General features: G+C 40.1%; 1 protein-coding gene across 3 annotated transcripts; it reads left to right on the top strand.

Moving 5' to 3' along the window:
• The first annotated feature begins 400 nt into the window (after nt 1-400).
• On the top strand, nt 401-86,740 carry tgfbr3 (transforming growth factor, beta receptor III). Of its 3 annotated transcripts, XM_031318225.2 has the most exons (17): nt 401-653; nt 6,098-6,267; nt 34,076-34,263; nt 47,125-47,262; nt 56,408-56,591; nt 59,205-59,367; nt 59,799-59,946; nt 62,481-62,670; nt 62,926-63,206; nt 65,775-65,930; nt 67,889-68,038; nt 68,502-68,687; nt 70,456-70,749; nt 71,924-72,050; nt 78,690-78,737; nt 79,101-79,208; nt 84,948-86,740. In XM_031318225.2, the coding sequence occupies exons 2-17, from the start codon at nt 6,207-6,209 to the stop codon at nt 85,064-85,066; spliced, it is 2,541 nt and encodes an 846-aa protein (XP_031174085.1). In that variant the 5' UTR covers nt 401-653; nt 6,098-6,206; the 3' UTR covers nt 85,067-86,740. The 3 variants fall into 3 exon arrangements, with proteins under 3 accessions (XP_031174085.1, XP_035863132.1, XP_035863131.1); XM_036007239.1 differs by lacking the exon at nt 6,098-6,267 and having other exon boundaries at nt 438-653; XM_036007238.1 differs by lacking the exons at nt 401-653; nt 78,690-78,737 and having other exon boundaries at nt 6,207-6,267.
• Nucleotides 86,741-114,356: the final 27,616 nt, after the last annotated feature.

Here is a 114,356-nt window from a genome sequence, read left to right on the forward strand (position 1 = left end):
GACCTCTTTCTGCAGCAGTAGATGTTGGAGTGCTCAGTTGAGGCATACAAGCGTGCTATGAGTAGTAACAAGACTCTTGCTTAGCCAGACATTCCCATAATCTGGCATCAAGAACCCCCATATAGAGATCACACTATGGGCCCTCTTATGATAAAAGCGACCTGTAGCAACCCTATACATATTTTTGTATTTTTTACAAGTTTTGTATAGAGTTGCACATCTGTCTGTACTGTAAAAGGGGACTGAGTGTTAAGACATTTCAGCACACAGTCATGCATTCCTAATGTTGGACTAAAATGTATGATAAGTAAGAAAAGGTGACTGAAGGACCTCCTGACACTCTTGCAGGGACTCCTTAAGAGACCGTTGACCCTGCTTTGGGAAGATCTCGCGCACAGCTCAGCCTCCTTCCTCTACGCCCCGCCCCCAGATGAAGCTCCTAGTAAAAGGAGATAGATACAAGTAAACTAACTTTCAGCGAGAGGGGCTACTTATCCATACTGTGGTAAAATATAACGTCCGTTTTGTTCCCTCCAACCAACGGAATGCTGTGAATGTCCAGCCGAGAGAAGAACGACTCTAATATCCGCATCCACCGGAGCGACTTTATCTTCAACCAAGTTTACTTTGACATTTTCTGGAGACTCTGCATGGTACGTGAGCAAACGCTTTCAATAGTTACCGCTTAGCTTGTTTTTAGAATACTATGGTTTATCAAACTACTGTATTTGTAGGCTACACGGTGATTGTTATTAGTGTAAACATGATATTCTCCAGCTAGCTGTGTTTACTTAACCGCCCATAAATCCAGCTGAACATCTGTCTCTGGCTGAACGCATTGACATGTAGCTTTCCTTCTTGCTTTCCTTTTGGAAGCTACCGGCTATAGCTAATAGTTACTCATATTGATATCCAAATCTACTCTTTGTGGTCATGTTTTATAAGAAAACAGGAAATGAACATGAAACGCAGGTAAACAGAGTGTGTATCCAGTGCCACAGAGGTATTCCTTCAGTTAGAGAACAGCAGGCGCTCCTGTGGGATCAAACATAAATGACAGTGAAACCGCGCGTGTAATATTTTAGATGAAAGCAGGGAATTCTGTCAACATGAATTCGTTTATTTGTACATGACAGTGGAAACTGCCTGCAATTAAGATGAAGGTGATTTGATGTGTATTTATTACCATTAATGCCTGTCAGTGTTGCTGTGACAGAGGATGATGTTGGTAGTTGTTTTGGGACCCTGGAGAAACAGGTAGAGTGTAGATGAATTTATTTAATTAGCACTTCTTAACAATGTAACCATTAGTTTTAATCAAATCTGAACAGCCAGTGACGGGATCTTTAGGAACAAACATTTGAAAGCTACATTCCTAACCAATCAATTGGTTTTGAAGCTGAATGTAATCATTTTAATATATACATTTAAATGCTATGCATTTGATGAATTGATGCATTGTTTAGTCTGCAATGTCAGAAAACAATGAAATAATCCAAGATGTTTTCAATTGAAATGTTTTGTCCCACCAACAGTTTGAAATCCATTGTAACAAAAGGACTGCAACGATTGAACGATTCTGAAATAGTTGCATATTAATTTTGTGTCAATAGACTAATTGTTTCGGTTCCAATTTAAGACATTGGATATCATCAATACTAATACTAATACTTAAAAGTCACATACAGGAAGCTACTGCAAATCAGACTTGTTTTATAGTTTATCACAGATGTGTCAAGGATCTGTCTGCATGGTGACTCAATTGGCAATGGTGCACACATCATGCACAGATACCGCGTGTTGTTTAAGTATACTGAAGTGTGTGGGACCAGGATCTCTAGCTGTTTTAGAAATAAGGCTGTGAGATATGTGGGTACTTTTGTGATGGAAGGAGTGGGAGGTTGGGTGGTTTGTTAGTCCTGAGGCTGTACACATTCACACTGAAAGGAGTGGAGAGCTCATTTAAGGTTCATTCACCAAGTCATAGAACCACACTGACGTTGTCTAGATTACATATGAGGCAAACTGGTGTCAGATTAGTTATTTTTAACATCAATAACAGCAGTCTTAACATCTTACTGTACCACAAGATGCAGTATGTAACACACACACACACACAGATACACACCGCCTCAGCTTTTTGTATTGCTGCTCTCTTCACTTATGTTTTTGTGATTATGTGAACATAGTATATGCCCTCTGGACCTAACAACACTTAACTGCAGTGTATGCATACGTGATGACATGGATATAAGCCAGGCCTTTAACATTGAAGTGACCACAAGTATGTAACTTGGTTTCAGTAACGTGCAGCATGTTCAGTCTGGGGTCTGCATGTTGTGATGTACTTTCCAGATCTTCTTTGGGTGAAATAGTTGCTCGGCTTAGACGGTCAGGGTTGAAGAGAAGTCACATGAGGTGATTTAAGTTGTTGCTGCAACAAAGCCAGCACCGACCGTGGCATGGAGTAAAACCTGTACACTCAACCCAAAGCAACTTAGAAAAGAGGAACGTTTGTTGCCCTTAATTTAACTTTAACAGTTAAAAATCCTATTTTATCTCTGAATATAACAGGGGTTTCCCTAGGTTTGTGGAAGATTTAGGTGCACATATTTGGTGAGGGGTTTAGGGGTGATCCCTCGAGAAAATGTGAACAAAAAAAGAAAATGTCAATGAAAAAGCTAGAGCAGATAATAATAAATAACATTAAAAAGGCTTAAAGACAAAACTTGCTAAAGAAGTCCACTTGGGACCAACTACAATCATTAGATCTTAGAAAAGCCATTACCTTAGTTTTAAATGCTCATATTCATTTTATATTCATTCAGCTTAGGTGCTGCCTTATAATGGTAGGGAAAACCCTGTATAATATAAACACTTTTCACATCAGGTCTTTAAATCTTCAAAGTCTTAACCAACATAGCAAGAGCCTGCTTTATATCAGTTCTGAATGCCGCTTTCCTTTGATTTGGTCTTTGCCTCACAGAAGGTATTGCAACACAGTTTACCTCCGTTTAGTCAGTAAGGAGATGAAGGTCAAGGAGAACCATGAATCAAACAGAGGGCACTGGCTCTCCTTGACGATCTGAAAGTGTAATATTTGTCATGATCTTCCAAAATGACTTCCCAGCCCCTGCAGCTGCTGCACACTGAAAGGCCCTTTTGTCCTGTTCAAGCTGCTTGCACGGCAGAGGGATGCACCTTAGTACTTTATGCATCACTTCCCATACACGCTCTATGGTTCACCACGAGTCAGACAGGTGCGTATCTGTTTCTTTCACGTGGTACTCTATTAGTCATAGACACTGCTGTACCTTTAAATTGAGGGCAATTCCTATTATAGAACCTTTACCATATAGGTTTGACATTTGACTCGAGTAACAGTTACAGTTTTGTTATCATAAGAATCAGATATCACTCAGAGAAGTACTTTGCATACATTTTTCTAAAAAAATGTTTTGGTTGTGGCTGCAAAACATGCAGTCAATCTAGAATTAGACAGAGCCCAAAGCATACTTTTTTAAAAATGATTATTCAGAAAACATTTGTACCAATTTCATCTTTCAATAATCCCCTTTTTAACCTTGATTCAGCCTTTTAAAAAACATGATTTGGGATATAATAGGCCCGAAATCTAGAATGTCAGACTGTATATGTTCCTAATCTGCTTTCTGAAGTTGGGAAAATCCTCTGCTTCTCTAGTGGGATTCTCACAGCTCTCTGATTTGATGCAATGGCAATGTGTCTTTCTATCTGATGTCTGTCCTCTTTGCTTTAATGCTTTTTGAAGTCAAGAAAATTAAATTAATATATTGTATATTTTTTATTTAGGTTGAGAGCAGCTTTAAACAAGTGACCTACAATAATGTCTTCTTTTTAAAGATTCCTGATTTTCATTAATTCATTCATCAACCTTTATTTTTAATCGAAATATCATTCAGAGGCGGTCCTCATTTGCAATGACATTGAGTTATTACATAGACAACAACAATGAATCTCAAGGCGGAGTGATAAAGTCCAGAAATTTAATAGTTGAAGAGAATGCATGTCTATAAATCACATCACCATACTCCAGGACTGACATGAAAACTGCTTCAACAACCCTTTTCCTACAAAACATGGGAAAGAGGCTTTACTTTCTATAGAAATAGTAATTTATTTTGCCTGAGTCGGCACACAACATTATCAATGTGAAATTTAAATGGGGGCTTTTCATCAATCCAGATACAGTATATTCTGTGAATCTCTCAATCGGAGGTCCGTTCATAGTGGAAATATTAAGGTCAGTATAATCTATAGCTCTGGCTCTGGAAAATAGCATAACTTTGTTTTATCAGCGTTTAGTACAAGTCTTAGGTCTTAGGTCTTTAAGAGCCTCTTGCAGAATATTAAAGGAACGTTGTAAGTTTTCAATTGCTAGATGAACAGAATCAGCAACATAATACAGCACTGTGTCATCCGCCTACAGATGGGCATGACAGTTTACCAAAGATGAAAAGATAATATTGATATAAATGGTGAAAAGATCTGGACCTAAGATTGAGCTCTGTGGAATCCCTTTTTATACTGTTAAAAGGGGCTAAAAAGATAGGTAGTTCTTAAACCAATTACAAGCAATAATATAAAAGCTAATATAATGTTACCTCTGTAAGAGCAGGCAATAATCTACTGTGTCAAAAGCTTTTAGGGCAGCATTTGATTCTAAATAGCTGCAACTAAACGTATGTGATTGTACATGATTTGGCTCAAGTGCAATACAAATAATAAACTTCTTGTTTTTATAAATCCTCCTGCAACTCTTACACAGTAACATCCTTTGAGTTATACTCAATTTGTATTTTATATGAAAGTGTTGGGTGGTCCTCTCTCCAAGAGAGATGTGATACTAACTGGTATCTTTAATCTGTATCTCTTTTTAACCTCAGTGCCCCTGACTCCATGTCATATTTTACTTTCACTAGAATGAAGTTACTACTCAAGTTAAACAAACATATGAATACACCTAAGGCAATATAAATGATATTGGTGCTTAAGCTATTGTGCCGATTTTCCAATTTTCTGAAGATATTATACTACAGACATATTTGTGCAAACATCTACAGTAGGCGTTAATCCTCTAGGTGGGGTTTTCCCCATATCTGAGGATCAGTGTAGCTAGGAGATGCACAGACCGCTTCCGTGGTGCACTACTGACTGGAGCATGTCATAGCCTTTTATAGCCTACAAATGTCAATAGACCTTATTTCCCCTTTTTTAACAAGCCCACATAGCGTTTGTAATAGCCATTTAAGCTATCTGTCCTTTTACAAAATTCAACATTTGGGAGGACCCATCCTGCAAAGTGAAAGCTAGCAAGCTAGGCTAGCTAGTGTCCATTTGGAAAGTGGAAGCTAGTAAGCTTAGCTTGCTAACTGGTTTCCACTAAACGCTACTTTTGTTGCCACGAAATGCTAATTTGTGGCCACGAAATACTAATTTGTGAAATACTAATTTGTTGCTGTCACTAGAAAAAGAAAACATTTCTTCCTTTTAGTAATTACAATTCTGATCAAATAAGTGGACAAATCAAAACAAGCACAGGGTTATACACTGTATACACTAATTTCTTAGCAAAAATACATTTATTTTCAGTTTGACCTTAGTGTTTAATAGTACATGGACTTTGCCGCATCATGGTAGTCACTGTTTGAGAAGTAAAAAGTTTAGGGGTGAGGTCACACTGATTAGCATGGTGGTACTAAGCTGCTTACTTAATACCCCCACTGGAGCATACAGTGTTTCCTGACGCTCTCAATTAAAGTGTGTTAATAGCCTGTGGCATGTTCCAAAGTGTTTCACACTCAGCAAGCAAGTCAGCCGTCCCACACTCATCACACACTCTGAATGGCCATGGGCACAGGAAGGTGTGTGCAGCACGGCCCTTTGAAGCATGACCCCCAATTAACCCTCTTGGATTAATCCCCTGGTCTCCAAACTGCTGTTTCTAATGTCTCATCTCATCACACCCACAGAGTATATTAAGCAGAGCCCAGTTCCCTGCTGTTGTCCACGCTCAATACAACCTGCTTGACTTTCTCTACTTTTGTTCACTTTGCAGCTAGGGCTTGAGGTTGACTTCCTGTAGACTGCTTCATAGAGAGGGAAACCTTTGTGAAAAGCAGGAGAAAGGCCTGTTCACCCACCTTCATCATACTGGAAGCTACAGGATGGCTAGAAGATTCCCCATTCCCTTCTTACTTCTTGCAATATGCTGCCTGGCATCTGCAGGTAAGTTTCTCTCATTGCTGCTTAGTTATATTTGAAACTAATAGAGTTTTCAGAGACACATCTATACAAATAATTGAATTATCATTGTAAGCAGCCAAAAACAAACCCATGCAACTCTGGTGTCAGGAATAAAAGAAATTGACTATGCACCAAACCTTGCAGTTATTCGTTGTCAGACAACCACAACTGTGCCCATATTCTAGGATGTTCCACTGTTTCTCTTAGCATGCCTTTCTAGACAGTGCTTGTCAGAGTCGTGAGTAAGGGGGATTTACATTTAATAAAGTGCTGACAAGTTCAATCTCAGAATACAAACACTCTGCAGTCCTACATGTATCTGTCAGATTGATTGGAATGAGGCTCAGATATTGCCAAATACCTTTTAATTCACAACCGTTAAACAGGCAAACCAAAGCAAGAGAGAGAGAGAGAAAATAACCAAGTAAACTGATACAAAGGTGATTGAAAACGTTATCAGTGTGTCATATCAATTAATGTTAGGTTCGTGATGATGACTTATTGTCATAACACATCCCTTCTGAACTTAAAATACTGTACTTCTCACTTTGACAATTGCTAATTACGACCTTTTATACTCCAATAGGTTATTGTGAATATGAGCAACAGTTTCCTAGACTGGTATCTGTGACACCATATGTCTTATCTTCTTTAGATTACTCTCCTTGTTTCTGTACATTGCTGAGATTGTTTCTGGCTGCAGGCAATGACTGACTTTGTAGTTAAGACATAGACATAGAAACAATGATTCATGAAGTAATTTAATCTAATAATAATCCTTTAATTTTTTTATTGTTTTGTTGAGTAATACCATTAAAAGGTGATTTAACTCAATTCATTATAGCTTTTAAAACTGCTGCTTCTAACACCTGGTATCGGACTATTACACCTGGAAACAACCTCTAAAGGCTCTGACACACCAACCCGACGGCCGACCTTCGGCAGAAAAGGCAGTCAGACTGACTGCCTCCCCGAGTTAAAAAAGTGCCTTGGAACACATCGAAGTGACGCCGACTTGAGCGTACATTTTGCGCGTGCGCGAGACGTAATACATCTCCATAACAGCAGGCGGCGCTAATCTATATTGTCGCCCAAAAAATTACCGGCAGCTGACTGGACGGGAGAAGCCAGACCCAGGCGTCACCTGGGTCTGGCTTCTCCCGAATTTCAAAACCGATCTTAATGGCGGCTCGTTCAGAATACGATCTCGTATTTTACGAAAATAGTTCACCGAAACGTGTTTCTGAAAACATTTTAAGCGAGAAATAGGCCATGCAGTTGCTGAATCTGTCTTCATTTCAGATCGACAAAGGTCAGATTTTGAGAGGCATTTGTCACGCTCATGCCGCTCGTCATTTCCGGGTTAGCACTCCACCAATCAGATTGGTCATTGAGTCCGACTGCCCACTGGTCGATTCAACAAGTCAAATCGGCCCAAATGAACGCCGACGGCTCCTCCGACTGACGACGGCACGGAACACAGCAAACAGACTCGAGTCACTGACCTCGCCAGACTGTCTGACGGCCGATAATCAGGTTGGTGTGTCAGCGCCTTAAGGGGAATCAAGAGTCTGCAGCCATGCTAGTGTCTGTGCGGTTGTCCTAACATGCGGATGTTTAGCAGGTATAATGTTTACCATGTTCACTAGCTTAGTTTAGCGTGTTAGCATGCTATAATTTAGTATTAGTGCTAAACACAAAAGCTGTGTCCTAATTTCATGTAGTACTTCATACTAAGCCTAAACTCTCTCTTCTTGTACTTGGCACTTCCATTTAAACATTTTATATACTATTGGTAAATCTGAGAATGAGACTCTGTGTCTCAATGAGATTACCTGTATAAAAAGGTGCAATATGTAATACTGACAGCTAGCGTTTAAAGTAGTTACTGCAGTCCAAATTCAAAATACTAGAGAGAGTCGTCTCCCATGGCCCCTCCTCCCCAGACTCGAAGTTCACGGAAGTTTCCAGGCTGAGACCGCAGCATCCAACAATGTTGCTAGACGCTTGGCTCACATAGCCAGGCATTACTTCACAGCACAGCGGAGTAGCTAACGTTAGATGCTGGCTATATTGACCATAATAAAAGCCCATGCTCACGTGGAGCTCTGTACCCAACTGACAGACAAACTTTTTTGACTTAGAATTACGGTAGGAACCGCTAACAACCCCACAACCTCGCTGTCTTCTCCACCCGCCGGACAGACACACTTTCTCGGCTTAGAATTACGGTAAGAACTGCTAAAAATACCACTACCTTGCCGTTCTTTTCCACCCGACTGAAATATACACTTAATTGGCTTAGAATTAGGGCAACAATCGCTAAACACACTGCAAACTCACAGTCCTCTCTTCCCGATTTACAGCCCCCCTTTCTTGGCTTAAAATAACTCACCATTGTCTGCTACGACCGCTGAACAGGCTACACGTTGTAAACAGCCATGGCCTGGACCTCCAGTAACGTTTGCTAACGTTAGCAGTTATGGTGCATTAGCATGGCGGCGTTACCCAGGACCAGTCGGGATCACTTTACTGGCTGTGTCTCAATTGTTTTTGCAAGTCACTAACTCGAGTACTATATAATTCATTGTAAGTACACGAATGCAGATTTTGAGTATGTAGTATGCTGACTATGGGAAAGAGAAAATTAGAATAAGTAACTGTCTGCTGTAGATATAGATTATTCTTGTTCAATGCACAAAGGAAATTGAGGTGTTATGGCTGCAAATTTTTTTTATGAATTGTGGATAGTGAAAAAAGTCATAAAAGTAAAATATTAAAATATTTGGAAAACCATGCCTTTATTTGTGGAGCAGTCTAAGGGCGTTTTCACACATACCTCATTTGGTCCGGACTTTTAGACTTTTCAGTTTGATCCGAACCAAAATTAGAGGTGTGAAACCTCCCCCGGACCACGGTCCGGATCAAAAGACCAAATTTTGGTCCGACCAAAAGAGGTGGTCTCGGTCCGGACCAAACTGAACCATGGTCCGGTTCGTTTACAGTGTGAAAGCATTTTTTGGATGGTTCGGACTTTCGGACCAAATAGGAGAAGCTCTGGCAGGCTCTCCTTGTGTTACAAGACCGGGGAAGCTCCTTTAAGGAATAGCTTGGTGCTTAGTGTGTAGGCTACATGAGAGAGTGAGAGTGACGGTGAATGTGCTCAGAGCAGACAGCTGTCGGCTATCAGAGAAGAGAATACATCAGCAGTTTATTTGTTAAGTGGTAGTAAATGTACAGTGTAGGTTTCCGTTTGTCTCTGAATAAATTCTCCAGAAAGTTCCAGTGTTTCGCTTCTCAACATCACAACAAAACAAAAAGAGCCGTGGCAGTAGGGGAGAGCAGCAGTCAGCTGAAAAAACTCCGACACAGAGAGAGGATACGAGAGGACGGGGAAGCCCGTCTACAAACCAATCAATTATAAGTATCTGGAGACGCAGCTCACGTATGTGATGACGGCAGGACGTAGTTTTGTCACGTATAGATCTTTAGTGCGCTTGCATAACTGCAGTGTGAAACCAAAACTTACCGGATCAAATGTAGACAATGTAATTCAATTCAATTCAATTCAATTTTATTTATAGTATCAAATCATAACAAGAGTTATCTCGAGACACTTTACAGATAGAGTAGGTCTAGACCAAACTCTGTAGTTTATGAAGCCCCAACTATTACAGTGGTTGCCTCAAGAGCAAGCATTAGCAGTAGCTATTGCGACAGTGGCAAGGAAAAACTCCCTTTTTTGTTAGGAAGAAACCTCGGACAGACCCAGACTCTTGGTAGGCGGTGTCTGACGGCACCAGTTGGGGGAGTGGTGAATGGTGGCAATAATAGTCATAATAAAGATAGTGAAACAGTGATCACAATGGTAGTCGTAGTAGTTCATGTCATAGTAGGGTGCCGCAGGGCGTTACGGGGTGTAGTGTGGCACAGCAGCCTGGGTGGACGCGGTTGGACGCGGCAGGACGCGGCAGGACGCAGTCGGACACTGCGGGGAATCGCAGAGCGTAGCAGGGTGTAGTAAGTCCATAGTGTCAGCTGCACCCAGGACCCCGGTGCCACCCAATTCCAAGGCGATGTTCTGGGTGAAGAAGAAGCAAAGGGACTCCGGGGAGAAAACTCCCCAGAGCTAGGTTAGTAACAGGCATTTCTGGGATTAGGATGCACACAAAAGGAGACAAGTGAAAGAGAGAAGAGGGAGCGGCTCATTGTGTCCTTGGAAGGAGCTTCCCACAGCAGTCTAGAGTTATAATAGCATAACTAAGAGAGGCAGGCTAAAGAGAGGGGCCCTGGACTGGGCTCGTACTCTCCCCTGCCGGAACGGGCTTGTACTTCCTGCCTCCCTCTACTCTACTCTACTATGCTGCAACTCCTCACTCCCTAACTATAAGCTTTATCAAAGATGATGGTTTTCAGTTTATTCTTAAATGTGGCGATGGTGTCAGCCCCCCGAACCCAAGTTGGGAGCTGGTTCCACAGGAGAGGAGCCTGATAGCTGAAGGCTCTGGCTCCCACTCTACTTTTAGAGACTCTAGGAACCACAAGTAGCTCTGAGTTCTGGGAACGCAGTGCTCTAATGGGACAATAAGGTACTAAGAGCTCTTCTATGTATAATGGTGCTTGACCATTTAGTGCTTTGTAGGTCAGGAGAAGGATTTTAAATTCAATCCTGGATTTTACAGGAAGCCAATGCAGAGAAGCTAATACAGGAGAAATGTGATCTCTTTTGTTAGTTCTTGTCAGAACACGTGCTGCAGCATTCTGGATCAGCTGGAGGGTCTTGAGGGACTTATTTGAGCAGCCTGACAGTAAAGAATTACAGTAGTCCAGCCGGGAAGTAACGAATGCATGGACTAGTTTTTCTGCATCGTTTTGCGAGAGGATGTTCCTGATTTTGGCAATGTTACGAAGATGGAAAAAGGCTGTTCTTGAGGTTTGTTTTAAGTGGGCGTTAAAGGATAGATCCTGGTCAAAAATGACTCCTAGATTTCTGACAGTAGTGCTGGAGGCCAGGGCAATACCATCTAGGGTAGCTATATATTTAGATAATGAAGTTCGGTGGTGCTTGGGTCCCAGCACAATAACTTCCGTTTTGTTTGAATTTAACATCAGAAAATAGTGGGTCATCCAGGATTTTATATCTTTAATGCACGCTTGAAGTTTAGCTAACTGACCGCTTTCGTCGGGCTTAATTGACAGATATAATTGGGTGTCGTCTGCGTAACAGTGAAAGTTAATTGAGTGTTTCCTAATAATATTGCCTAGAGGAAGCATATATAAAGAGAATAGAATTGGTCCAAGCACTGAGCCTTGAGGAACGCCATGGCTAACTTTAGCGTATTTGGATGGTTTATCGTTAATATTAACAAATTGGGATCGCTCAGTAAAATAGGACTTAAACCAGCTTAGTGCGATTCCTTTAATGCCAACTAAATGTTCCAGTCTCTGTAAGAGGATGGTATGGTCAATAGTGTCGAATGCAGCATTAAGATCTAATAAGACAAGTATGGAGACAAGTCCTTTGTCAGCAGCAATTAGAAGGTCTTTAGTGATTTTCACCAGTGCCGTCTCTGTGCTATGATTAATTCTAAATCCTGACTGAAAGTCTTCAAATAGACTATTTCTATGCAGAAAGTCACACAATTGATTAGCGACTACATTCTCAAGGATTTTGGAGAGAAAGGGAAGGTTAGATATAGGTCTATAGTTGGCTAAGACCTCAGGGTCGAGGGTGGGTTTTTTCAGAATAGGTTTTATCACAGCTACTTTAAAAGACTGCGGTACGTGACCCGTTAATAAGGACATATTGATCGTATCTAGTAATGTGGTATTGACCACGGGTAGTGCTTCTTTAAGTAGCCTCGTTGGGATGGGGTCTAAGAGACAGGTAGTTGGCTTAGCTGAAGAGACCCTTAACATTAATTGTTGGAGGTCTAAAGGATAAAAGCCGTCTAAATAAGTATCAGGTCTTATCGTTCTCTCTAGCCCTCCTGCGCCCAATGGTGAGCCGTTAGAAGCTGTGGGCAGAAGGTGATGAATTTTTTCTCTAATTGTTATAATTTTATCATTAAAAAAGGTCATGAAGTCATCACTGCTCAGAGCTATAGGAATAGATGGCTCAACAGAGCTATGACTCTTTGTCAGCCTGGCTACAGTGCTGAAAAGAAACTTTGGGTTGTTCTTATTTTCTTCTATTAGTGTTGAGTAATAGTCTGATCTGGCATTTCTGAGGGCCCTCCTATAATTTTTTAGACTATCTTGCCAATCCACACAAGATTCTTCCAGTTTGGTGGAACGCCATTTACTTTCAAGTTTTCGTGAGATTTGTTTTAATTTGCGAGTTTGGGAGTTATACCAAGGTGCTAGTTTCCTTTCCTTCATCATCTTCTTTTTGAGAGGAGCAACAGAGTCTAAAGTAGTCCGTAGGCAGGCCGTAGCAGCGTCTACAAAGTTATCAAGTTGGGAGGGACTAAAGTTAACATAACGGTCCTCTGTTATATTAAGGCATGACACTGAGTTAAGTGCTGTTGGAATATCTTCCTTAAATTTAGCTATAGCACTGTCAGATAAGCATCTAGTGTAGAAACTTTTATTTAATTTCGTATAGTCTGGTAGTAGGAATTCGAAAGTTATTAAAGAATGGTCTGATAATAAAGGATTCTGCGGAAATACTATTAAATCGTCAATTTTGATGCCATATTCTAGCACAAGGTCAAGGGTGTGGTTAAAACAGTGCGTGGCCTTATGCACCCTCTGACTGAAACCAATTGAATCTAGCAGTGAATTGAAAGCAGTACTAAGGCTATTGCTGTCAACGTCCACATGGATATTAAAATCACCTACAATAAGTACTTTGTCTGATTGAAGGACTACGCATGATAAAAACTCTGAGAATTCAGATAAAAACTCAGAATATGGACCTGGTGCTCGGTAAAAAACAACGAATATAATTGGCTGTACTGTTTTCCATGTTGGGTGTTGAAGATTAAGAACAAGGCTTTCAAACGAATTATAATTTAGTTTAGGTTTAGGATTAATTAACAGGCTCGAGTCAAATATGGCTGCAACTCCCCCTCCTCGGCCTGAGCCTCGTGGAATTTGGGTATTATTATGACTGGGAGGAGTGGCTTCGTTTAAACTAACATATTCGTCATGGCCCAGCCAGGTTTCGGTGAGGCAGAATAAATCAATGTGGTTATCTGATATCAATTCGTTTACCAATAATGCTTTCGATGACAGAGATCTAATATTTAATAGTCCACATTTGATTTTCCTATTCTGTTCTATCGTTGCAGTGGTTGTTTTAATTCCAATTAGGTTGTTTAGTATAGCACCTCTTTTGTTAGTGTTTTGTTTAAACGGTCTCAGTCGGGGGACAGACACGGTGGTTATGGGATTATGAATGGGTGATTGCTCTGAAGGGAGCACAGAGGGGCGTGTAGCGCTGTATCTCTGATTATTGACTTTGGGAGAGTGTGTCTGGTCAGTGTGCTTGTGGGAGTGTTTACGGGATGTAAACAGTCAATCAGAGGTCTGGGTATGCAGGGCGTGGTGCAAATTTCCACGTAGCATCTGGCTTCCGCGTGTATTGGGATGAATCCCATCCCTGCTGAACAGGGAGCCACGTTCCCAAAACAGATTGAAGTTGTCAATAAAACCTATCCTGTGAATGCTGCATGTGAGCTGGAGCCAGGTGTTAAGGGAGAGTAGTCTACTAAAGAGGCATGATCCGCGACCTAGAGATGGAAGTGGGCCCGAAATAAAAACCGACTTCCCAGTGCTTTTTAAAGCCTCAATGAGAGTGGTAAAGTCTCGCCTTGTGCGCTCACACTCCTGAATCCGAGTGGACATGTCGTTATGTCCACAATGGACCACGATGCGTTTGATAGAGGTCGGAAATGAGGGTATCAGGTCCATAACTTTAGCCAGGATGTCTGCAACTTTGGCTCCAGGAAAACAGTGTGTGACAGCATTATGAAACCGTAGGTCTCTAGTGATGGAGTCCCCAATAATTACTGTGGTTAGGGGGAAGAGCGGACGAGGAGTGGAGGGGTGTGGATAGCCGGTGAAGGGAGCAAAACAGTCAGTGTCGGTTTCAGATGGGCAGGGAAAAGAAGAGGAAGATTGCTTACCGTTCGGTTGTGGGGATTGTTTTTGAGGAACTTTGTCATTTGGCCGATCCAGGCAGTGTAGGCCACCGGACCGTCTGACTACCGCATCCCTCAGAAGCTTTCGCCGCGCGGTAGCAATCGTCTTCCGTGACGATGGCTGGTCAGTCTGCTTTGAAGCGGGGCGAGCCCGGTGAGCTGCATTGGCCGCTACCGGCTCCGACTCCGACAAGGCATTGAAGCGGTTGGAGAGGCTGAGGGCAGGAGGCGATGGAGCCCTACCCGAGGCTCTCTTTCGGCCGCAAACCACCTCAGTCCAGGGTGGCTTGATAACCGGTGTCAAGCAGGACGATGGGCGTGGGCAGGCAGCTGGGTCCCATGGCGCGGTATCCTGGAAGGCCGCCGAGAGAGATGAGATCCGGAGCGACTGATTATGAGCCACGTCCAAGCAGGCGGTTAACAAAGCATCTTTGGTTTTTAAGTCCTCGGAAAGCCGACGAACATCTTCCCTGAGGTCAGCAATTTCTTTGTTTGTATTATTAAACAACGAGGAAATCCTGAGGGAGGGGGACTCGCCAGGTGTAGAGGTTGCCATGAAGCTAGCGTTAGTTTAGCCGGTAGGCCTAGTCTTGATAAATTAGCGTGAGGCTAATACTTACTTACACGTAAAAATGTATCTTTGGTTTTAAAAACACTTTATTAGTATAATAAAAACTAGGCGATAGAGCCGACTGTTAGGTAGGAGGTTGAAGGCAGCTGCCGGCTGCCTCGTCCCGGCCAACTGCTGTCGCTTGTGGATGACAAAAACATGAACCTTGGTCCGGACCTTGGTTCGGACTTTCATGTGTGAAAACGCCCTAAAGCTGCAGTTTGATAGACGTCTAAAGTAGGGGTGTACGATTCAGAAAATTTCACGATTCGATTCCGATTTTTAGGCTCACGATTCGATTCAATATCGATTTTTGATTCAAAAACGATTAAAATCATTCGCAGTATGTAAATGTAGTTACTTTTCCCATGTGATTGCAGTAGACATACAATTTAAAAGGAAATAAACACAACAAATTAAATGTAGTTTGATACTACTTTATATGTCTTCATACAAAAATAAAAACTTTTGCAACTAAAAACTGCAAAAGTGCCAAGCTTTGGCCAGCTTTCAAATACATTTAATTCAAGTATAAAACTGTTAAATAAAAAGAGCTTTTACATTTAGTGTAGTACTGTACTTAGATCAAACAAAACTACTGCTAAATGTGGTTCAAGGAGTACTTCAGCTACCAGGTTGACTGTTGAAATGTCACCTCGACTGGGCACATTGAACTTCCTAAAATTAGGCCCTTTCTTTTTAGAATTGTGGCAACTACAGTCCATTCATTTAATGGCTACACATGTAGGTGTGTGTGTGTGTGTGTGTGTGTGTGTGTGTGTGTGTGTAACCAGTTCATAGTCCACCACTGGCTGAAATCTGTACATTCTTTTGCAGAAACAGAAGCTGGTCTACGTGTTTTGGAGTGAGCATGCGCCGCTGTGCAGTTACGATATCTCCGGCAGTTGAGAACACTCTCTCTGAAGCAACGGTGGGCGTTTAGAGCATTGAGAGAGTTGGTTGACTCGCATGTTAGGAGGAGGTACTTTAGGTTGTTGTTCGTCCACATCTTTAATGTTAATCTCCGGGTGATGCTGTACCATGTGAGTTCTCAAGTTTGTGGTGTTTCCAAAATACTTAACTTTCGCTTTGCAAAGCCTGCATATAGCATGATTCCTATCAAGTTCCGTCTTCCCCTCGAGGTTATAAAAGCTGAAATGTGTCCAAACTCTCGCCTTCAATGAGGATGGAGCGTTCTCTTAATACATCCATGGGATGGAGCTGGTTGAATAATTCTTTCTGTGAGGTTTGCCATTGTTTGCGCCGACGAAACTACTTCCGCTTCACTCGTTCTTCTTCTGATTATGACATCCCAGTGTCCAGTGAGTGCCCAGGCGTCAGTGTGAATTTGACGCAGCGCCATCTATGGGAATGGCGAGGTAATGTTGTTTCAGGACAATAGTGTCAAAACGAGAAAAAAAAAAATATGAATCGATTTTGGGAATTCTATGAATCGATTTTGAATCGGTAGAGCTTGAATCTCGATTCGAATTTGAATCGATTTTTTTGCACACCCCTAGTCTAAAGGCACACACATTGTATAATTTCCTGTTAGCGTAAAATAGTAAAATATGTTGACACAAAAGTACAGCTGAATCTGAGGCCTAAACCAAAGTATTGGTTAAATTAGAATGTTGATAGCACTAGATTAAAAATGGATCTCAAGAGGTCATTTCAATTCATCCATGTATGACCTGTATGTCTGTAGAGAATTTCTTGGAACTCTATTAGTTGTGGATACATTCCACTCTAAACCAATTGTCTAGATTTGATTAGGATACATCATCTGGGGACCATGAAAACAAAATTTTAAGCCAACCTTCCAATATTTTTCAAGATATTTCACCCAGAACCAAAAATGTCAGTCTACTGGTGGCGCTAGATCAAATGTCAGGCATTAACCAAAGTTATTAGGATGCATCTTCTGTGGACCATTGATGCATATCAAATTCCATTCCTATCCCTCGAATAGTTATTGATAGGGGTGCACAATATATCGACTCAATATCGTTATCGCGATATCACGTTGCGCGATATTATACCTAAAGTCTCGCAATAATTACGCGATATTTTGTTTGCGTTGCATCCCGCCCGACATGTACCCAAAGAGTATAGAAGCAACAAGAGGAGAAACTCAATAGAACGTTGTGTTACATTCAGTCCAAGATGGCGGAGCTGCAGTTCCATTGAGTTTCTCCTCTTGTTACGTCTATACTCTTTGATGCACCTCTCGAAAAATACACATCACTTGGTAGCGTTGTATTTCCCCCGACTCATTTCCTGGTTCTCCTTCTCCATAAACATTCATGAAATCAAGGAGAGGGTTAACTTTTCCTGCTCCAGATTTTCCACCGTGGTCAGAAAGAACAGAGGAGACACTTAAGTTTCTCTCACTAACACTCTACGGTCACTACTCGCTCCGAAGAAAATCGCCGTCACTCTCTCACCTTTTCTTCGCTCTACCACACACACCCACATGCTCGACGCACACACTGTGGAGCCTCCGCAGAACCATAAAACGAAGCGAAAGAAAAGAAAGGAGCTAAAGAGAGAGCGAAGAGTGGAGCAAAAAGAACACAAAAGTAAGAAAATTAGTGTTGCTCTGGGAGACGACGAAATAACAGATTGAAAAGAAACTTTAGAGGCCAAAAGTATTAGCTACTGTCGGTACACGATCCGTTCTGCCTGCACGATCCGTTCTGCACATGCGCAAAATGTTAGCGCATGCGCGGTTGTACGAGAATTTACGACACTGCACGATCTGTTCCACGCTTCCGGTCGACAGCCAAGCTAACGTTAGTTTAGCTAACAGCTAATTCGGCTAACTGCTAGCTGAGACAGCATGTAATAACTTTAAAAGACCCTCAAAATAAAACTTGAAAATAAACGTTGACATATATAACAAACACCTAACATATATAACAGCTGTTACGTCAGTTCTACTTTACTTGTGCTCATTTAAAATACAATCACTCAATACTTGTCTTTATTGTTATTACTGTGAAGTCTTAATTTAGCTGTAGCCTGCTTTTCCCATTACGTTTGAGTTAACGTTATTTTAGACTGAATCTAGCTGTCAGCTAGCGGTTAGCCGAATTAGCTGTTAGCTAAACTAACGTTAGCTTCCCGGTGGAGGCTAGCCATAGGCTAGCGTGGAACAGATCGTGCAGGTCGTATGGATACGTAAAACAGTATTATCTTGCGCATGTGCAGAACGGATCGTGCAGGCAGAACGGATCGTGTACCGACAGCTACAAAAGAGAGTGACATGCACTCGCTTGTGGGTGCTTCTGGGCGTGCCTAGCCTACCTGGTTGCTTGGCAACAGTAAACAGAAATTCTCCGGTGCTACCTTAAACCACGTCTTAAAAGTTACTTCAGAGGTATTGTTAAGTCACAAGAACGATGTTTTTGGATTTAAAAGTATTTATTTCTCGATAAAAGTAACACAATATATGAGATTAAATGCCAAACATATCAGATATATACATAAATACGATGTCCTGAAGCGTTGTCCGCCATCTTGAATTATTTTCTTCGACTTGAGCCACTGACATACGTCACGCTGCCCTCATGCTGCCTTCACTCTGATTGGCAGTCGCTCGTGGCCAAACGGCCACTCCCATTGAAAATGAATGGTAGCTGTCTCTTGTAGCTAATGTGACTGTAGGGTAATGCCTCCTCCTCGGTAGCTTGGAAATACTTTGGTTTTAAGCCAACAGATGTGCATTGCATTGTTTTTTATACTGTAGTCGTGTATATACAACCAGTACAACATGTCCTGTTCTATAGACATGGTCCTTATTTATATATTTATACTGTCCAACCAGTACAACATGTCCTGTTCTATAGACATGCTCTTTATTTATTTATTTTATACTGTCCAAGCAGTAAAACATGTCCTGTTCTGTAGACACATGTTGGACCAGTCCAATATGACTGTCAGTTGAAATAAACCTTGCGTTGTAAGAAAACTTGTTTTATTTGTTATAAATCTATTTTGATGCGTTTTCCCATAACTTTGGTAATTTTACATATGTTTAAAAATATCGAAATTAATATCGATATCGCAATATTCATTATCGATATCGCAATATCACATTTTTTCAATATCGTGCACCCCTAGTTATTGAGATATTAAAGTGGTGAACCCACTGACCAACAGAGACCTGCTGTTATTGTGGGTAAAACAAAAGGTTAAAATATGATTTCTCTAACATATTACTATAGTTTTATGTTTAGTATGGTAATAAAAATGCAACATTTCAGGCAAATTCATTGAATCAGTCTAACTGCCAATCATATTTCAACAGTAGCCAGTTCCTGGAAACCACTCTAGCTTTGCCCTTGTTTAGCAACAAACGATTACTTGGGAAGGTATAATTAAAAATTATTCCCAACAGTAATAACAAAATAAATAAAAAACATGCTTATTTCTTATTTTATTTTATTTTTCTCATTGCATAAATGAGTTAGAGGTTGGGTGTGTGTGGTCATAACTGTACTGGCTAGAAGTAGTCAAAGTTTCAAATTGTTGTGGAGTTGGCCACTATTAATTTAAGGAATTGTTACTGTTGTCCACATTGGCTTAAAAATTCAGCAGTGGTTTTCATTGCTTGACCAAAATATTCAATTTACTGACCTAGGCCTGACATTCAGCCCCACAGAGTGATGAAAAATTGGTCAAGTTGGCAACAATCTAGCACGAACCACACTGAGAATCTAGTGTACATTCCTCTTTTCCATTTCTCAGATTGTAAGATGTCCTGTTTACAGAGATGGGTTCAATGCACGACTTTGGACTCAAACTCACTCCACCTTTAATCTGCAACATCCCGTGTTGTTTTTCCGTGGTTGCACAGGAATAATTACCCGGTAGAAGGCATGCTACATAGCCAGCACTCACGTTTTTCATGCTTTCAGTCTGCCGCCATAGGTTATTATTTCAAAAGTTCTTCTCTATTCTCTGGAGGTTTGAACCACACTCCAGAGAGCTAACTTTTACTCAAACAATAGCAGTGTAGTCAGTGTGTACTGTGGGCAGAGCAAACATAATTTCTCCCACAATGCCAGGATCTCAAACACAATGAGTCACGTATGAAGTTTTCCTCTAAATTCTTCCTCACACGGCACAACGCATTGTTGTACTGTGTCACAAGGGACAGATATTTACAGTTAGACAACCAAATGCCCTTTCCCCCTAAGTGCACTGGCAGCGAGTATACTTAGTGATTTATGGAAAAATCTTCAGATGCTCTTGAGTTAGAAAACAGTAGATTTTTTAAGAGGTAAAAGGCACATAATAAACACATTTTCAAGATTAAAAGACAATTTTTAACCTCTATTTGGCCAAATTAACTTTTTTCTCTCACTTTCAGTGGTAAGCCTATTTATTATGTCATCTTTTTTTACACCACCACTTTAGCCTATCTTTCACCTCTCTCTCTTTTTCTGTGTATTTCTATCATCTCGCAGCATCTGTGTAAACAGTCACATCTGCCCTCTAAACTTGTCAGGAGAGCTCTTACGTAATGTTTAGATTAGTCTGCAATGAGTCTTCTCTCAGCGTAATGCAATCCAGGATCTGGGCCTCCCATAACTCCTAAAAGTCAGACTGAGAGCACCTTGACGTCCATATTTCAAGGCTGTGTTCTGCTGCTTCACTCTATTTTTTGTTGTTTATAACTTTTTCTTCCATATCCTTACAACCATTTTGTGGTTGCCTCTCCTCAGCTTGCCAAAACGGTTATTTTGTGAAAGATATATTGTGGACGTTTGGGCTGCGTTTTGGTTTCGTTGTGAAATAGAGTCTTGTAGGAGCCATGCCAGATATTAATTTGAGGCACTTGCCAGAAACAACGTCGGCAGGATGCTGGTTATACTGGAGGCACAACGTCAGGCTGGTGACTCACTGAAAAACATATCAGCATCATTGATTGCAGAAGTACTTTCTCCTCCTCCTATCGCCTTTCCTGATTATACTTATGGGGCAGCTTGATGAATGATGGAGCTATTAGTGCAAATCCGTCAGCAATTCATTGTGGAACCACATAGTCTTACGGGATTGTTAAATAAAACAATAACTGGAAAGGGAATTAAACAATGCTCATATTCACAGCGCAAACATTCAACTTTTTTTTTTTTACAGAAAACAACTTTCTCTCTGCATTTTTGTGTACTCTTGGCAGAAAGCAGTCACTGTGATGCCAAAAGTGGTTTTAATGTTTTTTCCCCTTACAGTTGAGCAAAAGGTTCGTCTTCATATCTACAATGCTTTCATAGGGCCAGCAAGAGGGGGACTGCCAAAATGCATTGTGCAACCACTGTAATCTGAGAGTTGGGGTAGCCAGGGGGAGGAGAGAGGCAGGCGCAGGCGTAGGTCGTCTGGTCCAAATTGACACACTCCACACACGTACAGCGTGCCAAACCGACAATGTCCCTTCCAGCATGCTAAACCAGATGTTGCCCTGTGATTCATGCGAGGAGTCGGAACAGCGCAGCACAGAGGCGGTGTGGCAGAGTGGTTGGGATGTTTACATAGCAACGGGAGTCCCGTGAGTGTCTAATTACAGGTCTGCTCTCCCCCATGGTGAGGCCTTTATCTTAACACCGCTGTCAAGGAGGAGGCAGCCATGCTGCCCCTGTTTATATCTTTTGCTTACTGAATAAAGGTCACCCAAGTATCACCCATCTTAAGTAACAGCAGTGTATAAATTAGATTGTGGAATATTTACTTTGATTTGCTTACTTTCTGACCTTGTCTGTGACTATCTATCACACAAACACACCCACGCACGCGCGCACGCACGCACGCACGCACGCACGCACGCATGCACACACACACACACACACACACACACACACACACACACACACACACACACACACACACACACACAAGAAAGAGCACCTGAGCTGCAGCAGACGTGTCTTTACTGATAGACTCATATCTTCGTCCAACTCCATCATATCTTGTCAGCCTCCCGTTAAGAGGATGCTTACGCAAATCTGCAGGAGTAAACCGAATCCCGCCCCCCTTCCCCCATCTCTCTCTCTTTCTCTCTCTCTTCAAAGTTCCAGTAAGCAGGCGTGTAAATAATTTCGGTCAAAGCCAGTAATGGGAGACAGCTGTTGTGATTGTGCGTTTTCCATTGTGTTTCATATCCCAATAAAAAAAAGCCACTGGAGCTGGGGAGAGTTAGAGTAAGAGAGTTATGCAGAGGGTGACTTCATCGAAGAAAGGGAGAGTAATTGTAAGAAATTGGACTCCCTCTATTAAGATTACCTTCGGAAGCAGCAAAAAATAAAATATGTTGTGCTGCCAACATTTGAGTGTGTGACTCCGTATCTACAAAACGAATGATAATATGGGATTCTAGCTGAAGGCTTCCAGGTGGTGTCTTTCATCAGACCAGCCCCTCCTGGGGCTTCACCTTCCCTGCTCCTTTTCCACCAGATGAGTCCTGCTGAAAGACCATGTCCCAATTTTGGAATGGCCCTTTGGAAAACAGGAGTGTCTGTCCAAAAAATAACAGCAGGCCCTTTACTTTGCCCTAAATAACAGCTATTTGTGTTAAACTTGTTTTTCAAAATTTAATTTCAATCTATAGAGACAGTAGTTGTGGTGGTCTAGTTAGTTGTAGTAATAAAATAACCATTATCTACAGTGGGATAGCTACATACATTGGGCTGTAATATACTTTTAACATTTAACATTATTTGAAGCATCTGCACAAAAAACAAACAAACCAAAAACCTACTTATTTCTAATGGCAATTTAGTAGCACAACATTATGTATATCACCTTCTAGCTTATGTATTTTTCACTGAACTTCTATTCATAGCATATATTGTCTGGTGATTGTTCAAACAAACAAAATTATTCATCACACTTTCCGTTTGTTAACTGTCCAGTAAAGAGGCCTTCCCAGCGTCCTTTGTACGTGTTAAAACACGAAACACCATGGCATTTGACAAGTCATTCTTCTCTTTTGCCCTCCCTTTCCTGAAGCTGAAGAACCCTGGAGGAATGTAGTCCCTTCCAGCTTGTGTGAAAACGTTGTCTGCCTTGCCCTTTCTCACCTCTCTGACTCCTTCACACTGGGCTCACACACTGGTACAAAGGCCCAGCATTGTTTCACTCTTTGCTTTCTGTTGATGGCAACTTGCTCAAAGACCCCTTTTATCACATCTGAGTGATGATGTTTTTGTAAAATATCACAGGATCACAGGAAGGACATATTTTTTGGCCGCTACTTGATTGATGTTAAAAAAAACATCAATGCACTACATGTGCTTGGTGTTATTGATTGAGCAAAATCCTTTTCACATGCCCCTAACAAATCAGTGAGCCCAGACTTATCTGTATTTCTCCTGGGTATGGGATGGTGTGTGTGTGTCTGTGTCAATTTGGATGTTAAATTAGAACAGATAGGGCTACATATGGCTCTTTCTAATATACCCAGAAACAATATCGTTCTGATTTAGATCATCCATTGAGGCATGACATAGATGAACTGTGCAAGTGTAATTGCAAATGTAATGTGCATTATGATTTACAGCATTGTGTGGGCTCTACAACATGTTTCATAATGTTCAAACATCTTTACATTCTGTGGCTTTTGGAATTTCCGGATTTAAAGACAGTAACTCAACAAGCGTCCTTCAAGCTCTCAACTAACCTTTTTCCCCAGCCTGTCTGACATATTGACTTTCCATCACTGCTGGTAGATGATATTAAATATTGTCTGTTGAGGATTTCTGACAAGGCAGATGATCCAACACAAATGAATTGAAGCGGATATAAGTTGGATAACACAAGTGACCCCAGGGCACACCTCCCTGCATCCCCTACTGGGTTTGAATCTTTGTGAACAGATGAAGTGGCAGCTCCCGAACCCCCACCAAGCTGCTGTCAGAGAACATGGCTTTTGCAGGCATTTATGATTGATGAGTGAGATGCCCTTGAAAACAGCAGGACAGAAATCTCTCCCATTGCCCTGTTTAACCAGGAAAGGCACTTATGGTCCAGTACTTTTAGTAATGCTAAGTACTGCAATGTGCAGGGTGAGCTGATGGCTGATCACATAACCAAAACCACTGTATAATAATGCCACAACACTGTTGGTGCTACTTGTGCCACTCTTTCTGTCATTACCATTGGTTCTGCTCAGGGTGCGACAATAACTAATTTGTATTTGAGGAATGTAAGGAATTTTGAAGAAATATATTACACGTTTTACATTATTAACTAGTTGACTACATATGTAGTATTCTGTGTATACTCTTAACTAGTTAACAAGTTAGTTTACTGATACTGGACCAGTTTTTGCATGTTTTTATAGCTTAACCATTTACTACTTTTTAGATTCACGAACAGCCAGTTCTTGTTTTGTAACTGCGCTGACAACTTTTTTGTTCTTTGATATTATAGGTCCAGACAGCACATGTCAGCACGCATCAGTAAAGACATACAGTGGCAGCACAGCCAGTAAAGTCTTTAGTCAGATGCACACATGCTCGGCTGTCTCACTTTACACAGTGGCTCCTGTGTTCCCTTTGGGAATTAGTCTTGTCATCCATCTCTTCAAAGCCCTCTGATTTATGTCTGCATTTAGAGGTAGGAGAGAAATGTACCCACTTCCATCTCCTTTGCTTGCCTGTGGCTTCATATGCTGCTCATAATTGGTCGTGTATTTTTTTCAACTAACGATGATGGTTTATCAACAGGTGCCCACCTTATCTGTCAGGGCTGATGAATAATAACCAGGCTCACTGTCAGTAACAGAAAAATATTGTATCTAGCTTTTATTGCACATAATATATCAACTGAGAGAGAGAGAGAGAGAGAAAGAGAGGGAGAGCGAGAGAGAGGAAAAGGGAAGGTGGATTATTGCACACATTGTTTCTGTAAGTTCATAATAACTAGGATACTTTGAAAGCTACTTTGTCATTTTTTGATCCACCTGTGGGTCGACTCGTGCATCACTATTGCGTGTAGCTTCACCATGCCGGCTGTCCCTTTTACTGTACACAGTTGTCAATTTCGGCTCTGTTACTACCTCCGCTGTCAGCTTAAAGGCACAACAATTCTGTACCCCCATTCTGTCTTCCTAACTTTTCAGCCTGGTCGCACAGAATTCCGTGAAATGATCACAAATTGTTAACAGCGCATTACGTGGTGGTGGCACGGAATGTGTGAAAAATCCGTGTGGCCACCACGGAAAACAATGCCAATGTAAAGTCAATGAGAAGATGACGTAGCATTAAGAGCGACTACGGTAGCGAGTACTATGTAAGGCCGAAATTCCGCGTTAGGAGGTTGGTTGGGGTGGTGGATGGGTCAAACCCAGGACTTTCACCCAGGAGACCGGGGTTCAAGTCCTGCATGTCAAGTTTCCTAAAGTCGCTTTCTTCTTTTCCGTCCCGTTCTTCCCGCGTGTCACGGAACCGTAAGCCCACCCATGACCTTTTCCTTAACTTAAGGGGCCGTGTTTATTTAACGGAATTCTTCCGTGGGCCCATCACGGAATTTTCGGCGATCCGTGTTCATTTTACGGAATTCTTCCGTGGGCCCATCACGGAATGTTTTGCGATTCTGTGAAACTGCCACAGATTTTGAGTTAAGGGGCCGTGTTCATTTAACGGAACTCTTCCGTGGGCCCATCACGGAATGTTTTGCGATTCTGTGAAACTGCCACAGATTTTGAGTTAAGGGGCCGTGTTCATTTCACGGAATTCTGTGAGATCAGGTTGCAACTTTTATACAGACAGAGAGGCAGAATAAAAGCACAACAATCCCACCTTGAACAGACTGTATGAAAGAAGAGCCTTCACTATCTTCCTTTATTGTGCCCCCTCTCAAACCTACGCACTTTCAAATAAGAGAGATGCATTGTAATGGCACTTGGTTTTTCTTTGTATTCAGTGCCTTCACTGTTGCTGAAGTTTTTACATCCACAGGGATGTAATTTATTGCCTGAACACCTGTTAACATACTCTCAAACTGAAAAAGCTATGCCTGCACACCCATGCATCTCCCACATAGATCAAATATATTCCATTCAAACTCCTGTCTTTTAGCTATTTTTTTTTCAATTATATACCAGCTGACAAGATTATGGTTGATGACCAATAAAAAGTATTTGGGTAATATTGAGTTCCAGAGAGGTTTGCAGGATATGTGATGTGACTTCAGATTTCACACTTTGATGGGAGAGTTTACGACTTCCCTAATGGAGTTCGGGCTCACCCCTACCCTCCTCCATTCATCCCATTCCTTCCTCCTCTTATGCCTCTGATTTTACAGTCCAGAGATAAATTCTTTTCATAGGCAGGCCAATGAAGTGAGCCCACACTACCCTTATGAAAGGCTTTACTCGCTTCCTGTAGTAGTAGCTCAAGGTTCAAGGGTGAGTGGGCTGCGCTAATGTCAACACTGCGGAGTTAGTGATTCTTTAGTTCAAAGCCCCTTAGGAAAACAAAAAAGGGCAGAATATTACGTTCCCTAAACTGGTTTACATAGTTCATGGTCCATGGGAATCATGCCCCGCAGTAAACAAGAAAAGAGACCAGAGGATTCATTTAATCCTGTAGTTCATATGGAATCTGGGATATCTCATACAGGGAGGAGATATATAGAAACAAAGAGCCCCCTTTGTGCTACTTTGTATTTATTGAAATCAAATTGGCCTTATTATATCTTTCCATTATTGGACCTGTATTCAAAATGCATTAAGTTTAAATATTGTCTTCCTCTGCTCCATTGTTTTTTCAGATAGAGAATTATGACAATGAGTGTGTTTAAATGGACACGAATAACCTGTTTATGAAGCTAATCCCAGTTATGATCATATTCAGGGTATGGTGTTTACATGAGCACATATAAATGGGGTTATTAATATTCCCCGATTACATAATAAATACTAGTAACTCGGTTTCTGATTACTGCATTTTATTTCCGCAGGGGCTGTGCAATAAACACTACACTGTACATTTCCTATCACGATCACCAACAGCAGCTTGCTCTGAGCTCCACCGTCTCTCCAGAAGTGAGACACATTCACATGTATTTCTGTTGCGTCACTTGGTTGAAGCCGCGGCTGAGCAGGTAGTCGGCAGTGCTAAATAACCGGGAAAAGGTATATACATACGATTTCTTTTGGAGTACTCCAGGTAGCGTATCTAGGTTTCTGAAAACATACTCAAATAATCGATCATAAATGGGTGATTCATGTACATGTAAACACATTGTTGTCACTGTTTTATGTGTTGACATGTGTGAGGTACTCTTAACTGCTATGACTTTCTTATGCGTATGAAGAAACACAATTAGCCTGCATGCTAAAGGGTACTGGGAACTATGAACATGTGGTTGGATGTGTATGCACACACACACACATACACACACACACACACACACACACACACACACACACACACACACACACACACACACACACACACACACACACACAGGGGGAGGTTCTGTTTATTTATCTTCGGAAATGGCTTTGTGGGAATATCAGATTTGTCCCTAACTGGCACACAGACTGACATCACATCCTGAACCCAAATCTTGGCTCAGTGCTGCAGTTTGGAAGGCAACAAAGTGCATTCTTTGGAAACAGGCGTTTATCTCTAGTAAGATAGGAGAATAGTGTATTGATAAATGCCCCTATAACAGATGGATAAATTTGTCTCGATCCTAAACGATTCATTACATTCTTTTTTAAGATTCAAGATTTGTTTATCTGCCCCGAGGGAGATTTGTCTTGAACAGAAAAGATGCCACATAAAAATACATATAATACAATACATACATGAACAGATACAATACATAATATAATAGATAAAATACAGTGTGCAACACAAGTGCAAACAAACACAAGTAAACACAATTACGCAGCTGCGTAGTTGTCCAGGTTGTAGCAGAGCAGCACCACTGGCAGCCCGTTAATCATTATTTATTGTAATGTTTTAAGCGAAAATGCTAAGCATCCCCAAGTTCCAGCTTTTTACTGTAATTGTGACGATTTTATACTTTTATTTGTCTTATGTGATAGCAAACTAAATATTTGTAGGTTTTGAAATACATTTGGGCTTTAATAAATTGTGATAGTAGCAATATCTCTGTGCCCAAAACGGCTTGGGTGCTGTGCCTAAGCCTTATAATGATAGGAAAAACCCTGCCTACTCTTCAGTTGACATTTCAAATGATTTTATCTTACTTTTGAAATGACTATTACGCTGCTTTCATCTTTTACACTTTGACTAGTCTCACTTTGCCAGACCTTGACCAGACTTCTTATCTAGTCTGCAGCCTTGCAAACTGTTGGCTGGTTGGTTTGTGTACAGCAACCATAGCAACGCACAGAGCTGACCACAAGCCTGCGGTAAAAACTCAGATTGAGACGCGTATTCCGAACGCGCTGTATACATGTCCAAAGAATGCCTCTAAAACCCAAATAATAGCGGAATCCCACGTCTTAATCAAAAAAATGCTATATTCGGAAAAAGGCCTCATTCGAAATATCCAACCGGAACATGCTGTTTCATTACCTGTATCCAATTTGGAATATTGTCATATTTGGAATAATAGTGGAATATTGGTGTGCATGTAAACATACTCACTGTTGCTGATTTACCCTGACACGTCTGGAGTTATTGATATGTAACTTACCACAATACTGTTGTACAGTAGGTGTACCACAATAATCTGGTACTGAGGTACCAAAAATGGTAAGCTGCAAGCTACATAAGGGTCTAGATGGACTCAACAGATTTGTTTAGCATATATTTATTGTAGGATATAGTTAGGGTTACACTCTCTGGCATTCATCTTTTATACAGTTGGTGCTCTCATCTCCCTGAAGACTTTTAATACATTTTAGAGATTACTGTTACAACTGGAGTATCAGATTTGCCATCAGATTTGGCTGTATCTGTTGGGTTAAGGTGGTATAGTCTGCAGAGTGTCTGGTAGGCCCAGACTTGACTTCTTTTCAGACAGATTGAACAACAGCTTCTCTCATTCCTCTGCTGTGGGCGTTTGGCCTGACCAGCTAACGTTAAAGGTACTAGTAGCAGCTGGACAGGACATACTCTGTACTCCATCGATGACCGAGGAAACATGGCTGGAGAGGAGGGTAGACAGAAGCAGGGGAGAAAGGCAGACAGATAAGGTGACCGAAGACACAAAGCTGTAGCAGGGCCAATTGTGTTTTTTCCCTTTTAAAACTGTTTTCTGTTCATTGAGCTTGGCTGATGGTAATAGTTCATGTGATAGGATTAGAACACTAATGACCGATGAAGGCGTTGTCTGCTATGTATCATCTTAAAGGTTTACTTTTTAAAGTTTATAGGTGATGTTATAGGTTCATAGATGTACTGTAAGTTATCATAGTGAAACAACTGTATGTCCTTAGATCATGATTGAGTCATTTGCGAAGATTTATGTGAGACTTCTATCAACTTCATCTAATGAAGTAAATTTATTTGAAAGCATCAATTGATTCTAAATTATTTGACAAAACACATAATCTCACTAATAAAGGCGGGAGTCTCTGTGAGTGAGTGACTCACTCTGTTCCGATCGGTTGTCCTAAACGGCTAAAGTAATTCGAACAGATCAAGTTTCAGTAGGCATCTGTGTTTTTCATCAGATAATGATGAAATATATCAGATAAAATCTTATGTGAAATCAGTTTGACTTAAATGACAAAATAATTGGTTTTGGGGGGACTAGATTAACTGAAAAGTATATTTGTAAAGGATATTTGACACGGGAATAAGATAAATTTAAGAAATAGCTGACAAATTGAGGGAGAAACATTTTGACCAAAAGTAATGACTAAAAGTTGACTAAAAAGTAATAACCTTTCATCAACTAAAACTGGAGTTGTCGATGCTGGTATTAGTAGTGGTAGAAGTAAAACTAATGACTAAGCAATCGGCCGTTCCAAACAGTCAAAACACTACATACTATAGGAAGTATAGTCATTCTTAGTATTTTAATGCAGAAATATTACATATTATATTACATATTATATCTTTAAGCTCAAAATTTCAAATTTGTTATAAGAGTGGCACCAGAGGAATGACCACAGCATCATAACTAGAGCTCACACCAGCCGTGATGTCAAATTGGGCCAGGGTCGTTAAGTGTGTGGACCAAGGCCTCTTCCCTACATCCTCCTTCCCTATTTAGAAGGGTTGTTTTCTTGCACCTCTTGTCAGCAACAAAGTGCTCAGTAGTAATCATGGTCAAAGAGGTTACCAAAATTGTCAGTAATCATCTTAAACCGTCTCCAAGGACAACGAATATCTATTTTCTGGGATTTCTTGCTCTTGAGCAAAGTATTAAACAGACTAACTAACTGATATTACCACTCTTAGTGTGCTTTACACCTACCTCGTATGGTCTGGTCTTTCTGACTTGTCAGTTTGATCCAAATCAAAATTACAGGTATGAAACCTCCCCGGGACCATGGCCCGGACCAAACAGCCGAAATTTGATCCGTCCAAAAGAGGTAGTCTTGGTCCGGATCAAACTGAACAATGGTCCCGCTAGTTTTGTAGACTGAAAGCATTTTTTTGGATGGTTCGGACTTTCGGACCAAATACAGAAAGTTCTGGCAGGCTATCGTCAGTCTGCAGGGTGAGACCAAAACTAACCGCATCAAATGTATACAATACAACAAAAACATGGACCATGGTCCGGTACCTTGGTTCGGAATTTTAGGTGTGAAAAGGCACAAAGACTCAGCAAAAACATTACTATGAAACTTTAAAAGCCCTACTCTTCTATCCATGTATCTATGTGGTACTCTTTCCCTCCACATGCCTGTCTTTTCTGTTGTATTATTAAGCAATCAGAACATTGCCCAAAGTGTATTGTAATCTTTTGGCGGTCTCCCAGAAAGAACTAGGTTTTTCTTTGTTTGTCTGGCAGTTGTTTGTTATTCTCCATGTGTGAGGGGAAAAAGTGAGTGCCCTCAGACAGAGTGTTTGTGGGAGTGAGGCTTGATGACATTGTTGGGCTTCGGTCCCTTGGGAGAAAAAGGGAGGGGGGGGTGGGGGTGTTAAAACATTGATGCACCGTAGGTTTTTGCCATTAAGCCTTGTCCTTTTATCACAATAGAAAGACCTTGCCATGTTTTAATATATGTATGCTACCAAAACAGTTTCTAAGATAATCTATCTGGGCTTGGAGTGATTCACAAGCAACAAGAGACAACACAAAGTCCAGGTTGAGACAGCTGTTAAGGGCTTGGGATTTGTCTCGAGAGACAAATATGGTAACAATAAAGCCTCTGTTTTTTCTCACAACAAGGAGAGGGGAGCTATGCCATACATAATCTCTGGCTTTATGCTGATGTAACATAGGCTTATTGGACAGCACGGAAAGAGAAAACAATATCTATATGTTCAGAGCAAAAAGAAAAAGTCCCCTTAGCTGTACCCCCATGTTGAGGTACTGTGTTTTTGGAGTCAGTTGGGGGAGAATTTAACATTGTTATCTAGCTGTCTTTCACTTAGACTTTAATGATTTCCAAATGTTCCATCTGATTGCTATTGGCAACCTTTGCGTGTTTGGCGTTATGTGTTTGAAATGTGAGCGGGTCTTGGCTGGCACAAGGCTGTGGGGTAAAATACAAGGTCTGACCCCGTGGAAAAACCTGGCTACGGACATTCTCATAGTATACATGACACTAATGGAAAAGAGCTGTTTGGTACCTCACTCAAACCGTAGCACTGTTTTTGTGCCACTCTGACTTCATGTGAGATGGGTGTATACTTGTGTATCTGCAAGTTACACCCTGAATGTGTTTAAGTGGGTTGTGCAGATACGCTTTGAATATGCTTAAGTGGGTCATACAGATGTAGAACGTAAAGAACAATCTCAGGATGTGGTGAAGTTTGTTAACCACCTGAAAGCTTGTGGCTGAAAAGGAAGTTCCATATCATGCAAGAACAAATGCAGATCTTAAGTGTGATCCTGTAATCATCAGTGCATCTTTGTTTTAGTCAGGTAGCCCAGATCACTGAACTGTTCATTACAGCTGACTATGCAGTAGACAAAACACTGACTGAGACCCAACAGACTGAGTTTCAGTGTCCATACACCATGCTGAGTGCTGCTTTGCTTGATTGACCGGGATCAGTTACTGTTGTTTGTAGTCGTGGCTGCTGTGATGTCGGTGACTAAAATGAGAGCACCTACAAAGAGTTAAAGGGAGATAATAAGCATCCATAACCATCCGTCCCTCTTTGCTAGTAATGCACCAATTTGGAATTTCATGGCTGATAAAGATTATATATAGATATTATCATAACTGATCACATTACTTAAACAATTGCCATAACGAGAAGCCACCTGTTTTTTTTCCCATTGTAAGATTTTTTTAAATCAAGTTAGATAGACAGATAGAAAAATGGGAAATTCCGGTGTTACAGCAGCAAAAATATCAGACACATCACACATACAGAATATACATGAAGTAAAAGGATACAATATACATGAAATAATGATAGGATAGAATATAATAAGCCTAGTTATATATATATATATAATATATATAATAAGCCTAGTTATAATAAGAAAGCCATTTTTTACAGACATTGTTATTTATCTTTTCTTCTCTTAAAAGGACACTGCACCCATTTAGCATTGCACTTCTATAACATTGTCGATAAAAATCAATGCAGCAGAACCAGAGATATTATCTTTTTGCATGCATCCTCTTCCTGTCAAAATCTGGCACCTACATTAGCCTCAATGCAAATATCGACTGCCGATGGTCTTGTTGGAGATCCGGTTTATAGTAGCAGCTGATGTAGCCTTGAGATAAGGAGGATACAGAGGCCTGGTAAACTCCCTTATTTCTAACTCCAAAACACCAGGTTTCAGAAATTTCTTTTTCAGAGACATCAGAGATTTTCAAACTTGTAGTCTTCAGCCCCAACCAACACTGACTCAAGTGACATCACATGAGGACATTTATCAAATTAAAAGGAGTTCTGTTTTTTGCAACAAGGAATGCCTTATCTTTATAGGATGTAAGGAAAAGGTGCCGTTAGTGTTAATCACAATGGTCACGGAAATAAGTCAGTCAAAAAAGAAATTCTCAAAGTGTAAACCCTCTCGCGTGACTTTTTTAAAACCCATTTGCAATGGTGATTTGCTCATTTGTTACGTTTTGTGAGACCTATCAGATACATCTGCTTCAGCAGTTTTGATTGTTTACTGAGATCGCTGTACAGTAGTACTATATGACATATAGAGAGTTGGCCAGTGTGAACTGGATCATTCCTGTAGACCATGCTTTGTCCAGGATCTTGTCACATCTTCGAGGCAACTAGTGGCTAAGTGGCTAACTAAGGCCAGCTAATAGTTAGTTACAGGCTTTACAAGACAGAGTGCAAAATTTGACCATTTAAGGAATATAAAAACTTGAAATTGCCTTAAGAGAATTTTAATTGGAATGCTGTGTGTTGATTATATGTTTTAAAGGTTACTTTGCTTATAAGGGGTTAGACTGAGAGATGCTTCATTGTCCAGAAGAACAAACTACATTATAGACTAAAGGACTGAAAAAGTGCATTTGCTGAATTATTCTGGTAATGTATAATTTGTTAGTAATTGTTGCTTTTCAGAATGGGGACTTACTGTACTTGTAAAAAACATGCACCTCATTAAATGGGTATTTAGTGTTAAATAGTCTAATGAGACTACCATCACCAACACCACACATCAATACAAAGGACATTATGAATGGTACATTTCTCAGAAAGACTAGCATTTTGTATTTGTTGTTCTACGTGTTGAAAATAAAATGTCTGACTCTTTTCTGGAGTAGATTATTACGGTACATTACTGGGTTCACTACAAGAAAGAGCTCATACATGATTTACATAAATAAGTCAACATCTTGTGAGACATGCCATTTGAATCCCTGCACATACTTCATATCATTATTAAAGTATTTCTGATTCTGATTCTGATTCATACAGTTGTCTTCTCTTCACTGCAGGGCCATTGTTTCGCAGCCCATGTGAGCTGCTGCCGGTGGGGATGGGACACCCTGTACAGGCCACGTTAAGGAGCTTCACCGCCCTGTCAGGCTGTGCCAGCAGGGGCACCACGAGCCTCCCTCAAGAGGTCCACATCATCAACCTGAGGGGACATGTTCCAGACGGACCAGACAACAGCCCAGCTGAAGTGAGTCACCCTTAGTAAAAGTTAACTTGAGTTATATTGTCTACCACCATTATTAACTCTTCAAAATAAAAACAGTCAAGATTAGACTTTGAACTACAATAGTACATAGTGAAGCACTAAACAATTCTCTAAACCAATATTTACTATCAGTATAGGCAGAGAGTTGTGTATTGCTTTTTCAAGATTAACAATATAGTCAAGTAAGATATGATTTGCCTTCCATGTCGTCTTATCTTCTGGGGACTTTATTGTTTAGCCTGATAAAGAGTGCTGCATTTGACATTTCCACCGCCCTTGTTTGCTCTATTTTTAACCAATGACTCTGAAAATGGCTGCCAGTCCTTTTCCCTTTTGCTTAGAGGAAGCTTCTTGCCCAAAGTGAGGTATTAAAGGCCCGGTGACAGTGAGTGGTACAGTGAAATTCATCCAAAAATTAGAGCCAAAACTAGAGGCTTGTTGATGAAGGATTATCGCATGGCTAGTTTGTAAACTATTCTATTTAATGAGCTAGTGGCTTACACGCTTACAAGGCAGGAACATGCTTATGTTTGTTCCTGGGTTCTTTGTATTTTTTTGTACTGCACTGTTTACTCCCCCTTGGAATATTGTTAATCATTTCCATTTCCATTATTATTTAAATGGATTAATCATTAATGGCGCGGTCATTAACGGGACATTAAGTTTGCACTGTTTATTCAAGGGACATATTTGCACCATGTCTCATACTTGTCTAAAGGCCATGCCTCTTGTGTTGAGCAGTTAATACTCTGACAGTAAGGGTTAATTAAAAGAAATGGTGCAACACAGCTAACAAGCTATGATAACCTCCTCCATTTTGGACTCTCCGGTTCTCTATTCCCTCAGAGGTAAGCAAATGGTGCAAGTTTGAGCGTCAAAATTCACCAAAGTTGAACTTGACATGAACAAAATGCGTAAATTTACTTCACCATGTCGGCAAGATTTTGTTGAAAACCTTTGCCATTTTAAATGCTATTGTAACCGAGATTTAACACATCATAAATATCTGTGTCAATTGTTATTGGAGGCTTCACTGGGTACAGTAAAATAAACATGTTCCAGACGTCATGATTTAATTTTTTCGTGCACCTAAACACCAAGGCAAATTCCTTTTATTTGAAAACCTACTTGGCAATTAACCTGGTTCTGATTCTGATGACCAGATGGGCTTCCCTTACCTTACCTTTGACTTTCTAGAGAGTGAAAAACAAGACAGCGATTAGTCATTTAAATGTCTGCACTGAGGTATTTTCCAACCACTTATTTGTTTTTTAACAAGACCTCTTTAGTGCGCTCATTCAAACTGTCAGCACATCTCCTGATAGTGTTCCATAAGTTGATGTCGGTTTTGAAACCACTCCCTGTCTTCAGGTGTTATACAGAATGTCTCATGGCAGGTCTCCTCAACGTTAGCCATAGTTTGAAGATGAATCACAGGCCCACGGCCTTTAAAAACGCTTTATCTGGATTTTAAACTGTCCCACGTTCCCACCCCCCTCAGTCACAGCAGTGTGAAAAGGAGCATGTATAGACTTGCCATTGCAATTTTGCTGCTGATGTAGGCTTAAACGTTGCCAAGGCCAAACATACAGAAACAGTGCGTGTGAGTATGATGCATCAGCAGGTAAATACAGAAATGACTGGTTTCAGTGCTGTGCTTGTTCTGGGGCTTTACTACATGAACTTAAATTATATATTTATGTGATCATAACAATGAGAAGGATTTGTCTTCTGTTGTATGTTTACTCCACACAATGTATGGTTGAGGAGTTAAAGCAGTTACAGTTTAATTTAATTATTTGATTACAATCTTGTCATTATGTAGGGCTGAGCAGGAGTTTGTTTCAGCATTGACATCGCAATGGATGCATGTGCAAAAGACACATTGCAAAGGATGCAATGTAATAAGGCAAATTGGGCCCAACATGGTACAATGCATACCCTGTCTGCACATTGAGTAACCAGTCATCTTTTATGGGGCAGATTGTTGAATGCAAGTTTAAGTCAGTAACAGTAAGGATTTTTGACATAAATGACAATATTTCTTTTTTTCTGTCTTTAAACTTGTTTCAACAAGGACGCTTCCAAAGTAAAACAATCTTAACCATATTTTCACTGCTCTTGAAGCTGTCACAACCCTTAAGCCTGGCTGTCTATATCTTATTTTCACTTGCTCTCAAGAGACCCTTCTGTTGGTAGTGATGGACCAAATAATGGTTCAAGAGCTGGTAAAAGTCTGGTGGTAAGTCTGATTATTTTGTCAAATGTAATATTTTTTAGTCTTCTACATAGTTTATTTATTTAAATGTACGTGCATGAAATACATACATGAAATGAAACCAATTTGGACACTGGCCACCTGAAGTCTAAATCTTTGTCTTTTGGCTCTGTACTTGCATCTTAAAAAATTGCCACATTTACTTTACATTGTTATTTTCTTCTTTGTTAACAGCTGTATGGAATAATTAGCTGCGTAAATGACCACTCCCAGTATAACTGTAATAGATAGTCCATTAAAACCTTTAGTTTGGGGTCTGTGAAATTCATCTCTTCACGTCAATTTATCCAGCTGTTGGTAACCCATCACCTCCATGGTCAAGTGAGGACTTTTGCGGAGGAGGCAGAAATCCAGCTGTCTGTTCCCCTGCCTACAGCCTTGGCTGCAGAAGGTCACTCCAGCTCTGGTTGAGATTAGGTGGCCTAGCGTTCCGTAGTAAAGGTTTCTGCTTGTGATAAGATAAGATTCCCTCTCCCACTCTGGTCCTTGATTGCATTTCCATTTAGGTCGTGGGCACAGATTGGCCTGTTCGGACACAAGCAGCCTCTTCCTAAGTGCTTAGTCTTCAACAAGACTGTGTTGGATGGCACACAGTGCGTCAGACTGTGGTCTCATTGACATGATCTGCCCCTGATCTGTCATCTTTGGTGACAGGAGGAGGCGATAATTCAGTGTAAAAAAAGGATTACAATTTGAAACAAATCTGTAAATGTTTAACATCCTTGGCAACATTTGGACAAGGGAGCTTTGAACTAAGAGGCTGTGAAAAAGGACCACGGTGCTCTTTATATTTATCCTTGACCAATGCAAGTCTAAAGTGTTAAACTGATTCCTCATTTTCTAAAGCAAATTGAAAGCAAATAAAGTTGGAAGTAAGGAGGTTTATCTCTTCCAGTGGAAGGTTTCTTGAACTTGCTTTCTAAAAACAAACCATAAACTCCAAACAGTAACACCTTTAGCCTTGAAAGGTGTCTCTGAAATGTTTATAGCTTGCTCATTTTTGAAGGAAAATAGTTTGGATTTACAAAAGTTACAGTGGATTCCAACAGCATCCCAGTTTCATGGGAAAATAAAATGATTACATAAACTTCTCAAACCACTCTTAGCAGCATAATCCATTTCTCCTCTGTCCATCCGCATGCTCAGTTTGAGCTAATCACTCATATCTTTGCTAAAATATGGCTGTGTATACAACTAGATTTGTTGCCAGTGAGTATTTTGGTATTTTTGGAAAAGTGGGGCTAGGACCACAAACAATAACCTCTTTGGTGAATATAATTAACTCAAACTTGAATGTTAAATTCATATATGTTGAATTGTTCAGACTGCCAGTCCAAATCAGTTTTTGGGCATATCCAGATTGTAGATGGACAGCAAAAGACCACATGAAATGTGATTTTTCCCAATTGGATCCAAACCACGTTTGGAGGTGGTTTAAAATGTGATTCCAATCAGATTTCTACAGATGCGTCTTATTCCAGACGCTCTGGCCGCTCAAATTACAAATAGTCTTTTGCGTCCCTCGCAACGCAACACACAGCAACGTCAAATCCAGAGTAATAAAAGTGCTAAGCAGAATCCATAGAAGACAACATGGAGGAGAACAATTGTCCAGGGACTGATGTCTGCTTGTCTGTGATTGTTTGGAGGGCAAAATGATGGTAAAAAAGATATAATTTAAATATATTATACCCATTACAATCTCAGTAACGCAAGTTACAACGCATTTTAACCCAATATTTAGTGGTGTTTTTATTGTTTGTTTTTTTAATTCACCAACACCGCGAAACATTTCAGCACAGAAAAAAGTCAGCGAGTGTTATTTCCTGTTGCTGGAATTCGGTGGTTGAAATGACTGCAGAGACAGATACATTTGCGAGAGGGACATTATTTTCAGGAGTTTTTTACGCTGCATTAAAGCGAGGTGCTGTCCCGTCACTGTTGGGACAACATCTGTGTCCCAACAGGTAACGGTATGCCAGAGTAGGCAGCAGTTTGTCCAAGCAGCTGACATGTAAATATTAGCATTACATTTAACAGAGGTGGAAAGTATAACTATACTGTACTTCAATACAATTGTAAGGTAGGCTACTTTTAATTGAGTATTTTCATTTTCTCCTACTTTATAGGCTACTTCTAGAGTTAAGTAGGCTATTGTACGTTTTACTTCACTATTTATTTTAAAGTTTTAGTTACTTTGCAGATTCAGATTAATAATACAAAATATTATGAATAAATTATGATGTATTAAAATGGATAAAGATGAGACTTTGTTGATCCTGTGGTGAGATTCACAAGCTACCTGCCAAGTCATAGCCTACTTCCGCTGTTATTTTGGTGAAAGTAACTCAAAAGTAACGCAAAAGTAGTGTAAAGCATTACGATTCAGAGACAGTAATATTGTAATATAACTAATTACTCTCAAATGACAGTGACTAGTAATCTATAATGTATTACATTTTGGAAGTAACTTGCCCAACACTGCCAACAACTGGGCTCAAATGCAGTATTTAATTCCCTGGTTACTGTTCGTGATGTCCACCAGTGAGCAAATTATTGCGTCCTTATTGTTGTAGTACTGAAACATGGCAGGTGGAAAACAAATATTGTTTAAGTTTTGAACAATTCATTTAATGCAAAACCCTGATAAAGTCAGAAATTCACATCATCATTTGGCATGACAGTGTTGGTCGGTCAGTTGGTTGGTCGGTCCACCACTTACAGACTGAAATATCTCAAAAACTATTGGGTGGATTGCCATGACATTTTGTACTGACTTTCATGGTCCCCAGATGATATATCCTAATGACTATGGTGATCATCTGTCTTTTCCTCAAGTGCTACTTGCTCTTTTAAAGGTTGTTTTTTACTGAAATGTCTCAACAACTGTTGGACGAATTGCCATAAAATCCTGCACACATGGCCCCCTCAGGATGAATTGCAACAACCTTGGTGATCCATTAACTTTTCAACTAGCGCCATTATATGGTTAAAAATGAAATTGTTCTCTTTGGTTGATGACCAAATACTTGAAAAACACATGGCATTCCCATCAGCTTCAGCTGTTGCAAATGTTAGCAGTTAACATAATACTTGCTTAAAATCAGCATGTTAGCATTGTTATTGTGAGCATGTTAGCATGTTATATTAGCATTTAGCTCAAAGCCTTACAGAGCCACTAGCTTAGCTGTAGATTCTTGTTAGAACACTGGAAATATCTTGTTAGAAACTGATTCCAGTGGGTAGTTGAGGAGAAATGTAATGTTTCAAGAATTTTTTTTCTTGACTAGTCAGTGGTGCCTTGGTCCAGTTAGTTGAAGACAGAACAATGCCCACCATGGCTAATTTGCAATTTTAAACAAATCTTTTGGTCTTTTTTTTTTTTTTTATCATACTCTGGATTTTTACTCAATGTTTCTTTTAGACAGTGGGCCATTTGTTTCATACATTCCTAGCTCTCCTTTTTCATAACATGACACTGTACGGACACTGGCTCACCTGGACAATAATTTATGTTTTTATTTCTGAAGTGTTATTCACATTTGTCTGAAGAAAAGAGTGATGATTTCCTCAGCTTCAGTGGTCCTGATCAAAGTAACAGAAGCCCCTTTTCTCTCTAATACCCATGTGGGCCTCAAAATGTAAGACTGCCAAGGCTGAGAGCCAGTATCCTGGAATAGGACTAGTAGGACTGTTTGGGGTTGGCAAGTCATAGTAAAGCCTGTAGTGCCAGGTTGGGGCTTTGTGTATCTGTGGGTAGTGATTTCCTCAAATAATGGTAGAATAATTTAAACAATTTAACAGAATTCACTTAGATTATTTAAAAAGATCTAATCTTCTAGAGCAAGTGAACAAATTAGAGTTACAGTCAAGAGTGGACTGTGCTGTAGACTAGAATTGAAATTCCATCCAAGCTTTAAACCCTCTGGGATTTTGAGGCAAAATATCTTTTTGTCGGTTGACTATTGACCTGAAGGTGTTGGTGTTTTGCCACTTAAGCTCTACCAAAACGATGACCTCATCCTGAAGTGTTATTTTCTGTTCCCCCAGCTTTAGTTCAACGGTGTAGGTATCAAGTTAGAACAAATTTCCATATGTTCCTTCTGTCACATGCTAAAGTGGCCTTTTGCACCCTGCTAACAAACCATCACCACATGTGTGTAAATGCAGAACTTGGCATTATGGCAGATGCTAGTTCCCCAATTGCTGCAAAGTGTAGAGCAAAAATAAGCAACTCAAAACAAGAGGCCTGTCTGGGGATGCTGTCGGATGATAGGGTAAGAAATAAACATAAGGGGCGGGTGATATCTCAAATCTGCCATCTTTCTCTAATCAGTTTACCAAAGGCAAACATCAAACACAGCCACTGGCTCTGAATCAGGGTGAGGTAGAGCAGATGATTGTTTTATCAGCTGGAATTCGCAGATATCACGACTGTGTGAGTGACTAGCTGGAGGAGCTCACTGGTCACAAACAGCTGGCGAGAGCACAGTGTCAGATAAGAGTAGAGCTCACACACAAGACAAACTGCACACACAAAGCGCACAATGTTTTTATTTAAACTTGATTTTGGGCTTCTGTATGGCCTCACAATGCTATCCAATGTCATACAGTTATTGCTCAATAGGACAATTTTTTTTCTCCTGGGAGTTCTCCTGATGTGAATACATTTTGTCATAAAGGTGGAACATCCAAAGTTACAGAGAAATGTAGGAAGTGCTCAAATCAAAATGAGACTTAGCCAGGGCTAACAACATCAGCCCCACAGCTAATTCACTGCCTGTGTGGCCATTGAAATTGAAGTGATATTACAAACCATTAGGCTATTTGTGCCTGCCAACACATATTACCAGTGAAATGAAAGTACCAACATCGTCAGTTGGAACAATCACAGCAGAGAAACGAATAAAACTTCTTTTTGGAAATTTTGTTTTTAAAAAAATTGATTTTATTTTATTATTAGATGTTATCTTGGTCTGTCTTCCTGACCCCATCTCCACGCCTTGATGCTGTGTTATAGTCTTCAGCATGTTCTGCCATTCTGCCATATCACTCAAGGATTGCTATCCAGAAGTCCAATCTCTCTTTGACGTCTTTCCAGGCTGTTTTCTTGCAGTTTGACATTGAGCTGAGTGCAGACTGATTACCATCACAGTTCAGGGGAAAGGCTCCAGGTAGCATCCCCATCGCACTCAAATATGTGGGTGGCACTGATAAGAACGGTCAAAAGGTTTTGGTCCGGCTCCCCTTCCCTTTCGTACACCCTCAGTGATCCAGAAAGAACCAAGATCCAGACAGACAAGACACACGCACATACACACACATCAGATAACACACTATGATTGGTCCCAGCCATTGTGCCTTTCTCCTCTTAAAGCCATGACTTTTCAGTTCTTAGCCAGCCCTTTCTTTTCAACTTTTGTAATGTTCCAGGGTTTAACATGCAGAAGTTTATCTATCCAGTGAAGTGTTGTTTTTTGTTAATATCTTGGATATGGATCTATTTTAACCCATCCTGTCTCCTATTTAAAATATGCAAGCCAGTAGTTGTTATTCAGACATTGTTACGTTTTATGTCATGGAATACATTGTGCTTTCTTTGATAATTATTTCCTGGGAGGGTGAGTGTGTTCCTAGATTAGTCCTACTTTTTAGCTAATTAAAGGATGTTTTGCGTTTTCTCTGAATCAACAGGCATCATTAGGCGCTTTATCAGCTCTGTCAATAAAGGAAACTGCAAGGACACTGATACTGAGCTCTGACTGCAGGGTTTCTGCTGTTTACACTGTTAGGCGCATATAGTAAGTATTGCATTACAATGTTGAGGCGCAATGTTTATGAAGCACACTTTAAACTTAGTGTGATTTAGTTGGCTTGAAAAGTCATGAAATTGCAACCACATGCCCAAGACAGGACAAAGAAATCAAGCATTACAATTACATTGTCACAGGGGCATCAGTACGTTCTAAATCTAACCATGTGGTTTTGTTATAAAATAAAGGCTTGTGTATGATTTATCATTTGTTTTTCTTTGTTCCCATTTGGTGCGTTTTGTTGTTGAAGCTGATTTAAAGCTTTAAACTGTATTGTTTCTTTTTTAACATTTCAATTGTTTACACATGCTACCACCACTAATGGTATGCTCTCTGACAGGCCTTGCTTATCCTGCTACAGCTGTCGTCCCTTGTGTGGAGTGTAATTTCAGTAACGTGATAGGTCTAGACAAGCTTCCATCCGTGGCTGCTGGCAAATACGCCCATAACTGTAATGGACACTGGACCCCCAAATCCCTGTGCCAGCCTCCTGATAATCAATCAGGCGTGGCCTCCTGCTCCTGGCAGACCCTCTCTGCATGGTCCCATGAAGGTAGCTGCAAGAGGGACAACTCAGCGCCACCTGATCCTTGCAAACACTATTCAAGGCACTTTGATGCCTGGCGTTTCTGCACCTCTTCTCTCCACACCATGGCTGTGTGACAAGGTCTGTTGCTATGCTCACCAGTCTTACCAAACCTCATGATGGCAACTCCCTGGGCAGAGATGCACACCAGCTGTTGCTGCTTACATTCTGCAACCCAGCTCTGGTTAGAACTGATCTAGCTAGGTATTATCAGTGTTTACTTGCTAAACCTTGAATAACAGCAGATAATAACCACAGTTTTCTCTTTTTCACCATCAGTTCCTCCTGGCCCTTCCTCTCCTCAGTGCTCTGTTTATGCCTATGTTTTCAGGTGACTCATGTCTTCTGGAAATGTTTCTGTCTGGGTTTAAAATTCCTCTTCTTTTACAACGCTCTACCTCACTCTTATTCTTCTTCTGACTCTCTCTTCCATTTCTTAAAGCCAGGACCTCAAAGCCAAGCCAGGTATGATTATATCTTGGTTGTTGTTATTCTCAGAGGAGCGATGCAAATGCTTTTTCCAGAGTCTGGACTAAGGGGGAAGCAAATATAAAAAAAGAAATGAAAGCAGTGAATCTGTTTGTTTGGATCACCATCCAGTTTGCCTTATAGATAACTGCTCAGTAATTTCTTCCATTTTCTTTAATCAGAGGTACTTTTCACTTTCATCGACCACATCACTAAACACTCGTTTGTGTTGCTCTCCTCCAGGGCTTACATCTGTGGAAGACTGATAATTAGGCTTTGATGCCTCATGTTCACTCTGTCTATGCTGTCGGTTTCTCTTGGTAAATGGCTTTATGCAGCATCACAGTGACAAGTCCTTGAACGCAGAGTTGTGCCAGAAGATAAAAATCACACTTTACTGGAAATAGAAGATCTCTTCTAAGGGAGACAGGAGCCTAGCATGCAGTTGGCTTATATAAGCATTGTGTGCATGTGTGAGAGAGATACAGAGCAATGCTTTTCATATATTGCCTACTGACAAGATAATTGCGAATTTTCGGACCAATATGCCAGGTTGAATGGTAATTATAGTCTATAAATTAAACTGCAGGCATGTATTTGTGGTCTGCATAGCACTAAACAAGATACTGTAGGCTTGTGGAGTTTTAAAGTTCATTGTTGACCTTGGAAACAGCAGATTGACAAAACAATTTTACATGAAGGCTAATTTAATAGCTGTTCTTGAGCTTATCAGTAGATGGAGTTTGATCCGTTTTCCGAAAATTGTAGGTATGCAATTTTTTAATGAGCAATTGAAAGGGACAGGATTCTTTTGGAAATTATACGTATTTGCTATATTTCTGAGAGTTAAATGATTTATATGAAACTAGAGCCAACAACCTATTACCTTAGCTTAGCATGAAGACTGAAATCAGGGGGAAACAGCTAGCCTGGCTCTGTCCAAAAGTGACAAAACTGCCTACCAGCACCTCAGTTATAAATCCCGGTTATTACCTGTTGTAAGTCGGTATATTTCTAGACTATTTTTTTTTTTTCGGGGAATAATATACTGTAACTATTTCTTGGCTCAGCCAGTGACTCCAGGTGTTTCTGCACATTACTTGTCGACCCAACTGTAGCGACAAGATAGGTAAATTAAAGTTGTTCCAGCAAAATCAACTGTAGCCAAATAAAAATAATGGACGGAGCTTCCTGGTCTGAAAGGTGAAGACGATGCGGAAGTGCCTTAAATCTGCATTCTATCTCATTTGCAGAATGGGGCGACTCCACTGGTTTTTAAAAAGAAGTCAGCTTGTAAAGTCTATGAGAACATGTACCTACTTCTCACTTGATTTATTGCCTCAGTAAACATTTTCATAATTAGTTTATGTTCTCAATCACTAGTTTCAAGTCTTTTTCAATACAGTATGATGTTTAGTTTGTAAATTATGTATATGTCTGGTAATAATAATGTCCCATTTATTTTAAAATAGACGATGAAGCAGGGGATGTTTATGGGCGTGGCTACACGGCAACCTGTCAATCATGGTAAAGGCTTTGCAATTTGACCCTCTGACTGTGTGTTTTCACTTCAAGTTAATTGGAACATTTTGCTTGCCTAAAAATGTTTTGTTTAGCATTCGGTAGCACCTTGCCAACCAAGCTAGCTAGCTATTGCCAGTTTAGCTGGAAACAAAAGCATCTTTCCTATGTTTTGTAGGAAAAGAATGCTTGAGGCAGTTTAGAATATAATTCAATTTAAAGTTGTATTGTCTTTCTATTTTTTTCTGATTTTGTCGTTTTTTTTTCTGTTTTGTTTTTGTCTTTGTCTTTGTTATCTGACTCGATTACATTGTAAATAAGGGTTGCCCCTCAATGATCTCTCGAGGATAAATAAAGGTTGAATGAATGAATCTTAAGGAAAAGTTTGCAGATTTTCTGTTTACTGTTGTGCATTCAGATGAATGGTGCTAGTACCTGGAGGTCCGCTTTTACCCGCCAGTAAAACTCAGACGGATGACTCGTTTTTAGGAGAGACAAAAATTAGGATCACTCTTTAGCGTTTAACTTAGCGCGGCACCATTGCAACTATAAACAACAATGGCTTGGCTGTGTCATACTCCGTAGCTTCACCCTCTCATCCAAAAATTGCCACGTCTGGTTTCAAAAAACCAAGATGGCGACCAAATTGAGGCTTCAAAACTGTAGTCCACAGACCAATACAGTAGGTGATGTCACTGCTGCTATGTCTATTATTTTGACAGTCTATGGTAAGGAGGCAGGTTGGTGTTGCGTTTCCGGAAGTGAAGTAACGTAACCGATGTATTGATTTTAACATAACACAATCTTTTTCTGAACTTAACTAACTAGTTTTTTGTGCCTAAACCTAACCAAACTGTGACCGTTTCACAACGTTAACAACAATTTGAAAATCGTGACCATTAGTTGGTTTGGATATGAATACGGAAAACGCTCCTTTGGGTCGAATTAGAGGGTAGGAATAAACAACATATCGTTGTATGGTTTGGAGGACATGTTGAGATCTTTATCTTGATAATATACACGGCCAAACCACATTCAAACAAATTATCGGTATGAATTTTTCATTGGTAAAATACACATAATAATCAACTGTCAACACATTTTTACAATCACCATCATCATAATTGCATTATTAGCTTCAATGGAAACTTAAAGACTATCTATTGAGAAAAGCAAAGGGCCAGTATTTTAGTGAGCTGTGACTGATTAAGTTACTGTAGGGGTCATTTTATCATATAATATGAATCCTTGTGGGTTGAATTAGTGATTTACAGGCTTGTACTGCTGACACACAGAATGGGGCTAATATGATTAGTCTGGGAATACAGAGGGGAAGAAGATAAAAGAAGAGACGTCCACCATACCCTCTAGAGTATCACTTCTCATCGAAGCTAGAGAGAAGAATTGAGAAGTTTTACTAACTCTGGGGTAATGTGACCAATGAAGCAGTATTATTTAAAAGTTGTGCTTATCTGTAAAGATGTAGATGGAAAGCCAGATCTTTGCCTGAGATGAGTTTGAGTACAGTGCGTGCTCAGACCATGAACCACCTGATTAGATTAGGTCCAAATGGTCCAGACAAGTATAACACTCAAAACAAGAAAACAACAGTTTAGGTCCCAAAACATCAAGTTTGTTTTCCCCATCTCACTACTAGACTGTGAAAATCTATTTTAATGGCAGTCTGAGAACCAAAGGCATAGCTGCACGCTGTAGAGATGGTAACAGAGACCCGCCACTTACTTTTTTCCTCCTCTGTTAACAAAGACGCCACTGTGTGAAAGTTCAGATCCCGCTGAGGCTACATATCAGAGCTAAGCAAGTGCCTTTTTAGGGAGAACACAGTATGCAGTCTTTGGGAGTTTATCAGCAAAGTGACTACATAAACAACCACAAAGCCTGATAAAGAAGAACAATCTACAACATTATAGCAATGTAATTACACCAGGATAGTAACTGTATCCCCTGGTATTTGTGGTTATATATCAGTGAACATGAGAATAATTAAAGCTTTGACATTTGCAAAGTTTAGCTGTGTGAAATGGGATCATGTGACATACTGTGAATTTTCTTTGTTTATGTGCTTATCTCTTCCTCAGTATTCTGAGAGTATTTTACCAGTGTGTTGTTCCTTCATGTGATTTCAATCTCTCTTTTTTTTTTTTTTGCTTTACCAGGTGGAGCTGCATCTGAAGCCGATTCAGTCTTTGTTACGCCACCAGAAGCCACTGGTCTTTGTGCTCAACTCCCCCCAACCACTGATCTGGAAGATCAAGACAGAGAACCTGGCCCAGGGCATTAAACATACCTTTCATGTGAGTCCAGCATCACTAAAAGCCTTTAAATCCTACTTCCTAAAACTGTGTATTAATTTCCTCACAGGCTAAACCGTACTCCCATTTCAGTAGCCTTCCTCCCTAAATAAAATATATACTGTGATGTAAATTTGCATGGGAGGCCTTTCCACACTCTACAAGAGGTCTTCCATGATAACCGTACATGCACGCACATGTCATTGACGCGAGGCATTAATCTCTGTATACATAATGTTTCATCAGTGCATACTTATTTAGCTACAGCTGTACACTCTCCTCAGAAGTGTGCAGCTGAATTCTTAACATGTTCTTTTGTATGATTGTCAGATAATTGTGGAACTAGTTTTAGATTAGTATGAGTTTGATTAATATGAATGCTCTTTGATTCATATCAAATGATTCAGTATTTTATTGCAAGTTTTATTTATTTATATGTGTTTTGCGATCATTATTTTACCAAACTCAAACTAGTATCACTCCCTAACATCATGCTGTAAAATGTATTTTTGTAAAAAGTTTGTAATGTGCTTTGTCAGCTTTATACTCACACTCTATAACCACAGGGCTGAATCTCCAACAGCCTCCCTCCCTCCTGTTAACAGTCCTGTTGATAGCTTGGCAGCTGTTCAGATCAGACAGGGCGTATCCGTATATCACAAAAAACCCTAACAACGGAGAATGTGTTGTAGCAAACACTACTAACCACTAAAACCCTGCTGAGTCAGAAATTGGTTCCTCACGCTCTGATATCTGCTGAAATCCTAAATTATATTGGCAATTTCTTTGTAAATAATGATAATATTAATAGTTGCATTAAGTGTCCAATCTGAGGTGAAACTGATCCAGATGTGTTACATCAGCAAGACACTCATTCAAAAAAGAAGTCTTCATCACTGACTTAAATTGAGACTATGTAGCTTTTGCAGAACAGCAGACACTGTGGCCACAAATGGTAGTTACAGGACAATGGCACATTGGATTTGCCTTAATTTTCCAAGATTCTCTTCATATTACTTTTCTTTGACATGCTAAAATGTAGTGTTAAAGGAGCACTAGTAGAGAATACTCATCAAACCAGCAAACTGACGGTCAGTTCCACAGCATCTACAGTGTTTAAAGTTTGCGAACATCAGCTAACATTAGCCACCATAAGCTACTGGTCATACCAGGCCAAGGTTGTAGCAGTACAACTTTAATTAATAGTAATAGTGAGTATTGAATTGAAAAAATAGTGTGTTTTATTGTCTACAGTATGAATTCAACTTTTCATTTATAAGAGAAAGCAGGACTTTTTTCTTTTAAAAGTTACATTGTCTGTCAGCATCAAAATAGCTCAACAAAGTTAGGACCAAAGTACATATGAGGGAGGAAGAGAAGAGGCTTTGGTAAGGGATATCTCAGTGTAGTTGGAGCCAGGTCCCCTGGAGAGCAAGCCTTTTTTAGTAAAGGTACCAGGGGGCCTCGCTGGGAAACTTAATAAAAAATTTAAAAATGGACTGCTTTAGTGCCCATGTTCAATGCCTGTCACATAAGAAAAGCATAGCAAAATAAGACCCAGACATCTCAGCCTTGGCTTTGCCATACAATATTGCAATGAAAACATGTTTCTTTGCCTTTATGTGCTCAGAAGGCTTTTCTGTATTTTTGGCTTCCCAGAAGTAATCATTTTCAATTGTATGTTAACACCACAGCATTCTCCAAGAATGCATTATCAGGTACACAAAATGATTTCCATATGTGGTCTAGTGTTTACTTGCTGACCTCTCACGCACAAAAAGTCCTGCCGTGAAAGCCAATGTGACACAGAGAAAAACATTCATGGATTGCAAAATCCTTGTGTTATGCACAGGCTCATCTGGACACACATATTTTATAAAGAGCCTTGTGCTCCACTTAGATATTTCTCTTTGTCCCAGCCCCTTGGACCTTTAGAGCAGTCAGAGAATTATAATCTTCTAGAACATATGAAATGTTTTTAGGCTTATCTGACAAGTGACTTCAGGTAGGGTTGGGCAATATATCGATATTATATAACGATATACTGTATGAGGCTAGATATTTTCTTAAATTTGGGATATCATAATATCGTAATATGACACAAGTGTTGTGTTCTCCTGGTTTTAACTCTTGTGTTGTCTTCCCATCGACCATGAACTTGTTGTCCTTCCGGGTCAAAATTTGAAGATTAACCTTTCTTGGCACCAATTGTCAAACCTACAACATTGCCGCAATATCGATGTTGAAGTATTTGGTCAAAAATATATTGTGATATTTGATTTTCTCCATTTCACCCAGCTCTACTTCAAGCAGATATATTAGTGAATCATCACCTCTGCATTGAGAGTGATTACTGTACACTAAAGATGGTTGCATAGTTAAAGGATAGTGTTCTGACTTTCACTTATCTTGCATCCAAATAAATATTAATTTTAAGAAGATTCTCAGAGAAATGTAGTTACCGCCTTGCCTGGAAATTTTGAGGTCCTTTTTTACATTTTTCTTGTACATGAGTAGGATCATAGCTTTCAGAGAAATACACACCATGAAGACATAAGGCCCAAGTTACAAGGACTCCTTTTAACAATTTTTTCCTGTAGTAATGGAAATAAATGCTCTCATGTCAACTGTTGCATTTCATGCAGATGGATGTGCAACTGTTGCATTTCATGCAGATGGATGTGCATCCGGCCTGCTTGAATTTTCCTAAGCTGTGATAATGTGTGGTCAGTGAGATGTGTGTTTCTGTCAAGACCAGCAGGTCAGCATCACAGTAAATGTCTCCCCTTGTCAGTGGTGGCAGACAGAAAACAGCTGACAACCATCATTAAGGCCTACAGTCCAGGCAGAGCTGTTGCTGTTCGTCTGGGCTAATGATGTTGGACCTTAGTGCTTTTGCAGAGTGAGGAGTTTTCACTTCTTAATCTCTAATGAAAAGAGGCTGCTTTGAATATACTTTTTTTTTAAATGATAACATACATTTCTGTGTTGAAGGAATGTGTTTCTCAGAATATTGTACAGTAGCTACTCATGCTCAGCTATTTATCTGACTGGAGCAAACATATATTTTCTGAGACAAAACTGACATGTCTGATGCATGATGATTTTCAAGTGGGGCGAGGAGAGAAAAAGGAATCTTAACAGTAAAGAAGTAGACCCCTGCAGTCAGACAAAGCTGAGCTAATGGCTTTTTTAGTGACCACAGGGCCCCCTGCTGAATAAGGTGTTAATATGTGTTTGGGTGACAGCACTGAGCCCTCTGGCAGTGCAAGCTATTGGTATCTTATCCACCATCCTGACTACACATGGCCATAACCCAGAGAAGTCCCAGGTTCTCAGATACTCTCCACAGTAGTCTCGCATTGCCAGACCTTCCTCGGTCTGGCTAGTCCACACAGCATTCCGGGATGGGAGAAAAATGTGCTCTGGTTTATTGGCATTTCATTAAACCAATTACAACTGTCTTGGACGGCGCTAAGCACCAACGGGGCAACGGTGCCTCTGCAAAATAGCCTCAGGAATGAACTTGTTTTGGTGGAACATGTGTTCGTTCAAAAGTTGTTTTAGTCGTGCAACAGAAAACTCAGATTGGACAGATAGTCTAGCTAGCTGTCTGGATTTACCCTGCAGAGATCTGAGGAGCAGTTAACCATAGTCCTCATAAATCCACCGGAGTTTAAAATTCCAAAACAAAGAAGGCAGAAGGTGATGTGCATCTGGCCAAAGTGAGGGACATACGGCGGAATTTCCAGGGGCACTGGAGCAATCACGGAAATTAAACAGTGACACCTCCTTAACATGCCACACAACTCAAATACCACACGACATCCTGCTGGAGGAACAGTGACCAAACTTTTCTTCACTGTTAAGATTCACTCTTTTTATCAGTGATAAATTGCAAGTGAACGTTCACTAAATCTATGTCTATGCTCGCTTTACTGTACACGAGGGTGCGCCAGCCAAAAAAAGACGTCATCACGTATTTTGCATAAAGAACAAAAGCTCTGCGAGTTGTTGCGACGCTTGGTCATGCACATCATAATTTTTGTTAGGTGCCTTTTCAGACATGACTGCCATAAATAATGATAAAAGCAAAAACTTGAATTAAGCAGTAAATTAAATTAAAGCAGTCCTCAATTATTTGTCTCTAAATATTTTAACCATGTGCTACTTCAACACAACATACAAATATTACTCGGTCCACTACAGATGAACATTTAATATCAAAGAATTCACATTAGAGACACCACAGCTGACTATCCTTTAGCAATTTGGCAACAATTAAGCACATTGACCATACACGCTTTAAGATATGTATGCTGAAATCCAAGCCTCGACAGGCTTGCCGCATTTGGACAATCATTTAGGGGAGGGGTTTAGCGAATGGTCAATTAAATTAAAAACTTGCATTTGGCCACACAAGTATTATGTACCATGACCACAGGTGCAAAAATATCATTGCATTAGTGGTCCTGCCAATTCCCACGCTTTCTGATCTGTGCCTATCACGTGGAAAAGTTGCTGTGGTTAGCTCCCAGAGTAACAGAGTCAAGAGGAACTGGTTTTGAGCTTAACACTTCAGAACAGAAACCCACTGCCAGACCTCCCTCACTCTACCCTTTCATTGGAGAGGCTGTTACCTGCAGCAAATTGGACTGTAATTCGTGCCTGCCTGTCCTTGTTTCCTGGTCCCAGTGCTCTGGGCTCCGTGGACACAGATGGGCTGCCTGGAAAAGCATCAAAGACATTGAGCATTATGTTGCTATTGGCCACTGGACCCTGCCTCTCTTTAAAATGCAGACTTTTATTGTAAAACATGCAAGGCAAGAATCATCATAGGTTTAAAATGACATAAATTGCCAAATTTTATTTTACCAAGGGACACTAGGATTCCAAGTGAGAGTGTGCTGTTTTGACTTTGTGGCCATGTGTATATATTTCTTTTTGATGGGCTGTGTTGCATCTCTGCTTGAAAGGCTTGATCAGGAACAAATGTTTTGTGACTCTGGATGGAACAATACTGTAAAGTTTTGCTGTTGGCTTGTGTTGCCTATTGTTTGTTTGCCAAGCTTTGCCTTTTCACTCCTGTGTTTCTTTCATTAGTTCAAGGCTCGTAGTAGAAGCTCTTTCGCTCTCACACACGAGCACTTCCCTCAGTGTAATTGTTAATGGAAACCACGGGTAGCGCTAGCCACTATTGGTTTTTAGTTGGAGACAGGAATGGCAGAGGAACGCTCCAGAGTGGCGCTGAGACATATGGTATTGTTTTCTCCACAAAAGAGCTTGGCAGTTCACAGGAACACACGCACATTTGCAGCGTGTTTAGCTCCCCATAGCTCATCAAGAGAGATGAGATCAAATCAGCCACAAACACATTTATCACATTAATATCACCAAAGATGCTCATATCATCTATCAACCCTTCCTGCACTTTCCAACCCCCTCGTCTGTTTGCAACACCTCTTAATTTCTAAACAGCTTTTTGCGATTTCCCAGGCTCAGGGTGTTGCTCAGTGGAGGATTACAGCTCTATGATAATTGATCTCAAACATTTGGCATGCCTTCTCCTTTTTACTGCTCATATGGCTGTAATATGTTGATGCTAATAGGCAGAAAGGGTACTGTTAAATGTTTTGGGCTATGTAGAGTACTGGCAGATGTACTTCTATCACAATAGATAATGAATAAAGGTGTTATCTTAAATTTGAAAGATATTAGAATAGTACTTTAAAAATATATAATACTGAACTAACAGTGGTTATTTTATATTAGTGAAGACAGCCGTTACCATTTGAGTTGTAACATGCATGCCTGCAAATGCTATTACAAACACACGTACATGAGTTATTAGCCTTGCGAACATAAAAGTACTGTATGAGTCTCAGTCCCGATGGTATGTTACTAACTTCTCCTCTACATTCTTTGTTTACCCTCAGCTGCCAAGTCTGAGGAATACCTCTTAAGTCGAGGTTAGATCCAGTTTTCATGTATTTTACAGTAACACATTACAAGGTTTTCACAGCTAACAAAATCTACCTTCAGGACACTTTTTGGCAGTAATAGCATAAGATTGCTTAATAAGAGATCAGCTCTATTTTCAACCAGTGAGGTTATGCTTTAGTTGGCAGTCGCTTGCACCTCAGAAGAACTCTGCTCTCTACTCTAGAACTCAGAGACACTGGTTGGACCTTTTTACTTAATGTGTTAGTACATAAGCAACAAAAGTAACAGTATTAACAGTATTGGGTGACAGCTTATGTAAATAATAAGTATATCCAAATACTACAGATTAATATACACATAATCAATAAAAGATGTGATGGAGAGATGCAAAAAACCCTCAGAGGGGCTTAATACTCTCCAATGAATAATCAAATTAAGATAGAAATAAACTAAAATACTGTAATATATATATATATATATATATATATATATATATATATATATATATATATATATATATATATATTTCTCATGTATTTATTAAAGTCCTATGAGCCATAATCAAGTCTATTTGAAAAATACCATTCCTTATTTATCCAATGGGAAAAACAATTAAACAGTCCTCATATCTTAAAACAAACAATGCAAAATAGGGTTTGGAGATTTGCTAGTTAGTAGAAAAGGTCAGTTAACATTAAATCCTAGTGTCTCATCAGAAGATTTAAATGATTTATGAAGGTATTGACACTGTGTCAGCTGTGTGTAAAGTAAGCAGGATTTTGGAGAGGTGTAAGTGGAATCCTCTGCCATGGAGTTCTGAGCAAATGGACCAACTAAAGCCACAAAAAAACTAACCTGATGCACCAGATGGTTTGTTACACAGAACCATCTGAGAAGTTGTCATTGGAAACTGTTTGGACAGGGCAGACACTTTCAAAAAAGACTTGACAGCTGATTGGAGGAACCATCTGTCTATCAAACTCTTCCCGAAGCCAGTAGGGAGAAGAGTGAAAAACTCTTCCTTCAATGAAGATCAGAAATACTCTCCAGTTCTGATATAACTGATGCTGCTAACCTTTTTAGGAGCCACCATTGTTGTTTTGAACGGACATTCGCCTCTCAGTGTTGTTACACACACCTAAACCACGCCTGTAGCTGCCAGTAGCTCCTCACAGGACACTGATTAGTCCAAACCAATGTGGTTTGGACACAAACACATCACTTGAAGCCTGACAAGATGGATTTTCATGTGATCTTGGGATATCACAATAATCCAGCTGCTGTGCAATGTAACAGGTTTTAAGGCAAACACAGTTTAGTGCCAAAATGAGCACCAGAATTTTACCACGCCAACTAATCAGCATAACACAGCCTCTCAACCCGCCAGGAAATTATCCAACATTCGTACAGGCAATAAAATTGAAAAAAACTAAAACCAAAACTGTGTTCGCCCTAGCTCTAGCACGGGCTTTGCCCCTGCAGGAAAATAGAGCCCTTAGTATTTTGGGTCTGTCAATAGAGCATGCAACAGTGGAGACAGACAGAGAGAGAGAGAGAGAGAGAGAGAGAGAGTTTGTTAAAGCCCAGAGTGGGTCTCTCACTTCCCTGTTTCAAATTCCTGAGGTTTTCAGTGCTCTGGAAGGCCTGGAGCTAATTTGGATTTCAGGCTTTCCCCTCTAATTCTTTGTGACTGATTACAGTCGTATTCCTGCAATTAAACTGATAAACTCTACTGAGCTTGGCAAGGTAAGCGAAGAAACCCCAGCCCCTCCTTACTGGCTCAGGGCACCACCTCTTCGCCATCTTTCTTTCTGTTTCTTCTAGCCGTAGTAAACACACTAAAAATAAAATCAACCTGAATTCTTCGACAGAGTCTGTCTCCTAGGCCCCAGTATTTACTGCCTCTGGTGACAATGCCAGGAACATCAAGAGGAGCATCCAGAGGTCAGACAGATGTTGCGCATGAGGGGATTTGAACAGTTTTGTCTGAAAAACCTAAACACTCCAAAGGGATAATATTATATTATCATTGAAGCATGATTGCAATTTAGGGACAACTTCATAACATCATCACAAAGAAGTGATCTTAGTATTCCTTTTGGATTCAAATGGATTTAATGTTTTAATTGGGCCTGCCAGCACTGTCTCAGCTCATGCATACAGATAGGATACCTAGGGAGAAAGAAAAACAAGCATGGCAATAAAGTGAGGTAGGCTGTCTAGACCGTGTGCTTGGACTTATTTTGGTTGTTCGGTAGGTTTTTCAGCACATGTGAATGTTTATCTCTGTGAAATGAAGCATACGGGCTGAGCTCCATTAAGTGCTAAAGGGGTGGTCCTTCCTCAATATGGCTAGGCCAGTTTCCCTGTCAAATGCAAATCAGCAATTCTGTGCCCTCCATAGTTTTACAACTTCTCCCTCCTTTTTAGTCTTTTTGTGTCAATTTACTTTTCTTCTTACTATTTCACGGCTGGATTCAGCACATCAACCACCTCTTTATCATTTTAGTATTCAGTAATGTAACATGCAAAACATTATTGTCTGAATGTATTGAAAATGTGTTTTTTTTATGCTAGCAATTTTACACCTGACTACTAGCATAGCTTAGATGTTTGTGTGTGAGTGTTTTACGTGTTATGAGTATGTATGTCCACCTACTGGCGATCCTGTCTGTCAGTCTTCTCTGTTATCTCCTTGTGGCCATTTTTAAGCAGACCTACACACATGTGATGACGCACTGCAACGCAGTACACTGTATAAACACTGAAAACCAGACACCTTATTGTGTTGAGGAACATGTGTAAAAAATATGCAGAGAGTATTTGTAGAAGCTTTAAAATAACGGTTGGGATGAAGTGTGAAGGATGGGTTTCACCATTGTTTAGAGAGCAGGTTTAATTTTGGAAAGGCTTATTTTCAGTCTGCCTGCAGGTTTTTCTTCTTCACTTGACTTTTATGTGCATATCCTTCTCAACAGAGAGGTCACAGATGTTTAACTATTAAGTGAAATACAGAATATTTAATCAATTATTGTTTTACTTTAGTAAATATCCCAACTGAAAAAGATGCTGGACATCATTAAAGCTGAATAGAAAACATGCAGTTCCTGTTTTTAGGCATTTACTATCATATTGCGCAGAACTGAAATAACATCTTATCACAGCTCTTTTGTCCTATAACACTCTTGTGTTTCTCCTCCTCAAGATATCTGAGGGCTCAGAGGTCCATTTTCAGCCGGGAAACTTCTCCCTCTCCTGCCAGATCCAAAAGGAGACCCTTCCCCATGGCAACGAGCACCTCCTCAACTGGGCCCAGAAGAAGTACAGGGCAGTCACCTCTTTCTCTGAGCTCAGGATGACTCAAGACATCTACATCAAAGTTGGAGAAGGTGTGTACTAGATTCCCAAAATTCCCAACATAGCTCTAGGCCCCTAGGCCTCCCCATTCCCCTTCAGCTCCCATAACTTCACTTAGCTTTTGTGTTTGAACCGTGGCTAGAGGTTTACATGCACTACTCTGAGAAAAGAATTTCCTTCCCTCAACCGGCATTCACCCTTTCACACTATTTAACAGGCAACCTGTGGTAATTCTGAGCTGTGGCTGCTTACGGCCTTAAGAATTATTGGACCCCACCAATATACAGAAAGTGCATGAACTATGTATTTGAGTATTTGGCTGAATTACAAAACATTAAAATCACTGCATGCATTTTCATTCATTGTTATAGTTCTACGTGTTTAATGTATAAACAGATGTTTTCTTTAGTTGAGACTAATCTTTTTATTAGAGGGGTAACAATTAGTCAATGAATCAATTATATCTATAAATAATGAATCTGCAACTATTTCAAAACAAATTTTTCAAGCACAATGCTAAATATTCCCTAGTTCCAGTTTTTCCAGATGGATCTTGTGCTTTTATCTTTGGGGAATGGAGATAGTAAATTGAATATTATTTGGTTCGGACTGTTACTCTGTTACAATTTGAAGACGGAAAATAGGAAATTGTCATGGACATATTGTGAAATTGTATCAATCAATTGATTAAATAACCAAATAATATTTTTATATAAAATAAAGACTTTTTGTGTGGCATATTTTGCTGCATGGCTACTATCTGTATATAGACTCTTTTTTATGAACAGATAGATATTCAATTATTACACCACAGGTTTCTGTAAAGGTAACGTTTTGATGAGATATTCGAGAATCTTGCTGGATAACAAAAAGTGAAATGATAACACGTGTAATTCAAAGTTATTCCTAAATATGTTAACTACTGCCTAACTTCATTAAAGGTGCACTGTTGAGTTTTCATGTAGACAGACAAAAGTTATGTTTGCATTATTTATTATTCAACACTATGTGTATCCTTGAGATCTAACAATTGTATCGAATGCATTTACTTCCTTTGTAAGATGCAATATTTATATCCATGTTTGCTAACTGGCTGTCTTCTTCTTGACTGCCTTCGCAGGAGCAATGCTACTACAAATAGAGAAGTTATAGAAACAAAATAAGAAGTGCCAGGATAGTGATTCAAACTAAAAACTGCAAAATAGGCAATAGGTATTTAAAGTGTGAATTAGGTTTCAGACAGATTTACAGATAGTCCCTGACAATATATTAACCCTGGATACAAATTCTTGGAAATGTCTGTGATTTGTCTCTTTTGCCAAGTGGTGTTACTTCCATTGTTCTCACTAATATGATAAGGCTACAATAAAAAAATAAAAAAAATCTTTCCGGTGGGCATACCAAATGTCGGGGGGGTGCAGAGGTAAGATTTCACATTTTTTCCAAAAGTAAGGGGAGGGGGGAGCGTGTCTCAAGTGAGGAAGCACTGCGGGATTCTCACGGGAGGCTATGATTGATCTTCATACATGTTTGAGCCGTGGACTTTCGATTCTTCACTCTCAACTGGCCAGTCCATACAGTGAACAGACAGCACGTCGGACTTCACAATGTATCAGCTCTCAGCCAGGACAAAGTGTTTTTAATGAGCATCTTTCACCACATGGAAATAAAACAAGGCTCATGTCTAGAGAGAAATAATGGCTCCTCTACTGTTGGTGATAAGTTCTCTCTCTATGATGTTAGTTGCCGTGGAGAGCGGAGTGGTTGCTCAGCCTGGAAGCGTTTGGCTTGTGTCATTAAAAGCTGTGGTTTGGCAAAAGCCCAGAGTGCCATGATGTTTACTTCAAGCAACGAGCTGTAGATTTCCACTCCTTCACATCGTTAGTAGTGTTTCACGAAGATGGACAGATTCTCCCTTTGCTTCCTAACCAGGCCAGTACTCAAGGTCTCCTCTCAGCTCTTTCAAGTGCCACAAGGGTTCCGGAAAGGAAGATGCCAACCTTCAGTTTACACTTTGTCTGAGGCTCTGTTTGCCAAATAAGGAAGCAGCTGTCTTGTGTTTTCTCTGAGTGCTGAGAAGGGGGTGTAACTTTTCACATTCTAAAAGTACTTTTTAGCAGTTAGCATTTTTTGTAACAGTTGTGAAAATGGAGGGAAAAACACTAGACGCTTGTATAATGTGGCGTAAATGTATTTATCAATGCTATTGTCCTGTTATTGTAGAGGAATCCTGGTAGAAATCATTGTTTAGTTTTCCCACGTAAAAACCAAAAGACAAATTTCCCTGTTGATAAAAAGACAGGTCATGCCAACCAGATCACGCCCGACCTCATCCAACACAGGGCTGCGCTTAGTTAGCGCTGAGACAACGGGAATACCAGCTGCAGGTCTGTGTAGTAAAGGGAGCAGGGAGACTGTTCCTCAGCTGGAACAGCTGGGTCAAAGCAAACATCCACTCTACTGAAGTCTACGTGAGCAGGACATTGAATTCCTCCCAGAAGCAGGGGGTGCTGTTCTCTAGCTGACCTCTTGCTCCGACCTCCCCATGGTGGAGGGGTGACAAAAAGTTGTATTTTTCCTTTGGGGATTCAGAATAGCCTCATGGAACCCCTGACCAGTAACATAAACACCCTCTCCACTTTCAGATCCACTGTTTTCTGACACCTGCAAGATTGATACCAAGTTCTTGTCTCTGAACTACCTGGGCGGCTACGTGGAGCCACAGACATCAAAGGGTTGTGTCCTGTCTGGACCCGACAAAGACCAAGAAGTCCACATCATTGAGCTCCAAGCCCCCAACTCCAGCAGGTGAGCAGCCAAAGCCAAGAAAACATGTTGTTATAGTTTATTTTTGAGGTCAAGATGCTTTCGCGAGTCTCTGTGGAGTTTGTTTTGGATGGAAACTGACATGAAGGAGGGTGGGGAGTTGTTGTTCACTTAGTGGTGTTTTTTTGAGAAAGATATTTCAAAACTGGGTCTTAAAGTCCAGGTTGCCAGATAACCTCCTCACTCCCCCAGTGGAGTGATTATTCTGTTCACCGAAAAGACCACAAATCTGGGAATGTGTTCGTAACTGCGCTGTATCTCACTTCAGTGCTATCTGGTCTGTAGTGCATATGTCTGCTTTTTTTCTGGGAATGTATCCATCTTTTTAATTAGTTGGCCAGACACAGAACGCATGATAACACAATGCAGACCTAACCATCCAAAATTATTTTTCTCTCCCTCCGTCTCTGTAGTGCTTTCCAGGTGGATGTCGTAGTGGATCTACGGCCTCTGAGGGACGATGCCCTGCTGCATCGTGACGTAGTCTTGCTGCTCAAGTGCGCCAAGTCTGTCAACTGGGTCATCAAGACCCACAGTGTGATTGGCAAGCTGGATGTAGTGGTAAGCTAGCAGCATGACAATAGACAAACTCTTCCCATTCAGAAGCATCTTTTTTTCGTTTAAAGACAAAGACACTTATATAGCTTTATCACACATCGCAGTGGCTTACAAGTCATGTTGCAGACAGAAATGTCACTACTTTGCACCATTGACCAGAGAATTTGTCACACCAGAATGTGTGTTGAATTGGTGCCTGGTCTACGCTGCAGGAGAGTGTTGGGATAACAGGTTAGGAGGAACTGTGAAATTTCATTGTGGCAGCTCCAGGGATTGTCATCACATTCAGAGTGGTGGGGGTATCACATATTTTCAGAGCCAAGGCTACTGCAGTACTTCAGCTGCACATAGAGCCTAAGCTGCTTCCCATCAGTCACGATGTGAATTACAAGCAGCGCTTGATTTAGGCACCTTTTTAAGCTGCAAGCTGTTAGGACCTCCCTAACACACACATAAGACAAACGCTGGCTAATTACTGCAATATATCTGAATGCCCTTTACTTAAAAACTATGGTTTTATACATATCAACACTGAGTATGAGTACACACTTTTGATATTAAATCTTCATTAGTGTTACTCAAGTCTCACAGGACCCTTAGCAACTATAAGAGTATGACACCTATGTACACTTTGGAAGAATAGTTTAACTGTAGATCATGTTGATGGGGAGTTGGCAGTTGTCCAACCACCCTAATTGCTCCAGGGATGGAATTTTAAACCTTGTCTTTCTCTAGAGTGAAAAAAAATCAGTGCAATAAAACTTATTTTTAATGCACTGAATGTAAAATATTTCATGTCTGGTGACTTTTGGTATTTACAGTATGATGGACTCTCATTGCCTATCGGTTTGCTGTTGCTATCCCTAGACAGAATTCAGTGGAGGTGTGTAAGGGGTTCTGTGTTTCCTCACTGTGAAATGCTGATACTCCTATAGGGCTGCTGCAGCCATGACACTGCGCTTTTGCAAGCTGTGGTGTGTTTGTACAGCTGCCTGGCCACTGCTGTACAGTAAGTCAGTCAGGTTGTGTGAGTGTGATGCCAGGTCAAAGCCTGTGGTACTTATATCAGCACAAATGGATTGTAATGCCTCTGGTGGAGGTTCCCAACAGATTTGTGTTTGTTATACCAACATTACATTTTGACCTTGTACAACACTAAAGCAATTTTGATCAGTAATGTAGATCATTTTAGCATCGCTCTGTGGATGGCAATGTCGGTCTGTCGGTCAGTCTGTCCACCACATTGGTCCAGACTGAAATATCTCAACAACTATCAAATGGATTGACGTAACATTTTGTACAGGTAGGCATTTTTGGTTTTGGTTTTGGTCAAAGACTAAGGGAGAGACTGCCATGAAATTTGGTACCCACACCCTGTTATCCCCCTGAGGATGAACTTAACTTAAAATAGTGACAAATGCCAATCACAAGTTTTCATAGCACAGGATAAAATCTTAGAATTGTGTGTTTTTTTTTTTTTTTATAAAACCCAAATACATTTAATTTACAATGATATTAAACAGAGAAAATTATAACTTTTGAGGACCTGGAAACATTATTTGTTTGGCATTTTAACTTGAGAAATGATTAAGTAATGATTATCAATTCTCAAAAAAGTCTAATTTGTCCAGCGACTAATCAACTATCTACAATCTATCAAATCTGGATATTATGGTTGTGTTTTAACAATATTTACTTGTACATGTAGCCTATGTAACGTGATACCTATTTAAAACGAATTACATCAATGGCATCAGTGGTTGTACAGTGCATAGACCATAATGCTTAGCAACATGCTGAGAGTCCATAGCAGGGTTCAGCTCAGCTTTTTACATTTACTACATGTACATGTTCACAACTAACCAAAAAACATGGTAAATGTGTGTTTAAATGGTTGGCTTTGAGTTTTGCCACTGGTTTGTAGCTGCCCCACATTATCATCAATGTTCATCCACAAAGGGATGGTCAGTCTAAATAAAAAGACATTTTTTCTTTCCAAATAGCTGGCATTTTGACTTTTATTTGACAGCAGTGGGACACAGGATGCTGTGCTTGTGCAACCAGTGTTTGGGAGAGTGTCAACTATTTATGTGATATGATAGCCTCGTAAAACCGATGCCTTGCTTCTGTCAGAAAGCAGGTTCTCCTTAGCGTTGCTCAAGAGACTTGAATGTGTGGGAAATGACTATGAGAACAAATCATTACTCCCTCACACGGAGAGGGTATGCGGCAGGGCACGACACGGATGTTAGGAGCCAACATGTTGGTTTCTCAGCATTGATTGAGCGGTGGCACGCCCATTACACTTACACTCATACACATATTTCACACTTGACACAGAAGAAGAGCAGGACTGTACTTGAAGTTGAATATCTTTGTTAAAACTTGAACAGTAAATCATGTCTTTTGTTTATGAAGATCTGAAAGGAGCTTCCCTAAATATATGGTATTTTCTAAATGAAAATGAAATGTGTTCTTTTTGATGGAAAACATACACTAAGGCAAGATAAGTGACACCTCTGCTTTCTTTTCCGCAGGCCTCTGACACCGTGAGTTTTAGTTCAAGTACGGAGAGACCGATGCAAGTGTCAAAATCCCCCAGGCAGCACTTGCCATCAGGGTCACAAGCCTTGATCAAGTGGGCAGGGGAGCATGGCTACAGTCCAGTCACGTCTTATACAAACACTCCTGTGGCTAACCACTTCAATATCAGACTTAGAGAGCCAGGTAAACTAAAGAAACATCATCTGAATTGAATTATACTTAAGCAGAAATAGAAACAGTGTGTTCAGTTAAATTATAGCTCAAATACTATGCACAAGACATACATTTTAGCAGCTGCTACAATTTGTTCATGACTAATATTGCACATTTCACAGAAACTAGCGTGAAATTGCAAACTGGTTTTATAGTCGTAGTCCTGTGTAATTTCCCTGCCGTTAAAATCAGCCTCATGAGGTTCTCACAATGTGTGACTTCCAGATGTGGTGGATCCTCTGGAGAGCATGTTGCCTCCAGAGCTCTCCATCCTGCTTGACTCCAGTCCTCATCCAAGAGCTGGAGCTGCTTCACGACGCTCCGGTTTGCCCTTTCCCTTTCCTCCACCTGTGTCTGACACCCTGCCCTACCTGACCTCCTCCCTCGACAACCGGCCCTGGGAGAACGGAGAGCCCGAGGAGCATCAGGGCATTCTGAGTGTTGGCCTCAGTGTGCAGTGTGAGGACAAGAGGATGGTAGTCAGCATTGATAAAGAAAGCCTGCAAGTGAGTGGCCTGCACGATTTTATACATCATGGATCCCGCCTAGAAACATATACAGTAGGCCTACAACTAGTCTACATCCATGACGTTCCACTTCAGGTTGTTCAGGTTTCCGCCGGATGTCTTTCATTTCGGCTGGATGTCCGTTACTTTCCGCTTTCTTTGTGTTGGCATTTTAAACTCAGGACGATTTATGTTGAATCTGAGTTTTATGTTGCACGACTAAAAAAGCCTTTGAACGTACACATGCTCCACCCAAACAAGTTCAGCTTTAAAAATCTGCTTTAAAAAAGATGTGTTCACAACATAAAAATGCAGAAAACCAAAACCAGAAACACTGACAAATAATTTCTAAATAGCATGTCACATAAGGTGCTATGCATTAAAAAATATCATCAAATATTTGTATTACTTAAAATTATTTACTAACAAAACATTTTTTTTTTTTCATTTTATAACAATATGAAACTGCCAAGAAGATTAAGGCATATGTAGCACTGATCAGTAAATTATAGGTATTTTATAATAATCAAAATAAATAATGACATTTTTTGTCAATTACCTAATCCTTTAAGGTACAAGCACAGAAGCAAACCGTTGAGGAATGTTCCCCTCTAATATTAAATAGACTCAGAAGAACTCACATTCAATTCTTGCTAATACTTCAAAACAAATGAAATGTTTTGTTTCCCAACCAAACTTTATCCAGTGTCATCGATGATTTGAAATGCGATTTAAGTTGCAGATCTGTAAATTGTTTCGCTGGCAGATCAATCAGATTTTCCTTTTGCATATTTTGTTTTAAATGTAAATGTACATTAATGGACTGTATTTATATATCGCTTTTCTAGTCTTAACGACTACTCCAAGCACTTTTACATAGTACAGGAACCATTCACACACATTCATACACTGTGGCCATGGCTGCCATACAGGTGCCACCTGCTCATCAGATAAACTTGTATACACATTTACACTCCGATGGCGCAGCATAGGGAGCAATTGGGGCTCAGTGTCTTGCCCAAGGACACTTTGACATAGGACTGCAGGGCCAGAAATCGAACCACCAACCTTCCGATTGGTAGGCGACTGCTCTACTACCTAAGTCACATCTCTGCTCTTGCGACACAGACTTAATGTGACAAACTGTGACGAGAAGAACAGAAAACAACAAACATGGAGGACACCCAAATAGAATACCAGTGTCAGGACCAATTAGAGGGCTGAATAAAGTCTTCTGCACTGCAATTAGAAAATGCCAAAATACTGTAGACCTCCATGTTTCTTTTTTTTAATATCTGAAAAGCATCTAATTCAATTCAATTCAATTCAATTTTATTTATAGTATCAAATCATAACAAGAGTTATCTCAAGACACTTTACAGATAGAGTAGATCTGGACCACACTCTATAATTTACAAAGACCCAACAATTCCATTGGTAGGTCTGACGGTGCCGGTTGAGGGTGTGATGAACAGTGGCAGTAATAGTCACAATAAAGATAATGGAACTATGACTAGAAATAGTAGCTGTAGTAGTTCATGGCGTAGCAGGGCACTGCAGGGCGTTACAGGGTGTAGCAGGACGTAGCAGGGCAATGCAGGGCATAGCAGGGCACTGCAGGTTATAGCAGGACGTAGCAGGGCATAGCAGGGCACTGCAGAGCGTAGCAGGGTGTAGCTGGGTCAGCTGGAGAGTCTTAAGGGACTTATTTGAGCAACCTGATAGTAAGGAATTACAATAGTCCAGCCTGGAAGTAACAAATGCATGGACTAGTTTTTCAGCATCGTTTTCAGACAGGATGTGCCTAATTTTGGCAATGTTACAAAGGTGAAAAAAGGCTGTTCTTGAATTTGTTTTAAGTGGGCGTTAAAGGATATATCCTGATCAAAAATAACATAATAAATAATAATAATAAATAATTCTGATAGTAGTGCTGGAGGCCAGGGCAATGCCATTCAGAGTAGCTATATCTTTAGATAATGATGTTCGGAGGTGTTTAAGGCCCAGCACAATAACCTCATAATGTGCACTGTATTTTAATGTACCACAATGGTCACTGTGATAATGACTGCAAATTAAAGAAGCTGTCTATAAACACAAAGGTCATTAATATGTGGGCCTTCAGCTGTAGATCGCAGTTTTGCCTGCTGATAAAGATGACCTGATTAAAGTAAGTATCAGGTCTACACAAGTAAAATAAGAAAGACATACTGGCAAGTACAATAATAAAAGTTGTTATTATTCTATTACTATTTATGTAAATGCCAGCATCCCTTTTTATACACAGGCTTACATTGAAACAAGCAGACATTTCCCAATGTTTGGCGTCTGAACACGGGGACTGCGTAGTCAGCCCACATTACAGAATGGAAACTGGCATAGACTGTAATTAGGAGAAGCTGGGGCTGGAGCTAGACCACCTTGTGGGATTTGTTTATTCCTGCGAACCCCAAGTCTCACACAACCGCTTGGCTTTTTTTTTTTTCTTCTAATTCTGAAAATAAGTTAATAAAGGAAAAGTTTTGTTTTATCTTTATCCAATGTTGCCATTTTTTTATGTTTCCTCAGGCAAATGGGTTTGCTCATGCCAACCTCACGCTACAAGACCCAGCTTGCAAAGCAACAGTCAATGCCACCCACTACACACTGGAAACTCCACTGACTGGCTGTCTGACCACTGTATATCCCATGCAGAGTAGCCCAATGGCCCTCCACATCAACTCTGTGAGTACTACATCTATTATTACACCTATTATTACATTTTAGTTTAAAACAAGTCATGCCAATAAGGCTGGTTTACCTGAACCATGAAAAATGGCCTAGTTTATAATGTAAATACAAAGAAAGTTAAACTGAAATCAGCATCTTTGGTGTTTGTTTCGACTTGTCTATTTATTTGGTCAAAATTGTAGTTACCGAAAAGAAGAAATTCAAGTTTTATTTATTTTTCTGCAGTTTTAGCACACGCAACATTAGTGTTACTGTTCTCCAAGGGGCGTGAATCTTTGGTTGTGTAATTAGATTGGGGATATAGTTGTGTGGGTGGGCACCAAAATTAATAGAATAAAAAGATAGTTTAGAAAGACAGTAGTTCCAAAGACGGCGACCGCCTGTATACGAGAACGCAACTGTCTTTATAATCTATCTTTTTAATAAACTGTCTGTACACTTACAAAGTTCTCAATGCTTCGGTTAACATTTAGGGACCCTCGTTATGCTACCGTTGAAGTGTGGTGATATTTTGAGCCTTTTTAGTGGTATAAATAGAGATTTGTTTTTACTTTCCCTGTGGCCCGAATACTAGCTAGCGTTGTAAGCTAATCAGCGGTCCGCGCTAGCTTGTTTCAAGCTCCAAACACATTCGATTAGCATGAAAACATGTTCCAGAGAGCGACAGAGTGGGTACACATCTGTTATTAACCCCTAGGTTCGTTTTGCGCCGGGATGGTCCTTTTATTTTACGTTCAAATATATACAAAGAACCGTCATTATTTCCAAGCAATGCTGTGCTGAGTTAGCTAGCTAGTTAGCTAACATTAGCGTGTTTTTGCCTTGGAGCAAACGTATGTGTTTTTGTTAATACTGTCGACATTTAGCTAGTTGTGAATGGGGCCTCCCACACTGCTTGATCCACGCCCGGCCTTTCTCCCCTTGGGTTTTAGGTTTCGGGAAGGGAAACTCCACCACCCCTCCAAACTTTTAGGATACCGGGTATCGGATTTGCACAACGCTTCGGCGTACGGTGTTTCCCTCGCTCGAAAGCTTGACAGACCTCCTGCGCCTAGTTACGGTTGCTAAGCCAGGATTGGCCTGTGGCGGTTTTCAGGCGTGGCTTAGCGAAGGGTCAATTGGATGAATTAAAATGGAAAAATATGATGAATTTAAAGTGCATTTTTATGTAATGGTGAACTGTGTCGGAGTGTTTTTATGGGACGCAGCATTCACATCTGACATCCCCAGTTGTCTTCATTATTATGGAATGCATTCATTCAGTGTGTTTGTTCTAACAAGCAAGGATGAATCACTTCCTCCCCAACCTTTTGACATCTTTTGTGGGGGAAATTTGGAACGACACATTTTGTGTCCAATGCAGATTGAAAACCTGGGCACACGTCCAAGGTTGTCTTTTGTGTTAAGCACTTGGATGCAGGGATAACCTCTACCCTCCAGTCAAAAGAGATAAAATGTCATTGTCTAGGTCCCTACACATCAAAGATAATCTGTTTTGGCTGTTGTTTTTCCTGTCCTTTGACATGATTTAATTCAGCAGTGGCACCAATGGCAGGTCAACTAACTAACTAATTTGGTGTCGTTGAGATTGTTTTCTCACCTCATTAAATCAGATTTTTCTAGAAGCAGCGTGACCTCATGTCATGCCCCTGAAATTCTTCTGCTCTACTGAGCAATTAAAAGTATGTTTTATGTTTTATGTCCAGGATGAGTCCCACTGCTGAAGCCACAGGACATTCCCACAATTTATATCCAAGTCATTGGTTGCAGAATGTTTTGGCAACTCCTAAATCTCCGTTCCTCTGGCTAACTGAACACCCTACTCACAACGGGATCTGTTTAAAAAAAAAAAAAAAAAAAGTCTGGAAAGGACTTTTGTGAAAGCTTTCCTTTCACTTACTAACTGATGTGGCTTAGATTTTGTGAGTAACAGACTCCTCTGTGGATTGCAGGTTTTGATAAGTCATGCTGAGACTAAGGATGGGAGTGGTGGGCCGCCGGGTTATGAAGATCAGGAATCTGGAGACGTGCTGTTCCCGAGGGACTCAGCGGAGTTAGAGAGGACATTTACGGAGCCCAAAGAGCACCAGTTGGTCATAGTGGTAAGACATTGGAATCATTGTGGTTGTGTCTCTGGGAAAGCTGCATCTCATTGCACTGTGAAAGTTGACAAGTCAAGACCAATGATCATCTATATCTCTATGTAAATCATGCAGAGTTGGAAGAAACTCCATTTCCCATAGTCCCTTGGTGCACGTAAAGACTTCTTTGGCTCCTGCAATCTCTCTGTCTTTTCCATGATGTCGGTTTTATGAACTGGACATCACATTTTCCATTTTGAAATTTCTCCATCATCTTCCCTCTACTGACTTATTTTCCTTTGTCTCATCCATTCCTTGTTTCCCACTTATTGTTCTTGTACGGTATCTCTTCCCTGTTTTCTGATTAATCTTACTGTGGTCAAACACTGACACACAGTCATGTAGGGTGAGGGTTTCTCGCAGTGGAATCAGATGTCAGATCCCTGCTGATATTTGTGTTGGCTTTGTCTTATCCTCCTCCTAGTTCAATTGCACGTACCGAAAGAACCAGGAAACCTCAGCAATACTTCCCAAGATTGTACCAGGACCAGGGAGGCAACCAGGCAGCAACATGACATTTAACATGGAGTTGTACAACACACTGCCATTCAACAACCCTTCACGCCAGGCTTTCTACACTGTTTCACAAAAGCAGGAAGTCTTTGTGGAGGTATGCTTTGCATTTCTAATAAATTACTATTTGTTTCATGTGTCTTTTACAGTTGTATGCAGTATGTGTCTTATGGAAAAGTTTTTTTTGTTCCTAAGTTAAAACTTTTGTGTAAATCTGTGCTCTGTGTACTCACTGTCTGGCTCTTCCTGCTTTGATTTGTGTTTTGTCTAGTTGGGGCTTAAAATCTAATACTCACTTTCACCCCTCATATTCTTTATATCTACTCTCCACGTGTCTCTGTATCCTGGCTGGATACAGAGACATGTGCACGTGTCTGGCTGCCTCAAAATCCTTGTTTCATTACACAATTATGGAGGTCATCTAAGAGATGGCAAAGACTCATACTCTGAGGTCTTTTGACAAGATGATTTATGATAATATCAGCGGGAGATGCTTCGCTGACACAGAGCCAGCTGGTTACAAAAGGTTTTCTGTGTATTTCTGTGTTTTCATTTTACCATTCCAATGAGGATTCCATCACTGACAAACCTGAAAGAAGGAAAGATGAGGAATAATAACTCAAAAGATGGTCATAGATGGAAAGATATTACTAACATCCTAACTGGGACTAAAATACTACTTGAAGAAATTTGTTGCAGTTGACATAGCCAATGTGTTACTAAACAGTTGTTATCCATCCAACAGACAGAGCAACATTAGCATTCATTTTGACTCTCATTTTTGTGTATTTGATGTATTCACTCTCCTTTTAGATCTGGCCTGATTTTCACCCATGCCAGAGTAAAATATATGGCTCTTTAGCTGCTAACTGCTACACTTTGTCCCCCAGCTAGTCTGTAACGTTGTATGTCTGCTGTTTGGTGCGTTTATCTGTGTTTTAAGCCCCCAACGTCTCCTTCCAGGCAGCGCTGCCTGGGAGGCACAAGGATTAGGCAATGGTTATGGTTATGGTTAGGGTTAGGTGCCTTAAAGTCACCGGTCGCAGTGCTGCCTTGAAGTCGATTAGGCAATGGTTAGGGTTAGGGTTAGGGTTAGGTGCCTTGAAGTCAACGGTCACAGCGTTGCCTGGAAGGAGATGTTGGGGCCTTAAAGCACCATCGAGCATTTGGTGCAAGACAGGTGTTGTAATATTAATGACATGTGCTGAGAGTAAACTAAACATTAAAGTTGCCGCCATGAAACCCAAACAATGAGCTTAAAGATGTTTAAAAGCTTTGTGGAGATGACAAAAACTTGGTTTGCCATGAGCAACCACTTCCACATTAGATAATGTAATGTGATCCATTGTTTGTATACAAATAGTGATTAGTGCAGCTTTAAACAGTTTGCCAATTTGGGAAATGAGTTCATTCTCTTTCTTACTGAGATTTAGATGAATAGCAATATTTTCTGTAAACTGAAATAATAAACTGTATAAATAATAGTAGTAGTGCTTTTCCGAGTAACATTGTATTCTTGCTCAACTTTGTCATTAACAAAAGATTTCACTCATAACTTCAATTTCAACTCAATTTTATTTATAGTGTCAAATCACAACAGAAGCTATCTCAGGACACTTTACAGATGGAGTAGGTCTAGACCACACTCTATAATTTACAAAGACCCAACAATCCCCCCCAAGAGCAAGCATGTTGTGCTACAGTGGCGAGGAGAAACTTCCTTTTTACAGGCAGAAACCTCGGACGAACCCTGACCCATCATCAATCATGACTTCAGTCTTACTTAGACAAAGAGGCTTGCCATTACAGTTGACAAATGATCCGTGTATTTGAAGGATATTTTTTTTCTCTCTCATGCGCTTCAGATCACATCAGCCGCATCAGATCCGGAGCTGGGGTTCACCATCATATCATGCTTAATTTCTCCCAACTCCAACCCCAGTGTGGCCTCAGACTACACCCTCATTGAGACAGTCTGCCCCACAGACGACTCCATCAAATACTATCCTCAGAGGGACTTCCCTGTCCCTCACACTCAGGCAGAGAAGAAAAGTTTCAGCTTCATCTTCAACTCAAAGTTCAACATGTCCCTGCTTTTCCTGCACTGCGAGATGTCTCTGTGCTCCAAGAGATCTCAGAGTAACCAACGACAGCCGCCGGTATGCAGTATAATCTTCTCCAAATTACTTTTAGTCTTTTGCATGTTTAATGATTTTTTTTGTCTCTTCCGGGGTATATAGTATTAGCAGTGTTTTTGTTTGAGAAGATGTTAAAGTGCTCATATTATGCTTTTTGGCTTTTCCCCTTTCCTTTATTGTGTTATATATCTTTTTGTGCACATTATAGCTTTACAAAGTGAAAAAGCCCAAAGTCCACCCTAAAGGGACTTACCATCTCCAACAGAAAACACTGTTCACAAATTGCTCCAAAGAGCTCTATTGCAGTCCAGCCTTTACTTCCGTGCGTCACTTTGTAACACACGTTATAATGCTCGCCTAGCTGCTAGCATGGCACTCCCTCATGCTCTGCAACTGACTAGCTAGCAATACTTACTGCACATGTGCAACTCCCAACAAAGATGGTACAGAAGTGAGATGCCTCACTCTGTAGCTAAATGCAAGTGTTGAGAGCTCAACACACAGGATGAAAAGAGGAGCTGCAGCAATGTGCAGTACAACAAATATATGGTGTTTTCTGAAAATTAAACCACATAAACCTCTTCTGGTACAACCTCTAAATACAACTATGAACCTGAAAATGAGCATAATATGAGCACTTTAAGTCGGTGTAGTACAGCACTATATCTACTCTGGCTGACCCGAGCCATTCAGTATCAGTTCTGCACCCAAAGCTAAGCAGGAAACATGAATCAGTGTAAGGTTTGCCAAGTATCCAGCGGCAGAACAAAAATAAGCATTCGTCTTAGGCATCATTTTCATCTTCTCGTACTGTGTTATCTGTCTAACTCATACAATCTCTTGCAAGCACTTTCCTATACTTTTTTTGATCTCTTCTCAGCTGACAAAAAGTAGCGATAAAGTTGTGGCTGACTTGTGATGGTGAAGCTAATTGTGATGTCCTTTATTTTGATCAGGGTCAGGTGTAGTGCTCATGAGTTTGCCATTTCCAAGTTTATAGTTTGGGTCAGGTGTGACAGAAGACATTTATTTGAGGTTGAGAAGTGTGCATGTTTGCTTTTGCTTTTACAAAACCTTTTTTTCTGTAACAAATCATAAAGCATAAAGCATTTAACAGAGTGACATTTATTTTTCGTTTTGTTTCTCCACTGTAAATTTTGTAGTTTTTAAGTTCAAGTAAATGTTGTCCACACAGTGCTTAAAACCCAGCGAGGCCTGTGATTCTCTTACTGTGGACAATATCCTGGAGCTAATGTTGAATACCAAGATGGTTTCCAAGCCGCTGGTTGTGGTGGATGGATCTGGTCAACCAGACGAAACAGGTTAGTAAAGATATACCTACACCTACTTAGATCTTATGACATGAGGTCAACTGTGAATAACACACATGTGGGTCTTAAAAGCTCTTGTCACTCTCGTTCATGTTTCGGTTTTATTAGCACTTAACATGATGAATTACGCTCTGGTTTCCAATATTTTGAGTATAAAATGTGATAAGGAAACTATAGTAAAGAGAGAAGTGGTACTGAGGGTGAAAGAGCCTAGAAAGCTTGGTCCAATACTTGGAGATTAGACCAAACCACAAAACACCGCACATCACTTCCCCACATCTGGTCATCATTAACTGCACTGTGTGTGTTTGTGTGATTGTGTATACAGGTGCGTGTGAATGCACATGTGTGTGCATCTGTTTACATTAACGTCTGTACACAAGAGTGTGTTTTTGGGTGTGTGTACATACTAGCATGTGGTTGAATGCAGTAAAGGGGAGTGTGCTAACAATGAGGCCCAGTTCGGCTGCTCTGGACCAGTCCATGCTGAGGGAGAGGTGGAAAAAGAGGAGTCATACAGCACCAAGTTCCAGTTGTTTTCACTTAAAACCTTCACTGTGGCCTCCCCTTTCCACTAGAGAGGGGGAGAAGGGAGGGAGGGTATGTGTGTGTGAGAGGGGAGTGGAGGTCCTCTTATTGGCTTCGGGAGTCCAGCCAGAGCCTAGAGGTCCCTCGATCATCACTTGTTTTGCCATTCACTCACTGTATTGTGGAGTCTCAGGGGTTTGTGATTTTGATCAGAGGGAGAGAGCAGCCTGCAGTTGTGTGTGTGTGTGTGTGTGTGTGTGTGTGTGCGTGTGTGTGTGTGTGTGTGTGTGTGTGTGTGTGTGTGTGTGTGTGTGGGGGGGGGGGCTGAGGTAACCACCATCACATTTTATATATTATGACCTAAACTGAGATGAAGTGATATCATGAGTGCCCAATCTATGGTTGACTACCATGTTTTCAAATCAGCATCCCCTCTGAGCAATGACATCAACAAGAGACCTGTGGTCAGTTTGAGTCAATGTTATTGACTCATGAGTTTACAGTAATATAAATTACATCATTTTAATCGGTGTGAGCTGGAGACTGACCGATATATTAGGATGGCCGATATTGGCATATTTAAGCTTATTCTGGATATATTGTATCGGTTAATACATCAGCTAACTAACATGAAATTGCAGTAGATGACAAATATATATTTGCCATAGTTTTAAAAGACTGTCACATTCATAGTTTACCCACCAGAAAGCACTGACAAGCAGTGGTGGCTACAGAATATTTGAAATGATTGGATTTTTCTCCCAGCCATAACACATCCATACAAAGACGGTAATAGGAATAACTTGGGGGCTCAACAACTGCCCTGTAAGGAAGAAGTCAATTTTATGCCAAAAATATTAAAGTGGCATCTGGGATGGCCAATCCAATTCCAAGGTTGGAGCCGCCCATGCTGACAAGTTTGTTTTTCAACTGTTAACAATTCCAGTTGCTGCAAGAGTTAGTCAGTTGACTGAAACTTAATTGGTAAGAATGTTGATAATTAGTTAAAGCTGCAGTAGGTGTTTTGCTAAAACAGAATTTGAAGTAGAGTGAGACCTCTTCCTGCATCTCTCTTCCTTCTCTGCCCAGCCCCTCCCATCAGACGAGCATGGGCATGGAGCGGCTTCATACACGTATCGTAACATTTACGAGCACTAAAGATTTATTTAATCTGGATGGCATGTTGTTATATAGTGGCAATTCTTTCAGAATGACTCTGTTTTCTTTGTAAAGCCCTTTAAGATAACATACTATGATTCAAGGCTCTAGACCTGACTGGCGCTGATTTCACAGCGGATTGCTATTAATAATGTTAATTTACAAGTTGTCAAAACAAAACATTGTGTCTTACCTAATGTAGCGTTAGTATCCTTCTCCCTGTGCCTGGCACACATATAATCCATCCTCCTTGCGAAGAAAGTTGAAACAGCATGGCTAATTTACTTGTTATTTCAGTTTAAAAGTCAACTTGCTGTCACCGTGACGGATGACAAAAGCTTCTCAGCTTGGCAGTTTTGTTGCTTTCAACTATAATAAAGATAACTTTGACTGCCCTTTTGAACTACAATAATAATTGCTCGTCGCCACGTCTGCTAACGTAGCATTGCTATATTATTATTATTTGCTGTAATCTGTGCTCTCCGAGTCTGACCTTTGCTCTCTGACCCTTCACCTCTTGATTATGCAGGTGCGTTAGCTCGTGCACATCATTTGGTACCACCTTTTGGTCACAGATTCACTTTGCAGTTTGCTTGCAGTTGCTGTTGTACTACACACACACACACACACACACACACACGGCACTTTGGGTAAAAAAGTTGTAATGTGGTTGCATTTCATAAGAGTGGCACCAAATTTCATCCCTTACCAGCCCAATTTCCGATGGGGACATTATTTGCTTTATAACTGCAAAAAACAGGCTCGTGTGAGATTATGGCACCAGCAGCATGAGGCGCACTAACAGGCTTTCATAATGAAATAATACACACAATTCATAAAACTACCATGGTATCATCTTAGAATAGAATGGAAATGCTTGCATATTTAAAACATATTATTACATAGGCTACTTAAACACCCAAAACACCAAAGCACGGACCAGACGCAAGCTTTTATTACAGTCTTGCATATTTTTGTCAAACTAGTGTGAAACACCAGTGTTGCCCCATTTTTTTAATCTTTTTTTCAAGCAGCCCAAATCGGTCAGTCAGGCTTTAGCGTGAGCAGTCAGAGTTGTACAGAACATTGCTGAACAGAAGGGTGGGTGGATTTATTACATAGGGACATAGGGTTTAAGGGCTGGGCAGAGATATAGATGCAGTCACATTTTAGCACAGACATTGGTGAACAGACTCTTAACTTGCAGTAATGAGTGAGTAACTGAGCTAAACTAGTCCAGAGTAGGCAGCAATGCACACTGCCCTTACCACTATGCCAATGCAGAAGGTTTATTTTCCATGGAGCAGATTGAGTAAACACAGATATGCAATAAACACAGTAAAAAAATAAATAATTTCAAAGGCTGTTTTATAACACAAAGGCATCTCTTATGCTAGGATGGCAAACAAAACAAGCAGCCTTTTCAAGGGCCACAGTTCTGCACTGGACAGTATCCGTAAGAGCTCAACTTGATCTATAAATCAAAGAGGGACACTTGTGGCCAACTTGGTGCATGGAAAAACATAACAGCTTCAAAGCCCTGCCATCAGAAGTAGATTTACTGCTTCACAATAAATTGTGTTGCATCTGGTAACGTTCAAGAAAAGTTGAAAAGAATTACTTCAGTTTAAGTGTGCAAAGTGTAAAGGAAGAAGATAGAAAATCTATAATACATTTATTTACATTACAATGAATAAGAATGTAATCTGCTTCAAAAGCTGCTTTCAATATCAGGGTTATTGTAGTAAAAAATATAGGACAAGCTGAAACCGCAGTGTATAAAATATATTTTGTCAGTGAATGTGTTGAGATTGCTCAACTTTCTAAGTAGCGGGTTTCTGTGATAGATATCTGTACTGATTTATCACCTTAAAACCTGCTGAATGAGTTTTTTTTGTCCTCCCTATGGTCCGCTGTATTCACTGGCCAGATGTCAAGAAGCTTACTTATACAGTATATTATAAATTTATCATAAAACTCAAAACGTTTTAAACTTAAAAGTGACAAACTTAAAATGATGGCTCTACTTCTTCATTAGATTAGATTCCGGCCTCAGCAGATCGTGGCCGTTAAAAAAGTATAAATCATCCTCAACCTTCAGATTTTTTTCATTTCATCAAGTACAGTATATACTGAAGAGAAATATGTGTAAGCAGCATTATAAGAACCCTGCGTAACTGTATAAAACTACTGTATATTACCAGTATGTGGTGCTAATGGCCATAAGGACCCAGCCTATTGCAGTTACAAGCTCCGAACTGTCGAGTTCAACTGTAGTCGGCTTTATAAGTACGGACAACCAGTGTCAAGTGTCTTGCATAGGCGACGTCAGTGTTTTCTGCGCTCCGAAGAGAGGTCAGAGTTGAACAAAAACAAATCATTACGCAGGGGTGCTCTCTCCTTCCATAGCAAGCAAACTTATATAAACAAATGACATTCATAGAGATATCAGAACTGTTACAACTCAGAATCAGAATCAGAATCAGAATCAGAAAGGGCTTTATTGCCAAGTATGTTGCACATACGAGGAATTTGTCACGGTGTTGTTGGAGTATGTCACACATACAAATATTAGAAGGATAAAAAGAATATAAACAATATAAGTATAAACATATACACACAGTATGTATTAATAACGATAAAATAAATTTAAATAAATAGTAAAATAAGTTAAACAGTAGTAAAAAGGAACGCTACAGCAGAGTAGGTACAGTGGCATGAGGAGCCAGAGGTGGGGTGTGGAGAGAGTCAGGATGGATTCCGGGCCTTGTTTAGAAGGCTAGTGGCGGAGGGGAAAAAACTGTTTATGTGGCGTGAGGTTTTGGTCCTAATGGACCTCATCTTCCTGCCAGAGGGGAGTGACTCAAAGAGCTTGTGTCCGGGGTGGGAGGGGTCAGCCACAATCTTTCCAGCACGCTTCAGAGTCCTGGTGGAGTATAGGTCCTGGAGCGGCGGCAGATTGCAGCCAATCACCTTCTCAGCTGACCGAATGACACGCTGCAGCCTGCCCTTGTCCTTGGCAGTGGCAGCAGCGTACCAGATGGTGATGGAGGATGTGAGGATGGACTCAATGATGGCTGTGTAGAAGTGCACCATAATTGTCTTTGGCAGGTTGAATTTCTTCAGCTGCCGCAGGAAGTATATCCTCTGTTGTGCTTTCTTCACGAGGGAGCTGATGTTCAGCTCCCACTTGAGGTCCTGGGAGATGGTAGTTCCCAGGAAGCGGAAAGACTCCACAGTGTCAATTGTGGAGCCACAGAGGGTGATGGGGGCAGGTGAGGCTGGGTTCTTTCTGAAGTCCACAACCATCTCCACTGTCTTTAGAGCATTGAGCTCTAGGTTGTTTTGCTTGCACCAGGTCACCAGGTGGTCAGCCTCCCACCTGTAGGCGGACTCGTCTCCATCAGAGATGAGTCCGATGAAGGAGGTGTTGTCCGCAAACTTCAGAAGCTTGACGGACTGGTGACCGGAGGTGCAGCTGTTGGTGTACAGGGAGAAGAGCAGAGGAGAAAGAACGCAGCCCTGGGGCGATCCGGTGCTGATGATCTGTGAGTCGGAGACGTGTTTCCCCAGCTTCACATGCTGCTTCCTGTCAGACAGGAAGTCAGTGATCCACCTGCAGGTGGAGTCAGGCACACCAAGCTGGGAGAGTTTCTCCTGAAGCAGAGCCGGGATGATGGTATTGAAGGCAGAGCTGAATTCCACAAACAGGATCCTGGCGTAGGTTCCTGCGGAGTCCAGGTGCCGGAGGATGTAGTGGAGGGCCAAATTGACTGCATCATCTACAGACCTATTGGCTCTGTAGGCAAACTGCAGGGGGTCCAGGAGGGGGTCGGTGATGGCTTTGAGGTGTGAAAGCACAAGGCGCTTCATAACCACAGAGGTCAGGGCGACGGGTCTGAAGTCATTAAGTCCTGTGGTCCTTGGCTTCTTGGGGACAGGGATTATGGTTGAGGTCTTGAAGCAGGCTGGCACGTGACATGTCTCCAGTGAGGTGAAAAAAAAAGGTAAAAATGTCTGTGAACACTGTGAAATGTCTGTGAAACTCTGGCAATGGCTTAAAGCTGCAAACATTAAGTCAAGAGTTTAACTTCTGGGGTGCTGTCTGGTTCTGTTAAAATAGTGAGCAAAAGTCAAGACCTGACAGACGTCCAGCAGAGCATTGCTCCCAATAGACATCAAGGCTTTATTTGAAAAGGTACATTGAGTTTTCAACTTGATAACAATGGGTGCTCTTACACAAGAGTCAATTAAAGTTCTCCACATAAAACATCATCTTTGAGTCAAGTTTACAAGACAACATCACACACAACTGTCCTTTGCTGGCCTCTGTTTAGTGTGCCCCTCTTCTCTCTTCTGCATGTTGGGCTGAAAGCGTTACTGAACACTCTCTGCAGTCTTAACACAACAAGTCACAGAGGACAGATAACACTGGAGCAATGGGGGTGGAGGGTGGCAGAGAGGACATCCTCTGGCCATCATCCCCTCTGAAATTAAAGTCCTCTCTGATGACCTGTCATCATCCATTATGCGAAATGAAAACTCAAAGGTGTTCTTTCCAAGAATAGCACCCATTGTGCTGGAGTCTTGGACGTGCACCAGGCTCGCCTCTTGAGTTTGCCCATACACAAGGGCCTTTGTGTTTGTTAAGACATCATTATAAAGATTGCTAAAAATAAACTGGTTGGAGTCAGTAGGTTCATCCTTTAGGACCCTGTCAGCTTACAGAATAACTGCTCCCTTTCAGCATTTTCCTGGTTCAGGTTTCTGTATCACATTCCTCAGATAATTGCTTATCAACACAGGACAATATCAGTAATCTGCTGATCCTCTGGCCTGGGGCAGAGGCACTTTTTGAATGATTAAAATTCATATTGTATAATGTACATCACTAACATGATGGTCAACATTCATTAAAATGACATGATTTATTTTATTTTGCAGTTACTCCTTTTCACAAATCACCCCCAGTCTCACATGATCCTTCTAATAGTAAGTTATTTTGCAAGTTTACAGTTACATACTGTATTATTATCACTGTCTTACTCTTCTGCCTACAGTATGTATGTGAATAATATGGAGACCCAAAATGTTAAATAAATAACAATATGAAATGAATAACTATATAAACAGGAAGTTAAAAACTTTGATGAACCAATACAATGTAAAATTATTATTTTTTTTGTTATAAGTATTATTCACCAAATGTTTGGCTCATTTACACACAGTTTATTCATCTATTATTTATTTGTTATTGAACACTTTGGGGCTCCATATACTTTTTTGTTTTAGGTTTTAAATATTTCCATGTTGTCATGTCAACATGTATGAACTGTGTGCTGCTCTGTTTCCCAGATACGCTTTACGTGCTGGACACTCCGACAGTGGTGGGGATCGCCTTTGCAGCCTTTGTGATTGGGGCTCTGTTGACCGGAGCCCTGTGGTTTATCTACTCACACACAGGTAGGTCCTTTACCTGCTGCTCTACGGCCCCGTCTCACCTCTCTGCAATAATGAAAAGATAAGATGCAAAGGAATGTTCGAGTGTCTCAGTGCCAGAAATGTGCGCTGGGAATGCCAAACATCCTACTGCTAACAGAGGCCCGTTCACAATAACAGATTGACTCCTCTACTGTAAATATATCCTGTTGGTCAGCAGCGAGGGCTCTTCTCTTTCCTGCCTTTGAATGTTTTCGGAGCTGCGGGGTGGTCAGCGAATATTCTCAGTACAATGGCTGGAGACGAGTTGGAAATTCCCCTTGTTGGGTTTAGCGGCCCTCACAGGAAAAGACACACAATCTCTCCATTAGATGCCAAGACCTTCCCCATGGTCCCCAGCCTGCCGACCCCAGCTGACCCCTGGAAGGAAGTGTGCTCCCAGTAGCCCCCTGAGTTCACCATTGCATAGAGCTGCCCTGTTCTCATTGGCCTGACTGTTTTACTGGTGATCCGCCATGCCATTGGCCTGTTGCCCCTGGCTGATGTGTTTGCCATGGGCCACTTTCATAAACGTTGTCAGGGTGTTTGAGTTTAGAAGTCGGGGCTTTCAGAAAATACAACAATGTAAGTTTACAGTTTGGAAGAAGCTCACAGTTGGTTGGACAGTTGTAAATGGCTGGATTAGGAAGTTAGTTCGTTTTGAATGTAGCAAAGATCCGTACACTTGTCAGAACTGATATGAACTGTTACAGTCATACTTAGTCACATCCATAAGTGTTTACTGAACAGGATTTCATGTAGCAGAAAAGATCAGCTGTCAGACTTTAGTGCCCTTATCCTTATCACAATATTGGTTTTGGCTCTTTTTTTAGAAAGCCACTTTATTTCAGTTTTATGGGTTTCCTAGAGTAACAAAGAAACACATGCCTTATTGGCTGGTTTTCCAAAGATGTTAGAAGTGAACATGTATAGAGAAACAAGTGCAAGGATAGTAGTAGTAGACTATCACAACATGTTCCTGTTGATGTTATTAATATAGGCCTTAGCTGGGCGTGTTAAGTTGTCTTGGCTGAAATTACCTTACATGGCAATATTGGCAGTTCCATCCAAACCCCAAGAATATAGTTCCCCAAAACAAGCACTAAAAATATCAGTTCAGAGTGGATTTTAAACTAGTGTACAGAGTGATGAAACATGAAAGCAGAGTTGGGTCTATCCCCCCAGGATCTGAGGACCATGTTCCTGGCCTCTTGAGAAAGAAACCTTTTTTTTAAGTTACTTATGCTAATTGGCATTATATTTGAGGTTTGGTAAGCATTACAGTTTAATTCCATAAAAGGAAATTGGAAGTATAAATGCTTTTATAACTGACCCATAATATGTTATTTGACATTTTGCTCATTATCTTGGCATGTACAGTAGGTCTGCATTCTGCCAGGGCTGCAGTCATGTCTGCCAAGAGATCTGCTCTTCACCTCTGCTCAAATTGTGAAATAACATACGAATGAAAAGTTCTAACTGATTGTGAAAAGAGGCTGAATAACTCATATATGGAGAAATTTCACACATTATCTGCTCTGAAATGCAAACATATGCTGAAAGATTAGAAAATAATCTTGATCACACGTTGCACAATAATAAGATAGGCTATCTTGACAGAGCACACTTCACACCAGCTTCATTCTTTAGCAACGCTTATGGCTAATGTCAGTTGGTCGTTCCTCCACTTTGGTTCAGACCAGAGATGTTCACAAGTCATTGTTTGGAAGTCCAAGTCGAGTCTCAAGTCCTTGAGCTCGAGTCCAAGGCAAGTTCAAGTCAAGTCTCCAGTCTTTTGCCATGAGTCCAAGTCAAGTCTCTGGCCATCTGATCTGTCCCTAACACTGTATTATTAAATCTTATGAATTCAAAGCATGTCCTGTAGCTACCATCCATACAGTACAGTATCAAAATCAGTTGTAGGATAACTTTATGGGGTCTACTGCAATGCAATCTGAAGAAACACAAATTAAGAACTCTGTTTCAATTTCATAACTGTATTTTTCAACATTTTATTATCTGCACCAAATAATACATGTTTGTCTGTGTTACTAACATTACAAACTTTTTCAGTTTTCAAAGTGTGAGGGAAACATCTGTATTGAAAGTTAATACACCAACCATGGTGCAAACATGTGAGAACTGATACTTTCCGTATTGCTATTTAACAACAACCTGGTGAAATATTAACCTAAGTCTGTCACATCATATGGATACAACTATAAAGATACAATTTGCCTGTTCCCAGCATTAGCACAACACTTTGCAATGGTTAGCTTGTTACCTGTGATGATATATGCTAAATTTAATGTCTCTTTCACATTAGCAAGTGACTGACCTATCTGGGTGCGTTTTGAGATGCCTGATGAAGTTCGACGTTGTTGAACCGGCATCATTTATCTTGGTGCCACACACCTTGCATGTAGCTGTTAGCTTACTGCCACTGTTTATGAAGTTATTGAAAGCAAAACTAATGACAAAAGGAACAGCTCCAGGAGGACTTGGTGGCGCCATCGTCAATGCATTTATGTGAGTGCGCGCACACATAGGCATAGCGCATGCGTTACGTTGCACATTATAGCAAAGGGCAGGGGACATGCAGCTCGTCATACGTTTCCCCAACGTATGTGCGCCTATAAAAGAAAATAGAAATACATGAATGAATTTAGATTTAAAAAGCAATAATTGCATGAAAACAGGTTGTTGGCGAGTCTTGAAGCTCGAGTCAGAGTCAAGTCTGAAATCTTTTGGGTCGAGTCGCAAGTCAAGTCTGAAAGTCAGCTGTTTGTGCGACTTAAGTGCGACTTGAGTCCGAGTCTCAGACTCGAGTCCCCATCTCTGGTTCAGACTGAAATATCTCAACTACTATTGGATGGATTGACATTCAATTTTGTCCCAGCATTCATGGTACCCAAAAGATGGGTTCTAAAGGCTCCTCTGACCTTTTCCCGAGCGCCACCATGAGGTGGAGTTTTGTAGTTTTGATTGAAATTCCTTGACAGCTGTTAGATGGATTGCCACGCGTTTGGTGCATACATTCATATTCCGCTTATGTTCATGTCACTTTTAATTTAGCGCCATCATCAAGTCAAAATTGTAATTTATTCAATACTTTGGTTTATTACCAAATACATGCAAAACTAATGACAGCTGCACTTTGTGTTTAGTGCTAATTAGCAAACGTTAGAATACTAAAAGGCTAAACTAAGATGGCAAACATGGAAAAAATTGTATTCCTGCTAAATATGACCATGTTAGCACTGTCAATGTGAGGGTGTTAGCATGCTGACATTAGCATTTAGCTCAAAGCACCATTGGGCCTAGGTACAGCCTCACAGAGCTGCTAGCATGTCTGCCGACTTAGTCTTGTTCTCTGAAATATAAATATAAATTCACACAGGACAACAAAGTGGCAACAATGTTTTGTGTATATAGGGTTAATAAAGTCATTGATTTAACACACATACATTATTTTTTACTGGTCAAATTAATAAGTTTCAGAAATGTCATGGCCTTCAAAGATTTTTCTGTCTGGACACTCTGGACTTTAAGTTTGGAGTGTTGACTGTGCCAAGAGATACTGAAAATGTTCTTTTGCTTTTGTGATTAAACGTAATTACGTAATATGTAATTTTCTGCTGGTAGGGGTCTCTCAATCAAAACAATGGATGTAAGTTAATTATAATGGCAGGCTGCTGGCTAACTGTGGACCCAGAAAATCCAGGGTGGGATAGCTGGCTAAATTAGCATTAGATTTGTCTTCTATCTATACAGCTAACGTTAACGCTAGCTGGCGAACGTAATTCTGGGTTAGCCCAGTGCTGTTTAATGTTAACTTTACCTTCATCAAATCAATTATACCTAAAATAACTTCATGAGCGTGTTGAACGATGTTGTAACTATAACGTTCCCCACCAAGCATTAGCATGAGCTACTTGTCAGCATAGCACATAATGTTAAGCTGGATCGATCAATATTGAAATGTATCAATAAATAAGATCTCTGCTGCATTACTGTGTTGTAAGTGGCATGTAATCAGTGACAAAATTATGCTGTGTGGCAGAAAGCAAGCTGTATTACAGTTACTGAGTATTATTTTTTCTGTGACATTGTATGATTTACAATTACTCTTGAACATATCATCTGGGTTCCCGTGTTTTGACAGAAGTTAGAGGAACCAGAGGGGTCAAAGGTTTTATGACTGACAGGCGACTAAATGAAACATCCTGTGTCATTAAAATAAAAGACTTTTCTGGGTTTGAACATTGTTGGAAACATTTGGGATAGTGTAAGTACACAGCTCAAGAAAATACTGTATATAACATGGATATAGTCGTTTTTAGATATTTTAATGCCGAAATGTTGTATTGTACATATTGTACCTTTAAGGCGAAGGCAAAGAGTCGGACATCTTTTGCAACTGCATGCAGAGTTTTCATACACACTATGTTTTTGTAACATAAAAGCAGCCTTTATCTCCCCTGTCTAGAAAGATAATATTAGACTTGGGAATTTATATTTCCTCAGACAGATGAGGTGACTCCAAGTCCCTTTGTTTTGTAGAGCTCTTGGTCCTGTGAGGGAAAGACCGCTGGCAGCTCTGCTCTGGTAAACATTAGCAGAACTAAGGGGGCCCCAAAAAGGGAGCGGGATGCAAGATCGCCTGTGGACACATATGCCTGTCATATATGCAAGCACTCGTGCATACACACACAACTTTAAGTACATACCAAACTGTTGATTGTAAAACCTTGGCTAAAGAGAGAACATTTTATTGTGTGCTCTCTCCATTTTTAGGGAGAAATAAAGCTAGGAAGCAAACAAGGAAAAGACTGCAGCAATAATTGTGCCAAATACTCAAATTAAACAAAGACTTGGCTTTATTTCAAAAGCTGTTCATTGTCTGTCAGAGACATTTTTTGTAAACAAATGTAAGCACTTTTATTTGCCCCTTCATTTGAAGCGTTGGATCCCGAGAGTCTATGAAATGAAATGCTTATTTAGACATAGAATAATAAACCAGTCAGTGGTTTGAGCTCCAGTCAGAAGGTCCTGTCTTGTGTTTGTTGTGCTTTATCTACTAAAGCCAGGCTAATTGAATCCAGATAACTAAAGAAATGAATTCCATGAACGTGAATCCCTCTCCTCTCTTTTTGTTCAAAATGGCATCTGCCAGATAGGATGTGACTGGTTGTTTCTGGGCTCTCTGAGGCAAAATTTCCTAAGTCCCAGCAGTTGAAAACACTTTGTGAATCTGTGGCAGATTATACTTGAAAATGGTAAAGGTTAGCACAGATGGAGTCCAGAGTTATTCTCGCCTTACTTTGCTCATTTGCCAAGTCCGTTGTATTTAAAAATAGTTTTTTACTTGAGAATACAAATGTGTGAATCTACTCAAGGCTCTGCACAAAACATCGGGATAAAGAATCTTAGTTTAACTAAAGTGTAAGGTTTATGTCAAGTAGTGACAGTCATAGTAAACACTAGTAGATTAATAAGTACTTTCTTTTCTTTTAAAAATGTAAGAGCACAGAGGAACAATGGAGGTTCCAGCATCTCAGAGGAGTGAAATTTGTAGCTTTAACCAAACCGATTTGTCATGTTCCTGTCTACCTCTGCCTTTCTGTAATATATTGTATATACATTTTTTTCTATCTCCCTTTGGTCCAATCCCCTCCTCCCCTCCTCTACACTCCCTCTCCTGCTCTCTCTCTTTCTGTCTAGGTGAGACAGCTGGCACACAGCAGGTCCAGAAGTCCCAGCCGGCCTCAGAGAACAGCAGCGCGGCCCACAGTATCGGCAGCACACAAAGCACGCCCTGCTCCAGCAGCAGCACAGCGTAGCCCAGGGCGCAACCCAGCGGGACGCCAAGCCCTGTCGCAGCCCAGGACGGGCCTGACGGTTCACAGGGACCGGTTTGTTGATCTCCTTCCGTGAAAGGAATTAATATTGTTGATGTGATAGGAAGGAAAAAAAGTATGATTTAAAAAAAAACCCAATAACACTTTTGGTCCTTGTGTAAATTCCTTTTGTACCACTTCAAGTGCGTCCAGGCAATTATACTATCCTGGTGTTACTGGTCTGTAATAGTAGTGAGACCCAGCTTGGCAGCCTCACCTCATTTTTAGTACAAAAAACTAATGTGAGTTTATACCAGGCATTTTTTTTCCAATCCAAATGCTGCTTTTTTCTGACAACACAGTCTTTTGCTTTGATCTTACATGGTGAGATTTAGGCTGTTTGTAACAAAAAGGTGTACTCCAACTGCGAGGAAAGCAACCAGGCTGCAGTGAAGTCAGTATTAGTAAGTGGGATGTTAATGGCTGGACTGTAACACGTTGCCTTACGACATGCAACACTGAAGGTGGCAAAGGAGTAAAGCAACCACTATTAACATGCAAACAAAAGTGCAGTGTGAACAGAAGTTGTCATCTTGACACAGAGAGACGCAATGGCAGTGTAGGTATTGAATGTATACAGAAAAGTAAATGCCAGAAAATGTGAAAGAAAATGTGAAACACATGCTGATAAAATGCCCTGTTTTATAATGTACTCGTTCTTCCCTCATAATGGATTTATTCACACAGGTTTGTAAAACCAGTGCTTTCTGTACGGTAGTTATAGTAATTCATTTGACTAGATGGGGGTCAGAGTCTCAATTTTATTGATGTTACACAACTTCCCAGGGGCATTATGGGTTCCCTTTTACCAGTCGTTGTTAATGGAATAGTTCAACATTTTGGGAAATGCTTTTATTTGCACGTTATCCAAAAATTAGATGAGAAGATCGATACCTCTCTCATGTCAATGCTTTCAGTACTGAGATTGATACAGGAGGCGAATAGCCTAGCTTAGCACAACGACTTAAAGCAGAGGGAAGCTGTTAGCTCAGAGAAGTAGTTCATCATAAAAAAAAGTTGCTACTGTTGCAGAAATAAATACCTATTGTTGTGAGCTAACTCTTTCTCCCTGCTCCCAGTTTTTATGCTAAGCTAAGCTAATCGCCTCCTACAGTACCCCCAGCTCCATACTCAAGGTACAGACATCAGACTGGTTTCAATATTCCTATCTCACTCTGAAAAATTAAGTGAATAAGCATATTTACCAAAATGTCAAATTATTCTTTTAAGACCTGTACATGTTTGTGAATATTGTAAATACTCCAAAATGTTATGAGGCAGGCAGTGTGCAAATTATGTTCTTGTACTTCTGGATTAGACATGATTTATCAGTGTGAGATGCAAGTTCATACCGTTTCAATCAATCACTTTAAAACTGAAAAAAAATAAGAATCACAGTTTTGAAAGACAGGTTCAACTTAGAGTATAATTTAAAGACATCAATTCAAAATCATGGTTTAGTATAATTGATGTAGCTTGGGTCCTACTGTCTTAACCAATGATTATTGTTCTGCCATTTCACTCATCAATTATCAACTAAATGTTTCTTTACACACTCAGCTAATTGTCCTCTTATCAGGCAGAACCAGAGGAAGAGTAGATTTGTTACATTATAAAGCCAAACAGTGTCCATGGATTTTTTGTTTGTGTTTAAGGATTTCTTTTTTGTATTAATCTTGGCACTGACAGTGTGTTAAATAAGCTATAGCTGTAGCTCATTGGTATGGCCATATATTTTCATGTTTTATTTTTTTTTTTAAACTGCAACACCACGACTATACCCCACCGTCTCAGAATAATATGAATGTTTGCTGTAGTGCCTTCGTTTAACCTGTATGTGTTTGTATCAGTGTGTGGGACTAACTGGGCCCTTTGAATTCGAGAAGGGAACTTTCCCTGTAACGATTTAACTATAACAAGGAAAATAGAATGTATATTATCTCAAGGCTTTTGATTTTTTGTTTTTTTCTTATGTAAACATGTGTAAAGCTTTCTACAGAGGGAACAGAGTCTAAATATATATTTGTGTATAAAATTATATTTTGGAATATATTTACCAAGAGAAATTTATTGTCTTTTACGTATGTGTGTAAGTACTGTGAATTGTGGATGTGCTCATACATAACACACGTTTGCGGGGTATTTTTCACTTTCATTCTTAAAAGCCTCATGGCACGTTTTGTGACACTTTTACTGATGAAAATGCAATATTCATATTTGTAATACAAAATGATTCAGCTTTTCATTTTTTTTTAATACACCTAAATTTGAAAAGGTACAGTCGTTGATCTTAAGAAACTTTGACACTGCCCTGACATCATGTTAATTTACATTGTTGTTGTGAATGTGTCATAAAACATGTGATGAGTTTGTAATGAATATGATATATAAATGCTTTTCAAACAAAGCATTACCTGCAGGTCATTTCTTCTCTTCATGGAATACAACTCCTTATGTTTTGTTTGTCATCATCTGATTACTATTTTGTATAATGTATTTACTAAAAAACATTTTTCATATGAAGAAAGAATCTGCAAAATGAATACTTCTTCAATACAAACATTACTACATTGAAGATAAGTTGTAGCAATAAATATTAAACTTAACATAGTTTTAGTAAATGATGGAGTATATGCCACACAAACTCAATGTTCCTCCTCAGTTACTGAATTGTCATAACAAAATCCACACCACAGACTTGTTTAGGCCCTTCTGTTGTCACAAAAATGATACAAATCCCCTTAAAATAATCAAAACAAAAATGAAATGAAGGCTAAAGAGAAAATCCAATGATCCATAATTCTGTTTCTGGAAACTGTTTTTAATAACACTATATTTTAATAACACTATATATATATATATATATATATATATATATATATATATGTTGTTTTTGTTTTTTTCTTTTAAAGTAATAGAACCACTTGGTTTTAGTGCAACATTAGAACTTGTTTGTTTCATCGGGCCATGTACACTGTATCCCACTGTGTACAGAATAGTGAAAGATCCATGTTTTTGCAGAGTGGAAATGTGCCGCGGCCTATAATCAGCGGTCATTGTGGGATTAAGGCTTTTTGACATTCCTGTAGTTTTGAGGTTTCTCTTATCGACTGCGGCAAATCTATCTCCCATGTCTAATTATCTCCTCCACCCCCCTCGTGTCACACTGTTAAGTGGCTGAGCCTCAAGTTATGTACTGGATCTAATCTTCATATTTGAGATAATTTGGGAATATTCTTTCACTCAACCTAACCATACAGTTCACGAGAGTTGTTGTTCAAATATCAAATCTTTTTGCTCCAGTGCATGCTGGGAAAAAGCTCCACCACTCCTCCCTCATGACAGCGACATATACAGATAATATGCTATCAGTAAGAAATAATGATGCTGGATCAGATAAAAGGAGCATTGTTATAGTAGTAAAATATACTTTCACTGTATGACTTAAAGGTAATGCTGAACTGAGAACAGCTGTAATTGGAGCACAAATCCATAGCATTAGTTATTGATTGTATTGTTTTAACCATTTGACTACCTCATGTTTGTTTAAGAATGTGTAATTTGTGTATTACGTGTGTGATGGTGTGTGTGGGTGTGAGTGTTTTCTGTGCCTATATTTGAACCCAAGAAAAGTTAAAATGCTTGTAGATGATTCTGCAGTCGGATGATTTGGGGCCGCTGCGTGGTTTTATTGCAGTTTCAGATTTATTTTTCAATCTCAAAGCAAACGATGAAAAGTTGAGCTTTCCCATGTTGAGCTTTCCCATGATGCCAAGATGCCTTTTTTGGGCGTTGTAAATGTGTAAAACTTTGGTAAGCCTTTATTCTTTCCTTTGGTTTTTGAAACTTTTATATGCTGTAAATACGCATAATATCTGTATACCCATTATGTCAAATAAAAAGTTCTATAATAATGTACAAGAGTGTTGTTTGATGATTTCTCTGCCATTCTGAGGGCCAAATGTGTGAGGGTACAGTGTGGAGACTTAGTTTAGAACAATGAGCTGTAATAATGATGTGTTAGGCTTGGCTCTGTTGCGGTGAAGTCATGACTTGTCTCTGGTGAGCTCATAACATGATACAGACCATGTGGTGAGGGCGCTGAGATGAGTGCAATGCATGAGTCCTTATCTCCTCTCCCCACCAGCATTCGCTTTGTTTTTGATTAGAGCTCCTTGGAGACGGCAGTGTGCCCAGGGGCGATTCCAGGGGGGGGGGAATAATCAGTGACTATATTTTCCTACATTTCTTTAGAAATATAGGAAATAGTGGATAGGATAGAACATAATGTAATTCTGCTAAATAAAACATCACATTCATTATTAGTTTCACTTGTTTTAATTTTAAACAAAATCAGTATACGAATACAAGACACATTTTCTATAGGCTCAGTCTGCCTCTTTTTAAAAAAAAAAATATTCCAGTGCTGGTTCCATGGTATCAAAATGGAAATAGTCATCATGGAAACAATTGGTCATGTGACAAGGGCTGGAAAAATTGGCAGAACAGGCAGCCATGTGACAATACTCTGATCCAATGGAATTCACAATTGTCAAATTGACAGCACTCTAGCCCAGTGGATTTGGGGGTGGGGGGGGACAATTATATTTCAGGGGGGGCCGGTGCCACCACGTGCCCCCCATCTAGCCCCGCCCCTGAGCATGCCTTAGAGTAAGCAGTGTGATTATGGTACAAGAGAGAGAGGCCCAGGGTGAATGGTAAAGCAGCTTCTCCTTATGCCTGCTCAGGTTTGGGTTGACTGGTCCACATGACCCCTTTAAGGCCTCTGTGATGTCACGTCTGTGTCTATTTTCCCACACTGAGGCATCCTCATGCTGCGACGCTCTTGTCCAACTGATGACTAATATTGAATTTTCAAACTAGTCTCATCGAGCCATTATTGTGATGTCATTATTTTCATTTCCAGCTTTCCCCTTTGGGTACCTGGAACACAACTTTGTTGTTTGGCTTTTACACTCTGCAGCTAATCCATTTAGTCACTGATTACATGTGCTCCAGACAATAGTGCATGACACATACAGGATCACATTAAAAAGAGCTTTTGGTTGTTGTTTTTTAGCTGACAGTACGCCAAACACTCACGCTGGGGATGCTGGCCTAATTTAGACCAGACCTTTGCTCCTAAACATGATTACTTGAATTAAGTTAAGTGAGACATTTTGGAACTTTCTGGCTGGTTTACAACATCAGAGGGGGATGAGACCAGATTAACAGGCGTGTGTATATCTACCCTCACAGTACCTCTTCCTGTCCCGTGGCACATAACTGTAATGAGGTTGGAACAAAAACAGCACGTCCTGTGATGAACTGGGGCCAAGGAGACAGACTCTAAAGAGGTTGCTTCACAGAATCACACACACACAAAATATAAAAATGTAATGACACAAAACTTTCACAGAATGATTTGAAATTAAATACTATACTACAAATCATGTTGCAGATACACACCCTAAACAAAGTTCCAATGTCATCAATGAAAATAATATTGTAATGTACCCTCAACTGCATTAAGGTTAAAAAAATACTGTAATGTTACAGTGCTGTAATCTGTCAGCCTGAACAGAGGGTTAAGTCTGCCATTTCCTGTTTGTTCATATGATAGAAATAGAAAGGGTCAAAATAATCCTCCAACAAAATGGGAGATGAAGGTGGTTTCCTACATACCATTTCCTGCCACAGTTAGTGCAGTTCTGGTTATTTCATTTCTTCTGGATTTGTGTTTCTCACTGTGTGATCATCTCCCTGTTTTGAAGTTGGGGGCTTAGATGGAAAAAAACGTGATGATACAATCTTCCATGCACCAATCAGGATTTGGTAACAATTGAATCAACTTGTGATGACAGTAGTGGGGCTGTTTGCTCATGTTGCCTGGCCAATGTCAATAAAATATGAACAAACCACATCCACAGTCCTGATGAAGTAGATTAGTTTTGACGGTTAAAACCTTAATAAATAATATCTGGTGATTTTAGATAGGTGTGACTATTTCATGTTATAGAACTACATATTTATAGAACTTGAGATTTAAAACCAAGTTCTCACAGGCTATGATACTTGTAAATGTGGGTTTTAATTTAAGATTACACTGTTGAGAAAACTGATAAGACAAAGTGCACTTTCATACTTTTTTAATGAATTTGGCAACTATGGTGCTGTGTTTTGTTCTTAACTACAAGAACAAAGCATCTTAAGTTTGCAATATAAGTTTGCAGTGACAGGATTTATCCATAGCAACAACGGCAGAGGCTCATGGGTATTGTAGTTATATGTTTGCTGAAGAACTTTCAGTCTCGGAACCCATCATCTATCGGTCTGACAGCGATTTAGCCTCTGGGGGCAACGGACAATATTTCGGGGGTTTCGGTGTAGCCAGCAGATATCCGGGTCAGGACTTCCTCTTCCGTGCGCCAGGTCCCATTAGCAACTTGAGATGGGAGAATGGAGCTGGAATTGAGAGACAATGTCTCTATAAACAGATATCTGTATTAAAAAATATAAAAAGCTAATAAAAAGCTATATCGTCATCAGACCATAGAGGACAGGTTCTAAGATGGCATTTCGGCCAATGTGTTCTGCCTCTTTTGCTCTCCAGACAGGTGTTTACCGGGATACAAACAAAGCCCGCTCAAACGCGATTGGACAATACTAATCGGACATCAAACAGAAACCAGAACGCCTACAATACCCACATCTTGTCCTGTTGCCTATAGATTCTGTATTCATATGCAGATATCTGTTCATAGAGTTTAGGACATTGTTATATGAAAAAGTAGAAATTTGAATTTACTTTACTTTGTAAATGTAAAATTGTTAATGTGTTAGCAAACAGTTGCTTATTTACTAAACACAGAGCAAGTCCAATATTCACTCTCCCTTTGGCTCTGCTTTGGTCTCCACCCTAGACAAGAAGTTTACGTTGTCACCGTGACGTCACCCACTGGTTTGTGAATTACCATTTTTGATAAGTCATAGTGGGAGCGACTTGTCAATCACAAGGTAGCCCAGCATGCTGGGTTCCTGGGTAGCTCACCTGGTAGAGTATGTGCCTATGTACAGAGGCTTAGTCCTCGACGCAGCTGTTGCGGGTTCAATTCCAACCTGCGGCCCTTTGCTGCATGTCGTTCCCCCTCTCTCTCTCCTTTCATGTCTAAAGCTGTCCTATCTAATAAAGGCCTAAAATACCAATTTTAGCAAATTACCATCATGCTAAAAACCTTTTAGCATAGCACTACAAAGGCACTACAGACTTTTTCTCTAGCTGGCTGGGTTGAACATGTCTCAGTAGACTGTCTGACCTGACAAACAGTGCCTGTTCCCCCTCGGTATTTAGTGGTACAAAACTCCTCTAAAACACGTCTATGTGCATGCTATTGAAAACCACGTTTCTGCTGTGCAGACAGTAGAGCTCTAAACGTAAATACCCAGTAAAAAAGGGAAGAAAATCAGTATAAAAGTACAAACATTTGTATGATGAATGCGTTTTTATTATGCCTAACATTCGGGGCACTCCAGCCCCCTCAGAACCCCTACTTCCAGTGTCCATGCCTCACCAGCTAGATGGTAGCTAACAGCTAAAAGCCTAAAACGCTCCATAGAGATGAGGAGAACTGAAGGGGTGGGGTGATACATTTCTTTGTGTTGTAGTCACTGCAAGTCACACCTTTCACATTGCTCATAGTCAAATGAACCATTCTTAATATAAAACACACTGATAAGTGGAGCTTTAATATTTTTTTCAGACTTCTCTGTAACATCAGCCAAATGATTACCACCATTTACACAGTTGTACACAGGCATACAGTTATATAGATACAGTATTCAAAATCAGTGCAGGCACACGGCTCCCCCGATGGTCTCTGGTGAGATATTTCTCACATTTGAATTTCAACAAGTTAAGTTCAGCAAATTAAAGTGCTTATCTGCTCAAGTTAGCATTCATTTCCTGTTGGGGATATTCCTTTTCAGGCATGGTAACTTTAGCCTCACATCACAGCTGGTTCTTATGCTGCACCAAAATATGACTATGCTACTTTTCATATTGCTGCCAGAATCCATGAAACAGTCTCATTTTGCTGAATTGCAAACCCTTTATTGTAGCACATGGGTACAGCATGTGTGTATTTTTTTAGACATCTGATGCCCTCGTACTTATTGCTGGAAAACACTAGAGTGTTTCCAGGGAGAGGAAAAGAAGAAGAAAAAACTCTGTAGCCTAAAACTGCATTGCTCATAATGAAAAAGCTCAATCATAATTGGCTTTATACCACAAACCTCTCCCACTCAATTAATTTTAACGTCTCTTTTTTTCTCCGTGCGTACCCCTTTTTTCTACATCTCCAAGCTGGACCTTTGCATGCACATGTGCAATATGCGTGTCCAAGTACACACACTCACACACCAAACCTTCCTTCATGCACTTAATTTTACTGAATGATTTGCTGCCCAAGCCACAAATCTAAACTGAAAATAAAAACAAACTGGAAAAAATTAGCTTACATTCAGTCTGACTGTACTGTTTGGACAAACTGTATGCTGTTTATATATCTGCTTCAAATGGAGGACTTTAGGCACCACAAACTAAAGTTAAGGCTAAATAACTCCAAAGATTCATTCAAAAACGTACTATTAAGCTCATAACATGAGCTTAATTTACTACTCCTTTCCTCCAGATCCACATTTTATGTACAACTGGCCTCATCTTCCCTCACACAGCAGAAGTGTGATTGCATCGACTCAACAGTTTCCTGTGAAAATAACTGTTTTTCATCTGAGGTGTTTGGGAGTTTATGTTTCCGCTGTGGTTTAAGTCGTAACTTTTTTAGGAGGAGCATAGCGGCGCACGTGGCTTGTGCAGACACATCATTCATCTACACTTGACCAACTTGTGGCCTCAACCCCAAAGTGTCTCAAACCACCTTGGGAAGCGGTTTTTAATAAACATATAACAGATAAACAGATTCGATCAAGAGCTGTTATGTCCTATTGGTTGCTTCATTCTTGGCTTTTTAACTCATGGATCCCATCGATCCAAGAGTGGGCTGTGTAACTGAGCTGATAGATTTTGGCTTTTGACTTTTTTTGGGAAAACATTGATCCATAGACAGAATTTAAACTCCAGTTAGGGTAAAACCATTCTGAGTGACTGCCATTACTCTAAAATGTATACAGAGAAGGGCGGCCGCTGTTTATTTTCAATAGAAGGAACTTTTGCAGTGCTCATTTGGATTCATGCCAACACAAGCATATCAAATGACAGCAAATGACATTCATGCAGCAGACTGTGCCTGCTTGTGTGTTTGCTGGTCCCTCTTTTATGCAATTTACAGAGAATTAGTTGTTAAAGAGGATTTATAGTAAATGCCAATTTAATCTTTAAAAGGTATTGTAAAAGCAAAACAGTATTTATTTTTTACCAAACCAATTCCAGACTTGCGTAGAGAAATGCATTTGTAGACCTATATTACACTGTGTGAGATACAATTATTTATTTGGTTAAAATCCTATTTAAATTCGAGGAGAAATAAGCTATCCAATGTAGTCAGTATAAGGGTCCAAAAATGTTGTACATTTAAATCTATATATAATAATCTAGCAATAATAAAAAGAACGCTTAAGTGAAACAACAAATAGGCCTACTAAACATTTGAAACAAACTTAAAACAAAGAAAGAAAAATGACCAACGCCCCGTATCCCTCCAACTCCACACAATGCTGTATGGTTTTCAGGCTCCTCACACAATACAAAGGAATATAATCGAGAAAGAAAAAACAATTAGAAGTGGATTCAAATAAATACATTGAAGACAACAACACAATCACATTTAATTGGAGGCAATGCATCAATAAAAAACCCAAATGTTTTGAGTGAAGTTGTTTATGCACAATAGAGAATCTTTTCTGGAGTACAGTGGGAGGTAAGTTGAGCCATTGTGTTTTTGATGGAGAGACTCTAATTTCCAGTTCACTCGCATACATCTTCCCTGGAGTACTAGACTTAATTATTTAACAAAACGATTTACAGTCAATGAGCTCAGGTTACAAAGAATCCATTCCCCTAGCATCCTGTGTTATGTTCTATAATTTCAGATGTTGAATGAGTAATATTCTTGCCATTTTCTTGCAATGTTCCTATCATTGGGCATGTATAACATCTGCATTTGTAATATTATATTTTTGGCACACAGGTGACATTTTGAGGTGGAATGCATGTAACTTAAGTAGGTTTACAAAGACTCATACATGGAGATGTACTGCATGTTATATTCAATAGAATGCATTGGATTAGTATATGCATTGTGGTGGAGGAATTAAGATGAAAACATTTACACAAAACTCTATTTTTGGACTTTTGTATTGTTTGAAAATGTATACACACTTTGATTATGGTTTATATAAATGTATGATGTAATTTAAGGCCATGCAGGCATAGTGATGAAACAATAATGATAACGTTATTTATCCATTCCTTGATTGATTGATTGATTCATTCTTATACTATATTCCTAAGGTTTTTCATTATCAGGGCATTTATGGACTGTTGAACAGTTGTTTCTCCAGAGGAGATTCCCCAGGAATGTCTGGAAATGTTTCCACAGAGCTTGATTCAAGCCAGTAACTGATATGAAGGTATTTGAAAAGATTGATAGAAGATTGTATTTTTGGAACTAGCAAATGTATCATTGACATTTACATTTTTGATAACTTTAATATCTTCTCAGTCCAGTCTTTAAACGTAGTCTCCACAATAGGGTTTGGGATGTTTGGGTTGTTCCATAGACTTAGTCAAATGGGTCCTTTGCCATAAAGTGAGAGCTGAGTATTATTGGGTTCTTACTTATTGCTACAGTTGTTTTTCTCACACAGGAAAGGTGCAACATTCAATTGTATAGCATTTAATCCATCAGATTTCACTATCATCAGAATGAAGCCAAAACCATACTGTTCAGAACTGGGACACAAGATATTACCATCTACAATTTGGGACGTTTCGTCCATCTTTCAGATACATTTTACCATAAAGTTTATTTTTCCAAACACACAAAAATAACCTTTGATACAGGGGTCAACTACTCGCTGACTATCTTTTCCAATGTAACCACACACAGTCTGATTTCTAGTAAAGCGACACACAGCAGAGATGCAGAAGGGAAGGCCAGACTTCATTAAGATTTGTTTTTCCATCCAGAATCCTGCGCAGAGAACCGCCTTGCCAGGCCTCCAGAGTGCAAGGCTGCACTGCAACCAAACCAAATAAGCCAGTTCCAAGTACCCGCTCCTAAATACAACCAGATGTCTGCCCTCAACTAATAATCAAAGAAAATACAGCCCTTTCCTACCATTGGTCCAGTGGAAGCCCCAGCTGATCAGTGAAAGCTGTCATCCAGAAAACAGATGTGCAGACTGTGCGTAGAAATTACGCTTGCAGCCTGAGGCGGCACTGAAAGGTGAATGGAGCAGAGGTGTAGTTAAAGGAAATAGTAAACTATAGTGTTGAGTAAAGGAAAGCTGCAGTGGGCTGTTCTGCAAAAATCTGCAGCGATTATTGAGAGAAGAGGACCAGAATGTTCACACATAAAGACCACTGTGTCTGTGTTGTCAGTATATGCTTTTAGACTGACAACAAGACTTAAAAACACACTTCAACACTGAGCGCTGAGGTTCCAGACAGAATATCAAAGGACTGATGTTTAATCATTGTATACAAAGCAGGAGTAGAGCATGACATATTATGTATAAATGTGGCGTCTGATAGATAATTTGCCCTTGAGCAGACTGCAGTATGTTGGCTTCCAGCTAAACACAAACATTTGCAATCCACACTGACTGACTAGGTTTTACAAAAACAGAGTTGCTGGTTAAAGGGTTGTTCCAACCAAAACACAGAACAACATATGTTTTTATGAAAGTATCTGACTATGCATAAAGTACAGCAAGGTGTGTGAATAATCGGTCGGACACTGATTCTGGAAAGTCACACTGCTGCTTTAATTAATGTTGAAAAATGCTTCATGAGAAATCTGTCTCCATCTCCATTGTATTGGAATGGAGGCCAATATTATACAGTATAATACTAGCGGTTCAAATTATTCATCTCAAAATCACACAAGTCACAGAGTGTTTTTTTTTTTATTCGAGTGAACCAACCTCTTCAATTTAATCTGAGTTGTGGATTTGAGTCAGATGACTTGGACTTGGACTTGCAATGACTTGATATACTCCCAATGAATGAAAAACTATAATTATAAAAATACTTTGCATCAATCCAAAAGCAGCCAATGCACGAGCAAGAAAGACAATAGAAACCATCAGATGTGCAAGATGATGTCATATTATCACATTAAGAGGTATAAAAAAGTACAGTACATGCAAAACATTTGGCTCAGAAATGACAAATGATCATTATTATTATTTCTGTAAATTTACAATACTAATGGTTACCCTGTATAAAACAAACTTTACATTCTGCAAACAGAACATAATAACTTGTATAAGTCAAGTGACTTGGGACCTCATAGCCAAGACCTGAGACTTACTTGGGACTTGCAAAGCAGTGACTTTGCCCCACTTCTGGAGCATGGTATCTTTGAGAGAGAGGTAATTGCTTGCTGAGAAAATGGCTTTTTTGTTATTAAACAAAAAAACAACAACATAAAATCAAAAATCTCCTATATTGCTCATATTTGGCATTAAAGCAGTTGGTAGTAGCTTGCAGCAAGTGGTACCAATCAGGCTCAAAGGGCCTTGTCTGTTTTTAGGGTTGATCAAGGACAAATGTGGAATATTTTTTCTAATATTGGTCACGTGCCAGTCAAAGAAAAATATCATAGTACAATTGTCAAAGGTATCCCTTAAAGGGGCCTTCTGTGTTGGCTGAACTGAGCTAAATTCCACAGACACGTAACCATAAAGACTCCCTGAAGAGTTCTCATCTCTTCTCTAAATCTTAATAACAGACTCTTCCATGCGTCCCAGTCATAGTTAGGTAAGACCTGGCTATGGTTTGTCTCTTCTTCTCTCTTCCATCTGCTATTGCAAGCTCTCCCCCTCTCTTACCAAACACAATTAATTTTTTCTCCCATTTGTCTTCCAGGATTGGTACAGAGATTGTGGGTGTTTTGGAAGCGAGTCGTGCAGTTCGAAGAGCTCCTCATTACAAATCTACTAGAGTCTGACAGCTGGGCTTGACTTGCTCTTGAGTTCCCCTGAAGATCAATAATATACTGCAGACAGAAATGGTAGGATTACATAAACAGCTCTCGTGATGAGGGCCCCATACACAGCATCACAACTCTGTAAGCTTTGGAAACACAGCACCTTTCACACAGAGATATCTGCTTCTTTTACTCTGGAAGCTGTCAGGAGTAGAAGGGCAGCAGGCACACTAATTTATTAACAGAAACTGATTCTTATAAAAGTCCTGCTGGCCTGATTAGTCTGGTGTAAACAGTGCTGTCCCCACTCTGCAGATCCAGCCACGCTCTGCTGCCCTGCATAGAGTCTACACCCTATATGGTCAGCATTGTAAAAACACTCAGGGTAAGGACCTAAAACAAATTATTCACAGGGACCTCTGTTTATGGAAGTGTCACCGTCCTGAGGTTTCACATTTTTGTGAAAGTTTCTGTCCTCTGCTGAAGCCCAACTGTACAACATTTCTCTCTGAAAACAAAGGAAAGTGAAACATTAACCCCTGTAGTAAGCACGTGCATTTGTGGATTCACATTCTACAGCACATCTCAATGTCATAAATCGCATACGCTCAATATGTCCCATACACAGGATTAAAGTTGACGTCCATGAAAACGCCACGCGCTCTTTAGCACTTGTGAGACCTCCTCAGGCCGTGCAGATGTTGCTCATCATCAGATTACATCAGCTGTTCAGTTTGTTAGAAATACACATGTGTTTCAATTTTTCAGCATTTTCCCGTAATGAGGGGAATTTACTGGCATGCTAACACCTCAGTGCTGGCATAAATCAGACGTGGATATGATGCAGAGCAGAGCGCTGTGACATTGCCGTGCCGTGGTGAGAGCTACTAACACAGACAGTGTTTGGGATGATCTGCTAATGCATTACACAGCTGGACCCACCCCCACTTTCTTATTATGGAGGTCTTGTAGAAGTGACCCTGGAAGCCTCAACATTGCTACTGTGAAGCAAGTATTAATATTCAAGAATGCTTTTCCATATAAGATTATGTGTTTTTTGGAATATATTAAAGTAAGTATGTGAGTTTTTACCTTTTTATATTTTTATCTTTCAGTTTATTGTCGTGTGAACAGTTTAGATGTTGTCGACGTCGACTCAAACATACTGCGCATGTGTCAACACTTAGGCTTCAACATAGGCTTCAACACCAATCAACGTTACCATGGTGATTATATTTCACATTTACTCTTGGTTGCAAATGTTATTTATAATTTCTCCCCAATTTCGGATCACATTCATGATGGAACATGTTCGATTGTGTAGTTTTTGGTTTAGAAGCCTTATTTGTGATTTTGCTGCTATACTCGGCAACAGTCATTCTACTGCTACAGGTAGCTACATGCTAACGTCTGGGAAACCTCTTATTTTGGTTGCCAATGTTGTATATTTCTCCCCAATATCAGGTTACATTGCTTCTGTAACATGTCCAGTTGTGTAGTTTTTGGTTTAGATTCATGTGTAAGAGCCAATGAGTGCCTTTGATGTAAATAAGAACCAAACTTTTGTTCCTCAGGTGCAACCCAGAAGCACATACAGAGACGTTTTGATGGAAATAAATGGAACCAATAGGTTTAACTCAAAATATGACTTGGACTTTCATTGATCAAAAAGGTAAAAAGTGTGTCTAGTACTCTACCTGTGGAAAAGCACCTCATGGGGTTAATGCTTAGCCTCTACAGCATGTACAAGTGATTTATACTGGTAGAAAGTGATGGAATACTCCGTTACAGTCGGTCTTTGGCTGCAATGATGGACAAGAAGCCTACGTGTTGCACTTGCACAGTTGACATGTGTTGACTTCAGACATGTGTATTGGGTCTGATCTAGGATCTACCGGTGAACAGACGCCCCGAAAAATGTGTCCGTAGCCTACATAAATTATTAGTGTTGTAGTTTGTAGTTTTGTTGTTGTTGAGTACAATAGTTTTTAATTGATAACAAAAACATTTTAATTCAACGTTGTTCAATTAAAACATTTACGGAGGGAAATAAATCGTCCATTACTGGGGAATTGTTGGGTCTCTGTAAATTGAGTGTGGTCTAGACTTACTCTACCTGTAAAGTGTCCTGAGATAACGTTATGATTTGACACTATAAATAAAATTGAATTAAAATTGAATTGAATTGACATGGAGCATTGTGTCCCAGGACCTGGTGAATATCCGGCCAAAAATCAAAAATGTTACTGCAGGAACCAGGGGGAGTTGGGTGATATTAATTCTTATTTGGTCGGATTTTCGGGCTTTCATACTACTTGCTACCATAATCTCTCTTAATGCTACGTCATCTTCTCATTGACTTACATTGGCATTGTTTTCCGTGGTGGCCACACAGAAGTTTCACACATTCCGTGTAATGCGGTGTTAACAGTTCGTTATCATTTCACGGAATTCTGTGAGACCAGGCTGGTCATTCATTACACTACGACCAGATGGAGCCAAAGTTAAACATTTTCAAATCCTACACATAGTGGCTTTAATAATAAATTAAGCGCATTCATATCCACTAGATATTGTTTATTATGCACCCTTTGAATACTCTTTGTGTTTTCATAAAACCCCATACTTCATGTAATGGAAATGGACTGCTATTGGTTAGGCTCATGAAAGGCACAGGTCATTATAATAAAACAAACACAGTAAAGAGATGAAACTCACACAAATATGGATTAAAGATGAAGTAACATAACCCAGTGATACCCAGAATAATATCTGCCAAAGCAGCAGAGAGTCTGTTTCAGTTCTTTTGATTTCACTCAGTCTGCCCCTCGGCCCCGGTCTCCAGTCGCTTCCCTGTGCCCCTGCATTGTCATTCTCCATCCATCAACCAGATGACTTTCCCAATTGTCCTTGTCACCTAACTCTCACTTCCCCCTGCTTACCTGTTTTCACTTCCCCTAATCAGCGCTTCAGTATATAACCATTTCCACTCATTCCCCGCCAGATTGTCAACGTTGCCTCATGCCCTGATTTACAGCCAGCTGAACCGTAACTCTAATCTGTACCTGCATGCCTGTCTGCCTAGACTATCTGCATTTGCTTCCTTCCCTTGTTGCCTTCTATTTACCTGCTTGGCATGTAATGATCAGGGGAAAACTCCCAAATTAGATGTAGAAAAAAAACTGTAATGGTTGCTGTAGAAAAAATGAATGAATTAAGGCACCAAAAATGTTTTAGTTACGTTATCAAAATTAGACGTAGTGTTTTATTGAATGAGGCCCATAAGAATAATAAGACTCAACAGTGATTTTTTTCAGGCTGTTCTGATTCACTGTTTAGTGTTGCCAAACTTATCTCCACAGTGCTATGTCAGTGCTGGAGTATAGTATGGCAGCATGAGTTAACATTCTGGTGTGGGGGAAAAAACGCTCTGGCTTGTTTGTATTTCTTTAAACCAGTCACAATCGTCTTGGGCGGTGCTAAGCCCCAGATGCAGAGATGGTGCCCTTTCAAAAAAAGATAGCGGAGATAGCTCTATATTCTCTATATTCTTTATACCGACGACTGCCGTAGTTGGCACGAAAACAGGCGATTTTAAAGTTCGCTGATGACTCTGTGATAGTCAGCCTCCTAAATGACAGTGAAAACAGCCACGGTCCTGTAGTTGATAACCAGATCTGTAGATTAGTGTGACAAGGACATGTGCATTGATTTTAGACACAAACCCACTAACAACCAAAATACCATTATCAAGGGACAGACTGTAGACTCTGCTGAAACCAATAAATATCTTGGGACCATAGTGGATAACAAGCTCAAATTTACTTTCCACTCTGAAGCGTTATGCAAAAAAGGCCAGCAGCGCCTGTACTGCCTGAAGAAGCCAAGTTTCATGTCGACAAGTCCCTCATGATTCTGTTCTATAGATCTTACGTTGAATCTGTCCTGACCTTCTCCCTTCTCTGTTGGTTCGGAAATCTTAACATCAAGTCCAAAACTGCACTAAACAGAGTTGTGAAGATGAGCAACAAGATATTGGATGTCCAACAGTGCACATTATCAGACCTGTTCCATGAACAGATAATCAGGAAAGCTAATGCTATTTGCACAGTTTCCACCCCTTATTCCCTGAACTTCATTCCTTGCCGTCTGGGTCCTGTCTATGTCCATCTGTAAGGAGTAACAGGTACTAGTACTCCTTTATACCAGCAGCCATTTCCTCATCATTTTTTTTTTCTTTATTCCTTGGTTGGTTATATATTCTAGTCTGTTGACTATGTGTTGAGGATGTCAGAAACGTTGATAAAAGGGGTTGGTGATGTAATGTAATGGATGCTGATGTTGTTGACGATGGTCGTTGTTGATTATATTGTGTCAACTTTGTAGGCTGAGATGCACTTTTCCTACCCTATGTAGGTTACTTTGACGCTGCTATCCATGCAACTTGTACTGGTATTTATTTGTCCTTGTACTGTTACGGTTGTGTTCCAGTTGGACTGTGTGTAGAACTTATAACTATATAACCCACATAATCGTGAACCAGGACATGCAGAGCTGCATCTGAAGAGGAAGTCGTACAACTTAGCACAACAACGCGACGTAGTAAGTTTAGGAGGTCGGGGTGGATGGATGGGTCAAACATACACAGTACTTTTATCCAGGGGACGGCTTTTCGTGTTTGTTTCTTGTGTGAAAGCAAAAGTCAACGTTGACCTGTTTTAGCTTACTTTAGTTATTTTTGTTATTTATATTTCTTTTCCTAAACCTAACCAACCACCTTTTGTTGACTGAACAGGTTCTGCACTGCCAGGGCTTACACAGACACACTGATCACTCGTGTTGCTGGATATTGGAAGGATAATGCACAAAATAGTTTGCATACCTTTTCATAAAATATCGTACAAACCAATATATGAGGATACATTGAACAATCCCCAACCTTGACCCCAAGTAAAGAGTTGGCCAGCTAAGCAGTTCAAAAGGAGACATGGGGGAGACAGAGAGATAAATACATAACTACAATAAATACAGAAATATGACTCATAATAATTATAGCAGTGGGTATAATGGAATGACATGATACACACTGGCAATTATAGTAACAGTAAAGATAATTAAACTATGACTAATAATAATAGTAGTAGCAGTGGGCGTCGAGCAGGACCATAGCAGCAGCTGCTACCACGATCCAGGTGCTACCACAATCCAAGGAAATCTGTGAGGTGAGAAAGCGCAGCCTTCTGGGAAAGAAGCTATGTTAGTTTAATTGGTTTAGTGCATTAATGAATGCACATAGATGGAGAAAGAGAGGAGGAGCTCGGTGTGTCATAGAAAGTCCCCCGGCAGTCTAATCCTATAGCAGCATAACTAAGGGCTGGTCCAAGGCAAACCTAAACCAGCCCTAACTATAAGCTTTAGCAACAACTACAATAACTGTATCCTGTGATTCTCTCTGATTTCTCTCAGATCCAAAGCACCGTGGTCATTAGCTTTTAAGGACACAGTACTACATGACTGGTCGCATCCATAATGATCCATACTCAGTTTGACTCCCACCACCGAGGTTTCCGAACTTTAAAGTTACAATACAATACAGGGCCACTGGATGAAAAGGTAAATTTACATTTTCATCCAGTGGCCCTGTATTGTCAAAGTGACAGCCTTGACACAACTTGGCCTTTCCTCCTAACAATGTTTTTACTCTACAACCTTGACAGAATAGCCTTATCCTTTAACGCAGGGGTCACCAACACGGTGCCCGCGGGCACCAGGTAGCCCCCAAGGACCACATGAGTAGCCCTCAGGCCTGTTCTAAAAGTGAAAATTGAATATTGACATTATCTGTTTCCCACCTTGTTAAGTCATTGTTGATAATTATTGTGAGAAATCATTAACGTAATCAGTGTCTTCACATAGATGAGTATCATTAATCATTAATAATCATATATAACTAAAGGCAAACTGAGCAAATTTGTTATTTCAGAAGAGCGTATCAAACTGGTAGCCCTTCATATGACTCAGTACCCATGAAGTAGCTCTCAGTTTCAAAAAGGTTGGTGACCCCTGCTTTAACGTGTGCAGCAGAATGTTGGAGATGTTCTACCAGTCTGTTGTGGCCAGTGCTCTGTTCTCCTCCGGCATCTGCTAGGCCGGAGCATCGGAGCCAGCGACACTAACAGACTGAACAAACTGATCAGGAAGGCTGGCTCCGTTATTGGCTGCAAACAGGACACATTTGAAGCTATGGTGGACTGGAGGTCACTGAACAAACTGTTATCTATCATGGATAACCCCGACCACCCTCTCCACCCAACACTGGTCCAACAGAGGAGCAGCTGCTCCGACAGCTTCGATGTCGCATGGACCGCTACAAGAAATCATTCCTACCACAGGCAATACAACTTTTTAACACAGATGAGACTCATATGCATCTCAACTGCACTAAGTGCAACTTGCACAATAGGTTTACTTACATCTTTATTAATACTATTTAAGGAGTTACTAGTTACTAGTAACTATATTTGAAATATTTGTTCTTGTATTGTATCCTATTTATTATTTCATGTATATTGTATCCTATTATTTCATGTATATTTTGTATGTGTGCTGTGTTTCTGATATTTTGCTGCTGTAACACTGTAATTTCCCATTTTTGGGATCAATAAAAATCTATCTATCTATCTATCTTATTAATGTTTGAAGGCTGCCTTATTTCTGCCTCCCTTCCTTTGTTGTATCCTTACTGTCCCTGCTGTGTGAGTGCTGACTAACTGGGTCTCTCGAGTTCTATTTTTGCACTTACCAAGTTTAGCTCTCTCCACTCTGTCAGCATCTTCTTCAGCTGTTTCTCGGTAGAGTTACTGCAGTGCAAATTATATTTTCTAAGCACATCACATCATTCATTAACCAGTTGTCATTGAATTAGATATTTAATAATTGTTTTGTTCTTTTCTTTTTCTTTGCACTATAAAATGCTGTACATACATGTATACTTTAATAATCACTGTGTCCCTCAGAAACCCCAAAAATTGAAAAGGCAGTGATTCCAAGGCCAACTTTCATGACTTGCACGTCATACCTGATGGCAGTATTTTAATTTACAGGAGTCATCAAGTTGCTATGGGTAATTGAACGCATACTATATATAGCTTTTTTCATTAAAAAAAGGCATAAAAGGAATTCTTTAATTGAGTGATTTTCTCTGTTGTCCATGTCATCAGGGACATGGACTGTCCAATGTAGTCCTTCATGAGCTCCATCAGTGCCCTGCAGGATCTGAATGTACCACCCCTGCTCTTCATCTCTCACTCTGCTGTTGATCCAGAGACTTCAGTGGTCAATTACTCACAGTTGCAAAGTCTCTTTCATGGAGTGTATCAAACATGCAGCAACCACCCCCCACATTCCCTCTAATCCAAAATCCTATGAACTTTTTTTGGACACTTTCTTTAACCTTCATGTTGTCTTCGGGTCAAATTTGACGCATTTTTAAAGTTTCTGTAGCAGAAATTTGGATGTCTTTCAACCAAACGGATGGTTCCATGAAATGCTCTTCACAAGTCAAATTAAGGATCAGTTCACTACTATCATTGACATTTGGATGTTTTATTCAATTTTATAGCATTATTCTGACTAAACTTTGACAGTCTGTGAATATCCATCAACATCCACTGATCTTAAATATTAGTCAAAATAATTCATACTTTCTGCTTTTTTAACTCAAAAGTTAGATATAATTTGATAGGCTATATAAGGCTTAGTGACCAGAAATTCCAAAAATAGTGGTAATAAGTTGTTAGTGTACACTGGTGGTAGTGGGGGGGGGAAAAAAAGCCCAAAACGTCGAACAATGCGACAAAAACGTTTTTAAAAAAACCCCAGCAAAATAAGACAAAAACATCAAAGATGTCAAAAAAAAGTGTCAATTTTGACCTGGAAGGACAACACAAGGGTTAATACATTTCTTGACACAGTCCCTGTACAGAAATAAAGGTCATGATGTGTATACTGTAGGCTACATAACTACAGTAATCTCTGCAGAAACTGCTGTGCCCACCACTAATAATTCACCCCAAGGATTTAAAAAAATCTACTGAGAATATTTTTGTTTTGATATTAATGTTATTTGTATGCCTGCAGGGTACTGAGCTAAGAAAGGAAAATAGGGGAAAGTTTGCTATCTGTGGTCAGATCTAAAATAAATAGTTTTTTATTAGATATATTTAAGCAGGACTTTGATACTGATAAAACTAATGCATTAACTATTAACAGGATTTGGTGTAACACCCTCACATTATACCAGTTTAGTCCAGGTCTGCTTCACAGACTGAAGCCTGATCACAGCATCTGATACACTGGTGCCAAGGAAATGTAGTGTGTTGTGTAAAAATGCAGACCGCGCATGTTATGGTGGGCTCAGAGCGGATAGGAACCTTCTTTACTATAAACTGCATGGTTAATGATGCCAACATAGCTCATGTGGTAGCCGGGTCGACACCAAATCTCCTGTTCCCAGGGGTAAATGTAATCACATGGGCAATCATTAAGATTCAGGCTCTGTTGTGATCAAAACTGCGGCGTACACACAAAAAGCTCCTTCTGCTCTTATAAAGCATATCTAGACCATTAGATAAGCCACAACTGACAATTAGGCTGTTGGCTGACTCTCTCACACACATTTTCCTGAGCCTGGTTCACATTTTTAACACAATCTTTGCACGGAGTGAGCAAGAGGCTGCCTTATCAAAGTCTTTCAGTTTTTGTAGCTGTTAAAAATGTTGATTCTGTGTAGCTCGTAGGGAATTAATACTGTCCCACAGAATATTGTGCAGTTGTTGGGTTGCTGTGATTTGAATGTGCATGTGTAGTCCATCTTATCTGAGCCAGATGTTTCCAGGTTGGGGCCATGTGACTTAAAGGGTGTTAAGTAAAGGAAATTACATCAGCTGTCTTCAGTTTCACAGACTACTGTCACATGTATCCTCACATTCAGCCCAGTAAACGGGATATGGCCTAAGACAATAACAAATCATTTGAATAAGCTCCATGAGTTATAGAAAAATAAACTATTATTTTATCATACAATAAATAACTGGATAAAAAAAAAGAAGTCAAAAGAAAAATCTTTGCAAAAGCGTTTCTGGGTATAAGTTTAGGTTTTTTGTAAATGTGGCATCTACCTGCTGAGATCTTTCATGGCTTTGAAACAGTGCATGGCCTTTCCCCAGACTGTTCCTCTTCTGAAAGCTGTGGTCTACCTGCTGTCCGGCAGCCACCTGCTCTTCCCCACAGAGCAGCAAAAACATCTGCAACCTGGAGAGACTTGGCTGTCGAGTGTAAGCCCAGTGAGCAGACACCAAATCATAGAGGGGGGAGGGAGGACAAATATGGAGAAATAAAGGGGACTCACAGATGTTGCATTGCAGATTAATGCTAATAACCCTAGCGCAAGGACAGGAGAAAAAAAAAATATCAGTGATCCAGATGTGTGGAGGAAGCAACTCCCAGAGGAGTGGTGTCTCCTCTAGACGGGACGGAGGAATAATTCATCCGAGCGCTGCAGACTCTGCTTGCATTGTGTTTGGGCCAAAGGGTCGCTGTGGATGTCTGGTGATCCGCCTCAGACAAACCTAGCTGTCCCCTCTACCCATCCATCCACTGTCTTATTAAAAAAAGATATTTTAAAACTTCCAAATTTTGCCTTTCTAAAACCAGAACCACAAGAGCAAAAGTGTAAGGAATGGTTTAGGCAGTTTATCTACTCTAATGTAAACTGCAATTGTTAGCATGTCTTGTGAACTAAACTAATTACTTTAGTTTGTGAAGAAACTGTTTACATTAAAGGCAGGGTTGGTAACTATTTCCAATAGGAACTTTTTATTCATTGTTTGATAATAAATAACTTATGGGCTCTGAAAAAGGAGCAATAAAGATCCGTCATCTGCACCTGCTGTAATCCCGTAAAAACGGCCACCAATCACTGCCTAGGTGCCTGCTTGAAAAGAACCAATGAAAAAGATGTTAATATCCGCAACACATAACTGGGATACTCCAAAAGGCTAATCATAACAAGGCTACAGAGGCAAAAAAAAAAGCACTCATCTACAGTATTTCTCCTGCAGCGTCCTCCAGCTGCTCCTGAGGCCAGCTGGGAGATGTAGTCCTTCCACTGAGTCCGGGCTCAGAACCAACATTTCCATCCAGTCAGTTGTGCTTGGTATACCTCCAAAAAGGAGGCGTGTCATCATTCAACACCTCAAGTGATCTAATAATTCTTAATAAGACTACAGCTGGTGATCACTATTCAACAGCACAATGAAAGGCCAAGGAGGAGTGTAGCTCAGGTTCCAACAAAAACAAATATAAGTCCTATTTATTGATCATTTAAATATGTTCATTATAAGGGGTCAGTGAAGCCATCGCTTGTTCTTGCTTGCTCAGAGAAACTCCCTGGGATTACAGATGGCACAAAGTGTAGTTTCTCTTGCTGCCTGAGATGTGTTCATTGGCACGGCAGAGGGCCGTGGTAACACACTGTAGAGGCAGAAAAGGTTTGTGTTGGATAAGAACCAGCAGAGAGGATTGTGCAACATTAGGCTGAGCTCACCCTGCGTAATATCTGGGATGGGGAGGGACTGAGGCAGCAGAGAAACCATCAGAGCAAAGCACGGAGAGGAATAGAAGGGAAGTGGAGCCAAGCTGTCTCAGAGGACAACTGGTACAAATCCTCTCCCAATAAAAAGTGATGAGTAGATTGTAACTCAGACTTTGTCATGGAGACTTTGTCAGAATAAGATGAGGTACAGTACACGTGTCAATGCGTACAAGAGAAAAGAGAGATTGTCAGGAGGTGAAACTGCAACCATGAGCTCATTTGCAGCTCTGTCAGGTCAAAGTGTGAGATGAGATAACACACTCAACATTATATTTCTTTTTGAGGTTGATGTGCTGAGGTCAGTGTAGATACACTGGAAAACTGTGTCTTATCACCTCAAAATCCAGGTGTGTGCACACATACTGGTACCGACCCAGTTCTTTGTAGTTACACACGCACATACACATGCTTGCCAGATGCACAAACAGTATGCCTATAAAGCATACATTTGTGCACGCATGCATACATTGAACCAACAGACTTGCACACATTGGCACTGGTGTGCACAGATATAATTCAAAGATATAAGTTATTATATATTATAAATATAATACATGATACATGTTGCATTTTTTTATACATAGTTTTTGCAGCATCGGGCAAAAATAACATGGTCCCTCAATTTGCTCCAGGCTACTCAGCTCTATTTATCTCATTGCTAAGGTAACCATTATAAGGAAGGGCAGCCGAGTAAGTCACTGAGAGGAATTTGCTCATCTGCAGCACCCTCTAGTGGAAATTAAATGCCACTAGCATTTACATCATAATGAAAGAAAATACTTCAGTTGCTTCATTCTATGGTAAAACATACACATTAAGGGATTGCATTATCAGAAGCATGGTTTTTACATTATTTATTTATTTATTTAATCAATCAAAAATGGCATTCAAGACAAGAGGACAGTCTTTGTAGTTATAGTGAGTTATAAATTTGTGTTTCGGCAGCTTGAAAAAACTTTTACCCAGCTCAGGCAGTGGTGGCCTCATCTCAAATTTCATTACATCATTATATAATTTCATTATATTTAGCTTGATTTTCTTTTCTAGATCCCACACCCATCTTGTTATTCTTTGACCCCGGCTGCTGTGTGTGTCACACATTTTGTAAGAAAGAAACTAGCCAAAAAGATTAAACTTAAATTGTAAACAAAAATGGCTGCTCAAAATAACTCCAACTTAATCTTACTTCCGAGATTTAGACAGAAAAATGTTAAATGAACCAGGAAATGAGTCGGGGGGAAATGCAACGCTACCAGCCACGGCCGAGCGACATGTAGTTACATTTTTCGAGAGGTGCACGTCAGGCTACGGCGTAGGGTCCGGCATAGAGGGCAGAGGGGTCCGCGTCGATTTGACGCAGAAGCATAAAACGGCCTTAAGCCTTTTCTGACTAAGATGCAAAACATAATGGTGCAGAGTACTTTAAGATGCATCTGAAGTGGATTGAAGCCCTCCAGCACAGACACTTCTGCAGTGAGAGGGATGAGTGTGTGGAGGAGTGCAGACTGTGACCCAGAGCCAAAGTCTGCATTCCACAGCAGTACGGTACAGTCCGGAGTACTGTAGCACATTTATTACAGCAGCTGGATGTACAGGAAGCTGCTTGGCTCGTTGCGCGCACTCATCGTGCCAAAGTGTTGGGGATAGCTGGCCGTGGCCGCTGAGCAAAAAAAGTACATCATTTACTGCCACACTCCTACTAAAAACAACTGAAATTCCTGCATCACTGCCTGGAAAACAAAATAATTCATCTTTGATATTGAAATTGACACAGAGCATCCAGCTCAATGGCAACATATACATCCAATTGGGATGAGATTTCACAGAAAAAGATGATGACTATGAACAACTCCCAACGTACTGTCATTGTGAGATCAGAGTGCAACGAGACTCAGTTCACTGTGGATCTAACTTCTCTGGCAGGGGAATCATTAAAACAGTCCCATCACTTGATTTCCCCGATGGCAGTGTTGCCCTTATACCCTATTGGTTCTCAATTAAATTGAAAGTGTTGCAGCATGCAAGGGCAACAGTAAATAAATCAGCTGCATGAAAGCTCAAAGACTGTCAATCAATTATCCCATTAGTGAAAAAGTTGACAGAAGGGCCCAAACAGGCCTTGTTTTCTGGTGTGATTACTAACTCAAGCAGACTAGAACGTTCCAAGGGACCACATTCTCATCTAATCCATTTGAGGCGGCGGCCCAGGATAACAAGGCGGACGGGGGGTCCCACCGTAACCTCACTGTTACTCAAACCAGCATCTGTTATTCTTTGTGTGCAAAAGCATTAACTTAACAACAGAGCGAGGGTCATCCACTATTCTCTTTATAAAGCAATCACGGGAGGCAAAATGGGCTTATTGAAATAATGAGCATGCACATACAACATCTGACACAGACTTGCAAGATTTCGCTCCTTTTTCGCTTTGAAGAGAACAAACACATCGGTGAAACTTTAAGCATTCTCTTTATTTCTCTTCATCAGATGTGTTGTGAAAAGAAAACAAATATCATTGCAGACTCCAAAGCACTTCTTGTCTCCAGTGTACAAAACTAATCAGCCTGTGTTAGTTGCCCAAGGTCTTCCCACTTTTTATTAGCAATGTTCAGCCCCCACAGTGAGGCAACATGAAAGAGAAAGCAGAGTGCTCATAAGATGGCTTCGTCTTTGCAATTTATGTCGATCTCGCTTGCTTTAGCGTGTTTACAGAGGGATCAATTCCCAAACTCCAAGGGCCAACATTGTCAAAAATGAATAATTTAATAATGATAACCTTAAACTTTCTGTTTTGCCATAATGTGCCTCTGTAATATTCTTCCTGTTTTTTTTTTTTTTCTCTGCCAAAAAAACATAACTGGAATCAAAGTAGTGCTGCTTGTTTATTTCATAGTGGTGACAATTTATTATTCTTTTTTTTAAATGACTTTGACCTTTCGGCTGTTAACAAATTTCGAAAAGACGCTTGGAAAGCTTTTGTCTGTGAAGCCCTGATGTCTTCTAATCTATCCTAATGTCTACATAGTTTTAATGACTTCTCTTCTTGAGTTTTAAGCACTTTAAATAAATACAAAGTTCTCACAGATTCATTTTCCTCACCCTCTTAGCCCTTTAAATCAGTCTGTGGCACCAGTGAGGCCAACAGCCCAGCACCATACTACTCTGTTATATCCATTCCAGAACTGCTTAAGATCTTGCACACGCATTATGTGAATATCCGCACTCCACATGGCTCATCAATGAATTATGGCCCACTGCTTTCCAAAAGATACCACTGTGTGAGTTCTGCTTAGCTGATGAAAAATTACATCAACATCAAAGAAGTCCTCGTAAAAGAGCAAGTTTAGAAGAATTAATATTTGATAATGCTGAAACCCTGCATAAGCATACAGGCAATGAGTGCCTGATAATCTCTTAAGAATATGAAAAGCCCTAATATGCCATATTTACTGAGATTAAGGATTAAAACAGCATATAATATGCGTTTAAAAAGCGTTTTGCATATCAAAATACAATTTGTGAGCAGTGATTTAATGGTAGTTAATAAGACTCATTTTAAAAGGCATACAAGGAATGGACCCAGCAAGCTTCCCTCTGCCACCTTGTGGCCAATTTATACTACTGCAGGGGGGAATGAAAGGGTCTTACCATTCATGATGTTAAAGTTGCATTTTTGAACTTCTGATGCACCCGTGTGACTTGTACTTGTGCAAAGTTTATAATTGTTGTTACAGATGTAAGTTAAAGGGGGAATGCACTGATTTTACACATGAGGACCATAATGAGGAGAGTATTCTATTACTCTTTATTATTTTGTCTTTTTTGGCTCTGGGGGAACTTTTTCAGGACCTAGAAAAACAATGGATACACCGATTCAAATTTTTCAATCTCCATGCCGATATACCAATACCCAGACTTTGTGTATCGGCCGCCTAAAGCGATCCAATACCAGCGTTTCATTAATAAGCTGTATGACTCACTGTGTGAAAGTGACTGGGATCATTCTTTTATTTGTAAGGCAACATCAGGCTTGACTAAATATTGCTTTCCTAACTCTGTGTCGTTGTTACAAAAGGTGACAAATAAATAGATGGATATAAATTTATTGAATTGGTATTATTAAAATCATTGTCAATTGTGCACCAGCAACTCTGAAAAAAATCTTCAAAATGAACAGTTATTACAATTCAAGTATAAATGGAGCAACAAATCAGTATATAGCCTAATGTGTATAGTATAAAAACATAGAATTGAAGTGAATAGATTGGCCCCATTGTCACCGATATGTGATTCAGCTATTTGAGTCTGTATCGGATATCAGTATCAGATTGGCGCATTCTTAAAATCTGTCTCTTTTGAAGCCTCTGACTTTTTAGTAGCACAATACTGAGCGCAGTAGTAGCTGGAGAAGTTCAAGACACTATGTCATTTGAATATATATTCTGCAGCCTATTGATTATTTTTACTCTTGATACTTCAATTACATTTTGCTGATAATACTTCTGTACTTCTACTTAACTAGGCCTACCATTTTTAATACAGGAAGTTTACTTGTAATAGAAGATTCTTACATTGGGGTATTGCCACTTTTACCTAGTTAAGCAAAGGATGTAAATATTTTTTTTCCACCACTGCAATTTATTAAATACATTTAATTATGGACACTGTGCATATTATCTACAGTGCACCAGTTCTTTTAGAATCATATTTAAGATTCCACTAGGTTTAAATTTAATATTAAGGATTAGGATTAAACTAGGTCAGTCAACTGCAATAGCTGCATCATGTGTGTTATAGTGCAGCATTGGGCAAAGCTGCTTTGCTGACTCTCAAGTCTATGACCACAGGTGACTTCACATGCCTGAAATAAAAAATTCTGTCATCTTTTAAGTCACAGATAAATAACATTGGGCTTTTTATAGACAGACACTATGACATGCCATAGTAGGAAAAAGCAGAGGTGGAGATAATGTATGAATAAATGTCAATGAATGGAAATTAAAAAAAGGTCATCGCTGGTGCTCAGCTATTGCAGACATGGGACGCACGTTTGAACTAAAGCATCATTTATTATAGAAAAAAATGAATTTCAAATAGCGAAGAGTGGTCAGGTGCCGGCCTTGAATTCAAACCGAGGTCTGAAACAGCCTTCATTAGTGAGCCACTTCACCTGTGCAACAGAAGAGAGACAGGCTGTGCATCAGAGTTAGTAAACGGAGTAATTCCTCATACTGTCTTGTGCCCTGTGATTTAAACTGGTTCTCTGGCTCTCTTTGTTAACTAGCTTCAGTATAATGATGTAGTTTTCTGTGATGTTCCAACGCCATGGCTGGAGGCAGGAGTTTAGTCAGCAGGATCAAGAAAGAAAAAAAAAGCGAGCCACTGAAAATGGAGGAAAATGGCTTGC

The sequence above is a fragment of the Sander lucioperca genome, chromosome 11 (assembly GCF_008315115.2).
Source record: "Sander lucioperca isolate FBNREF2018 chromosome 11, SLUC_FBN_1.2, whole genome shotgun sequence".
In the NCBI taxonomy this organism is placed as follows: Eukaryota; Metazoa; Chordata; class Actinopteri; order Perciformes; family Percidae; genus Sander; species Sander lucioperca.

Bases quoted from the DNA above. Each gene is read 5' to 3' on its own strand.
- tgfbr3 (XM_031318225.2), top strand. From the start codon at position 6,207: ATGGCTAGAAGATTCCCCATTCCCTTCTTACTTCTTGCAATATGCTGC. The intron at 47,263-56,407 runs GTGAGTCCAGCA...CTCCTCCTCAAG, and splicing joins GCATTAAACATACCTTTCAT to ATATCTGAGGGCTCAGAGGT. The intron at 78,738-79,100 runs GTAAGTTATTTT...TCTGTTTCCCAG, and splicing joins CTCACATGATCCTTCTAATA to ATACGCTTTACGTGCTGGAC.